This window comes from Heloderma suspectum, chromosome 2 (assembly GCF_057233095.1).
Source record: "Heloderma suspectum isolate Gila_16-S chromosome 2, 16-S_ref, whole genome shotgun sequence".
In the NCBI taxonomy this organism is placed as follows: Eukaryota; Metazoa; Chordata; class Lepidosauria; order Squamata; family Helodermatidae; genus Heloderma; species Heloderma suspectum.
Genome location: NC_139459.1, coordinates 8,375,767 through 8,519,945, shown reverse-complemented (window position 1 = coordinate 8,519,945; position 144,179 = coordinate 8,375,767). Strand labels below are relative to the sequence as shown.

The window sequence follows — 144,179 nt, the reverse complement described above, 5'->3', positions numbered from 1 at the left end:
TGCTTCGCGGTGGGGGGGAGGCGCTTCGCTTCTCTCCCCAAAGTTCAGGCTGGGGGGGGAGGCTTCCCGCCTCGCCCGGCCGAAATTCAGGCCGGGGAGAAGCGCCCCGTCTCCCCGGCCCCGAACTTCAAAAGAAAAGTAAAAAAAAAAGAAAAGCCCCATGATAGGCTACGTAACGATTTACATAGCCTATCACGGCTAGATCTGCAAAGTCAGCCATGATAGGCTATGTTAATCGTCACGTAGCCTATCACGGGTGACTTAAAAAAAAAAAAAAGCACGTACGCAAATGGCGGCCCCCATAGGGAGCCGCCATTCACGTTCCTTATTTGGTCCCTGTAGTGTACGTAAAGATTTACGTAGACTACGGCGAAAATAAGGGCAACGCTATTGAAAAAATTGAGGATGAGACCAGAGGACAGCCTGCAGAGGAAGAATTACAGGGTAACCTGTATGAGAGTGAGCAAGAGGCTGAAGGTCAGTCAAGCAGAGGCAATGAAACCAAGAACAAGAAGAAAAGAGTTGTAGCAGTGGGAGAGTCCTTCTGCATGGGATCGAAACCCAAGTATGTTGTGAAGACCCGTGGACTCACCAGGTATTCTGTCTCCCAGGAGGTCGGATTAGACTGAAGGGTTGCCTGCACTCATAAAGCCCACTGACAGGTATCCCTTTCTTCTCATCCCTGTGGGAACAAATGATACTGCCAAGCAGAGCTATGAAGAAATCGCATCAGACTTTGAAGCTTTGGGAAGGAAACTCAAGAACTTTGGGGCCCAGATAGTTTTCTCATCCATCCTTCCAGTAGTCAGAAGAGGGATAGAAAGGGAAAGAAAAATACTCCAGGTGAATGACTGGCTATGAAGTTGGTGCCGATGAGAGAGATTTGGATGCTGGGACCATGGGCTAAACTTCCTGGAAGATGGACTGTTGGCAAGGGATGGATTGCACCTCACAAATGTTGGGAAGAATGTGTTTGGCCACAGAATGAAGAACTTAATCAGGAGGGCTTTAAACTGAATCCTACGGGGAAGGGAGATGTAAAGTTGGGGTAACAATGGATGAAGGCTCATGCACTGCAACGGAGAGAACAGATCTAATAGCAGCCAGCCAATAACAGTCTTCACAAACATGTAGGAAGAAAGCCAGACCATGAAGCACATGGTCTTTGATGTCTATATACTAATGCCCAGAGTATAGGAAACAAACAGAACGAACTTAAACTCTTAATACCGGAGGGAAATTATGACTTGATAGGTGTAATTGAGATTTGGTGGGATGACTCTCATGACTAGAATACAGCAATTGAAGGATATAACTTGTTCAAAAAGAACAGGAAGAACAGAAAGGGGGTGGGGTTGCACTGTACGTGAAAAATACATATCTCTGCACACAAATACATGAGGATGAGCTTGGTAGCCCCATCAAGAGCATACGGGTTAAAATAAATGGAGCAAAGAATAAAAGGAACATGGTGGTTGGAGTCTACCCAGTCAAGGAGAAGATGAGGATGAAACTTTTGAAAAGCAAATAGACACCCTGGAGAAGATGCTGATGCTAGGGAAAGTGGAAGGCAAAAGGAAGAGGGGCCGACAAAGGGCAAGATGGATGGATGATATTGTGGAGGTGACAGACTCAACCTTAGGGGAGCTGGGGATGGTGATGGCTGACAGGAAGCTCTGGCGTGGGCTGTTCCATGAAGTCATGAACAGTTGGAAGTGACTGACCATATAAACAACAACAACAACAAACTCCCTTGTGGACTGTGGGATTGCTGCCGACATACAATAGCTCGACTTCAGCAAAGCTTTTGAAAAAGTGCCCCATGGTATCCTGATTAGCAAACTAGCTAAAAGTGGGCTAGATTAAAGAACTGGGCATGTTTAGCCTTGAGAAGAGAAAACTGAGGGGAGATATGATAGCGCTTTTCAAGTACTTGAAAGGTTGTCACAGAGAGGAAAGCCAAGATCTCTTCTCGATCACCCCAGATTGCAGGACATGGAATAATAGGCTCACGTTATAGGAAGCCAGATTCTGTCTGAACATCAGGAAAAACTTCCTGACTGTTCGAGCAATACAACAATGGAATCCATGACCTAGGAAGGTGGTGGGCTCTCCCACACTGGAGGTGTTCAAGATGAAGCTGGACAGCCATCTGTCAGGGATGCTCTGTCTTGGATTCCTGCATTGAGCAGGGGGTTGGACTTGATGGTCTTGTAGGGCCCTTCCAACCCTACTATTCTACTAGTCTATGATTCTATAAGGAATTTCTTCAGTTCTGTGGGAGAAATGGCCTAAGTGTAGGGGTGGACGAAAGTCCCTTACCTGTCCTCGAAGGACGTTCGCGGTGGGGGGGAGGCGCTTCGCTGCTCCCCCCGTGAAGTTCAGGCTGGGGGGGAGGCTTCCTGCCTCGCCCCGGCCGAAATTCAGGCCGGGGAGGAGGCTTCCCGCCTCGCCTGGCCGCGAACGCGAAAGGTTTTTTTTTTTAAAAAAAACGCCCCCTGATAGGCTACGTGACGATTAACGTAGCCTATCACGGCTAGATCTGCAAAGTCAGCCGTGATAGGCTACGTCAATCATCACGTAGCCTATCACGGGTGACTTTAAAAAAAAAAGCGCGTACGCTAATGGCGGCCCCCATAGGGAGCCACCATTCGTGTTCCTTATTTTCGCTGTAGTCTACGTAAATCTTTACGTAGACTACAGCGACCAAATAAGGAATGGGAATGGCGGCTCCCTATGGGGGCCGCCATTATCCGTACACACTTTTTTTTTTTTTTTAAGTCACCCGTGATAGGCTACGTGACGATTGACGTAGCCTATCACGGCTGACTTTGCAAATCTAGCCGTGATAGGCTACGTTAATCGTTACGTAGCCCTATCAGGGGGCGTTTTTTTTCTTTTTCTTTTATTGCAATGGCGGCGGCGGTGGCAGCCGGTCGAAAGACCGGCTGCCACTCCCGCCCCGCTCGAACACCCGCTGAACCGCCGGCCGGACCCGCCGCCAGGAGGGACATTTGGCAAAGGTAAGTCCTGTCCCGGGGGGTGGTGCGGGGGGGGTTCAGAGGATTTCTCCCCGAAACTTGTTCGAGGGGCCGAACACGTTGGCGCTCAGCCCCCCGAAGTTTTGGGGAGAAATTCTCCGCCAACCCTACCTAAGTGTAGGCCTGAATCAAAGTCGCCAGTATGGAAAATTACAGAGCATGTTGTAAGAGAATAACTGAGGAAAATAAGACATAGATAATTGGGTAACAGAGTGGAATAAACAATCCTGAATACAGATAAAGGAGACTCAAACTCCTATCTCATGAGGACAATAGACAGGCAGAAACCCATTGCCTAATGATATAAGGTACCACCTTGCAGGAATTTGCTAATGATTGAGTCCCAGCTGTGCTTAAGTGTGTATTCATGGAGAGAAAGAAGCATTATGTACATGTGTGATACATGCTTGATGCATGCATGATAACATATGCAAGCTTCTAATTGGCTAGAATCTCTTTCCTAGTGTTTCTTACTATGTACTGTGTTTTCTGACAAAAGCCATGTGTAACCTAATCCCAACTCATAGTTCCTTTGCAAATTACCACTGTATACACATTTGTGAATAAAGTGTGATTTCAGATACGTGACCAAGAGTCTATTCCTTCAGGCGGGGATGGTTCTCACCCCTTTTGTTTCCCCCACAGTTCACATTTTAATGTGAACCTACCTGATTTGACACCATCAAACCACTATGAGAAGCACAGCAAAGGCATCCTTCAGAATTCACACTTCTCTGAATTTTGCAGTTCAGTTATCCAAGCATAACATGTGTACAAAAACTGTGCATCTTAGGGAAGATAACATTCAAAAAGGCATTATATTAGGAACATTGCTTGCAAAAAAATGTGTATATTAAGCAAAATTGCATGTATTGGGAGTTTCATGCAAACTTAAAACAAACCAACCAACCAACACAATAACAATAACAATAACATTATCAAAGTTCAAGACAAACCAAACTTAAGAGAAAACAAGAGAAACTACTTCTGATTTGCAACATAACCACCTAACGCTAACCCCTTAAAACCAGCACCAACTACAAAATCATGCAGTTAACTCACACCACAGGAACCCACCTAAAGCCATTAATACATAGGCTGACCATATTTCCTTGAGACAAAAACAGGATATTAGGATGACAAAAACGGGATGGGGTTATGTAATATTCCGTATTCATGAAAAAGTAAGACTATAACAAAGTTTTTGTTACATGAACATATTGAGCTAACAATTATTCTTCAGTGACAGAACTCATACAAAAAATTAGGTAGACGTGGAGGGGACTGTATTTCACCACGATCGTACCACGAATATTTCTCCGATGAAGTAATCTTACACAGCAAATTTCAGTCTTTCGACACCTTATCAACAGCCTGTTGAACCAACATATGACTCTGAAAAGTCAAATCAAACTGAATGTAGGGTAGAAAGAATCTCTACGGGTGGAATGATGGTAGAAATAACAGTAAGACTCACCCTCCTGGCTCCCACACGCTGAATGGGGCTTAGCGACCACCTCTTGAATTCCCTGCCACTGCACTGCAGACAAGCAAGGGGGCGGCGTCTGATCGTCGCCAGATCAAGAAGCCTGGCCCTGACTGGATGAAGGAAACGGAACTTTCTCTTTCGTCACACTAGTAGTTTTACTGCACGCATTGATTGGCATAGAGCTTTACAATAAACACGTTCAATTTTTTACAAAAAATTAAAAACAGGACAAAATTGACATTTACATTAAAACGACGGGACAGTTGGGAAATACGAAAAAAAAATGGTACTGTCCCATTTAAAATGGCACATATGGTCAGCCTATACAGAACACAGGTCACACATACAAGCCTGCCAGGATGAGGATGATGATGATGAAATTCCATTCCCCATTAAACCAGCAAGACTCGGTGCTCTATGTATAATCCACTTGAAGAACAATTGTATGCTTGTCCACTCAGAAGTAAGTCCCTCTGGGTTCAATGGAACTTACTCCTGAGACAAAAATGGGAGGGGCAGTAACAGATCTGGATGGGATCAGGGCCACCGCAACACTTTCTCTTTCTGACACGCATGCATATTCGCCCTCCTCATCTGCCCATCCAGTTCTTTCTCCCTTCTTTCTCTTTTCCCCCTTCTGTCTCCCATACCTCCCTGTATTCCCTTCCCTCTCCCCCAGTTTCCTCTCTCCTCTTTGTCTCTCTTTCCCTCCTTGGATTTCTCCCCTCCTCGCTTCCCATATTAGTTAGCCTTTCAAAAAAGCTCAAATTAGCATGAATAGAAGCTTTTTCAAGCTTTCTTTAAAGGCTTTAAAAGGCACGCAGTGCACAGGGAGGGGAAAGCACAGGGAGGCTGGTGACTCCGAACTTGGTGAGGCTCTGATCCATTCTGAGTTTGAGTCAGAACCAGACAGAGCTCTAAAGGAGCTAGCCAAGGGGCTGAACCCTATCCCCAAAATATGTTCAGCACCTTGGATATCTCCTTTAGAGTTCTGGCTGGTTCTGACTCAAACCCAGGATGGCTTTACAGCCCCACAAAAATCAGAACCACCAGCCTCCACTGGGGGAAAGTCAATCTTTCCCTCCTTTGTTGCGACACCCCACACCCCGCCGCCCAATTCCCCCTATCGGCACCAATGGAGACTTTTTTAAAAAAAAAGCCTGACTGCTGTGCATGGGGCAATAATTTGGGGGAGGGATCACAGCATGCAGGGAGAGGAGGTTAGCATTTCCCTTCCCAACTGCAATTCCCCCTGAATTTCGCTGACACATATGGCAGTTAGTCCCCTGCCCCTGATCATAGATGGTTCACTGGAGGAAGATCCTCCAAATGAAGAGTGTACATTGTTTGTGTTGGGATGGTTGTTAGTGGACAGATGGTGTGCAGGTGTGGGCAGTTGGGGTGGGGGGAATCTGGTGACAAATTAATGGTGTGCAGGGCTCCCTCCATGCCCTAGAAGTATAAGGTCATGCAAGTAGTGGAGAAAGCAACCCATTTTTTCCCCCCTGTTTCATCATTCTAAATAAATAGTAAGTAAGTAAGTAAGTAAGTAAGTAAAAAAAAAAAATGGAGTGATTGAATGCAACAGATTGGCAGGAAGTGTAGTGTCCAGACCTAAACATACACAAAGGCAATTCTTCAAAACAGTGCTAATTGTCAGGAGGTAATAGGCAGGTTAAAAGGAGGATGAAAGGACAAATCTACTAGGCTGAAAGCAAGCAAGTTCCCCTATTTGATTTCTTCCCAAATCTCGAAAGCTTACTAAATGCTCCCAGCCTTTTACTGTTTCTGCTTATATACTCTTAACCAGGGGTGTTTGGGGAATTTGATCTTTGCACAGTCTGATCCAAACTGCCTTCTCGGACTAATGCATGGCTTAGAAATTAGTTTTCCACTGCCTTCCCCACTTCTCAAATGTTCCAGGACAATTCCCAGCTCAAAGGGATATCAAAGTATGATTTGAAATGCATATTTTGAGAAATATCACATTTTAAAATACAGTTCAGTGTGTGTGTGTGTGTGTGTGTGTGTGTATGATAGATAGATAGATAGATAGATAGATAGATAGATAGATAGATAGATAGACGGACGGACAGATAGACAGAGATAATAGATGATAGATATATCAGGTAAATTAGGAAATGGAACAAAATGGAATTATGGGTGAACACAAGTTCTACACACAATAGAGCAAATCAAGTTGTTGGAAGAGGATGAGGCATGAGACAGAAAAAAACAAACAAACATGTACAACTGGATTATACAGCAGATCCAAAAGGAGTAAAGGACACACATAGAGGCATTATATATGACTCCTCCTAAATATTGGAATTCTCTTTCTCTGTACATTTACCAAAGCCTAATCCTTTATATGTTTCAGAAGCTGTATAAGTAGGGGTGTACGGATTACTCATCCCATTCTGGTCTGGGGTGTCTGCAGTGGGGGGGAGGCGAACTGTCCCTCCCCCCGGAATCCTCCCCAGCTGGATTCGCTCTGCAGCAAGTCCTCAGAGCTATCGGCCGGGGCTGCCTGCAGCCAGACCTCTGTCCACTGCCAGGCTGCGGCACCAGCCGCAAGTGGCGGCTGCCATAGCAGCCACCATTCACCTCCCTACTTTAGCCATGATAGGCTACGTAAGTATTTATGTAGCCTATCACGGCAAAGAGCAGGGACGCAAATAGCGTACGCTATGCCATTTGCATCCCTGACTTTTGCTGTGATAGGCTACATAAATATTTATGTAGCCTATCACGAAAAGAGCAGGGATGCAAATGGCGTAGCAGCCGCCATTTGCATCCCTGCTCTTTGCTGTGATAGGCTACATAAACACTTATGTAAATCACGGCTACAGTAGGCAGGGAAATGACGGCTGCAGACTGGGGCAGTGGATGGACCGGCCGGCCGACAACAGGTAAGATCCGTCCCAGGGGAAGTTTCCCGGGGTGGCGGGAGGGTTGCTCCATTCCACCACAGACTCTGGGGGGCTGGATCCTAAAGAATCTGGCCTCACTGGAATCCATGGCAGAGGTCTCTCACATGTATAAGACAATTTTAGTTTATTTTGTGTTGGCAGAACACTTCTTGCCACCAACCCGTAGTCTCTGGGACAGGGGAGGTTGCAACTGAATAAAGAAAGAGAGACAAACAAATGAACAAGGAAGGTCAACCACCAAGAAAATGATTTGTCCATCATCCATCTCTGTGTGTAAGAAAGTATAAAACTTTTTTGCATCCTAAATCATTTCTGCATCTAGACTATTTCAATCTTTGAATTTGATTGTGTTAAAGAAAGCTTTTGGTGCATGCCATTAATCCCCCCCCCCTTTGGTATTGTTTAATTTTGCATGAGTAAATATAATTACTCCTTTTGTCATGAAGAGCAAGTTCTAATACCAATTTATAATTCATGGAGCTAATTATGTTAACAAGGAAGCAATCATTTTTCAAAAACCTCCCCTGTAATTTTAAAAGATTTGGGTCTTTTTTTTTCCTTTTAAAAGTTGTTTTTAAAAAACACCTCACTTTCTCCCTCTCTCTCTTCCCCTTCCCCTTTCACTCACTTTCGTTTACAATGCCTCTCCCCCACCTATAAAGAAGAAGAAGCAGCATCATATGCAATTCATCTATGATATAATTATTTACCATGGCAACAGTTTGTGAATGGGGGAAGTTGCTAATAACTCAAAAGGTACTTAAATGGAACAGGCAGCAGGGGGATAATTTTTTCAAGACAAGGGAAAGGACATTTTGTGTAAGGGTGTACGAAACCCCGCTTACCTGGCTCCTCCGGGTTCCGCTGGGGGGGGGAGGCGCTCTACGCCTCCCCCCAGAATCCTGGCTGGCCGGCTCCGCTCCATGGGGATTCCACGGAGCCGTCGGCCAGCTCCACCAGCAGCCGGACATCCGGCTGCTGGCTCGCAGGGACGCAAATGGTGGCGGCCATAGCCGCCGCCATTTGCGTCCCTGAATTCAGCCGTGATAGGCTACGTAAAGACTTACATAGCCTATCACGTCTGGGTAAAAAAAAAAAAAAATGCATACGCAAATGGCAGCGGCTACGGCCGCCGCCATTTGCGTTCCTTATTTTTGTCCATCTTAGTCTACGTAAATATTTACGTAGACTAAGACAAAGACAAGAAAGGGAAACGCAAATAGCATAGCAGATGCTATTTGCATTCCCCTTTATTTTCACTGTCTTATTCTACGTAAATATTTACATAGAGACGGTGTAAATAAGATGGGGAAAATTAGGCGAAAATAAGGGAGAACGCAAATAGCATCCGCTATGCTATTTGCGTTCCCCCTTATTTTCGCTGTCTTAGTCTACGTAAATATTTACGTAGACTAAGACGGCCAAAAATAAGGAACGGAAATGGTGGCAGTCGTAGCCGCCGCCATTTGCGTACGCATTTTTTTTTTAACCCAGACGTGATAGGTTACGTAAGTCTTTACGTAGCCTATCACGAATGGGGGGGAACAGACTGCAAATGGTGGCAGCGGTGGCAGCTAGTCAGTAGACCAGCCACCGCTGCCACTGAAGCTGCCACTGGAGCCGCCACCGTCCGGAACATCCGCCCCGGGTAAGTCTCGTCCCAGGTTGGTGGGGTGGTGGCAGGCCGTTCCACCATGGAGTTCGTGGATCCGTGGCAGAATTCTCTTACATCCCTAATTTTGGGTCAGGTCAGCTATTGTCTGCTTTATATTTTAAGATAGGCAAAGAGCAAAGGGGTGGGAATAGGATTGTTATGTTCTCTAAATTGTTACATCCTACCTTGTTGGTAGTTAGTTCTCATGAATGAATACACACACAAGGTTACTGGCCAAGAGAAATTTATGTTTCAAGGTCTGAGCCTCGACTGTTTCCAATGAAACTGAGAGTAGCTTTGGAAGATCAAATATTGAAATACTATAACAAAGCAAAGCCGTCGTTGATTTTCCTTCTTATATTCATGAGATAAACAGATGGCTCTTATTCACACTCATATGCAAGACCTCCCAGCGTGCAGAAAGGCTTAGAGGCAGGTAGAGGAAATCTATTGAAATCTACTGGTGCAGTCTTTTGCATTTCACCCAGAGCAACGGCTGCCAAATCTCTTTTACTTTTCTCTCTCCTCCCCCGACCCCAGTCCCATTCAATCACCTATTGAGCATTTTAATATCACTGGACTAGAATCAAAGTGTTTCACTGATGCTCTTCAAAGGCTTTCCAAGCTGGGTATGAAAAGGGAATCAGCAAAAACAACAATACATTTCAGATATTCTAAGATTTGCATGGAAACCATCTGGGTGATGAGTGAGGACAGGAGCCATCTTTGTTACTCTGATTTGCAGACACAACCATTTTAGAATTACACTCTCTCAGGAGCTCGTAAGATGTGTGTTCAGCTGCCTGACCAGCAGCCGCCGCTGCCATTTCCAAGTAAAAAACAACAACAAACAAACGTGATAGGCTACGTAAAGATTTACGTAGCCTATCACGGCTAGATTTTTAAAAAACACCGTGATAGGCTACGTAAATGTTTATGTAGCCTATCACGGCTGACTTTGAAAAAAAAAAAAAAGCGCATACGCAAATGGCGGCGCTCATGGGCCATTTGCGTATGTGCTTTTTTTTTTTTTTTCAAAGTCAGCCGTGATAGGCTACGTAAACCTTTACATAGCCTATCACAGCTGACTGCAGGGACGCAAACGGCGGCAGCTATGGCCGTCGCCATTTGCATCCCGGCAGGTGAGGAGGTTTCGCGGGCGGAGGGACGGGGCGCCTCCCCCCCAGCCAGAATTTTGGGGGGGAGGGATGGGGCACCTCCCCCCTGGCCAGAATTTGAGGGAGGGTGGGGCGCCTCCCCCCCAGTCAGAATTTCAGGGGGAGGGACGGAGCGCCTCCCCCCCACTGCAAAGCAAGCTTCGGGATCAGGTAAGGGACTTTCGTCCATTCCTACTGCGGACTCCCCACAGAGCAGAGCCAGCTAGGGAGGATTCCAGGGGGAGGAGCGGGTCGCCTCCCTCCGCCTGTGGACCCCTCCATGGATCACAGGTAAGGGGATTCATACATCCCTAGTGAATCTGCCTTGCTCCTTGAGTCTGCCTCCTGGTCTGTCTTTTGTTCTGGACTTGATCCTTGGTCTTGTTTACTAGGGCTGGCGGAGAATTTCTCCACGAATCTTCAGGAGGCCGAGCGCCGAGGCATTAGGCCCCCTGAAAGTGTTGGGGAAATTCTCTGCCGGCCCCCCGCCCCCCCCCCGGGATGGGACTTACCGTGGCCGAATGTCCCTCCTGGTGGCGGGTCCCGGCAGCGGTTCGGCGGGGGCGGGGGCGGCGGTCGGTCTCCTGACCGGCTGCCACCGCCGCCATTACAAAATAAAAAAGTAAAAACAAAACAAAAAACACACACCCGTGATAGGCTACGTGACGATTTACGTAGCCTGTCACGGCTAGATTTCCAAAGTCAGCCGTGATAGGCTACGTTAATCGTCACGTAGCCTATCATGGGTGACTTTGGGACAAAAAAAAAGCGCGTACGTAAATGGCGGTGGCCCATGGGTGCCGCCATTTGCGTTCCTTATTTTGGCACGTCTAGTCTACATAAAGATTTACTTAGACTACGGCGAAAATAAGGGCAACGCAAATAGCGGTACCCCGCTCGTTACCTCTCCCCAGTTTGAGAAGATCCCATTGATAAGCACTCTTTTGAGTCCCATTCTGTAGCCAACTGAGGCTCCACTGGATCGTTGCTTCATCTAGCCCACTTTGAGCTAGTTTGCTCATCAGGATATCATGCGGCACTTTTTCGAAAGCTTTGCTGAAGTCGAGGTATATGATGTCCACAGCATTCCCACAGTCCACAAGGGAGGTTACTTGATCAAAAAAATGAGATCAGATTTGTCTGGCAGGATTTGTTCTTGACAAATCCATGTTGGCTTCAAGTAATCACTGCATTGTTTTCAAGGTGCTTCCAGATGGATTGCTTGATAATCTGCTCCAGAATTTTCCCAGGGATTGATGTCAGACTGACTGGTCTGTAGTTCCCAGGTTCCTCCTTTTTAACCTTTTTGAATACAGAGACAACATTAGCCCTCCTCCAGTCATCTGGCGCTTCACCCGTCCTCCATGATTGCTCAAAGATAATAGACCATGGTTCTGAGAGTTCTTCTGCCAGTTCCTTTATTACTCTAGGGTGCAGTTCAGCTGACCCTGGAGATTTGAACTCATTCAAAATAATGAGGTGTTCCTTGACCATATGCCTATTGATCTCAAGCTGCAATCCTGTCCCTTCAGCATGTAGTTCGCCTTTGCCAGGGGGGTCATAGACCCTCTTTTGGGAGAAGACTGAGCCAAAGTAGGAATTGAGCACTTCTACCTTTTCTTTGTCATCTGTTATCATTTTGCTATCCTTATTTAAAAACTGAACCACCATTTATTTCCTCTGTCTTGTACTATGCATGTAGCTGAAGAAAGCCTTTTTGTTGTTTTTAGCATCCCTCACTGACCTCAGCTCATTCTCAGCTTTAGCCTTCCTGATGCCATCCCTGCAATTCTGTGCGACCTGCCTGTACTCTTCCTTTGTTGCTTGGCCTTCTTTCCACTTCCTACATGTGTCCTTTTTTGTTTCCAGGTCATCTCTAAGCTTTTTGTGAAGCCACATTGGCTTCTTCTGTTGTCTTCCACCTTCTCTTGTTGAAATTGTTTGTAATAATTGTGCCTTGAAGATTTCCTTTTTTAAAAAAACTCCCACCCATCTTGGACTCTTTTTCTCGTTAGCGTCGCTTCGCTTGCCATGGGACCTTACTGATAATTGTTCTGAGTTTATTAAAATCAGCTTTCCTAAAATCCAGGGTATGCGTTTGACTACACTCAGCTTTTGCTTCCCTTAGAACCAAGAACTCAACTCTAACATGGTCGCTTTCCCCCAGAGTTCCTGTAACTGCTACTTTATCCACTAAGTCTTCTCTGTTGGTTAGGATCAAGTCAAGGATAGCCGATCCTCTAGTTCCTTCCTCTGCTTTCTGTAGGAGGAAGTTATCTGCCACACAAGTCAGGAATTTCCTGGAGGGGCCATGTTTTGCAGAATTTGTCTCCCAACAAATATCTGGGAAATCGAAGTCCCCCATTATTACTACATCATGCTTCCTTGAAACATTGGCTATTTGCTTTTCAAAAGTTTCATCCTTGTCTTCTCCTTAATTGGTTTTACATTATGCTTCAGTATTAATCAGCCTAATTATCAGTTTTGATGGAGATGCAGATTTATGTATGTATCTGCTAAAAAGCCATCAAAGTAGTGAACAACAATTTAAAACAATAAAACCATAAAAATCAGGGACTATAAAAAAAGAAATTGAAACATTAAAATTATACATTTTGAAAGGCTAAATTGAAAAGATATGTCTTTACACCCTTTCTGAACACCATGACAGTGGGGCAAGTGTCGTTCTTGAAGGAGTGCATTCCAAAATTTGGGGGGCAACACAGGGGAAAGCCCTTTCATGTGTTCCTGACAACTGGGCCTCTTTATGTAATGGTGCCCTCAAATGGGCCTCTCCTACAGATCTTAATAGCCAGGCAGGTTCATAGCAAGACTGATAGTTCCTTAGATAGTCAGGTCGGAAGTCATTAAGGGCTTTGAAGGTTAAAACCAACATCTTGAATTGTGCCTGGAAAGCAATAGATAACCAGCACCAGCCTTTCTGGACAGGTGTAATGACGGATGTACATCCGTCTTTCTGGACTGTGTAAAATCTGCTCCACCTGTGTTTCTCAAATAGTCAGGTGCCTCTTATTCCATCCTCCTCTCACAGACAGATGGGATTTTTTTTTTGGTCATGCAGAAAAATATGCAAATAATTGCATAAGAAGTTTCATAACAATTTACATAATTTACCTTCGTACATAACATTTAGAGTATTGTCCCCCATTCCATTCAACTTTTCCTCAGTAGAAACATGTGTATTTTCCTACAAATAAATATTCATACATTTTGGGAAAGTAAAAAAAAAACAAAAAACAAAAAACAAAACAAAACAAACATCCGAAAGTCCATGGACTCTGCACGGCCTGAGGGGGTCACTCCACAGCAGTTTCTGCAGGTTGGATTCTGAGAATTCTGAGCTCATTTTAGTCCATCTAGAATTTCTCTAGCATCCCTAGGTGTGATAAGGTCCCAGTACTGTGCACTGGTTAGGGTACCTGCTGCATTTTGCACCAGTTGAAGCTTGTGGACACTCCTCAAGGATATCCCCATGTAGACTGCATTGCGATATCAACAATAATATACCCCAAATTGAGGAAGCAGAGCCCAAATAAAACAGCCTGGACAGAGAGAACCACTGTATGGCACTGCCCAAGAACAGATGTGAATAGTAGAATTTAAGAAGAGCCATGCTGGATCAGACAAAAGGCCCATCTAGCCCAGCACAATGTTCACACAGTGGCCAACCAGCTGTCGACTGGGAACCCACAAGCAGGGCATAAGCGCAATAGCACCTTCCCTCCCATGTTCCCCTACAACTGGTGTACGTAGGCATGCTGCCTCTGATATTGGAGGAAGCACATAGCCATCAGGACTAGTAGCCACTGCTAGCCTTCCCCTCCATGCATTTGTTCATGTGATTAAAATATATCACACAACTGAGATATCAGAGCAGTGCCACCCAAACCTTAATAGGAAGTCCAAACATAAATGGTAAAATATTCAAGTAACTAATGAAATAGAGGTGAACTGAATAATGGATGATAATAACAATAGTTTTATTGTTTTGCAGAAGACTTTAGGAGAATCTGCTTCATGAGGAGGCCACGCCTTTGTATGTTTATATACACTGGGAATCAAAAGGGAATTAAAAGTTTACAACCCTTTTAAAGTTTGCTGCAAGACTTTCCTAAGGCACAGCTGTGGGTATAATGATGGCTGAGGACAAGATATACAGTATTTGAAATGTCACTGTCAATAGTCCTTAACCACCAGACATATATCAAGCCATCAATAAGGTTCCATCTAATTCTGTACAGCACTGACACCCTTTCTAGAAATGCCACCCTTTTAGAGGAGGGGGGCAGGAATGGAAATGTCCTATACAATACTCGAGCAGGGAATAGTCACTCCTACCTGAGTAGCACCATAGAGCAAAGAAGTAAATAAAACATATTATTCTAAGAGGACAATGATGTGAGTTTTCTTTTGCAAAAAAATCCCCTTAGAATTTTGAATCATTGCAGCTCTCAGAAGGACTTTGTCGCAAAACGTATTTGCTGCGGAAGACAGAAAAGTCACTTAACTTTCGCGGATTATGTTGATGGGGGGGGGAGACATTGCGTCCCTCCCCCCGGAATCCTCTGCAACTGGCTGTGCTCCGCGGCAGCTCCGCGGAGCAGCTGGCCAGGCCCAGCCAGGCCAGAGCCATCCGCAGCTGGATTTCCGGCTGCGGAGGGCTTTGGGGGAAAAAAATGCGTACGCAAATGGCGGCGGCTACAGCTGCCACCATTTGAGTTCCTTATTTTTGACGTCTTAGTCTACGTAAATATTTACGTAGACTAAGACGGCCCAAAATAAGGAATGCAAATGGTGGCAGCCGTAGCTGCTGCCATTTGCGTACGCCTTTTTTTTTTTACCCAGTCATTTTAGGCTACGTAAAAACTTACGTAGCCTATCACATCTCTGTTAAAAAAAAAAAAAACTGCAAATGGTGGCGGCGGCAGCTGGTTGGAAGACCAGCTGCCGCAGCCGCCACTGAAGCCGCCGCCGGAGCCACCGCCGCCTGGAAGATCCGCCCCAGGTAAGTCTTGTCCTGGGGGGGATCCGCGGGGGGGGGTGCAGGCCATTCCACCACAGATTTTGGGGGGCCGAATGCACTGGCATTCGGCCTCACCAAGATCTGTGGCAGAATTCGCTGCCATCCCTAGGACACTGCTTTAGTAAGTTGCAGTGGTCACACAGAATTTGTTGTTGTTGTTGTTCGTTGTGGCTTCTGTTCCTATAGCTTAAACATGAGAAGGTAGACATCTTGAAACTTGATTGTTTCAGTGCATTGTCTTGCATGGCATGGCATTCATTTTAAGGGGAAACTGTTTATGCTTTATTAGGGGGAAATGATTTGAACCCTGATATTTGTAGATATAATTGTCCTACAGTATGCTTCTTCGAACAGTTCAAAAGTAAAGATGTGTGGATCAGCAAAACTCAAGCTCATTGGGTTTCTCAAATGTCACCTCAGAGCTCATTTGAACTCAGAATGGAGCGAGCTTTCCAGTCTGAGATATCAGATTGTGAGAATTTTTCTTTTCTTTTTCTTTTCACATGGAAGTTTCTGCATGTTTTTGATCTCCCCCCCACACGTGTGTGTTGAGGGTGGGGGTGGGAGTGCATGCACTTCCTCCCATTGATTAAAGTGTGCACATTTTTCAAAAGTATGTATTTTTTCATACACATTTTTAAAATGCATTTCTCCCCACGAATTGTGTCTTAAACTTGGAAATGGATTTTGATTGCAGATTGAGTTCAGGACCATGTTAGTTTCTTAGAGCTACAAACCGGGAAAATTTTAGACAAAAATGAACTGAAATAAGTTTCTTAAGAGCACTAAGATAGTAAATGTGTCTACTCAGTGATTTCACTTCTAAAGATTCTTGGGATGGAGCTGCAGAATGAAAATTGCAGCAAACCACACTAATAAAAAATCCCCCAAAGTCACCAAAACTGTCGTCTCTCTCTCTCTCTCTCTCTCTCTCTCTCTCTCTTACCAGGGACAAGCACAGGGAAATCTCTCAGAGCCACTGTCTATTATCTTTGAGAACTCAGGGAGGACGGGTGAAGTGCCAGATGACTGGAGGAGGGCTAATGTGCCTATCATCAAAAAGGGTAAAAAGGAGGAACCTGGGGACTACAGACCAGTCAGTCTGACATCAATCCCTGGGAAAATTCTGGAGCAGATGATAAAGCAGTCCAATTCACTGCACCTTGAAAACAATGCAGTGATTACTCGAAGCCAACATAGATTTGTCAAAAACAAATCTTGCCAGACTAATCTGATCTCATTTTTGGATCAGGTCACCTCCCTTGTGGACTATGAGAATGCTGTGGACATAATATATGTGGACTTCAGCAAACTTTTAGCAAAGTGCCCCATGATATCCTGATTAGCAACCTACCTCAAAGTGGGTTAGATGAAACAATGATCAGGTGCATCCACGGTTGGCTACAGAGTCAGACCCAAAGAGTGCTTCTCAATGGGACCTTCTCAAACTGGGGAGAGGTAACGAGTGGGGTACCACAGGGCTCAGTCCTGGGCCCAGTGCTCTTCAACATTTTTTATTAATGACTTGGAGGAGCCCGAGGAGGAGGTGCAGGGAATGCTGATCAAATTTGCAGATGACACAATGTTGGGCAGGATAGCTAATACCTTGGAAGACATAAACAAAATTCAAAGTGATCTGGATAGACTGGAGCACTGGGCAGAAGACAACAGAATGAAATTGAATAGGGATCAATGCCAAGTTCTGCACCTAGGAAAAAGAAACCAAATGCACAGTTACAACATGGGGGATACGTGGCTCAACCACACTACAAGAGAGAAGGATCTTGGAATTGTTGTCGATCACAAGCTGAATATGAGCCAACAATGTGATGTGGCTGCAAAAAAGGCCAATGCTCTTTTGGGCTGCATTAATAGAAGCATAGCTTCCAAATCCTGGGAAGTACTAGTTCCCCTCTACACAGCACTGGTAAGGCCTCATACTGTGGGCACCACACTTTACGAAAGATGCAGACAAGCTGGAGGGGGTTCAGAGGGGGTCAACGAAGATGATCAGGGGACTGGAAACAAAGCCCTATGAAGAGAGACTGAAAGAACTGGGCATGCTTAGCTTTGAGAAGAGAAGACTGAGGGGATACATGATAGCGCTCTTCAAGTACTTGAAAGGTTGTCACAGAGAGGAAAGCCAGGATCTCTTCTCGATCATCCCAGAGTGCAGGACACAGAATAATGGGCTCAAGTGACAGGAAGCCAGATTCCAGCTGCACATCAGGAAAAACTTCCTGACTGTTCGAGCAATACAACAATGGAACCCATTACCTAGGGAGGTGGTGGGCTCTCCCACACTGGAGGCATTCAAGACAAGGCTGAACAGCCATCTGTCGGGGATGCTCTGACTTGGATTCCTGCATTGAGCAGGGGGTTGGACTTCATGGCCTTGTAGGGCCCTTCCAACCCCACTATTCTATGATTCTATGATTCTATGAGATATATGTCATTTAGGACCAGCTGGGGCATATCTGTGGAACTGTTGTTTTGTATGGAGGCAGGGAGTGACCAAAAAGGGCCCTCCTTGTTTCTCCACCCTATTTTGGGCTCACTGAAATAGCTGTTCCAGCTATCTTTTCAGTGCTATAGGGTAAAAAGGTAGATAGCTAAACAGTAGGAATGTCAGAGAAATCCATGTGGGGGGTCAAGTTAGCCAGGGTTTCAGCAGCTCACCTCCCCCTCCCCCGGGCTCTGGCTCACTTACCCATGAGCTGGCTCAACTCAATCTGTATTAGGGATGTTGCTGGCGTCCAGCTAGGGCTCAAGGCCAGACAAGTAATTGCTGGCTTGGCCGCCCGGACATCAGTGCACAGAACCATGTGCTTGTCTTGACTCAGCATGTGCTGAGTCAGGGAAACAGGGGAGCCTCGATTCCTCCCTGAGCTGCAAAATGGTGGCTCAGCCCTTTTCATAAAGGCCAATTTTATGCAAATGGTGGCCATAAAGCAGTAATTTACACAAGATTACATAATAAATCCCTTTCCCAAATCCCTTTGATTCTCTACACTGTCCATTTCCTCTCTCTCTCTCTCTCTCTCTCTATATATATATATATATATATATATATATTTCAACCCAGGCCTTGAACTATAAATTCACCCTCACCACCTCTCTACTGGGAAAATAAAATCCAAATACAGTATGATCCAAATAATTATTGGGAGCTGAAGTGTGCTGGCAGGGTGCAATGTGCAAGATTCAATTTTAACTAGTGATTACAGCCCTAGCAACCTTGTAGCCTGGTATGTCAAACAGCCATGTCACTTTCTGCTGTCAGGGACCACATCAGGATTCAATGACACAGGGTGACTTTTCATCAGAGACAATGTATCCTGCATTCAGAAAAGGAAGAGGGGAGAGAGAGAGAGAGAGAGAGAGAGAGAAGGAGGAGATGCTCAGTGAAAAAACAACAACAGAAGATCTTTCATCTATTTCATTTTCTTTCCCGTGCCATGCTCCAAAGCTGAGTAAATAAACGAGCAAAGATCCATCTCACCTCCCCCCGCCCTTCCATCCAGTGACAAGTGAATTAAAATGTAGTCAGGGCAGGTTCTCAAACTTGTAACAATATGTGATGAACTTGCTCTCCCGGTGGACATTTTACGGTGCCTAGATCTCATGCATCAACTTCACATGACCTTGAGTAGTAAAATGGAAAAGCAGTTAAGCTCTGACCTCATTGCCAAAGTAGTTTTGGGCTCCTGTCCAACCCCTGATAACTTCTCTTAAATCTAATGAACTAGCTGCCCCCAGCCCCCCAGCCAATCCAAGGCACATGAGCAGTACCTTTGGCTCACTCTCCATAGCACATGTCTATCCCCACATTTAGCAGCTGGGAATCTATTAATTGCTTTTGTTGTAAACTCAAACACTTCACTGTAGATAAAGAGCTTCAGCAAGAGTGAGAGCATCCCCATTTAAATTCCATCAAGGGGGGAGGGCAATCATATGACCCCATAAAAGGATTCACAGACAGAGGTGGCATCTCCATTTAAACAAGAAAGGAAGCTGAACATGTCACACTGACAGTAATGTGATAGGTGTGCTTATTTGTTCAATGTACTGGTTGATTTTCACTGGTACTGTGCTCTCAAAGCACGTTACAAAAAGGGGGAAAATATCATATTACAAATCATTCAGAAAATAATCAATGCCCTAATAATACATACATGATATATAAACAAACAACCAAAAATAACATCACTAAGTAAAACAACAACAAAGCTTTTTTTTTAAAAAAAAAAAAATTAGTCTCTAGCTGTCAGCAGAAATATAACAGGGCACATTTACTTATTTATTTCTACGTCATATCTGACGTAGAATGCTGGTCAGAATGCTGGTCCAACCTTTCAATTCCAGGATGGAATGCTTGAGGCAGTTCAAATCACATAGTACAAACATGTATCAAAGTAAAGTCCATTTAACAAAACCAGCACAAAACACAGCAAAGATGACTTGAGATATCACTATATAAGAGAGGGCAAGGCTGCCCATATTTGAGACAGCACAATGCGATCATCGCCATCATCCAATACAAATGTACACATATAAACTATCTATGCATATGAGAAGGAGGAGTGGATTGTAACTTCACAAATATGGACAGTTTTATGTTGTTTTATATAGCTATATCTCAAATCATCTTTGTCAAGGCCGAAAAACTGTGTTAGCATTTAAGTAGTATGGGCATAATCCAGGCAAAGAGAAGCAATTTTGGGTCTGGTCAGTTCTTAGAGGGGAGATCACCTTGGAACCACATGTAGCCACCTTGAGTTCCACCATGGAAGAAAGGTGGGATATAAATCAATCAATCAATCAATCAATCACTCACTCAATCAATGTTAAGGAGGGATGCTGGCAAAGTTATCTGACTTGGATTCCTGCACTAAGCAGGGGGTTGGACTCGATGGCCTTGTAGGCCCTTTCCACCCCTACTATTCTATGATTCTATGATCTTGAGCTAGGCTCAGAAACAAAATTCAGGGGCTCCTAAAAGCCCAAGTCAAAAGAAGAAATGGCTGCAACAACTGAATTCCCAACCAGGGTTGTCAGAGAAATATACCATGGACCCCAATGATTTCTACTGAATCCAGCCTCCGAAGTCTGTGGCAGAAAGGATCCCTTACCTCCACCTCCCTGTGGAATCCTCCCTGGCCAGATCCTCCCTTCCGGCAGCTTCGGAGCACCAGCGATACGGCCACCATTGCCATGCTGTATTGCTGGCTGAGGATAGGGATGGACGAAAGGGACTTACCTCGTCCCGCAGCTTGCTTCGCGGTGGCGGGGAGGCGCTTCGCTTCTCCCCCCGAAGTTCAGGTGAGGGGGGAGGAGCCCCACCTCGCCCGGCCGAAATTCAGGCCGGGGGGGCGCCCCATCCCTCGCCGGTGAAATTCAGGCCGGGGAGAAGCGCCCCGTCTCCTCGGCCGCGAAAAAAAAAGTACAGAAAAAAACACCACACACACACCCGTGATAGGCTACGTGATGATTTACGTAGCCTATCACAGCTAGATTTCCAAAGTCAGCCATGATAGGCTACATAAATCATCATGTAGCCTATCACGGGTGACTTTGAAAAAAAAAAAGCCGCCCCCGCCCCCGCCGAACCGCCGCTGGGACCCGCCGCCGAAAGGGACATTCGCCGAAGGTAAGTCCCATCCCGGGGGGGGGGCGGGGGGCCGGCGGAGAATTTCCCCACCAATTTTGGGGGGCCGAATGCGTCGGCCCTCGGCCTCCCGAAGATTCGTGGAGAAATTCTCCGCCATCCCTGGCTGAGGCTGACACCGGATGCAAATGGTGTCCACTACGCCATTTGCGGCCGTAAAGCTCTTAGATTAAGCTAAATGCAGCCATAAATGGCTGCATTTTTCTTAAACGAATGGCTTTACGGCCGCAACTGGTCTCTGCTACACCATTTGCATCTGTGTTTTTTCACGTGATAGGCTAGCCATTTACGGCTGCATTTAACTTAATCTAAGAGCTTTACAGCTGCAAATGGCATAGTGAACACCCTTTGTGTCCGGAGACAGCCTCAGCCAGCGATACGGCATGCCAATGGTGGCTGTATCACTGGCGCTCTGGAGCTGGCTGGCGGCTCCGCAGAATTGCTCTTCCTTTGTTGCTTGGCCTTCCTTCCACTTCCTGTATGTGTCCTTTTTTGTTTTCAGGTCATCTCTTAGCTTTTTGTGAAGCCACATCGGCTTCTTCTGTAGTCTTCCTCCTTTTTTTCTGGTTGGAATTGTTTGTAATTGTGCCTTGAGAATTTCCTTTTTTAAAAACTCCCACTCATCTTGGACTCTTTCTCTCATTTGAGTCACTTGCCTTGGGACCTTACTTACCATAGTTCTGAGTTTATTAAAATCAGCTTTCCTAAAATCCAGGGTATGCGTTTGGCTACACTCAGCTTTTGCTTCCTTTAGAACCAAGAACTCAAGTATAACATGGTCGCTTTTCCCCAGAGTTCCTGTAACTGCTACTTTACCCACTAAGTCAACTCTGTTGGTTAGGATCAAGTCAAGGATAGCCAATCCTCTAGTTCCTACCTCTACTTTCTGTAGGAGGAAGTTATCCGCCTCAGTCCACTGCCTGAGATATAGAAAGTGACCTGTTTTCACCCTGGTAGGTGAAAACATCTCTAGTAGGGATGTTTTAGAATATTGTTTGTGCCTGCAAAACACTCAAACATACCCCGTTTGCAGCCACAAAGACAGATCCAAGCAGGAGAATGCATTCCCCCAAAATGTTTGCAATTATCGAACATGCTTGTGCTTGCAAAATGCATGATTTTTTTAATGAAAAAAGCCATTTTAAATTGTGCATTTTACAAAAAATATGCAATTTCAAACTTCAATCTATGATGGAAAGTTGTATACCTTTGAAAATATTATTTTGCACAATTTTCCCATTCAATCATCTTTGTTTTGTGCAATTTTCCTGTTTGTGAAAAATGAACAGAGATTGCAAATTGAGGAGAGATGAACAGCAAGTTTGGAGAATAGAGATGTGCAAATCTGCAGGACTCAAGCTCACCATTCTCCAAATTCCATCTTGAAACTTGTTCTGACTCAAGTCCATATCTGATTGCAAGCTTTTTTTTTCTTTTCAAATAAAAAATCATGCATATTTTTTCCAAATGTACACATCAATTGTGTGCAAGTTTGAAATGTATGCATTCTTCTCCCACTGATTAAAGCATAGTTGTGCACATTTTTCAAAAGTACTAGGGATGGGGGAGAATTTCTCCCCGAAACTTCGGGGGGCCGAGTGCCAACGCATTCGGCTCCCTGAAATCGGTGGTGAAATTCTCCTCCCCCCCGCCCCCCCTGGGATGGGACTTACATTTCACGAATGTCCCTCCCGGCGGTGGGTCCCGGCGGCGGTTCGTCGGGTCTTCACAAATAGCGTTACCCTTATTTTTGCCGTAGTCTACGTAAATCTTTACATAGACTACAGGGACCAAATAAGAAACGCAAATGGTGGCACCCTATGCGGGCCGCCATTTGCGTACGTGCTTTTTTTTTTTCCAAAGACACCTGTGATAGGCTACGTGACAATTTACGCAGCCTATCATGGCTGACTTTGCAAATCTAGCCGTGATAGGCTACGTAAATCGTTACGTAGCCTATCACGGGGGTGGTTTTTTGTTTTTGTTATTTTGCGGCCAGGTAGATGGGGCGCTTCTACCCAGCCTGAATTTCACTGGCGAGGGATAGGGCGCCTCCCGCCCAGCCTGAATTTCGGACAGGCGAGGTGGGGCGCCTCCCCCCCCCTCACCTGAACTTCGGGGGGAGAAGTGAAGCGCCTCCCCCCCCACCATGAAGCAAGCTTCGAGGACAGGTAAGGGACTTTCGTCCATCCCTAAAAAGTACACATTTTTTTCATGCAACACATTTTTCAAAAGTACACATTTTTTTAAATGTACTCATGCTGTCTAACACATTTTTGGGGTTCTTGGATCACACTGCAAGCTCAGAAAAGTATAGGGATGTACGAAAGTCATTTACCTTTTCGAAGGGTGATATTCGCGGTGGAGGGGAGGCACTCCATCCCTCCCCCTGAAATTCTCTCCGGCCAGCTCCGCTCCGCAGAGCCGCCGGCTGGGGCCACCTGTAGCCAGACATCCGGCCACTGGGCAGCCTGCAGAGAGGCAAATGGTGGCTGCCATAGCTGCCGCCATTTGCGTCCCTGTATTTTGCTGTGGTAGGCTACGTAAATATTTACGGCAAAACCCCCACAAAAAACAGCGAACGCAAATGGCGGCGGATACAGCGGCTGCCATTTGCGTTCCTTTTTTTGCCGCTTTAGCATAAATATTTACATAGGCTAAAATGGCAAAAAAAGGGAATGCAAATAGCAGCTGCCATAGCTGCCATTTGCGTTCCCTTAGTTTTGCCGTGATAGGCTACGTAAATGCTTACGTAGCCTATCACGGCTTCCACAAAGACGCAAATGGCATCCCTGCATTAGCCGAGATAGGCTACATAAGTATTTACGTAGCCTATCACGGCTACATGGAAGAAGCAAATGGCGGCCACAGATGTGGCTGCCATTCGCAAGTCAGTGTGGATGGTAGCAGGTAGGTGCGCCGTTCCTGGCCCATTTTGCGGGGTGGGGGGCTTTGTTCCGCCATGGATTTTGGGGGGCCAAATGCACTGGCATTCAGCCTCACCTACATCCATGGCGGAATTCTCTGACATACCTAGAAAAGTAGGGACTTTGACTGTGGATCTCATCCAACCATGTTTTCAGTCTAGAAGGTGTAAACTAGGTAAATCCAGATCCAGAACTAGGGATGCCGGAGAATTTCTCCATGAATCTCGGTGAGGCCGAATGCCAATGCATTCAGCCCCCCAAAATTGGTGGTGAAATTCTCTGCCCCCACCCCCTCCAGGATGGGACTTACCTCCTTCGAATGTCCCTCTTGGCGGCGGGTCCCGGCGGTGTCTTGGCGGCGTTTTGGCGGGGGTGCGGGCAGTGGCCGGTCTTCTGACCGGATGCCGCCACCACCACTACAAAGTAAATTAAACACATACACACACACACGTGATAGGCTACGTAATGATTTACGTAGCCTATCACGGCTAGATTTCCAAAGTCAGCCGTGATAGGCTACGTAAATCATTATGTGATTCTACGTAAATAATTACGTAGTCCGAAGTTCTTGGTGGGTGGGAGGCGCCCCGCCCCTCTCGGCTGAAATTCAGGCCGGGGGGAGGCGCCCAATCCCTCGCCGCAAAAATTCAGGCCGGGGGGGAGAGTCCCGTCTCCCCGGCTGTGAAATAAAAAAAGTAAATAAAAAAAAAAACACGTGATAGGCTACGTAACGATTTACGTAGCCTATCATGGCTGACTTTGGAAATCTAGCCATAATAGGCTACGTAAAACATGTTTACGTAGCCTATCTACGTAATGTTTTACGTAGCCTATCTAGGGATGTACGAAAATCACTTACCTTTTCGCAGCTTGGCTTCGCGGTGGGGGGAGGCACTTCGCTTCTCCCCCCGAAGTTCAGGCAAGGGGGGGAGGCGTCCCACCTCGCCCAGCCGAAATTCAGGCCGGGGGGGGAGGCGCCCCGTCTCCCCGGCCGCGAAACAAAAAGTGAAAAAACAAACACACCCTGTGATAGGCTACGTAACGATTAACATAGCCTATCACGGCTAGATTTCCAAAGTCAGCTGTGATAGGCTACGTTAATCGTCACGTAGCCTATCAGGGGTGACTTTGGGGAAAAAAAAAAGTGCTAATGCAAATGGCGGTGGCCCATGGGCGCCGCCATTTGCGTCCCTTATTTTGGCATGTCTAGTCTACGTAAAGATTTACGTAGACTACGGCGAAAATAAGGGAACGCTATTTGCGTTGCCCTTATTTTCGCTGTAGTCTACATAAATCTTTACGTAGACTAGACGTGCCAAAATAAGGAACGCAAATGGCGGCGCCCATGGGCGGCCGCCATTTGCATACGAGGTTTTTTTTTTTCAAAAGTCACCCGTGATAGGCTACATGACGATTAACGTAGCCTATCACGGCTGACTTTGGAAATCTAGCCGTGATAGGCTATGTTAATCGTTACGTAGCCTATCACGGGGTTTTGTGTTTTTTTTACTTTATTTTGTAATGGCGGCGGTGGCAGCCGGTCAGAAGACCGGCCGCTGCCCCCGCCGAACCATCGGCGAACCGCCGCTGGGACCCGCCGCCAAGAGGGATATTCGCAGGAGGTAAGTCCCATCCCGGGAGGGGGGCGGGGGGGTGGCGGAGAATTTCACTACCAATTTCGGGGGCCGAATGCATTGGCATTCGGCCTCACCGAGATTCATGGAGAAATTCTCAGAAATCTTGATGTGAATGAGCTCATCATGGCAGACCCCAGAACAATGCCCCCAAGATAGATTTATATCCTGCTTTTCTATCATTTATACTTCAAAGAGCCAACGCTACTCCATCATAAAAGACAAATACCCAAAGCACACAGACAGACTACTAATATAATCTTACAGTTAACTTTATGGGGATTGACTGTACCCAATGCATATTTACCTGGGAGTACAGATGGGTGGATCTGTCCTAGGGATGGCATGGGTGCCCGTTCAGTCTGGGAATCTGGTGGACCTGCTCCTCCCCGCACTCCCGCGCCCAACTCGCTGAGCACCTGCCCCTGCTTGCCCCCTGCCCACGCTCAGCAAATGGCCTACACTCAGCTGGGCAGCCTTGTCAAGCTTCGTGGTCGCCATTTTCTGAGAAATAAAAAGGCGATTGCAAAAATGCGTAAATTTGCACACGTGAAAATACACATTTTTGCAAATACGCATATTCGTGTATGTGCGGAAATGCACATTTTACAAAAAAATGCACATTTCCGCATGCACACTAATGTTTGCCTTTGTGAAAATGTGCATTTCACACATGAGAATATGCTCATTCACAAAATGCACATTTTCACGCATACAAAAACATGCACATTCTTTGTGATCGCTTCTTGTTTTAGAAATGGTGACTGCAGGGCTCAACGAGTCCACTTGGGTGAATGCAGGCTGTTTACTGAGAGTGGGAGGGGCTGGAGTGCAGTCCAGGGACTGGCAAGTGGGGGCAGGGGCTGGGCAGGAGTCTGGAGAACCCGGATGGGGGTGAGTTCACACATCCCTAAATTCTGTCTATTTTCATTTCTCATTTGAACTCATTGTACGTGCCTTTAGTTGGTTCCATCCTGTTTCTGCATCAGTTTGTGAACCGTACAGGGCCACAGCGTTGGGCCCTATGTTCAGGGTGAGTTGGGTGAATCACATTCCACCATTATAACCATTATAACCTCCAAATCATGGGGGAGGTTTTATGGGTTATCCTCAGAAAATGGCTTGGTGGATTGATTTGAAACTGAGCAGTGTAGGAGAGGTCAGTTTTTGGAAAATCCGTGCCAATTTTGACATAGTAAAGCTAAGAAATGGCTTATTTGTACTGGTTTAAATTCTGATGAGTGACCTCCAGTGGCTTGACAGGTATTGCCTGCTTGTTTTTCTCATAGATTTTGTTGGGTTAAACTTTATTGGCCAATTTCTCTCTACAGTATACAGTACAGTATCTTTCAGGAAATGATTTGTTGTGGCTGGGCTGACAGAAGTTCTAGCGCATGCTATGCCCTAGAACAGCATAACATTTTGTAGGGCTGTGTTTGTTTACTTGTTTTAATAAAAGTTCACCCCTCACCCTCCCTGCATGATTGGAGTTCATTAGGTCTGTCCCCAGGCATGTTCAGAAGAATCCTACCAGAGGGCGGGTAGACTGGAAGTGGGAGAGGCTGGGTAGAATGCCATGGAGGAGGAAATGATTATGCCAGTTAAGTTTAGGCAGTTGGGAGAGAGTAGTGTTTATGGCTGCCTTTATGCAACATTACTTTTACAGAGAAAATTAAGCCACCCTTCACGGACACCATTTACGCAACATTACTTTTACATAGTCACCCTAACCACCATTTTAATGCAAAATGGCGGCTTGTTAAGGGGACGGGATGCCCCAGGGCACTTGGTGAGCCAACCTGGGGCTTGTGCAGTGTGGCAAGCTGGCGGCAGAGGCAGCTCGATGAGTGTCCAGTGACCATAGATGGAGGCCAGTCCATTCATCCCTAGGAGAGAGTGAGGCTGATTTCTTGGGGTGGGATAGGAGCTGCAGCACTAATTCTCCCACAGCTTTAAATACACAGCTTTAAATATACAGCTTTGTTGTTGTTGTAATGCAGGAGTGGTGAACCTTTTTCAGTCAAATTGTCTCTGGCAAAGCACACTGGGAGCCATATTCCTGCACTGGGTGGGGGCACATTCCACTTCTGGCATCCCCCCACCCCCCAGTGTGATTAACCAGATAGACCTCATTCACACACACACAAATTCCCACAAAAAAGCACACTAGATAGTAGATCTAGAGATGGGAGAACCAGAGATGCCTGAGCTTGCCAGAATTCTCCAAACTTTACTTCAGACCTCAGTTCAGCTCACTCATAATCTCATTTATAACCCTCCAACCTCCCATTCAATCAGGAAAAGTGAATGGGAAATGTGAGCAGTTTTGAAAAATGCACACTTCCCCCCCCCCATTGACTAAAGAGTGGCAATATGAATTTTTTAAAGTGTGCTTTTTAAAAGGGTGCATTTACATTTGGGGTTGCAAATAAGGCATTTTTGAGTGAATTGCAATCTAAAATGAAATTCTCATACATCCCTGAGTAGAAATGCAAAAATGACAACAGGAGTTCCACAAAGCTCCAAGAGGGGTACAACACAATGCTGGTGGATTTGGGGTCTGGTTAGGGATGTCAGAGAATTCTGCAACAGATCTCGGGGAGGCCGAATGCCACTGCATTCAGGCCCCCGAAATCTGTCACTAAATGAAGCCCCCGCCCCCCCAACCCAAGAAAGGCGTGTGGGACGAAGTCCCCACCCCCCCACCCCACGAAAGGTGCACAAAATGGAGCACTTACCTGCTCCCGTCCGCGCTGCTTTGCGAATGGCGGCCGTCCTGCAGCCGCCATTCACTTCCTCCTCTCAATAGCTGTGATAGGCTACGTAAATACTTACGTAGCCCATCACGGCTAACGCGGGGATGCCATTTGCGTCCATGTGGAGGCTGTGATAGGCTACATAAGTATTTACGTAGCCTATCACAGCAGGGGGGGGGAACCCCAGTAAATGACGATGGCTACTGCCATTTGCGTATGCTGGGGTTTTTTCCCCCGTGCCGTGATAGGCTACGTAAGTATTTACATAGCCTATTACGGCTATTGAGAGGAGGAAGCAAATGACGGCCACAGGACGGCCGCCATTCACAAAGCAGCGCAGACGGGAGCAGATAAGTGCTCCGTTTTGTGCGCCTTTCGTGGGTTGGGGGTGGTGGGGACTTCATCCCGCAAGCCTTTTGTGGGTTGGGGGGGCGGGGGCTTCATATTTACATAGTATTTACGTAGCCTATCACGGCATGGGGGGGGGAAACCAGAGTACGCAAATGGCGGCTACCACCATTTGCGTACACTGGGGTTTTTCCCCCTGCTGTGATAGACTATGTAAATATTTACGTAGCCTATCATGGCTTAATACAGGGACGCAAATGGTGGCGGCTACGACAGCTGCCATTTGCATCCCTGCAGGGCTGCCCAGCAGCCGGATGTCTGGCTGCGGGCGGCTGGAGTGGGCCGGCGGCTCCGAGGCTTGGCCACGGAGCAGAGCCGGCTGGGCAGGATTCTGGGGGAGGGACAGAGTGCCTCCCCCCCATCGAGGATTCTGGGGGGAGGGACAGAGTGCCTCCCCTTCACCACAGATTGCAGGCGTGGAGCCAGGTAGGGGTTTCGTACATCCCTAGGTCTGATATATCATGACTAGGGATGCTGGAGAAATTCGAGCTGGACTAAAATGAGCTTGGATTTCTAAGAATCCAACCTACAGATTCCTCTCAGGCCATGCAGGGTCCATGGACTTTTGGATGTTTTTTGTTTACTTTCCCCAAATTTATGCATATTTATTTGTGGGAAAATATGCAAGTTTCTGCTGTGGAAAAGTTGAATGAAATGGGGGGCAATACATTAAATGTTACGTGCTAAGGTAAATTATGTAGATTGCTACAAAACCTCTTATGTAATCATTTGGGTATGTTTCTGCTTGACAGAAAAAAGAAGAAAAAAACACCTCATCCATCTGTGAGTAGACGATGGACAAAAGGTGCCTGACAATTGACATAAAGATGGAGTAGATTCCACACTACCAGTTCCATGGGTATGTGTTATGTCCTTCTATCTTCTAAGAACCGCAAACTATACTTCCTTGATTCCTGGGCCTCCTCTTTCCTCAACACCTTACTTCACCCATCTTTAGGGATGTTGGAGAAATTTGAGATTGATTAAAATGAGCTTGAATTTCTAAGTATCAAACCTGCACAACCCACTGAAGAGTGACCCCATCAGGCCGCATGGAGTCCATGGACATTCAGATGTTTTGTTTGTTTGTTTAACTCTCCTGAAATTTATGCATATTTATTCGTAGGAAAATACGCAAATTTCTGCTGAGGGATAGTTGAATGGAACGGGGGACAATACACTAAATGTTACATTCTAAGGTAAATTATGTAAATTGTTACAAAACCTCTTACTAACTATTTGCGTCTTTTTTCACATGTCAAGAACAAAAATTGCATCCATCTCTGAGTGGACGATAGAACAAAAGGTCCCTGACAATCAATGAAACACAGAGCGTATTTTACACAGTCCCTAAATCCCTACCCATCTTTCTCTCAGCTCTCTGCCAACTCCACCATTCTTCTCTCAAGTTATTGTTACCTATCACTTTGCTTACTCTACCTCACCCAGTGACATAGTTATTTAATTTATTTCATTTTAGAATACTGGTATTTTATTTATTTACAACATTTATATACTGCTCCACATCTAAACAGATTCTGAATTGGTGAACAATAAAAGATAAAAGGAATAAAGTATCATAATATCATTATCGTTATCATTCCTTTTCTTAAAAAAAAAGAAGACTACCAATAAAAACTGTGGCTGCTCAAAAGAGGAAGTCTTATTGAAATTACATTATCTTCAGCAGATGCTGAAAACAGCACAATGTTGGAGCCTTCCTGGCCTCCAGAGGCAGGGAGTTCCACAGAACCAGAAACACCACACTGAAAGCTCCACTCCAGGTGGACTCCAACGGGGTCATAGGCCCATGCAGATCCACCAGGAGCATCCCTTCTGGTGACCTCAGTAACTAGGCAAGTTGATAGGGAAGAAGGTGTTAAGAATACTCTTAAGTATCCTGGTCCCAAGTTGTTTAGGGCTTTATACACTAGTAGCAAAACCTTAAACCTGGCCTTGTAGCAAACAGGCAGCGAATGCAGTTCCCTCAACAAAGGAGTTACTGAGTGAAGGGGCAGCTCCGGATAAAAGGCAAGCTGCTGCATTTTGCACTAGCTCCAGCTTCTGGACCAGCCTTAGTGGCAGCCCCACATAAAGTGCAATGCAGTAGTCCAGTCTTGAGGCTATTAGTGCCTATACCACTGTGGCCAAGCTATCCTTGTCCATGAGAGGCCATAGCTGGTGCACCAGCTGAAGCTCGTGAAAGGCACTCCGAGCTGCCTTGGCCACCTGGCCTCCAGTGATGGTGATGGATCTAGGAGTACTGCCAGACTACAAACCTGATCTTTCAAAGGAAGCGCAACCCAATCTAGAACAGGCAATGAGCCTCTCTCTCAGACTGGGGAACCACTCAACCACAGGGCTTTTGTCATGCCAGGATACAGTTCCAATTTATTGGCCCTTATCCAGCCCATCACTGACCCAGGACTTGCACAGCCTAAATTGATTCAGCGGTCACAGGGAGATAGAGCTGTATGTCACCAGTATACTGCTGACACTTGGCTCCAGATCCCCCAGTGAGTGCTCCCAGCAGCTTTATATAGACATTGAACAACATTGGGGACAAGATGGTGCCCTGCAGAGCCCAGTAGAACAATTGTCAAAGGGCCAAGGAATAGCCACCCAATGTTATTCTCTGAAATTGACCCCACAGGTAAGACTGGAACTGTTGTAACACAGTGCCCCCAATGCCCAAGTCAATCCAGGAGGATACTATGTTTGATGGTATGGGAAGCCAATGAGAGGTCTATCAAAATTAACAGGGTCACACTCCCCAGTACCTCTCCAGATGAAGTGCAGCCAGTAGGGTGACCAAGGCTGCTTTAGTCCCATAACCAGGTCAAAACCCAGACTGGAATGGGTCTAGATAATCAGTATCCTCCAAGAGTGCCTGCAGTTGCTCTGCCATGACCCTCTCAAGAACCTTCCCTAAGAAAGGGGAGGGTGGCAGGGCGGTAGTTGTCAAATACTATTGGGTCCAGAGTGGGCTTCTTCAGGAGTAGTCTCACTGCTGCCTCATTAAGGAACCATCCCTTCAAGCAAAGATGCATTTCCCACTCCCTGGACCCACCCAGTTATATTCCCTTGACTAGCTCAAGGGAATATAACTGGGTGATGACACAAAATTGTCTGATGACACAAAATTGGGCAGATAGTGGTGTCAGACACTTCAACTGGAGCTACGCTAACAACAGCATCAAGTTTGCTGCATAGGCAAGCAATTTTGTCTTCAAAGTGTGATGCAAAAAGGTTACAGTAGTTCCTTGAAGGGACCAGAGCTCCATTCCCTGGATAGAGTGTTAACAACCCCAGACTACCCAAAAGAGCTCTGCTGAATGGCTACTACAGGATGCAATGAAGCAATCAAAGTAAGCCTTCTTTGCTGCCTTCACTACTGTGCAATAGGCATGATTATGTGCTCTAGAGCATCTTCACTTTGAGTCTTATGCCATTTATGCTCTAGCCTGTTTCATTGGCCTCAGTATACCAAGGAGCAGAGCAGACACTACAGTGTTGGAGGGCGCACTCAGGTGCAATCAAGTTGATGGCCCTCCACATCTCACTGTTCCCCAATGACACTAGGGCCTCAGCTGGATCACCAGCTCTCTCCACTTAAAAATCCCTAAGAACATGCAGAAATCCATTGGAATGAGTTCAAATCTCACCAGCAAATGGTCTGACTATGACAGTGGGGTTACTTGGACTCCCCCCTCCCCATTTTCAGACTACTCATTTCACAGCTAAGAACAAAGACCACATCAATAATATTTACATACCACAGACCGGAAGGTCAGCAGGACAGCAGTTCGAGACCCGAGTGCCGCGTGACGGAGTGAGCTCCTGTCTTCAGTCCCAGCTCCTGCCAACCTAGCAGTTCGAAAGCAAGAAATTGCAAGTAGATAAATAGGTACCGCTTCGGCGGGAAAGGTAACAGCGTTCCGTGCACCTGGGTGTTCAGTCATGCCAGCCACATGACCATGGAAGTGTCTTCGGACAGCGCTGGCTCTTCAGCTTAGAAATGGAAACTCCACACCCTAGAGTCGGATACAACTGGTGGAGGACACCTTTACCTTTACCTTTGTCCCATTTTTTTAAAAAAAATACCAAAGTAATTTACAACAATTTATAAAACAGTACATCATTATAAGAGCACAACAGAAGACTTGTGCTTGGCTACTAACCTTCATATTCGTTGCATGCCCCAGCTCTGCCACTGCTCCTTTCCCATGATTCCTCCTTCCTGGGAACATCATGAAGATTTTCTTGCAACTCTTTGCTTCCCCTACAAAAGCTGTCTGTCAGCATTCAATTGCAGACACATTCAGACCACAGATAATGTGCTGTGTCTGCTTCTGGTTTCATCACAGAAGTGACTGAGCACTACAAAAAGAGCATTTCCTTTCCTGCCTTTCCCCTACATAACCTCCAGGTGGCACTGTGACATAGCAGAATAAGGCGAATACACAAGTAAAAAAGGCATTCATTCACTTTCACAAATAATACTGCATTTTCCCTGCAATTGGCCATGCTGGCTGTGGATGATGGGAGTTGTAGTCCAAAACATCCAGAGGATGCCAGATTGGGGAAGGCTGCCGTATTTCTTGATGTGAGGGGACTTCCTGGCATTACGGTCGGAGTGGAGAAAGATATGCATTCTGCACCTGCACACGACAATGTCCATCTCTCTTAGCATTCCAGAATTGATCCCTGGCCTTACATGGGCTGTTGTAACTTCAAGTTGTGACTGTTTTGTTTTAGTTACTTATTTACTTGCATATTTATATCCTACTGTTCTTCCATTATGGAACTCAAGGTAGCTTACTATAAAATACTCAAAGTGCTTACAAGCTTCTTTCTCTCAATCACCCTTGCAAATAACTTGGCTGCAATGCCCATTTACAGAAATAGGCAAGCAAACTGAGGCTGTGATGGGGGGGGGGGGTTGCCTGTGGCCCTTCGTGATGGAACTGGGCTTTGAACAAGGGATTTTTGCAATTAGAAAACTCAGCTGTATAGGTGTGTAGTTCATTTATTTCTTGAGGTTAAGAAATAAATCTGCATAAACCTGAATAAGAGAAAAACCAATAGCTCTATATATTTAAAGAATGGAATATTCAGACCAGATCAACCAATAGCAGGTGAGTTCAAAGTAAGTTTCAAGCTCCTTTTACTCTATTTCCCCATAATATGGGAGTAGCCATGTCTGGGGGCAACGTTATTTGGGACTAGGTGACTGTACTTCTTATCTGGTATTTATGCAAATATGGTAGCAGGATTTGTAACTTAGTTTCAAAATGAGGCCTTTAGAATCTTTGTTTCAGGGATATCTAGTTGTGGGGCTAGTCTGGGGAATCTGGCTAGAATAGCTAATAGTTCTCAGATTGAGAAGCCCCAGAACACTAGGGATGTACAAAATACTTACCTCCAGGTTCCAGGGGGCATCCGCATGGGGGGGAGGCGATCCATCCCTCCCCCCAGAATCCTCCCCGGCTGGCTTGGCTCCACGGCGAGTCCACAGAGCAGCCGGCTGGGCCTGTCCGCAGCTAGACTTTCATCCACTGCAGGTCTGCGGCCGCAAATGGCATCTGGTGTAGGGGACGCCATTTGCATCCCTGCTTTAGCTGTGATAGGCTATGTAAATATTTACATAGCCTATCACGGCAAAGAGCAGGGATGCAAATGGCGTCCGCTACACCATTTGCATCTCTATTCTTTTCATGATAGGCTACGGAAATGTTTACGTAGCCTATCAAGGCTACAGAAATGTTTACGTAGCCTATCAAGGCTAAAGCAGGGATGCAAATGGTGTCCGCTATGCTGGACGCCATTTGCGGCCGCAGCCCAGAACAGTGGATGGCAGCGGATGGACTGGACCAGCCAGCAGCAGGTAGGGTCCGTCCGGGGGGGGGGGAATTTTTGGGGGGGGAGTAGTCCGTTCTGCCATGGACTACGGGGGCCAGAATCTAAAGAATCTGGCCTCACTGGAGTCCGAGGCAGATTTCTCCGCCATCCCTACAGAACACTGGGGAAGAAATCTATCTGAGACCCTCTGCTAAACATTATTTAACATCACAGTAAATCCCGTTTACTATGACAAGGTGAATGCCAAAAATTGTGTGGAAGGGAAGCCCACAATGAGGAGTTGTGGCAAAATGTGGGAGGGGAGGGTGTTGAATTCCAGTTAAATATCACAATTCTTACACCTCCAAATCCTGATCCAAAAAATATGGAGCTTATTTGCAAATCCAATACGCTTACAAATGGATCCACATATGTTACAAGTCATATGTGATTTCCATTAGCAAACTCTTACGTATTCTTGCAATTTCTGCATTCCCACAATATTTTGATTCAACCTGTTCAGATCAAATCATCTTTATTCACGTAGTATTTTAACTCTTTCACATCAAACACTTCTTTTGCTTTCTTTTTGCAAACACAAAGAATTTGTGTTATATATATATATAAAAAATATTAGGATATTTGATTGATTGATTGATCGATGGATGGATGGATTGATTGATTGCATTTCTATACCACCCCATAGCCAAAGCTCTCTGGGTGGTTCACAGAAGGCAAGTCACAGATATGCTTGATTTTTTTTGTGTGAAAAGAAAAACAAAAACAAAACAAAAGCAAAGCAAAGCAAAGCTCACAATCTGATACATACTCGAGTCAGAATGTGCTTCGAGATGGAATTTGGAGACCTGCAGTGAGCTTGAGCTTCGCTGATTCACACATCCTTACTGCAGATGGAGCTTTCATTATCTCTTCACATGTCAGGCTTGTGGGATGGTTATTTTACTGTGTGTGTGTCTGTGCGCGTGCGCGCCCATGTGCATGTCCATGTGTATTTCTAGGTAAAGGGGTAGTTCCTTTGGGGGAAAATAGTGCTTGAACTTTGGCGGAGTTGGCAATGCTGCAATTCCCTTTCTTAGTGGCCTTTTTCGAAAACTTTCCATAGAGGTGATACTGCTGGAGGCATTAGGTGAAATGGAGAGTGATGGTGTCTTCAGACAGACTCAACAATCTGAGAACAAACAGTGTAATGAGGGGTGTTGGGATGCCCTCAGAACAAAATGGGGCTGTGTAATGATAACATGTTGTGCCTTTTTATGGACAGTTTCACATTGGATTGGCATCCCTAACAGCATTTTCCTGACTTGTGCTTCAGCAGTGAAGGTTGGTGAGCATCTTTCTATTTTTATTTTTTTCCCCTTATTTAAATAGATGTCATAAAAATCTATGGACCTTTAATAATGTGGTACATATATACACACACACACACACACACCCTTTTCTTGCATTCATATAAAAGTTCCATTTATTCTTTTCTGCCAGACATATTTATTTTCCCCAGAGATTATTATTTTTATATAGGCCGATTATTGAGATTAGAAGTTTCCAGAAGGGTTTGCATTTGCCGTAAAATACCGATGGGTTTAGCCTACTGAGTGGTTTGTTTATAGCCTTTTCTTTTCCTAAGCAGAGTCCAGAAGTCTGGCTTTGAGAAGCAGTGGGGCTGATAAACCATGAACAAACAATTTATGGAAGATCCCAGGACTTGGGTTGTGAGGGAAGGAGTGGAAGGAAAGGATTTTTAAAGCAATGACCGCTATTGATTGCCTTGTACTACAGATGGTTCTTAGCCTTCATCTGTGGGGTAATTGGGTCTGGGGATTACAAATCCATGGTAAGACGAGGCTTTTCCCTACTAGACACTTAATGCACAATAAATCAGATGGTAGGGTAGTGTGCTTTCATTCATGAAAGTGTGCTTTCATTCAGCTAATTTGCACTTCAAAGACAAAGTCAATAATTCTGTCCCATCTAGATGCAATTTAGGGATCTTTTCATAGCATCTGAATACAATATGTGTGTGTGTGTGGGGAGGAACTCCTCTAATTTGCACATGCTATTACTGGTGAGAGCGTGCTAGGCTGATTGGCTCCTAAAGCCAAGTGGCAGATTGGGGCACTGGCTCATAAATCTCCCCTCTTACCTCCAGGTCTGGTGTCTTCGAAATGAACAACATTGGCAATAAGTTCTCTCTTATCACTGAAAAAGGTAAGCACAATCTTTGCTTTCTAAATAAACATCCCATCTTGAAATCTTTTTTTTCCATGATAATGGGGCAAGGTGCTCACTGTTGGAGTGAAGTACTATCCCCTACAAGAGACATACCAACTAGGAACGTGCAGAACTTCACTGAGAAAGTGGGCAACCTATCTATCTGCCCCAATCTCTGTGCCATTCAGTACTCTTTTAACGTAATGTTTTAGAGAGGAATGAGCAATACTGGGTGGGATCCAACCCTCATGAGAGTAGATTCTGCTCATGTGACTAGACTTCCCCATCTCTCCTCCCCACTGCAACTGCGCACCCCCCCACACACACCCCAAATTGGCTTCAGAGGGTCTCCCAAAACCCTCCATTCCACCAGAGGTTCCCCTTCTGCTAGTGGAATGAGACTTTTGGATACAATCCACTATCTGAATTCTGTACACTGCTCAGAATAAATGGAATCATTGGGTTGGAGAACATCTAGTCCAACCCATTGCTCCATGCAGGGAATCAAGAGACAAAGTATCCCCAACAGCTGTCATTCCAGACTCTACTAGAAGATGTCCAGTGAGAGAAATCTCCACCCCACTGTATATGGTTCCATTGTCAAACTGCTCTTAGCATCAAGAAGTTTCTTGAAATGTTCAACCTAAATCTACCTCCTCTAGCTTAAGCCCATTGCATTAGCCATGCTCCTTGGGGTAGCAGAGAACACACATCCACCTCTTCTATGTGAAAGCCCTTTGAGTAACGGAAGAGTGCTGTCATAACCCCCCCCTCCCCCGTTAAAGCCATGTAGATTTCGCCTACATTTCTGAGGAAGGGAGTGCAAGTATTGGAGAAAACAGACAGACGCACATCTAAATTTGGGCACATGTCTCTGTGCCTCCCCCAGCATTTTATTGTCAAGCTCTTGCAAAGAAGCAAACAAAAAACTGATTAGAACTCCATGACAAACCTCCTAATTGCTAGCATCTAACACCTGTATCCCATTATGCTTATAGCAGTGCTTATGGGCTTCCAGCTCACTCTGTCATTTTCTCCCCACATTTTATTTTCAGAGCACACAGGTAGGAATATCATATACACCTGCTTCCAAAGCTCCAACTGCTCAGAATTTGTTCAAATCATGCCAGTTTGGTACAATTCCTGCAGGGTAACCAGTGCATAGAAAAAGCACAGGCTCGCATCCAGGGACAGACGGAATGTTCAAGGCAACAAGGTTCTCAGTTGCTTAGGCAATGCTACTAATATTACCCATACTACCAGTTCAACAACTTATAATTTATCCCATTATTTCGTTACTTGCAAATGTACCCAGTTTCCCATGGATTGGAATAGCCCTACATTTGATACAGCAAAGCTGTTGGGCAAAAATACCAGCTGTCAGAGTTAGAGACATTGTGCTCATCCCATCTGGGTGAAGCTGTGACGGCTGGCATGTCCCTTGCCATGGTGAACCTCTATACCCCTAAAGGAGGTGTCTGCCCCACAGCAGGAGGGTCTGAACTAAGTCCATCCTGATCCAATTGTAACTTATCATATCTGCAATTTGTGGCATCTGATTTACTTCCATGTGCATAGAATCATAGAATCATAGAATAGTAGGGTTGGAAGGGGCCTACAAGGCCATCAAGTCCAACCCCCTGCTCAATGCAGGAAAGTCATCATCAGAAGGGTTTGGTTGTTGCGTTGTTGCTCACTGTGCAGAAAGCCCGATGGCCTATTCTTACATGCATGCTTGATGCTTGATTTTAGCATTTGTAGGCCATCAGATTTTCTGCGCGGTGAGAAACATCACAACAACCCAACTGTTCTGATGTCTTGCAATATGTGTGACGGCCACCAATTTAGATGGCTTTAAAAGGGGGTTAGACAAATTCCTGGAGGAAAAGGCTATCAGTGGCTACTGGTCCTGAAGGCTCTATGCTACATCCAGTATCACAGGCAGTAAGCCAATGCCCACTAGGGATGGTGGAGAATTCTGCCACAGACTCCAGTGAGGCTGGATTCTAAGAATCCAGCCCCCTGGAGTCCACAGCAGAATGAAAGACTCACCTCTGCCACCTGGAGGAATCCCCGCCAGCCGGATCCTACCTGCTGCTGTCCGTCCACTGCTGTCTGCTGCCGCCTGTCCTATCCGCTGCTGCCGGTCTTTGGATGCAAATGGCATCCAGCATAGCAGAAGCCATTTGCATCCCTGCCTTTTGCTGTGATAGGCTACGTAAAGATTTATATAGGCTATCACGGCAAAGAGCAGGGACGCAAATAGCATCCGCTATGCCATTTGCGTCCCTGCTCTTTGCCATGATAGGCTATGTAAATCTTTACATAGCCTATCACGGCAAAAGGCAGGGATGCAAATGGAGTTCGCTACGCCAGATGCCATTTGCGTCCAAAGACCGGCAGTCTGGCAGCGGATGGACCTGGCCAGCGGCTCTGCAGACTTGCCGTGGAGCGGAGCTGGCCGGGGAGGATTCCGGGGGGGAGGAATGGATCACCCCCCCCACGGACCCCCCAGAGGACTTGGAAAGGTGAGTTCTGTACACCCCTAATGCACATGCATTGCTGGGGAACATGGGTGGGAGTGTGCTGTTGTGCTCACGGACCCTTGGTCTGATCCAGCAGGGCTCTTCTTCTGTTCTTAATATTGGATACCTGGGCTGGAATCCAGCTTCTTGAGATCAGTCAGGAAAAATGTCCACCACACAGCCAGTGCAGGAGGAAAAGAATGGCAGGAAGCAGAAAAATGGCACCACATACCATTTTTTTCAGGCATTTCCATAGTGGTACTCATGGTAGAGTCCATGATCTGGGAGATTAAGAGAAAGAGATATTGAATAGTGTCTTTGTTGCTGAAGTTTGTATTTACTTGGCTCAGAATAAAATTTGTTAAACTCAAAATGCTTGGATGTACTATGAATTGAGCATTATTTCACCATGTTCTTCTCAGCTTTGCACTTTTAGGGCCAGTATTGCACCGGTATTATGAGATGAGAGAAAACTTTCAGAAAATAAGTGTGTGTGTGTGTGTGTGTTTACAAAATCTCATTAAGCAATCTCATGAATCCAAAGCTGATTCTCAGTGAAGACAAGAGGAGCTTGCTCATTACAGAAACATTTTCAAAAGAAAACCAAGATGAGTGTCATGCAGATATATGGGAGTGATAAGTTATGGAGGAGAGAGAACACAGTGTGTGGTATTATTAGCACCCTTATATAGGATGGTTGGAACCTCTTGGATAATTGCTTTCTTTTACTACATTCATTGAAATTAAGTTTGTTTTTTGTTTTGTTTTTACTTCTCTTAAACCCCCCTGGATCAAGGATGAATGGACACACCTCCAACTGCTCCTGTTGGGCAGCTTACAAGCTGTCCTTGCTGCCCACCTGTGGGAGCTGCATTGTGGGAGCTGCAGGATGGCTCAGCGATCAGCAGGACACACTGCGGGGCCATCCGTCCCATTACTGGGCCGCGATTATGCACAGAAATCACGGCCTGGGTTAGTTCTGCATATGTAAATTTGGGTTGATCGCTGCCTGAAAGGGGCAATGACTCAAGAATACAGGTGCAAAAGGCCCTATATGCTGTAATCTTGAGTCATTGCCCCTTTCAGGCAGCCATAGTCTCAAGTTTAGATATGCAGAAGTAACCAAGCTATGATTGTGCACATAATTGCAGCTTGGTAAGGGGACTGACAGCCCCTGCTGGTCTCCGAGTGGGGAAGCGAGCCCCCTTCAGCCCAGTGAGCAAGGTTCAGGAGGCCGGACAGGGGGAGTCTGTCAGACTCCACCCCCTCCTCAGACTCCTGCTCCAACCCTACTCTGGCTGCTTTCCCCAAACAGGAACATGTAACCTCATCTTAAAATGGCACGTTAGGCCCAACTTGGTGGCAATTTGCTGTGTGGAACCTGCCTCAGAAATGTGGCTCACGTCATTGAAACTATTTTACTTCCCTCAAAATCCTTCTGGTGTTTTGCCAGAGCAGAGACCATCAAATTTGGCTCCACATATTACATTAAGTGAAATTTGGTGGCTATTCCTTTGGGACTGAAGATGTTTCCCACTATGACCAGAAGTGGTGTTCTGCAGGTATTGTAATTTCCAAGAGAGCTTCCATCTATGTTATGCCAGCAATGTGAAGATCATATGAAACACTTCCCTGTGGGGATGGTTCCATGCTGTGTGTAGAATACGTAGAACAGTTTGGGAGGGCCATAGCTTAGTGGTTGAGCACAAGCTGTGCTTACAGAACATCCTTGGTTCAATTCAATCCCTGGCATCTCCAGGTAGGGTGAGGAAAGATTCTTCCCTGAAACCCTGGACAGCCATTGCTGCCAGTCAGTGTTGACAATACTGGGCTAAATGGACCAGTGGTCTGACGCAGTATAAGTCAGCTTCCTATGTTCCAGCTTGCCTGGTGAACACATCACATTGCACCAAGGTTGTTTTTACCGTCACCACTGTAAAGCCCTTCCTTCCCAGAAGCTGAGTAAAGGCTTAATTCCTGTCTTCATGCATTTACAGCAAGGTGGGATCCAAGCTTTCCCCTTGTCCACTGGAAACAGTGGAGCTGAACAAAATGAGGCCCATGATTTTAGTGACTACCCAAATGCATACACTGTCCAAAACACAAAATATTGTCCAAAAGTAACATCTGCCCATTATCTTTGTGTGTGCATTTTATCTATTTCATTTCCCATCATTTCCTTAATTTCAAACTTCAGATTTACTTATAATTTTCTTGATTGCTAATCCATCACCACTAAGTATGATGCATATGGTATCAAACATGGGTAGTTCTGCTATCATTAATTGTGGCACATTGTCACAGCTCATAAGGAACCACAATGTGAGAACACCCAAATGGTTGCTGTATTTTGCATGTTATCCTCCCACCCTTGGCCAGGTCTCCATATTCCTACCATAGAACTTAACTGCCTGGGGTAGCTTTTTTAATAAATGATGAAAAGGCAATCAGCACTGATGGAAGAAGCATCAATAACTAGGGATGTTAGAGAATTCAGCCATGGACTCCAATGAGTCCAGATTCTTTAGAATCTGGCCCCTCAGGGTCCATGGCGGAATGGACCACCCACCTCCACCACCCTGCGAAGTAGCCAAGAATGGATCCTACCTGCCACCAGCTGGTCTGGTCTGTCCGCTGCCTTCCTGCAGAAGAAAGTGGCATCTGGCATGGCGGACACCATTTATGTCCCTTCTCTTTGCCATGATAGGCTACGTAAATATTTACATAGCCTATCACGGCAAAGAGCAGGGACACAAATGGCGCACAGGACGCCATTTGCGTCCCTGTTCTTTGCAGTAATAGGCTATGTAAATCTTTATGTAGCCTATCACGGCAAAGAGCAGGGACGCAAATGGCATCTGCTATGCTGGATGCCATTTGTGTCCCAGCAGCTGGAAGTCCGCCAGCGGCCAGAGCCAGCCAGCAGCTCCACAGACTTGCCACATAGCGGAGCCGGCCAGCGAGGATTCCAGGGGGGAGGGACGGATCGCCTTCCCCCCTGCGGAACCCCTGAGGACTCCAGGTAAGGTATAACTTCCACAAGTCCTGCCAGACAAATCTGATCTCATTTTTTGATCAAGTAACCTCCCTTGTAGACCATGGGAATGTCATAGACATCATATACCTCAACTTCAGCAAAGCTTTCGACAAAGTGCCCCATGATATCCTGATAAGCAAACTAGCTCAAAGTGGGCTAGATGAAACAATGATCCAGTGGATCCACAGTTGGCTACAGAATCGGACTCAAAGAGTGCTTATCAATGGGACCTTCTCAAGCTGGGGAGAGGTAACGAGTGGGTACTGCAGGGCTCAGTCCTGGGCCCAGTGCTCTTCAACATTTGTATGAATGACTGGGAGGAGGAGGTGCAGGGAATGCTGATCAGATTTGCAGATGACACAGACTTGGGCGGGATAGCTAATACTTTGGAAGACAGAAACAAAATTCAAAGTGTTCTGGATAGACTGGAGCACTGGGCAGAAAACAACAGAATGACATTGAATAGGGATAAATGCCAAGTTCTGCACCTAGGAAAAAGAAACCAAATGCACAGTTACAAGGTGGGCGATACATGGCTCAACAACACTACAAGCGAGAAAGATCTTGGAATTGTTGTCGATCACAAGCTGAATATGAGCCAACAATGTGATGTGGCTGCAAAAAAGGCCAATGCTATTTTGGGCTGCATTAATAGAAGCATAACTTCCAAATCCCGGGAAGTACTCATTCCCCTCTACTCAGCACTGGTGAGGCCTCATCTGGAGTACTGTGTCCAGTTCTGGGCACCACACTTTAAGAAGGATGCAGACAAACTGGAGAGCATTCAGAGGAGGGCAACAACGATGATCAGGGGACTGGAAACAAAGCCCTCTGAAGAGAGACTGAAAGAACTGGGCATGTTTAGCCTTGAGAAGAGAAGACTAAGGGGAGATATGATAGCACTCTTCAAGTTGTCACAGAAAAGAAGGCCAGGATCTCTTCTTGATCATCCCAGAGTGCAGGACACAGAATCATGGGCTCAAGTGACAGGAAGCCAGATTCCGGCTGAACATCAGGAAAAACTTCCTGACTGTTAGAGCAATATGACAATGGAACCAATTACCTGGGGAGGTGGTGGGCTCTCCCCCACTGGAGGCGTTCAAGACGAGGCTGGACAGCCATCTGTCAGGGATGCTCTGACTTGGATTCCTGCATTGAGCAGGGGGTTGGACTCGATGGCCTTGTAGGCCCCTTCCACCCCTACTATTCTATGATTCTATGAACTGAGGGGGTGCCCTTTCTCTCATGCCCACTCTCAGCATCTCAAATGGGAAAGGAACACAAAGGAGGTGTCAGACCAGGGAAAAGGAAGAAAAGCACGGAAAGTGACCAAAACAGAGCAGGACAACAGGGCTGGTGTCAAGGGTATGGAGAGTTGGGCACCTGCTGTGTGCCCAAACCCAAGCAGGGCCCACTGGGAAGAGCCCCCCACCCCTAGACTTCCTCCTTCTTTTCATCATTGCCATCTGCCACAGCCCACTCACTCCCTGGCGCTCTGCCTGCCAAGAAAGCATTAGCAATGGTGAGAAAGAGGATGAGGAGCAAAAGCAGCTGGCGACATTGGTGTGGGAAGGTAGATTTGCTGAGAGAGGAGCCACATTGAAGGTGTCTTGCCTAACTCAAACACCTGGAGGTGGCACTGCAGGGAAATAGCAATAGCCTGAGCCAAGGCAGGGAGAGACAGAGAGGAAAGCCAGCCCCTCCCAAGCTAGGTTGGCAGATTGTGCAAACCAGGTGGGAGCAATTACTTTCCACATCTCAGCCAGCCAGACAGCTCCAGCCCCTCTTGGATAGGGATGTCAGAGAATTCCATCACGGTTCTCAGGGAGGCCGAATGCCAGCGCATTTGGCCCCCCGAAATCTGTGGCAGAACGGCCTGCCACCCCCCCAACCGCTACGCTATTTGCATTCCCCTTATTTTCGCCGTCTTAGTCTACGTAAATATTTACGTAGACTAAGACGGGCCAAAATAAAGAACGCAAATGGCGGCGGCCGTAGCCACCGCCATTTGCGTACACTCGTTTTTTTATTTTTAAAGTCAGACGTGATAGGCTACGTAAAGATTTACGTAGCTTATCACGGCTGACTGCAGGGATGCAAACGGCAGCGGCTACAGCCGCCGCCATTTGCGTCCCTGCTAGCCAGCGGCCAGATGTCCAGCTGCTGGCGGAGCCGGCCAGCGGCTCCGCAGAATCCCTGCAGAGCACAGCCGCCGGCCAGGATTCCGGGGGGGGGGAGGGACGGAGCACCTCCCCCCCATCATCAACATAATCCGTGAAAGGTAAGTCACTTTCGTACATCCCTACTCTTGGACAATGCGGTTCAATGAAAGCAAGTGTAAAGGGATGCATGTTGGGGCAAGAAATCCCAACTTCAAGTATAGCCTGATGGGATCTGAGCTAGTGGTGACCAACCAAGAAAGAGATCTTGCGGTTGTGGTGGAGAGCTCAGTGAAGATGTCAACCCAGTGTGCGGCCACTGTAAACAAGGCAAACTCCATGTTAGGCATAATTAGAAATGGAATTGAGAATAAAATGGCCAATGACAGACTGTTCCTATACAAATCTGTGGTGTGACCGCACTTGGAATACTGTGTGCAGTTCTGGTCAAAACACCTAAAAAATAAAGAAAAATCAAGAAGGTATTGTAGAGCTGGACAAAGTGCAGAAAAGTGTAACTGAAATGATCAAGGGGCTGGAGCATCATCGCTATGAGAGAAGGTTACAACAGCTGGGATTGTTTAGCTTGGAAAGAAGAAGTTAAGGGGAGCCATGATAGACGTCTACAAAATTATGCATGGTGTGGAGAATGTGGATAGGGAGACATTTTCCTCCCTCTCTCAAACTACTAGAACCCAGGATCATCCTATGAAGCTGGTTGGTGGGAGATTCAGAACAGATAAAAGGAAATACTTCTTCACATAGCACATAGTTAAACCATGGGATTCACTACCACAGGATGTAGTGATGGCCACCAATTTGGCTTTAAAAGGGGGTTGGACAAATTCCTGGAGGAAAAGGCTATCAAAGGCTACTGGTCCTGATGGCTATGTGCTACCTCCAGTACCAGAGGCAGTGAGCCTACGTATGTACACCAATTGCTGGGGAACATGGGTGGGAGAGTGCTGTTGCGCTCATGCCCTGCTTGTGGGATCCTGGTCTACCACTGGTTGGCCACTGTGTGAAGAGAATGCTGGACTAGATGGACCCTTGGTCTGATCTAACATGGCTGTTTTTATCTTCTTATGACAGACTGTCACATGAATCAGCCTGAAAGCACCTCAATGTCTGTGTCCCCATGACTGCCTCTATACCCTACCTGGACATATATTTACCCCAGTCTTTCAGGTCCAAACTCCACAGTTCCCATGAGAGGAGCCTGCTCTCCTTTGAGGGCCTGTCACCCATCTTTACCTTGATACTGACCTCTTTGTGCAGTTATCTGAATGTGTTTTCTTGTTTGAGTGTATACCCTTTGATCTCCTATAACTGTATGTCCCCTTACTCGAATACGGAAAAGTAAGGGGGGGGGCTTGATATGTCTCTACCCACCCCATATCATTTCACATATGAAGATGCCATTGGGCACTCCATTCTTACTCAGCCCATGCTACATGACGTTTGGTGTGTGTGCATTAAATTAACACTCCTTTCATTCCCAAAATAAAGGCCTTCATGGAAACACAGAGGTTTCCCTATTTACCATCTTCCCAGTATAAGATCATACACTTGTTCTTATACGTGCATTCCCCCCACATTATCTAAATCCCCAGAGTTTTGCAGAAAGAAATCTCAAAAGGGACATTTGCATGGAAGACTGAACACACGCACACACACCATTCCTCTCCTAAGACCTCAGTTTCATCTTTATGTCTTGGTAAACACTAACCTGTTTTGGTACCATAAAAGTAGTTCATGCTTAGCCTAGTGTAACTTCATTTCCCATTGCTCGAAATAGGAGGTTATTTTCTTCTTCCAGAATATCTATCTGTCTGTCTGTCTGTCTGTCTGTCTGTCTGTCTGTCTATCTATCTATCTATCTATCTATCATTTCCCAGTGATCTAAATAGTGCTCAATAATGCCAGGGACTATAACATTGAGTGTGGTAAGCATATAGCATGTCAGAGCTCCATGAGGAATTAAGCAAAAAATAGGGACTTCAAGTGTGCTTTGGGGCTTCTCTATATTCAGTAATAAAATACCAACAGAGGGAGCATTCCTATGGCCACTAGACAGTGGCTAGATGGCCATAGCTTATGTTGTTTTCTGGGAACTGACCTCGGAGACCGCACGGCACGCTGAGGTCGGTTCCCAGAGAACCGACCACCTCCCACTTCTGTGCTGCCTCGCAGGCAGCACAGAACAGCCCTGTCCTCCGTGCTCGCAAGAGGAGTGAGGAGCGGCTGAAAGGGGCATGTGTGGGGGCGTTCTTGGGTGTGGATGGTGGAAATGCCTGTATGACACATCCAATGTGTCATCCAGCAGCCTCCTCCCCCGCTCGCCCCCCCCCCACAGCTAGACAGCCGCAATCGGCTGTCTAGCCGCAAATGCAGGGGAGCTGAAGTGTGCAGGGAACGATCCCCTCCGCACAGTTCCTGCCCTGCATTGGATAGGCGGTCACCTCCGAGTTTGGAGGTAGCCGCCTATCTGCATAGGATTGCGCCCTGTATAATATTAAAACTGGAACCCATTTATCCAATCTGAAAACGATCGGGAATTTAATGAACCAACTGCCACAATGTTCATAGAATCATAGAATAGTAGGGATGGAAGGGGCCTACAAGACCATCGAGTCCAACCCCCTGCTCAGTGCAGGAAATGTTGCAATGGCCAGCCTTCCTCCTTTCCCTTGGAGACCTACAATGTTGTAGGGAGTGCCCCTGTGTTGTTAACTGGATGAGCACAAGAGCACAGACCATATTGGCTTGCCCTATTGAGAAAGGGAATAAAGTCCAAGCACGATTTAACATCATAATGGATTCCAATTTCTCTGTTGATACTGCTGGATCCACTGATAACTCTCATAACTTGTTCCTTGTGTACTATAGCAAGGCACTCTGGAGTACAATAGGTCATACTTGTCTGAATGTGCAGAGATAATCAATATGGTCCTGAGGTAAGAGGAGGTACATAAGGACATATAAAGCTACCCTATATTGAGTGAGACTAGTGGCCCTTCTAATCTTCGGACGCTATCTACTCTGACCTAGGACAGAGTTTTCTAGACAGTGACACTGGAACAATGGAATACCCTCCCACATGAAGGTCATCCACCTTCTTTCTGTTGTCAGTTTGATATCAAGAAAAGTCAGAAAACCTTGTGTCTCTCTGATCTCCTGCTTAATTTTACAGATTACTTTTATGCTGGCCTGTACTCCCCTCTGAGGTGATCTGGTTATTTTCCCTTGTTTGCTTGTTGGTTTGTTTTCAATTTGCTTTTGCACTTTTATATCTTCTTGCTATTTTACTAGGGATGGCGGAGAATTTCTCCACGAATCTCCAGGAGATTCCCCCGAAATTGGTGGTGAAATTCTCCCCCCCCCCCGGGATGGGACTTACCTCCTTCGAATGTCCCTCTTGGCAGCGGGTCCCGGCGGCGTTTCGGCGGGGGCAGGGGTGGCGGCCGGTCCTCCGACCAGCTGCTGCCGCCGCCATTACAAAGTAAAGTAAAAAAACAAAAACAAACACTTGATAGGCTACGTAACGATTTACGTAGACTACGGTGAAAATAAGGGCAACGCTATTTGTGTTGCCCTTATTTTCGCTGTAGTCTACGTAAATCTTTATGTAGACTACCCCTGCCCAAACAAGGAACGCAAATGGCGGCGCCCATGGGCGTCGCCATTTGCATACGCACTTTTTTTTTTTTCAAAGTCACCAGTGATAGGCTACGTAAAGATTTACGTAACCTATCACGGCTGACTTTGAAAATCTAGCCTTGATAGGCTACGTAAATCGTTACGCAGCCTATCACATGTTTTGTTTTTGTTTTTTATTTACTTTTTTTATTTTGCGGCTGGGGAGACGAGGCGCTCCCCCCCAGCCTGAATTTTGGCGGTGAGGGATAGGGCGCCTCCCCCCCGGCCTGAATTTTGGCCGAGAGGGGCGGGGTGCCTCCACCCTACCAAGAACTTCGGGGGGGGAACCAAAGCACCTCCCCCCCACCGCGAAGCAAGCTGCGGGACCAGGCAAGGGACTTTCGTCCATCCTTATATTTTACATATACATCTTTGAAGTGATTTTAGATGGGGACTGCTTTATCAGCTCCTCTCCCCTAAAGGCAGGATAGTCTTACTTAAACATATAAATACATACAGTAAGTGTTATCAGAGCATCCCAGAACATTAGAACATTGCAGAAGACCAGCACAATTCATACACAAGGCAGCGATTCTTAGTATTTTAATGCTCTTATGCAAAAGGAAGGAAGGAAGGAAGGAAGGAAGGAAGGAAGGAAGGAAGGAAGGGGGGAAGCTAGCTATGTTTATATAAAAACAAATCAAAATCAAAATCAAAGATCAGTTTTGACTGAGCCTCAGCCTTAACAAAAGGCATGCTTTTTCTGTCATGAGGATCAATCCACAGCTTATACATTTTTTAAAAAAAATGCACAAAGACGTTTGTCAGATCATTACAGGCAGCTAATAAATCTGAGGGGATCATGATCTGCCGGTGAGCCGATAAAGCCTAATTTGTCAGATAAATGGTTTGTTGTGAAGTATTAATTCCCCATTGCTCACTCTATGAGGGCTGAGCCTCTATCCAAAGAGGCTCTGATGTACTCTAGGAAACTGTTCAACAACCTCAGCTGCCACAATCTCTGCTCTTGCTGGGTAAGAAGCATTTAAAACATTGTAATATATGATGTATTGTGTTGTGAGGGGCCATGGAAACCATAATCTCCTCCATCTTTTTATACACTGCAGTCAAGGATCCTCCTGTCATCCCAGAGACCAGAATGTGTCCAAAGCGTGCCTGTGGAGTAAATCTCTCTGTGTGACTCAAAGCAGGGACACAAGATATATATCATTATCGACCAACTCTTGGAATCCTTTGTAATGGCAAGCTAAAAGGCTGGTAATTACTGGAAAAGTGGCACTTCTGTATGGCCTGATGCAACCATTGTGGAGGGACCATAATTCAGTGGTAGAGCACATACTTTGCATCAGAAGTCCCAGGTTTGATCCCTGTTATCTTCAAGTAAAGCTAGAAAACTTCCTGCCTGAAACCCTGGAATGCTGCTGCCAGTCAGTGTTGACAATAGTGGGCTAGATGGACCCAGGCCTGACTCAGTATAAGACAGCTTCCCATGATCCTATGTTCCATTTTGTTGTGTGCACAAGATCACTCAGCATTCCTTCAATCCACATTTCAGGTTACTATTCTCATGACCACATGGCTCATTACCGTTGAGTTGACAACTGATTTCCGCCATCAAAAGTAAAATTTGAAGGGAATCTTAGAGGTTCATGATAATATGAAGAATCTGAACAGTGTTGGGAGAATCAAGATAGCTTCACAGGATGACATGTATCCTGGGGCATCCACACATCCTGAAGTTTCACCTAAAGCAAACTCTGGGATGTATTTTTGGACATTTCTGATGGGGGGGGCAATCTGAGGAATTTAATCTCCCTGTTCATGGTGGTCACCCATTGTTCTGAAGGTTGTTGATTCCATTCTATCCCCAAAGCTAGGCAGCGCTGCTGCCAGAAGCTGGGACTGGCAACTATGTATAAGCTGGTTTGAGCATTTCTGAGGAAAGGGTTGATATTAACATGATAAAGGCATTAAAAAATTAATATATCCCATAATAATGGAGATAGAGCTTTGAACTGTTATCCAATGCTGTAGTTTTCTATTGTTCAAATGTCATATAGCCTGATACTCTACAAGTTTACGCTGAAGCAAATCGCTCTAAGTCTAATGGCATTTACTCCCAAGTAAGTATGTATCTGATTACACATTTACAGTGAACCCTATGCATGTCCACTCATAGTAAGTTGCACTGTATTCAATGGGACATAGTCTCAGGTATATATGTATAGGATTGCAATTATATTTGGTTGTATTGATGTTTTATCCCTTGACATTTGCATTGGGTGCTTGCTTGCAGAAAAAATGACCCAGGCATGTGAAGAAAAAAAGAAAGAAAAGAATCATGAGTGAAAGGCAAAGGTGCTGGTTCTTTTAGCTCCTGGATGAGCTGAGTTGGGCCAGGGAGACATCTCAACTGGTGTTCTTGCAGTGTCTCTGGGCATCACACTGTCACACCTCCACAGTCACCTGACTACCTCAGAGGTGGGCAACCTTTTCTTTCTTTTTTTCTGTTGAGTGTGGCATTCTCTTGGGGGTAATCTATTAGGGCCCTCATACTGGCAGAGGGCATGTCCAGAGCCAAAACTGGGTGGCTACCTCCTTTTCCCTCTCTTCATGTCACCCCCTTCTCTCTCTCTCTCTCTCTCTCTCTCTCTCTCACACACACACACACACACACACACACACACACTTCCTTCTCTTCCTCTTTCTGAGCAGGCTGCTAGGGAAGGGGCAGATCACTCTTACCAGAGCTTTGAACTAATCACTTGCAGAGGGCTTTGGAAATTAAGCCAAGGGCCATGTGGAATTAAGCAGAGTGCCTCTGGTTCTAGGGCTGCAGGTTGCCCACCTCTGAACTATCTGGTGTGTGATGCCCTGTTCCTCTAATGATGCTTAATTCCAGCTCTCGTTGCCCAGCTCTTCATGCATTTTTCTCTGTGGCTGCCAGTTTTAGTCAGTGTATCTGAAAGACCCATAGTTAACTTGGCTTTCCAGCAATGTTATCAACCTCTTCCCATATTGCTCCACCCACAGGAAACCCCTGTGTTGGCAATTAATTTCCCAAGACCTGAGGTCTCAACCACAGACAAATGAACTGGGATGCTCTACAGGGAAGGTGACCTTGTTTTCTTACCATCTGCCAGCCCCTCACCCTGTTTGATGCCTGCTGTGTCCTGGACTGTTGCTCCTTCTATTATTGGAAGGAGCTGGCATAGTTGGCAAGAGCAGGAAGACCCCTGTGGGATGATTGAAAATGCAAGCCAGCTGTGCTTGACTATCTGCTGGGCCAAAAGAGGGGCAGCGATGCCCCAAAGGGGATGACCCCAAAGGAGACAACACCAAAGGGGATCACCTCTTTGAGGGGGGACGCAAGGGCCACCCTCCTAACATCTTGGCCAATTTGGTTGTTCAGCATCTTTGGTGGGTATTGGTTCCCTTCTTAGGGCCTGTGTATGTGTCTGGGGAGGGAGGATATGGGTCCAAGTTGGTGGGGAGGGTATGGTGGGAGGTATGGTGATGGGAGGAGGACTAGCCAGGTAAGGAGAATGTGGCCCAGACAGTTAATGGCTGTGCTGTGTTCTGGTCCTCCCCACACCTGCAGGTTTGGTGGTTGCTGTATTGGCCCCAGGAGCATAACCAAGTCACCTGTAGTGCTAGAGGGGCCTAGAGATCCATAATGCCTTCCTTAAGTTCATCATGGGTGCAGTTCCCTTGCTAGTAAGCCTCTAAGCATGTGAAGATGAGTCAAAATGCGGATAGTGCAGCCTAGCACATTCCATACTAATGAGTAGAGTATCTAATCAAGATGTGCCTGGGAAGTGACGTTTATTTGCTTTAAAGCTATAAGTGGCTGTGCTGGGAAGCAAGCACTGTAAGTCTATGCTGGGAATGAATGCTAGGGGGCGCTTGCTGCTGTTATGCTGCCTCATTACTAACATGAATGGTATAAAACTCATTGTACCCCATGGCTCTGGGTTCAGAGAAGCTGTCTGATCCAACCACTGGGTACGCCTGTGTGCTGTAAGTAGGGATGTCAGAGAATTCCTCAATGGATCTCGGTGAGGCCGAATGCCAGTGCATTCAGCCCCCCAAAATCCATCACAGAACAAAGCCCCCACCCCCCCAACCCACGACAGGTGTGTGAAACGGAGCCCTTACCTGCTCCCGTCCACGCTGCTTTGTAAATGGCAGCTGTCGTGCGGCCGCCATTCGCTTCCTCCTCTTCAAGCGGTGATAGGCTACATAAATACTTACGTAGCCTATCACGGCTAATGCCATTTGCATCCCTGCGGAGGCCGTAATAGGCTACGTAAGTATTTACATAGCCTGCCTAGGGATGGGGGAGAATTTCTCCCCAAAACTTCGGGGGGCCGAGTGCCAATGTATTCGGCCCCCCGAAGTAGTTTCGGGGAGAAATTCTCTGCACCCCCCTGCCCCCCGCACCCCCCCGGGATGGGACTTACCTTTCACGAATGTCCCTCCCGGCGGCGGGTCCCGGCAGCGGTTCATCAGGTCTTCGACAGGGGCAGAGGCCGCCGCCATTCCAATAAAAGTAAAAAAAAAAACGACCCCGTGATAGGCTACGTGACGATTAACGTAGCCTATCATGGCTAGATTTGCAAAGTCAGATGTGATAGGCTAAGTAAATCGTCACGTAGCCTATCACGGTTGACTTAAAAAAAAAAAAAGCGCGTACGGCTAATGGCGGCCCCCATAGGGAGCCGCCATTCATGTTCCTTATTTGGTCGCTGTAGTCTACGTAAAGATTATGTAGACTACGGCGAAAATAAGGGCAATGCTATTTGCATTGCCCTTATTTTCGCCGTAGTCTACGTAAATCTTTACGTAGACTACAGCGACCAAATAAGGAACGTGAATGGCGGCTCCCTATGGGGGCCGCCATTAGCCGTACATGCTTTTTTTTTTTTAAGTCAACCGTGATAGGCTACGTGATGATTTACTTAGCCTATCACAGCTGACTTTGCAGATCTAGCCGTGATAGGCTACGTAAATCGTCACGTAGCCTATCACAGCGGCGTTGTATTTTTTAACTTTTTATTTCGCGGCCGGGTGAGGCGAGGTGCCTTCTCCCCGGCCTGAATTTCGGCCGGGCTAAGCGGGAAGCCTCCTCCCCGGTGTGAATTTCAGCCAGGTGAGGAGGGAAGCCTCCCCCCCGGCCTGAAATTCGGGGGGAGCAGCGAAGTGCCTCCCCCCCACCGCGAAGCAAGCTGCGAGACCAGGTAAGTGACTTTTGTGCACCCCTAAGCCTACCACGGCGGGGGGGCGAAGCCCAGCATACGCAAATGGCGGTAGCTATCACCATTTGTGTATGCTGGGTTTTTTTCCCCCCTGCCGTGATCGGCTATGTAAGTATTTACATAACCTATCATGGTGTGGGGGGGGGGGGGAACCCCAGCATACGCAAATGGCAGCGGCTACCACCATTTGCATACGCTCGGGTTTTTTTCCCCCTGCCGTGATCGGCTATGTAAATACTTACATAGCCAATCATAGCACGGGGGAAAAAAACCCAGCATACGCAAATGGCAGTAGCCACCGCCATTTCCATATGCTGGGTTTCCGCCCCTGGACGTGATAGGCTACGTAAATATTAACATAGCCTATCATGGCTCAATACAGGGACACAAATGGTGGCGGCTACGACAGCCGCCATTTGTGTCCCTGCATGGCTGCCCAGCGGCCAGATGTCTGGCTGCAGGCGGCCAGAGCCGGCCGGCGGCTCCGCGGCTTGGCCGCGGTGCAGAGCCAGCTGGGCAGGATTCCAGGGGGAGGGAGGGAGTGCCTCCCCCCCATTGAGGATTCTGGGGGGAGGGACGGAGTGCCTCCCCCCCACCGCGGATGCCCCTCAGTGGAGCAAGGTAAGGGATTCGTACATCCCTAGCTGTAAGTTCCTCAATAAAGTATTCCTTTATCAGTAAACCTAGATCTGATTTATCACTACCTTGGCACCTTTAAATTAAGAGTTCAGAGCCTACTGCAGGGGCAATACAGTTGCCCTATCTGGATGCTGCTTTTAAATGCCAGACCAGGGCATAATAAGACCTCCCTTATCCATAATTTAATAGTGGATGAAGTGGATGATCTGGCATGCATAATCGAGAATTGGGTGGGCAATGAGGGAGCAGTCGGTCTCTCCGAGTTGTACTCACTAGAGTATGTGGTTCAGCATCAGGGGAGTCTTGTGGGCCAGGGATGGAGGATTGCTGTAGTCTATAAGTATTCTCTCTCTCTCTCTCTCTTTCTCTCCAGGCTCCCTGTCCATTTCATTACCAGTCTGGAGCATTTGTATCCTGTGTTGGGCCAGTATATGGCCCACCCTGCTACCAAGCAGTCTTCCAACCTGAGCTGACAGATGTGGTCTCAGATGTGATGCTGAGGTCTCCCAGACTGCTGGTTTGGGGCAACATCAACATTCATGCTGAGGGCACCTTGGATGGCACAGGGTTTCATGGCCTTCCTGACAACCATAGGACTGTCCCAACATGTCATCAGCCCAACGCATGTAGTAGGGCACATGCTAGACTAGTTCTTTTCAGCTGGTCATGGGGATAGTAAACTGAAGGTGGGAGACTTTTTATTGGTCCCTTTGTCATGGTCAGATCACCATGGTTAAGGTTTAGACTGATGATGGTTTTTCTCTTCTGGAAGGTTGGGGAACCTATTAAGATGGTCCACCCCCAGACGCTAATGGATACAGATGGTTTCCAGAGAGCTCTAGGGATTTTCCTGCTGATATGGCTGGCACTCCTGTTGAAACCCTGCTCAAGCTGTGGAACACAGAAATGACCTGGGCAGTTGACACAATTGCTCCTGAGCACCCTCTCCGCAGTACAGCTTGTACAGCTCTGTGGTATACCCTAGAGATGAGAGTGATAAAACAAAATAGGAGATGGCTTGAGTGCAGATGGATAAAAATCTCTTAGTGGATGCAATCGAACATTGGTGTGTGTCAACGGTAAATTATATTCAGGGACAGTGAGGGTGGCAAAGACACAACATCTCTGTGCCTCTATTGAATCCTCTATCTGCCACCCACTAGGGCTTTTCGGGGTCATCTAGGATGTACGAATCCCTTACCTGTCAGTCCAGGGTGGGGGTGTCCGTGGGGGGGGGAGGTGATCCATTCGTCCCCCCGGAATCCTCTTCGGCCGGCTCCGCTCTGCGGCAATTCCGCAGAGTTGCTGGCCGGCTCCGAAGAGCCAGAGATACGGCCTCTATGCTGTATCACTGGCTGAAGGGGACTACTGACTGTGGATGCAAATGGAATCCAGGTAGGGATGTCAGAGAATTTCACCATGAATCTTGGGGAGGCCGAATGCCAGTGCATTCGGCCCCCCGAAATTGGTGGCAAAACGGTCTGCCCCCTCACCCCCTCCGGGATGGGACTTACCTTGAGCGAATCCTCCTGGCGGCGGCGGCTCCGGCGGCGGTTCGGTGGCGGTTCGGCAGCGGCAGCTGCAGCGGCCGGTCTTCTGACCGGCTGCCACCACCGCCATTTCCAAGTTTAAAAATAAACAAAAAACAAAAAAAGTGATAGGCTACGTAAAGATTTATGTAGCCTATCATGGCTAAATTGTAAAAAACACTGTGATAGGCTACATAAATGTTTTCATAGCCTATCACGGCTCAGTAAAAAAAAAAAAGCGCGCACGCAAATGGCGGTGCCCATGGGCCCCGCCATTTGCATTCCTTATTTTGGCACATCTTAGTCTACGTAAACATTTACCTAGACTACGACGGCGAAAATAAGGGGAACGCAAATAGTGTAGACGCTATGCTATTTGCGTTCCCCTTATTTTTGCCGTAGTCTACGTAAATGTTTACGTAGACTAAGACGTGCAAAATAAGGAATGCAAATGGCGGCACCCATGGGCACCGCCATTTGCGTATGTGCTTTTTTTTTTTACTCAGCCGTGATAGGCTACGTAAACATTTACATAGCCTATCACGGCTGACTTCAGGGACGCAAATGGCGGCGGCTATGGCCGCCGCCATTTGCGGGCCCGGCCGGCCAGGATTCGGAGGGAAAGGAAAGACAGAGCGCCTCCCCCCCGGCCAGAATTTCGGGGGGAGGGATGAAGTGCCTCCCCCCCACCGCGAACCAATTTCGTCAAAAGGGAAGTTACTTTCGTACATCCCTACATCCAGGATTAGGGGTGCACGAAACCCACTTACCTGGTCTCGCAGCTTTTCCCGGTGGGGGGGAGGCACTTCCCTGCTCTCCCCCTGAAGTTCAGGCCGGGGGGGAGGCTTCCTGCCTCGCCCGGCCGAAATTCAGGCCGGGGAGGAGGCACCTCGCCTCGCCCGGCCGCGAAATTAAAAGTAAAAAAAAAAAACCGCCCCTGTGATAGGCTACGTGATGATTAACAAATCTAGATCTGCAAAGTCAGCCATGATAGGCTACGTCAATCGTCACGTAGCCTATCACGGGTGACTTTAAAAAAAATTAAAAAAAGCGCGTACACAAATGGCGGCCCCCATAGGGAGCCGCCATTCGCGTTCCTTATTTGGTCGCTGTAGTCTACGTAAATCTTTACGTAGACTACAGTGACCAAATAAGGAACGGGAATGGCGGCTCCCTATGGGGGCTGCCATTATCCGTACGGGCTTTTTTTTTTTTTTTTTAAGTCACCCATGATAGGCTACGTGACGATTTATGTAGCCTATCACGGCTGACTTTGCAAATCTAGATTTGTTAATCATCACGTAGCCTATCACGGGGGCATTTTTTTTTTTTTAGTTTTATTGGAATGGCGGCGGCGGCAGCCGGTCGAAAGATCGGCTGCCGCCCCCGCCCTGACGAAGACCCGACGAACCGCCGCCGGGACCCGCCGCCGGGAGGGACATTCGGGAAAGGTAAGTCCCGTCCCGGGGGGGTGCGGGGGGCCAGGGGGTGCGGAGAATTTCTCCCCAAAACTTGTTCGGGGGGCCGAACACGTTGGCGCTCAGCCCCCCGAAGTTTCGGGGAGAAATTCTCCGCGAACCCTACCCAGGATGCCATTTGCGTCTATACTTTTCATTAACGCAAAAATTTGCATAGCCTATCACGTAAAAGTAGGAACTCAGGGACGTCCCTGCTTTTATGTGATAGGCTAAGCAAATCTTTGTGTAGCCTATCACATTAATGAAAAGCATGGACGCAAATGGCATCCTGGATGCCATTTTCAGCCGTAAAGGCCTTAGTTTAAGCTGGCACTCCGGAGCCAGCCAGCAGGGAGGAACCGGCTGGTGAGTATTCCTCCCAGAGCGGTATGTAAGTCTTCCGATCCTCCACATACTCCGTGAGGCTGGATTCCTTTGAATTTGGCCTCACTGGGGTCCGTGGAGGATTTCTCCCCCTTCCCTAGGCTCATCCATGGCCTATTACAGACTGGCCTGAAGGGCATTGTAGATCCATCTGCGCCCCACTGTAACACATTTCCTAGGCACTTCCAGGATAAAATCTCTTGCATCCACCAGGATTTAGAATCCAGTGAGGTATCCAGAGCACAGCATGGTCCAGTTTTCTTGGACAAGTTTCAGCTGGTACAGCTCAAGGACATTGACAAGGTGCTTGGACAGGTTCATGCAGCCACTTCTGTACTGGATTCTTGCCCCTCTTGGCTTATAAAAACCTATGGACCCTTGATGACCTATGTTGGGAGAGAGACAGGGGGAGTGCGACCCTGTTGATTTTCCTGGATCTCTTGGCAGCTTTCAATGCCATTAACCATGGTATCCTTCTAGGGTGACTGTCTGAGCTGGGAGTGGGAGGTACTTCATTGCAGTGCTTCCACTCCTACTTGGATAGATGGCTCCAGAAGGTGGTGCTTGTGAAATATATCTCAGCCCCATGGATTCTCCAGCATGGCATTCCTCAGAGGTCAGTTTTGTCTTTGTCTCCCATGCTGTTCAACATCTACATGAAACCACCGAGTGTGGTCATCCAGAGTTTTGGAGTGTGCTGTTATCAGTATGCTGATGACACACAGCTCTACTTTTCCTTTTCATCCTCATCAGGTGGGGCTGTGAATATGCTAAATCGGTGTCTGGATGCAACAATTGTCTGGATGACGGCTAATAAACTGAAGCTCAATCCAGACAAGACTGAGATGCTGCTGGTAGGTGGTTCATCTGACGGGATGAGGATGCTCAGCTTGTTCTGGAAGGGGTTATACTCCCCTTGAAGGAGTAGATTCATAGCTTGGGGGTTCTCCTGGGGCCATCCCTGTCACTTGAGGCTCAGGTGGCCTCAGTGGCATGGAATGCCTTCCATCAACTATGGCTGGTAGCTCATCTATACCCCTGGGATAGGGATAACCTGGATTCAGTAATCTATGCTTAGGTAACATCCAAGTTAGATTACTGCAATGCACTCTATGTGGGGCTGCTATTGAAGACTGCTCAGAAGCTGAAGGTTGTGCAAAATATGGCAGCCAGATTAATAATTGGGGCTAGAAAATCTGAGCATATGAGCATAGAAAATCTGAGCTGACCCGCTTGCATTGGCTGCCTGCCTGTTTCCAAGCCCAATTGAAGCTGCTGGTTTTAACTTATAAAACCTGGGACCACCATACCTGACAGAGCACCTCTCCCAACATGAACCTACCCAGAGACTACAAACAACTTCAGAGGTTTTCCTTTGAGTGCCTCCTCTGAGGAAGGCTCAGAAGGTGGAAACAACAGAGGGCCTTTTCAGTGGCACCCTCCCAACTATGGAATGAGCCCCCCCACACACACTGAGGCCCACCTGGGACCAACACTGTCATCTTCTTTGGCCCCAGGTTAAGACTGCCCTCTGTTCCCAAGCATTTAATGGCATATAAAGGGGCATTTATGCCAGCTCTCTTAAACAGGTCTATTACTGAAATTGTTTATTGACATTATTTTTGGAGGTTTATTTTTTATATAAAATAATTGTACATTAAAAAAAGACTATGTTTCATTTCACTTAATGTTTGTATTATGTTGTGGTTTGTAGTTTTTGTGAATTGTTGTGAACTGCCCAGAGAACTTCAGCTATTAGTCAGTATAGATAATAATAATAATAATAATAATAATAATAATAATAATAATAATAGCAGCTCCACAGTGGGGGTATAAAACTAGTAGCCTGGACCTAGAAAGAACTAGTTACATCCAGTGCTCAAAGTAACGGGGTGGGGTAAGGTGCTGTCCCACTTTTTTTCTCCCAGTTGGACCATCCCACTTCATTTCCTTTCCTCCCACTTTGAGCACTAGTTACACGACTGTACACTTCCAAACCTCTTTCCAAACCATTCTATGAAAACCTTATTGCTTCTCTTTTGTTAACGGAGTTCCACCTTCCTCCCCAGAAAAAAAAGAAAAAGAAGAAAGAAAAAGAAAAGTGTAGATTTTTCCACCTCTTACCCATGTTTCCATAAACAATTGAGAGCTATGCAAACACTAGATGCTTGTTATTTAATTTCAGTTCCGACACTTTGCAGTGAGTTTATATTTCACTCTGACAGCTCTCTGAGTATGTATATTTCCACATCGACAAATGCAGTATTAGAGCAAATATATATTTTGGGAATGCTGTTGTGTCAGTATAGATTGTTTTAAACTTATATTCAAAATTATTAATTTCCATACCTTTTTCTTTAAATAAAACAAAATAAAAGATACATGGTGCTGTTCTTTTTACAGATCATAAACGTGCATCTTTATATCCTTGCAATCTATATTATTAAAAACTATATCAATCTGTCACAAAACGAAGAGCTTCTTTGTCTGACATCCATCACCTTATCCGATTGCTAACAAAGCATTCTTGCACTAAAGCAGTTTCTGGTAACAATGTGTTGGAACGCATGTAATATGAAAGAGTTTTAATAGCTGACTATTCACCATGACAATATCAATGAAATCTTTCACAGCATATATTAGACAGTTAAACACCGTAATCTTCACTTTCCAGCGAGATCCAATAACTAAAAGAAAAAGCGAGATCAGTCATGAACAAAGTAAGGTTGTTCTTTGTTTTTGTGCCAAAAACATGGAGGGTTTTTTTTTAATATAAAAAATAAAAAGCTCCCACAGTTATTAAGTAGTCAAAGGATAAATTTGCATCTTTCTTTTCCGCTGGCAATGCAGTTTGCAATAGGATTATATCCAGCTGGTTGCTTGCTATCACAGGCTTCTGTTACAAATTAAAAATAACTCCCAGTTTTGCTTTGTTTTTAAAAATAATAATAATTAAATGGGAGCCTTGACTATCTATAGCTCTTAAAACTGACATATTGCCGTTCTTATTTTCTTTTCCCCCCCAACAAGATCAGTGTAATTAAAAGTGAGCATTTTCCACTTCTTATCCATGTTTCCATAAATGATCTAAATCCCATGAGCCTCTAAGCTGAAGATGCATTTATTATTAATTAGATGCATTCTCGTTGTTGTTGTTGTTGTTGTTGTTGTTGTTTCATTGAAAGGATTGTATTCACTTTTTAAGAGAAACAGCAAGAAACAAAGATACCAACTGCTACCTTAGCAAATATATAGGATAGACTCAGAAACTGCTCTCAGATACGTTAACTAAAGTAGAAGCTCAGATTAAAGGTAGCATTGAAGAGTAAAGTCTTTAAGACTTGCTTGACAATCTGTGCAGATAGGGGAAGGTGCCAGTCACTTGGTAGGGAGTTTGACAGTTTTGGGACCATCACCGAGGAGCCCCTATTTCTTGTGCATGCGAACTTGACCAGTCTTAATGGTGGGCATTTGAGATGGACCACTGAAGCTGATTTTAATGTATAGACAGGATTGTATGGATGGAGGCATACAAATAACCTGATCCCAAAACATTTAGGGCTTTCAGTCCAACACTTTGAATTGGTCCCCAAAGCTTCCTGCCAGCCAGCGCAGCTGGTGTAGAATCAGAAGAATGATGTTTCGGGGCCCCACCAGCATCCCAGTAGCTGCAGCTTCTGGACTGTCTTCAAAGGCAGTCCCACACAAAGCACACTGCAGAAGTCCACTTTGGAGGTACATTAAAGCATAAGAAGGCCCCTGCTGAATCAGACCAAAGGCCTGTCTAGACCAGCATTCACCCAGTGGCCAGCCAGGTCTCACAAGCAGGACATGAGAACAGCAGCACCCCACAGAACTTGTGTTCCCAGCAACTGGTAAACAGAGGCACACTGCCTCTTATTCTGGAGATAATACATAGCCCTTATGAACTGTAGCTACGGATAGTCTGAGAGAGCTTCGGCTATTGGGAGGTATAGAAATTAATTAAATAAATAAATAAATAAATAGTCTTATCCTCCATGGCAATGCATGGATAAGTGTGTCCAGATCTGATTGCTCCAAATAGGATCAAACCTTGAATACAACCTGGAGATTGTAAAACGCTTTCGTGGGATCTAGTACTGGAACCTGACCCACGATGTCTATTTGTAATGAAAAAGTACCTACTGGTGTCCTTGTGGGGCCAGGTAGCAAGAGGCCCAGTGTCGGTATACTGCATCCTTGAACATGGTCCACTGTTCATACCTACTTTGGGCCTCACCTCACTATGTATGTCAGAGAATTCCACCACGGATCTCACTGAGGCTGAATGCCAGTGCATTCAGCCCCCCGAAATCCGTGGTGGAACGAAGCCGCCGCCCCCATAACCCATGAAAGTTACCTGCTACCATCCACGCTGACTTGCGAATGGCGGCCGCGCTTCTTCATCATAGCCGTGATAGGCTACATAAGTATTTGCATAGCCTATCACGACAAGCCAAAAACAACAACAGCGTACGCAATTGGCAGCTATGGCGGCCGCCATTTGCGTTCCCTATTTTTAGCCATTTTAGCCTACGTAAATGTTTACATAGGTGATTACGGCAAAAAAAAAGGGGACGCAAATAGTGTAGTGGGCGCCATTTGTGTTCCTTTTTTTTCGCCGTTTTAGCCTACATAAATATTTACGTAAGCTATTATGGTGAGGGGAAAAAGGAACGCAAATAGTGCCCACTACGCTATTTGCATTCCCCTTTTTTACACCGTAATAGCCTACGTAAATATTTATGTAGGCTAAAACGGCTAAAAATAGGGAACGCAAATGGCGGCCGCCGTAGCCGCTGCCATTTGCATATGCTGTTTTTTTTTGGGGGGGTGATAGGCTATGTAAATACTTACGTAGCCTATCATGGCAGCTTCGCTGGACACAAATGGCGGCCACTACAGCAGTCACCATTTGCGTCCGCAGCAGCCCATCCATGGCTGGAACTCTGGCTGCGGACAGCCCTGGCCGGCAGCTCCATGGAGCCGCCGCGGAGCAGAGCTGGCCCAGGGGGGATTCCAGGGGGAGGGATGGAGCACCTCCCCCCCACCAAGAATCCAAGCTGGGAAAAAGTAAGTGACTTTCGTACATACCTTGTTTTGACCGTTTTTCCCAGTGGCTGTCCTGAATGTATGAGGAAATGGTTTCCGTTCATTTTTGACCAGAATTTACCCAGTGTGTACCAGAAGGATCCAAACATGGACACAAGTGTTTTATGCAGTGGAGGCCCATAAATTTCAGAGCTTGCAATTATATTTATGTGTGTGGGGGGAGGGGGGACCAAATGTGTTCCAAAATGTATACATGTATATGTTTCAAAAATGTGCACCAGAACATTTTGATCCTTGGGAGAAAATGTGTACATTCCACAACTGATGTGTCCATTTGGGGAAATGCACACCAAAATATGATAGGGATGTCTGGCCAAAGTGGAGCATGGCAGAACTCTGGAGCTCACTATGGGTATAGAGTATGAGCCAGCATAGCTGATGGTGAGGGATGCTGGGAGTTGCAGGGTGCCTATGCTGAGCCATAGCGTTCTGGCTGGACTTTTGAAGCATTCTGTCAGAAGGAAACTTCAAGCCAGGCTCACCAAGAGGTTCAGCATCACTCTAAGGAGGTTTACTCAGAAACGGGTTCAGTGGGGATTACTCCCAAGTAGCAGTGCTAGCCCTGCACTGGGTCGGGGGGCAGGAGGGTTCACCTGTAGTAGAAGCAGTCGAGAGGGGGTCATGTTATGAGGCCAGTGCAGAGTTGTGTTGGGAGTAGGGATGTCAGAGAATTTCGCCACGAATCTCGGGGAGGCCGAATGCCAGCGCATTCGGCCCCCCAAAATGGGGGCAAAACGGTCTGCCCCTCCCCAGGATTGGACTTAACTTGGGCAAATCTCCCTGGTGGCGGTGGCTCCAGCGGCGGTTCGGCGGCGGTTCGGCAGCGGTTCGGCGGCGGTTCGGTGGCGGTTTGGCGGTGGTTCGGCGGCGGCAGCCGGTCATCCGACCGGCTGCCGCTGCCGCCATTTCCAAGTTAAAAAACAAAACAAAACGTGATAGGCTACGTAAAGATTTATGTAGCCTATCACGGCTAGATTTTTTAAAAAAACACCCTCATAGGCTATGTAAATGTTTACGTAGCCTATCACGGCTGAGTTAAAAAAACAAAACAAAAAACACACATACGCCATTTGTGTTCCTTATTTTGGCACATCTAGTCTATGTCAACATTTACGTAGACTACGGTGAAAATAAGGGGAACGCAAATAGCGTAGCGTCTATGCTATTTGCGTTCCCCTTATTTTTGCCGTAGTCTGCGTAAATGTTTACCTAGACTAGACATACACGCAGTTTTTTGGTTTTTTTAACTCAGCTGTGATAGGCTACATAAACATTTACGTAGCCTATCACGGCTGACTGCAGGGACGCAAACAGCGGCAGCTACGGCCACCGCCATTTGCAGACCCGGCCAGCCAGGATTCGCGGCGGGAGGGACGGGGTACCTCCCCGCGGGCCAGAATTTCAGGGGGGAGGGACAGGGCGCCTCCCCCCCAGCCAGAATTTCAGGGGGGAGGGACAGGATGCCTCCCCCCCAGCCAGAATTTTGGGGGGAGGGATGGAGCACCCCCCCCCACTGCAAATCAAATTTCGTAAAAGGTAAGTGACTTTCATACATCCCTAGTTGGGAGCCTGGCATTTAAGCACTCCCTTCTTCCTCTGCCAGCAGCTGAAGACTCCAAAGGCCAATAGTTATGATGATGGAATTTGGAGTCCCAAACAACTGGAAGGCACCAGCTTGGGAAAAGGTGCTTCAGCACTGCCTCGTTTTATGTACCTTGCTCCTAGTCTACAATTGTAGCAGAACAAGGTGGTGGCCTGGGCCATATCACTTCAGACTGCAGATGGGGGATACCGTTGTGTAAATATTTTCCTACAGTGTAAAAACAAACAAACAAACAAACAAACAACAACAACAACAGAACTATGACAACAGGGAGTGATCTGGGCTTGTGACTTTCCCCCTGATGTGATGGAGGTTTGTTGTTTTTTTAATTGCAGGGAGCCTCTTTCTTTCTTTCTTTCTTTCTTTCTTTCTTTCTTTCTTTCTTTCTTTCTTTCCTTCCCCTCCCTTCCTCACTTTTTCCCATGAGTGAAGAATTAAATAAATAATAATACCATCCCTTTCCTGCACTCTGAAGCACCAGAGACAAAGACGTTTAAGATGTTATTACTTCATAGTTAGGCGTGCAGAGACTGGGCCTTGAACACAAGGGATATTTCCTAGAATGTGCTGTTTCCTTTGACCCTGATGTCTTAGTTATTAAGGTCATACTTTCATGTCAGGTGTCTCCTTGTCCCCATGAAAACATGGATGCTTTTTAAAAAAAAAACACTATGGAATGGGCAGACCATTCAAGAGTAACTTCTCTGCATTTATTGTTGTCTGACTGGCTATACTCAGGACCAAAAATCTCCCCTGAACCACTTAACTGATGCTGCAGCATGGATATGTTCCATTCTACTCATTGTCTGTGTTGGTTATGAGACAAAATGGGCTTCTTGTTGTTATTAGGATGGCAGTTGAGTTCATTCATCTTTTGGCTTATGTTCTGAGGCTAATAAGAAGGAAGAAATAAACAATTTGTATCTAACATGCAAGTACATTGTTTTCCTAGATGAAGAATGGGAAATAGGGATGCACGAATCCTCTACCTGCCTGTCCAGGGGGCGGGGGGTCCCGTGGGTGGGGTGATCCATTCCACTCCTCGGAATCCTCACCGGCGAGCTCCACTCCATGGCAACTCCACAGAGCCGCTGGCTGGCTCTGTACAGCAAGCAATGCAGCTGCCATTGCCGTGCCATATCACTGAACACTCACTGCAGGAAGGGATCCGGACACAAATGGCATCTGCTATGCTATTTGCATCCCTGGTTTTTCACGCGATAGGCTATGCATTTGTATTTATGTAGATATTTGCATAGCCTATCGGGTGAAAAAACAGGGTTGCAAATATCATAGCAGACACCATTTGCATCTGGATCCCTTCCTGCAGTAAGTGCTCAGTGATACAGCATGGCAATGGCAGCCATATCACTTGCTGTACAGAGCCGGCCAGCGAGGAGGATCTGGCTCTGTGTGGGTCTGGCAGGAGGCGTAGGTGGACCCGTTCCACCACAGACTCCAGAGACTTCTTCTGAATGGAGAAGTCTGTGGCAGAATTCTCTGCCATCCCTAACGGGAAACAGACTGAGATCCTCAATACATTGGTGGACCCCACCCCCCCACCCCCATGCAAAAATGCATAAAATTTACCCCATGCATGAATGGTGGTCAGAACGTATAATGGTTGCTGAAGCTGAATCAGAAGGTGTTGACAGTTGGATCCTCTGTTTATTAATGATTTATTGATTATCACTATACATGGTACTTTTCAGGGTAACAGAAGCAGAAGGATCAGCAATGACAATGTGTGAGAAATAGGGATGTTGCGAGCGTCCAGTTGGGGCTTGAAGCCTGGAGAGAAGTTGCCAGTTCAGCCCCCTGGACACCAGCTCACAGACCTGAGCTGTTCCCTTAGTAGTGGCACACTGAGTCGGGCAAGAGCTCGGGCAGTCACTCTCTCAGCAAGGAGAGGGGAAGAAGGCAGGGCCTCTCCTCCTTCTCCCATCCTCGCTACAGCGGCAGTGGTGTGGGAAAGACTGGTAGCTTTCCGTAAGTTTTCCTGGCTTTACGGAAAACAACCAGCTTGTCCCCAGCCGCCACTGCTGTAGCAGGTGGTGACAGAGGTAAGGAGGAGGCACCAATCCTCTTCTCTCCCCCAGCCTGCTGGAGCCCAGGGCAAGAGGTTAGGGGCTGGCTGCCCAGGCCTCTTTTCCCATGACAAGCTTTTCCCACGACAAGTTCCCTTGACAGCTGGTGCAAGGAAGAAGGGCGACAGCGGCACCCCAGTGCTCTCGCCCTGGCCTCCTCTAGAGAAGGCCAGGGCAAGAGGCTGGGGGGTGGCTGCACCGAGGCCCTCCTTCCCTGTGCCGGCCCTTAACAGCCGGTGAGAGAAAGAGGGGCAGCTCGCACAGCTCATGGGCAGGCAGGGTGAGCAAGGAAGCTCGCCGAGCACACCCAGGCTGCATGAGCTGCAGGGGGCAATTCATCAAGCTCCCTGATCCTGGATGTGCTTGTCCATCCCTAGTGAGAAACAGGTCCCTGCACCATGGAGCTTACAATCTAAGTTAAACATTTATCAGTCCATCCGAAAGGAAATCAACCCTGAGTGCTCATTGGAAGGACAGATACTGAAGCTGAAGCTCCAATATTTTGGCCACCTAATGCGAAGAGAAAACTCCCTGGAAAAGACCCTGATGCTGGGAAAGACTGAAGGCAAAAGGAGAAGGGGACGGCAGAGGATGAGATGGCTAGATAGCATCACCGATGCAATGAATATGAACTTGAGCACACTCCGGGAGAGAGCGCAGGACAGGAAGGCCTGGCGTGCTATGGTCCATGGGGTCACGAAGAGTCGGACACGACTGAACAACAAAAATGTATGTATGTATGTATGTATGTATGTATGTATGTATTTAATTTCTATACCGCCCAATAGCCTAAGCTCTCTGGGCGGTTCACAAAAATTAAAACCAAAGAGCACACAATAAAACAATATAAAATATATAAAACATCAAAACATTCTCTAAGGAGTAGGTCTCACTTCCCACAATCCAGCCAAACAAAAAGGTCTTGTCTGTTACAGATACCTGCACTGTTGTTGTTTGGTGTTTGCACTCTAAGCAAGAACCATGCCCTCCGGGGCCCCATCTATACACCAGGCTTTCACTCCAGCACGGGTGTGAGTCGAGGTCCCTCACAACAGATGACACATTTGCAACTTTGCAGCCATCCATGGCTTTCTCCGAGAAGATGCGGATTTCCGAGGAGGTGTTTTGCTCTGATGTTTTCTGCTGCTGCGGTTCAGGGTGGGTTTGTGCGCTGTATATCCCTGCCTCGGATTGACACCGCAGTTTGTGGTGGGCGTGAGGTGGGAGGTGTTACAGGTGTCATGTGTGACGCCTTCTCACTCCTCCCCTTCCCACTCATTCCTATTACCTCACAGCTGTGCAGTTACAGAGGCTCAAAGAGAAATGAAGAGGCCTTTTGAAAGGGGTGTGGGAGGGGGAGAAAGAGAAGGCATCAACCCTAGACTGCTTTTTTCTTCAAAGGCAAAAAGGAGGAAGGGGGGGGTCAGAGAGAGAAAGAATTCACTACAGAACTAAGGAAGGAATTGATTTTATTAGGAAGTGAGTTTCTGCTGTTGCCGCCCGCTAGGTTGATTTTCTCCACTGAACTCGCAGCTTTCTCCCCACTTCCCCACTAGACAGTCCCACACATTTTATTAAACATTTGGGTCTCCTTCCCCACAGACTTGACACAGAATGTAGCTGGCACCTCGGGAGAAAAAGAGGATTCCCCCCTTCCCACCCCCACCCCCCATCTATTCCTTCAGTTCTGCAAGGTGGTGGAAATACTGCTGCTGCCACCAAAGCATCTCCCCTCCTGCAGACTCTCAGGAAGCCCCTCGCCCCCATTGTCGATGTGCGACTCCTCTGGGTAGGCTCTCCTGAGCCCCTAACCTGATGTGCCTTTGCTTTTCAAGGAAACCCCTTGCACGGTCACCCCTGAGAAGTTCCCTTCTCTCTCTCCCACCCACCCCAAGCCCCTTGATGTTTTATGGCTGCGTGGAGTATATCACAGCGAAACCCCACAATAACTCGCCCCCGTATATCAAACTATTTGGGGATCTGTGGCTCTGGTACTGCGCAGCTCCGATGAAGGGATGAACCCCAAGTGTTCATCATGCAGAAGATGGAGTTGGTGGAAAGGGCTCAATCCCCAGTCCTGTGATGTGGCAATTCATATACCACAACTGACATGGGGGCAATAGGGAGAGATGGATAGATCTCTCAATCTGTCAGTCTCAGTCTCACTGAAATTGCCATGGTTTTTCGTTGTTGTTTGTTGTCAAGTTCATTTCATTCCATTTTTGCATGACCTTACAATTAACACACACATACACACACACACACAAGCACAGAAAACTCCCATAATGCATATGGAAATGTGTACACCTTTTTTGTAATGTACGTATTAGAGTAGATGTTAGTGTATTTATTTTTGTGCACATTTTAAAGATACACACTTCTTTTTTTCTTCTTTTTTTAGATACACACACCTAATGGTTTGTATGCATTCTGGAAATGCATGCATTTTTTCTTTGCACATTTTTCAAAAGTATGCATGTTGTCAAATCCCTTGTTTGTTTGTTTGTTTATTTTGTGCAATGTATCACAAACTCAGAAGTGTATGGGTCGATGACCACAAATTGCATTTGGTGCAGCTCTTGGGTTCAGAAGGTGCCCATTGGGTAAATCCAGAAGAAGAAGAAGAAAAAGAAGAGCTCTCAATGGAGGAAATTTCTCCCTAAGGAGTGGCCTACGGCTAAAAGCCTCAGTGCTCCAAGGAAGCTCCTTTCCACCACTGCAGTAGCTGGTGAATCCATTGTCTCTAGCTCACAGTGCCTGAAATCAATCACTATGTCAGTCTTGTCTGGATTGAGGTTTCACAGCCTTCACCACTGTACAGTGGTAAATATCTATATGACAGTCCTACAGGGTAGGCAACTCGTATTATTAAATTGCAGATAAGGGTGCTGAGGTGACAGAAAACAGTGCTTTTGGGGTGGAAAGCAATGTATTAACACATGGTTTGATTTTAGGCTCTACATTGTATTAGCTGATGATTTTAAGCATGGAACAACCATGTCAGGTAGGTTAGACAATGGGTTGGCTCTGGTCTTAGTCATTATTAGAGTAAACCATTGGAATCAATGGGCCTCAAGGGCTAATTAGTCAAGGGCTAATTGATTTCAATGGGGTTACTCTAAGTATGACTAACTCTGGGTCCAACCTAATGACCAGGCCAAGACAAATCAGCTTTTTCACTGTGGCATTTGAACCTAGATCTCCTCAGGCCAGCACCACATCATACAACATAGTGTCAGCCTTCTCTCTAAGTCAACAATGGAATTATTAAATATTTGAACTGGGCTATATAGCATGGCTGCTGTGCACACTTTTTTTTTTTTTTGGCAAAAGAAACTGTTTCAAACATGACTAGAGACTCAGAGACTATGGGAAATAATTGCAAAAAAATAAGAACGTGCTTGTCATCATTTCCAAAGAGGATAATGGGGCTGCAGGAGCGAAGAAATCTACATTAGAAAGCCAGCTGTGCATTAGGTGTAGAATACAATGGAGAGTGACATAAATTACCATAGCAAGCAAATGGACATTTAAGAATCCATGCGGGAGGGAGTCAGCTACCTTCGGAAGGCCCAGGACTGTAGGCATGGTTGGCTGTGTCTCAATGTTTACAGACATTTTGCATGAAAGAAAATTGGATATTTCCAATCATTATTGAACCAAATATACCACCTTTCCTTGCCCCTGTGGTTTTCTGGTGTTTTCCTTTTCCCATTTGGAAACAGATTGCCACAAGCTGGTTCAATTGTAGCAGCATTTTTAGAGAATCAGAGGGGTAATCTTGTTCCTTCACGAAAAGAGACAAATGTCCCTGTACACAACCTTGTTGACCCCAAGTGGGAATTAAATATCTCAAATAAAAGCCATGATAGAGGTTTATGGAGTTATACGTGGTGTGGAGAAAGTGCACAGATTTTTTTTTTTCAAGTAACTCACACACACACATTTATGGAATTCACTGTCACAAGATGTAGTAATGGTCAGTTGCTTAGATGGCAGTAGAAGTAGATTAGATAAATCCATGAAGGACAAGTCTATCAATATCTATAGGGATGGTGGAGAATTTCATTTAGTTCACACTTTCACAATTGGTTCACAGTTTTACAATTTCAAACCAATACATGAACTGAAACTCAGTCACCTTTTAAAATTTGTGTTTTTGAATATTTTTTAAATACGGTGGTAATAATAATAATACACTGCTTGCAAAAGAAGTGCATATTATGTAAAATTGTGTACAAAAATGAATATGGACCTTCATGTGAACATTCATCAAAACTTCAACATTCAGGATGAACTGAATTTAAGATCGGAATAATTAGAAACTGAGAGAAAGCAAATTGGCAGATTTGTCCATCCTTAGTTGTAACCTAGAATAGCTAAGTAGATCTCCAGGATCAGAAGCACCATTATGTCTTCCAGTCGTGGCCACCAAGATGCCAGATGGCACTCCCCCTGATGCTAATCCATTGGACCTGCTAGTAAAAATGATACTGTCTTTAAATGTGGAGATTTCACTTCTATTTTCCAATGCTCGGGAGCGTATCCATTTTAAACGCTATTCAGGTCAGTTGTTCCTGCCATCATGAGGTCAAGAGAAGAAAACCACTTGAACCGTTCCTACAGAAATGTCCTCATCAGGCCCATCCCATTCAAGTTCACTTCCATTTTTTCTTTAGGCCATATTTGACGGTAACTTCTACAACAGTGCTGCAAACCATCCTCTGAAGATGTCCTGTTTCAATTGGATAGGTCCCTCCAAATTAATCTCTAATTATTAAGATAAAACTCAGTAGCAACTCTGAAGACATAGCAATGAATCACATCAGTTAGGTCTTTCCATGAAGACATCCATCTGCTTCTTTTGTTTCAATATAAATGTGAGGGGATTTTTCTTCTGAACATGAGAGTGTCTATTGACTTAGCTAAAAGGCTCCAACTATGCTCTCTCTTTCATATATGGGGGGGGGGGAAATCAGCCATCTAATTATTTTAGGCTGCAATCCTATACCCACTTACTTAGGAGTAAGCCTCATTGAGTTCTATGGGACTTACTTCTTCGAAGATCTGTATAAAATTGCATTGTTAGTTGCCTCTCTTTGTATGTTATCCAGCTCCTTGAAATAAGCTTTGAAGACAATATTCATGGATCTCTAACTAAGAGAAATGGCCACACATGCATCTAGGGATGGGCAGATTCCCTACCTGTCAATCTGCAGGGGAATTCGCCCGTGGGGGGAAGCGATGCATCCCTCCCCCCAGAATCCATCCAGGCTGTCTCCACTCTGTGTCGATCCTGCGGAGCTACGCTTTGCTGGCAAATTTTGATTATACGGGCGGGCGGCAGCCATTGCCATGCCGTATCTCTGTATAAGTAAGTCTCCTGACGCAAATAGCATAGTGGGCGCCATTTGTGTCCCTGTTGACGCGATAGGCTATGCAAATATTTGCGTAGCCTATCACGTCAAAAAAGAGGGACGCAAATGACATATTGGACACCATTTGCGGCCGTAAAGCTGGTAGATTAGCCTAAATGCAGCCATAAATGGCTGCATTTAGGCTAATCTACCAGCTTTACGGCCGCAAATGGTGCCCACTACGCCATTTGCATCCAGAGACTTACTTATATAGAGATGCGGTACGGAAATGGCTGCCGGCCGTATCAACGTTCGACAGTGATGCGGAGCAGGTGGCCGGCTCTGCAGGATTGATGTCGAGAGGGATCCGACCCGGACGGATTCCATGGGGAGGCGGAGGTGAGTGGTCCATTCCGCCATGGACTCTGGGGACCGCATTCTTTAGAATCTTTAGAGTTCTTTAGATTCCTTATAATTCTTTAGGGGGAAGCAAGCCAGATCTAATGAAGAAGGTGTCCCAGTGAAGCAGTCACCGGGGGGGGGGGTGCTAGGGATGGCTTGATGCATTGACTGTATACAAGTCCATTTGTGGATTTCTTACTTCTGTAGTTGGGAACCCAGAAATCAGTATACCATTCAAACTCAGTAGGGCAAGCAATGTACTGCATTTAATTCCATCACACACTGATGTATTTAGCAGAGAAGAACTAGCAGTGCCAGCAATCTCGGGGTAAGCCACCAAGAAGACTCTCCATCCTTTGGAGGAAGGGTTAGGATTAGCTCTCTATCCAGTCCTCTAGAAGGGCTTCTGACTAGGGATGGACGAAAGGGACTTACCTTGTCCCGCAGCTTGCTTCGCGGTGGGGGGGAGGTGCTTCGCTTCTCCCCCCGAAGTTCAGGCAAGGGGGGGGAGGTGCCCCGCCTCGCCCGGCCGAAATTCAGGCCGGGGAGAAGCGCCCTGTCTCCCCGGCCGTGAAAGAAAAAGTGAAGGGGAAAAAAAAACCCGTGATAGGCTACGTGACGATTTACGTAGCCTATCACGGCTAGATTTCCAAAGTCAGCTGTGATAGGCTACGTAAATTGCCATGTAGCCTATCACGGGTAACTTTGGAAAAAAAAATAAGCGTGTACGCAAATGGTGGCGGCCCATGGGCGCCACCATTTGCATTCCTTATTTTGGCACGTCTAGTCTACGTAAAGTTTTACGTAGACTACGGGGAAAATAAGGGAACTCCTCTCCCATGGGTTGTAGCTCTTCCTCAGAATCAGAGCTGCTTTGGGTCTCTATGGGCTCAGTTCCAACCCTGACAGGCAGTGTATATAGGGATGCATTTATAATTCCTACTTATTAAGCATTAATATTGTCCTAAGTTGATGCTTTAACTTTGTACTTAAATGAAAAACAAACACAACTTAGCTACAGCAAATAAATATTGCAAGTCCACTTCCTAAGCTCTAGAAAAGAATACAAGCTGATCAGGCAATTCAAGAAGAAGAAGAAAAGAGGACAGGCCCTATTCATCTGTGGTCTTTATTCATATTTGAAGACCACAAGGTCAAAGGGAAGATCTATGGCTTTAAGAGAAAGGATTTCAGTTTTGCAGAAAAAAAATGTTTCTGCTAAAGATTTAAAAAAGTGGGGGGAGCAGGAGATAATATTATCAAGAGAAGCACCAAAGTCTTTGATGGGCCTAGAAGACAAAGTCTCGAAATACCTATTGTGGATCATGCTAGTAAGGATTTATGACCTAGGATAAACAGATCTATAGTCTATCAAAAAGGCAAAGGCATAACTGGAACCAAAGCCCAGAAAATGTGAGAAAGAGGGAGTGCGGGAGAAAGATTATTAAAGCAACTTGGTAATGGAAATCTATAAGAAAACTGGGCAGTGTGTTACAGGTGAAATGATTAAGCCCCATTCCCAGGCCAAAACATCTTTCTTTCTCTGTCTTGCAGGCTGAAATATCCACTGACTGAAGCAGTGGAAGAAAACGTGTCTGGGATTCAAACGTCTTGCGGTGGAGAAATGGGAGGGAAAGGAACAGCTAGTTCATTGTTCAGTTCACCACAGGGAGACACACTATGTCAGTGAAGTGACGAGAAGTTAGTCAAGTACGTTCTGTTGCCCCAAAAGAGTACCTTGAACACTGCTGGATCCAGCAGAAATTCCTCAACCATACTTTCAAAGTCCTGTATGGCCTTGACTCCCTGCCCCAGCCCCCACCTTGGGAAAAGACTATAGTCCAGAGGAAGGACCCCATGATCAGTGAGAGGGGACCTGCTTTGATTCTGAAGGTCCCAGTTTTAATCCTTAGCATTGGCACCTAAAAGCAGGGGGGGGGGATAAAACAGCAGGTGATTGGGAAGACGGTTGTCTGCTAAAGACCCTGAAGGGCTGCTGCCACTGTCTAGGTTTCCTTTGATCTCTCCATCCAGATCCATCCACCTCAGACATCCAAAGGTCTCCTGCTCCCTTAGAAAGGCTCCACCCTTTCCCCCAAACTGATATAACTGGGGCTCAATCCTCAGGCTTGGGAGCCAATTTTGGCCTGCCTGGGGTCCCCAGATGTCCACACCCCTGCTTCCCTCACCACCAATCATTTGGTGGTTCCCTCTGGCTTTTCTGCAGTTCCCCCCCTTCCCATTCCAAAAGGTTGAAATGGCACTCCTAAGGCTTGGGGCCAAATGAAACATTCTGCTAATCACTGACACGGTAGCTATGTATGATAATTTTGCTTACTCTTGTGTAAGAACATGTGGCCCCAACTCAGATTAGGCCCATGGGTGCTCTGGGAGGGGCGCTAACCTTCTACCCACCCATTTCCCCCCAAAACGTAAACAAAACAAAAACAAAACAGTGGCTCAACAACACTACAAGCGAGAAGGATCTTGGAATTGTTGTTGATCACAAGCTGAAAATGAGCCAATGAAGTGATGTGGCTGCAAAAAAGGCAAATTCTATTTTGGGCTGCATTAATAGAAGCATAGCTTCCAAATCACATGAGGTACTAGTTCCCCTCTACTCAGCACTGATCAGGCCTCATCTGGAGTTGTTGTTTATTTGGTCAGTTGCTTCTGACTCTTTGTGACTTCATGGACCAGCCCACGCCAGAGCTTCCTGTCAGCTGTCGTCACCCCCAGCTCCCCCAAGGTCGAGTCCATCACCTCCAGAATATCATCCATCCACCTTGCCCTTGGTTGGCCCCTCTTCCTTTGACCTTCTACTTTCCCTAGCATCAGCATCTTCTCCAGGGTATCCTGTCTTCTCATGATGTGGCCAAAGTACTTCAGTTTTGCCTCTAACATCCTTCCCTCAAGTGAGCAGTCTGGCTTTATTTCCTGGAGTATGGACTGGTTTGATCTTCTTGCAGTCCAAGGCACTCTCAGAATTTTCCTCCAGCACCACAGTTCAAAAGCATCTATCTTCCTTCGCTCAGCCTTCCTTATGGTCCAGCTTTCGCAGCCATAGGTTACTAGGGGGAAAGACCATTGTTTTCACTATGCGGACCTTTGTTGTCAGTGTGATGTCTCTGCTCTTCACTATTTTATCAAGATTAGTCATTGCTGTCCTCACAAGAAGTAAACGTCTTCTGATTTCCTGGCTGCAGTCAGCGTCTGCAGTAATCTTTGTGCCTAGAAAGACAAAGTCTGTCACTGCCTCCACGTTTTCTCCCTCTATTTGCCAGTTCTCAATCAAGCTGGTTTCCATAATCTTGGTTTTTTTGAGGTTGAACTGCAACCCAGCTTTTGCATTTTCTTCTTTCACCTTCGTCATGAGGTTCCTCAGCTCCTCCTCACTTTCAGCCATCAAAGTGGTATCATCTACATATCTGAGATTGTTAATGTTTCTTCCAGAGATTTTAACTCCAGCCTTGGCTTCATCAAGCCCAGCACGTCGCATGATGTGTTCTGCATACAGGTTGAATAGGTAGGGTGAGAGTATACAATCCTCCCGTACTCCTTTCCCAATCTTAAACCAGTCCGTTGTTCCATGGTCTGTTCTTGCCATTGCTACTTGGTCGTTATATACATTCCTCAGGAGGCAGACAAGATGACTTGGTATCCTCATACCACCAAGAACTTGCCACAATTTGTGATGATCCACACAGTCAAAGGCTTTAGAATAGTCAATAAAACAGAAATAGATGTTTTTCTGAAACTCCCTGGCTTTCATCTGGAGTACTGTGTCCAGTTTTGGCCACTGCACTTGAAGGAGGATGCAGACAAATCAGAGTGGGTTCAGAGGAGGGCAACAAAGATGATCAGAGGACTGGAAACAAAGCCCAATGAGGAGAGACTGAAAGAACTGGGCAGGTTTAGCCTTGAAAAGAGAAGACTGAGGGGAGATAGGACAGCACTCTTCAAGTACTTGAAAGGTTGCCATGATCTCTTCTTGATCATCCCAGAGTGCAGGACACGGAATAATGGGCTCCAGTGACAGGAAGCCAGATTCTGGCTGAACATCAGGAAAAGCTTCCTGACTGTTAGAGCAATACGACAATGGAACAGATTACCTAGGGCGGTGGTGGGCTCTCCCACACTGGAAGCATTCAAGACAGGGCTGGACAGCCATCTGTCAGGGATGCTCTGACTTGGATTCCTGTATTGAGCAGGGGGTGGACTCGATGGCCTTGTGGGCCCCTTCCAACACTACTATTCTATGATTCTATGAAAGCCAACAACCCATTCACACAAGGGGGGGGGGGGTGTTAAAAATAAAATAATGGAGAGTTGTTGTTTTTTCCTAACACACACACAGGGGTGAAATTTGGGGCAGGGGGGAGAACACGGGTGTGTGGGGGGGAGGTTAAAGCCTCCCAGAGCACCATGGCCACAATCTGAACTGGGGCCAAAACACTTACACATGAGTAGGAAAAACTATCATACTGTCCTGCTCTGCTCTGAGCAGAAGTCCCAGTACAAGGGAGGCCAGAGGTTGGAGCAACCAGGAGAGTTCCTAGTGAACAGCTTGCTCTGTCAAGCTCTGGAAGGAAAGCAAACTCAAGCCTTTTATGCTATGGTCCCAACAAATTCCTTCCCTACACAATGGAATCCTTAGAGGGACAGTCCTCTGTATCCTGGCACTCCTCCTCTGTGTCTCCAAGAGCTCCTGCCTGGACCACTGCTGATCTTGGTGCATTGGCTCCGTGGAATGTGGGGCTCTTGTAGAAGGGGATGCTGGTCCTGTGCTGGAGCTATGCCTGAGGGTCTCAAGCTCTGGGGGTCAGGCAGCTCTGGCTCTGCCTGCAGTCGTGCTCGGACCTAGAGTTTCCTCTGTTGGCAGCATGGTTCTTCGACCTCACAGTCCATGTAACTGCTGGGTTCCTGGGGTTCCTGGTCAAGGCACAGACATGGGCAGTGGAGGCTGATGGCTCTGATTTTGGTAGGGCCATAAGCCATTCTGGGTTTCAGTCAGAACCAGCCAGAGCTCGAAAGGAGCTATCCAAGGGGCTGAACCCTATCCCACAAATAGGTTCAGCACCTTGGGTAGCTCCTTTAGACTTCTGGCTGTATGTAGCTGAAACTCAAAATGTAATCTCAGTCCCACTGGAATCAGAGCCACCAGCCTCCTGTGGACATAAGTACCCTACGTGTGATTAGCGGGCACCTTAGTTTGGCCCTTAGCTTAGTTACTTGAAGTATCTATGCAGCTATTTTGTTCCCACCCTTTTTGTCTCGGGCCCCACACCACACAGGAATATGGCCACCAAGAGCTTCTTCAAAATGGAATCTAGTCTTCAGACTGAAAGGTGTTCAACACCCCTGCCCTATCCGATGCTCTGTTTCTTCAAATCTCTCCTCAAATTTCTGCTTTTCCATGACATAAGAATGTAAGAATATCAGAAGAGCCCTGCTGGATCAGAGCAAGGGTCCATCTAGTCCAGCTTTCTCTTCACACAGTGGACAACCAGCTGTCAGCCAGGAACTCACAAGCAGGACACGAGTGCAACATCAGCCTCCCACCCATGTTCCCCAGCAACTGGTACACATAGGCTCACTGCCTCTGGTACTGGAGATAGCACATAGCCATCAAGACTAGTTGCTACTGATAGCCTTTTCGTCCAGGTATTTGTCTAACCCCCTTTTGAAGCCATCCAAATTGGTGGCCATCACTGCACCCTGTGGCAGGAAATATCTGGAGTTTAACTATGTGCTGTGTGAAGAAGGACTTCCTTTTATCTGTCCTGCATCTCCCACCAGTCAGCTTCATGGGATGACCCCACAGGGTTCTAATATCACCAGGGAGGGTGCATGACGTTGTAGACCTCTAATATGTCTCCCCTTACTCTCCTTTTTTCCCAAGCTAAACAATCCCAGCTGTTGTAACTTTCTCTCATAGGGGAGATGCTCCAGGTCCTTGATCATTTTAGTTGCCCTTTTCCGCACTTTTTCCAGCTCTCTGATATCTTTTTTAAGATGTGCTGACCAGAACTGTACACAGTATTCCAAGTGTGGCTGCACCATAGGGTTATATAGCGACAGTTAGATATTGGCCGTTTTATTCTCCACTCCTTTTCTAATTATGCCTAACTTGGAGTTTGTCTTTTTTGCAGTGGCCACACACTGTTCTGACATCTTCACTGAGTTGTCATACCTTGAGCACAACCCCTTATTTATTTATTTATTTATTAGCCACACATCTGGCCAGCTACCCAGCTGCTCTAGGCGGCATACAATACTAATAACAAACTTACATATTAAACTGAACAACAACAACAACATAACAACACTGCTCTAAAAACCCCTAACCCACCCCAAATGTCCGCCTGAACAGCCAGGTTTTTAAAGCCTGGTGGAAGCTCATCAAAGAGGGGCATGACAGAGGTCACTAGGGAGGGAATTCCATAGAGTGGGGCCACCACAGGAAAGGCCCTCTCCCTAGCCCTCACCAGCCTAGCTGTCCTTAGGCATGAATCCCACCACCACCACCATTGAAAGTAAGCCCAAGGACATATAACTAAAACAATTAACAACAAAAGCATTTGCCTTCCCCTCCATCTCCTCTTCCTCCTCTCCCTCTCTTTCTTGCTCTCTTGCTAAGATTGCATATTCATGGTATCATATAAAACAAGAATGACAAGGAATCTTGACAGCCACTGAATCGCACTAGAAGAGCAAGGGACTGGCTAAATGCTAGACAAAGATGGGGTTTAATTAGAGTAGTCTCAGGCATAGAAACTCCTCTAAATGCCAGAAATCTACTCTGGATCAAAAGTGACAGTGTGGATGAATGGTTAGAGGGTAGGGCTAGGACTGATAAAACTTGGGTTCAAATCCCCACTCAGCCATGAAGCTCACTGGGTGATCTTCAACCAGTTACTATCTCTTAGCCTGACATACTTTGCAGGGTTGTTGTGAGGATAAAATTGGAGGAAGAAGCATGCATTCCACAATGAGTTCCTTGCAGAGAAAGGCTGTAAATATGCTGCTTTGAATGCATTATGGGTGATGCTGATAATGACACTACATCTGCAAGGATGAAGGGAGGTTTTATAACAGTTTAATAATTAAAATAAATAAATATATAAGAAAACTTTGTAAGGATGTGCCTCTGAGCAGGTACAGAGACCCCGGCCCACCATATAGCAGTGATTACTGGTACCCATAAACATTCCAAGGAGGTTCTAGCACCAACCTTGTTAGAAATTTACCACTAGATACAGGGGAAGTTCCACTGGGTAGAGAGAGGATGAACAAGGTTTTCCAAATCCTTGCACACAGGTCATGCATATTCTTTCCCATCATGGCACAGAAATCTAGTACATCAGGGAAAGGGGTGTGTTAAAACTGGAGCTGGCAAGAAACAGTGACTCTGTCCAGTGTAGGCTGCTGGCCCCAATTTCAGTGGGGCTGTGAATCCACTCCTTACTGGCATGATCCTGGTCAAAACTGAGTAAAATTGACCCAGTAATTCGAGGATAAATGGTTTAATGAAATTGCTCCCTGACCCCTGCACTTTGTTACACTGATGCATTTTGCGGATTCTTCAGAACATTTTTTTGGAGATGTCCCATTGAATAGTTAATCTCTGATTCACCACTCCCCCCTCCTCACGTGCGCGCGCGCACACACACACACACACACAACAGTTATTGGGATTAGATGCCTTTTAAACCTTTGGGCCTCCTTTCAAATAAAATATCTCTGGACTGTTGTAAGACCTTATTTATTCTGACAGTTCATTGGGGGAAAACATGATGAATCAAAACAGCCCATTTGTTTTGGGTTGCAACCAGCAGCAAAAGGGCTGTTGTAATTTTGAGCTTGTTGTTGTTGTTCAGTCGTTCAGTCGTGTCCGACTCTTCGTGACCCCATGGACCACAGCACGCCAGGCCTTCCTGTCCTGCGCTCTCTCCCGGAGCGTGCTCAAGTTCATATACATTGCATCCGTGATGCTATCTAGCCATCTCATCCTCTGCCGTCCCCTTCTCCTTTTGCCTTCAGTCTTTCCCACTATCAGGGTCTTTTCCAGTGATTTTTCTCTTCGCATTAGGTGGCCAAAATATTGGAGCTTCAGCTTCAGTATCTGTCCTTCCAATGAGCACTCAGGGTTGATTTCCTTTAGGATGGACTGATTTGACCTCCTTGCAGTCCAGGGGACTCGTAAGAGTCTTCTCCAGCACCACAGTTCGAAAGCATCGATTCTTCGGCGCTCAGCCTTCCTTATAGTCCAGCTCTCACAGCCATACATTACCCTGGTTAAAAACTTTATGCCTGATGCACTCATTTTCTAAGTGCAAGGAACTATTATTTTTGCTGCTGCGGCTGCTGCTGCAACAACAACCACAACCACAACAGAAGAGCATTTAGGCATGCAATTCTCTCACCTGCTGTCTAAAATGGTAGAGCTGCAGTAGACCTGTGCCATGTGATCATACTGAATGTGTAGATCAGCTTTCACAATACCCCAATCATGCCTGCTTTGTAAGCCTCCCTGTGATATCTGATGGGGTGACATTCAGAAGAAAGAATGCTGATCTAGAAGGACCATTCTTCGGACCAAATATGGACGACTGTATGCTCTTAATCTGATCATTGATTAAAATGTCTTATCAGCACCTGCCGACCTGCTATTTCTTGCCTTTTGTGTGTGGCAGCAGTGTGGCAAAAGTCAAATTTAGTGTTAGGAATGATCTGGGGGGAAGGACTGAAAATAAATCAGCAAGTATCATGATGCTATTATTATATCCATCTGGGGTGCAGACACGGTCAGAATACCGCATAGCGTTCTGGTTGCCCCACTTGAACCCATTGCAGATTTCTCTAGGGATGGTGGTGGAGTCCGGTTGGGGGCCCAAACTTGGTGGATTAGTGCCAGCTCAGACCCCCAGACCGGATTCTGCTAGGGATGTTAGAGAATTCTGCCACGGATCCCAGGGAGGCTAAATTCCAGTGAATTTGGCCCCTGGAATCCGTGGTGGAATGGAGCAACCCACCCCACCACCCCATGAAAGCCCTGTGAAACGGAGCCTACCTGGCTGCAGCTCCAGCGCTGGCAGCTGCTCTGGCGGTGGCAGCTCCAGCTCCAGTGGCTCCGGTGGCAGCGGCAGCTCCGGCAGCTTCAGCTGCTGCCAGGCTGTGACCGCAAATGGCAGCTGCTATACCGGCCGCCATTTATGTCCCTGGCAAGCTGTGATAGGCTACGTAAGTATCTACATAGCCTATCATTGCTCAGGGCAGGGACGCAAATGGCATAGCCACCACCATTTGCGTCTGTGTCTTTAGCCATGATAGGCTACGTATATATTTATGTAGCCTATCACGGCAAAAGACAGGGGCGCAAATGGCGTAGCGGCCGCCATTTGCACCCCTGTCTTTTGCCATGATAGGCTACATAAATATATATGTAGCCTTTTACAGCAATAGGAAGGAATGTAAATGTCAGCGTGGAAACTGAGCCCATAGAGCCCCAGAGCATTTCTGATTCTGAGGAGGAACAGCATTCCGTGGGAGAGGAGCTCGCTCATCTCTCACAAGCACAGCAGCTGGTAGAGATTCTTCCTGCCAGCATTCCTGGGATAGAGAGTGACCCTGGCAGTGAGAGAGCGGGGGAGGGGGGCTTGCTGGATGCCTGGCACAGACGCAGGGAGCGGCAACAGATGGAGGGCGCCGAAAGGAGGCGCTCTGCTCATTTGCGCTAAAACAACGGTCACATCCCAATGACCAAAGAGAAAGAGGGAGGATCTCTCCCTAGCCCATAAGTTCAGAGTCTTCCCATGGTTCTCCTTCAAATGGGGACCAACTGCCTTACCTGGAGCTTAGGCTACTCTGCTATCTATCCCCAGTGCAGTTCCTTGCTTAGTCGCTAGTGATTAGGATCTGTAAGAGTCATAAAGTAATAAAGGAATAAAGCCTTGGAAAGAATCCTTGTCATATGTGTCCTGAGTTGTCTATTGGAGGGGACTGTAAGAGGCAGCTAAGGCACTCCTGACAGCAAATGGCATCCACCATTAGGGATGGCAGAGAATTCTGCCACGGATCACAGTGAGGTCGAATGCCAGTGCATTCGGCCCCCCAAACTCCGTGGCGGAATGGCCTGCCACTCCCCCGCCCCCCTGGATCCCCCCAGGGACAAGACTCACCTGGGGCTAGGGGTGCACAAAAGTCACTTACCTGGTCTCGCAGCTTTTCGCGGTGGCGGGGAGGCGCTTCGCTGCTCTCCCCCCGAAGTTCAGGCTGGGGGGGAGGCTTCCCGCCTCACCCGGCTGAAATTCAGGCCGGGGAGGAGGCGCCTCGCCTTGCCCGGCCGTGAAATTAAAAGTAAAAAAAAACAAAAAACGACCCCATGATAGGCTACGTGACGATTAACGGAGCCTATCACGGCTAGATCTGCAAAGTCAGCCGTGATAGGCTACGTAAATCATCACGTAGCCTTTCACGGGTGACTTTAAAAAAAAAAAGCGCGTACGCAAATGGTGGCCCCCATAGGGAGCCGCCATTCGCGTTCCTTATTTGGTCGCTGTAGTCTACGTAAAGATTTACGTAGACTACAGCGACCAAATAAGGAACGCGAATGGCGGCTCCCTATGGGGGCCGCCATTAGCCGTATGCGCTTTTTTTTTTTTTAAGTCACCCGTGATAGGCTACATGACGATTTACGTAGCCTATCACAGCTGACTTTGCAAATCTAGCCATGATAGGCTACGTTAATCGTCATGTAGCCTATCACGGGGATGTTTTTTTTTTAAATTTACTTTTATTGGAATGGCGGCGGCGGCAGCCGGTCGAAAGATCGGCTGCCGCCCCCACCCCTGACGAAGACCCGCCGAACTGCCGCCGGGACCCGCCGCCGGGAGGGACATTCGGGAAAGTTAAGTCCCGTCCCGGGGGGGGTGCGGGGGCGGGGGGGTGCGGAGAATTTCTCCCCGAAACTTGTTCGGGGGGCCGAACACGTTGGCGCTCGGCCCCCCAAGTTTCAGGGAGAAATTCTCCGCCAACCCTACCTGGGGCGGATCTTCCGGGTGGCGGCGGCTCCGACGGCAGCGGCCAGTCTTCCGACCGGCTGACACCGCTGCCATTTCCACTCTTGTAAAAGAAAAAAGAAAGAAAGAAAGAAAGAAAGAAAGATGTGATAGGCTACGTAAAGATTTACGTAGCCTATCATGACTAGGTTTTTTTTAAAAAATGACGTGATAGGCTACATAAATCTTTATGTAACCTATCATGGCTGGGTGGGTAAAAAACAAACAAACAAACCACATATGTAAATGGTGGCGGCTACGGCCGCCGCCATTTGCATTCCTTATTTTTGGCCATCTTAATCTACGTAAATATTTATGTACACTATGACGGCAAAAATCAAGGGGAATGCAAATAGCATAGCGGGTGCTATTTGCGTCCCTTTTTGATTCCCCGTTTTAGCCTACATAAATATTTATGTAGCCGCCATTGTGTGTGTGTGTGTGTGTGTGTGTGTGTGTGTGTGTAATCTCCCTCAATCCAGCTGTTCCCTGGAAACACCCCCCCCCCATTCACCCAAGGGTCTTCTGAGATAACTAACAGAATGTTTGATAATGAACTGGATGTGGAAATACAAAGCTGAGCAGAGAGGAGAACCAACTCTGTGCATGTCTACTCAGAAGTAAGTCTTACTGAGTTCAATTAAACTTACTCCTACACATATCAACACCCCACTTGCCCCCAGCTCAGCTTTGTATTTCCACATCCAGCTCATTAGCAAACCTCCTGTTAGTTATCTCAGAAGACCCTTGGGTGAATGGGTGGGGGCATTCCCAGGGAACAGTTGGATGGAGGGAGAATACACACACACACACACACTAGAAGAATATAGTTCTTCATATTCTCTGGTATGTTTATTCCTCATTTTGTCCATTCCCTGAGCATGTGCAGAGTGTGCTTTTTATTCAAACAAAGAGAAGGTTGCTGATCTTTCCCTTCATGCTGCATTTGTACAAGTGAAGTGTTACTACTTCAGAAAGAACTTCCCATTATACTGTCTCTTTTTCTTCATGAGTTTCATAACAGAAGTATGATCTAGTGGTTAGAGTCTAGCCCAAAGGCACCCAGTGAGATAACTAACAGGAGGTTTGCTAATGAGCTGGATGTGAACATACAAAGCTGAGCTGGGGGCAAGTGGGGTGCTGACATGTGTAAGAGTAAGTTTAATTGAACTCAGTAAGACTTACGTCTGAGTAGACATGCACAGAGTTGGTTCTCCTCTCCATTTTAGCCTCACAACGTCACCAACAAGGCTGGATGTGGAAATAGAAAACCTAGCAGGGGGAATAATACTCGTGTAGCGCTCCAGACTGGCATCATCATTTTAAAAGGTTTCTTTCTTTCTTTCTTTCTTTCTTTCTTTCTTTCTTTCTTTCTTTCTTTCTTTCTTTCAACAGCGTTGCTTTAAACAAAGAGTGCATTGCTCAGGCGCACCTAGGGCAGCCTTGTTTTGGGAAGCCCCGAGGAGGAGGAAGTGTTTTGGCTGAAAGTAATTACTGCACGTCTCAGGGCAGGGGAAAAAAATACGTAAATATCTACGAAAAATAGCCTTTCTTACAGAAGTGATGCAGAATTATGGTCGGTATGGATATATCGTTTTAATTTTCGGAGCAGAAAAAAAAGAGGAGACTTCCGGGGGCTTGCGAACGACGGTACGGAGCACTGGCCGCGAACTGCAGAAGTCAAGCGACACAGAAGGTACACAATTCGTACATCCCTAAGATCAGGTGAGGTCAGGGGAGGTCTGGTGAGGTCAGGTAAGGTGAGGTCAGGTCCAGTGAGGTCAGGTGACCAGAAGTTACATGGGGAATTCCTGTGAAGGGCTTTACTCTTACAGAGACTGACGGCGGGTGCTTGAAAAGGATTTTTCAGTGGTACTTACAGAATTATTTATGTAAGTTCGGGAAGCCGAAAAAACAACGGGGGAATCCGGGGCATGTAGAAGGCAGAAGGGGTGGCCCTAGGCTCTGCAGAATCTTTGTGGAGCAGAGCCGCTCTGCGTGGATTCCAGGGGGGAGTAACGAATCGCCTCCCCCCCCCGCAGATTCCCCCCCAGAACGGATGGTAGGGAATCCATATATCCCTACCAAAGTGCCTTTAAGGGACAGAAGATGGATTTTGCAATGTATGCAGAAGTGTGTGTCCACGACCGAATGTTTGCATTTTTTTAAAGGCATTTCTCAATACTACTAGGGATGTATGAAATGTACTTACCTGTCCGTGGATTATGTTTATGGGGGGGGAGGCGTTCCGTCCCTCCCCCTGGAATCCTCGATGGCCGGCTGTGCTTCACGGTGGCTCCGCGGAGCAGCCAGCCAGGCCCAGGCCAGAGCCGTCCACAGCCGGATTTCCGGCCGCGGAGGGCTCTGGGTAAAACAAAAATGCATACGCAAATGTCCGCTGCCATTTGCGTTCCTTATTTTTGGCCGTCTTAGTCTATGTAAATATTTACGTAGACTATGACAGCGAAAATAAAGGGGAACGCAAATAGCATCATGGGCGCTATTTGCATCCCTTTTTGATTTGCTGTTTTAGCCTACATAAATATTTACGTAGGCTAAAACGGCAAATCAAAAAGGGACGCAAATAGCGCCCGCTACACTATTTTGTTCCCCTTATTTTTGCCGTCTTAGTCTACATAAATATTTACGTAGTCTAAGACACCAAAAACAAGGAACGCAAATGGCGGCAGCCATAGCCACTGCCATTTGCATACGCGGTTGTTGTTGTTGTTGTTTTACCCAGCCATGATAGGCTACGTAAATCTTTACGTAGCCTATCATGTCTTGAAAAAAAAACCCACACAAGTCTGCAAATGGCGGTGGCGGCAGCTGGTCGGAAGACCAGCCGCCGCAGCTGCCGCCGCCCGGAAAATCCGCCCCAGGTAAGTCTCATCCAGGGGGCGATCCGCAGGGGGGCAGGGGGGCATGCTGTTCCGCCACAGATTTTGGGGGGCCAAATGCCCTGGCGTTCGGCCTCACCGAGATCCGTGGCGGAATTCTCTGACATCCCTAAAAACTACCATTTCAGCTAGCAGTGCCCAACGCTGAGCACCAGATGCCTCTAGCTTCTTTATCAAAGCCCAGAACAGTAACACTTTAACCTCCCCACCCTGTGGAATAACTACTTAGTGCATTAAACCTGTTAATTACAGACTTTGCAATTCCAGTCCAATATAAATGAATAAATAGCTCAGTGCTAAATGAGCAAACCACTAAACGCTAAGCCAGGCAGCCAGCAAGCAAGCAAGCAAGCAAGCAAGGGGGTGGGGGATGAGAGGGGTGTGTGTGATTATAATGCATGCATTTAAATTATACAACAGAAATATACCAAGGGGAGGGTATAAATGAGCAAGCCATCCGGAGAGACTAGAGAATTGATTACATGGTTAACAAGTGGAATATTTATAGGGCATTACTCATAGTAATATTCTTATTTTCCATTGTGTAGCTTCCATATGGGACACATTGGAAATGGGACCCTATTTACTGCTAACCACTTGGGAATCTTGTTGGAAAAGGATAGGGATATATCCTCTTATGTTTTAAGGTTCTACAGGCTGTCTATCACAGAGTTCCTCCTTATGAAAGGTAGCCACACACACAGGCATACAAAGGTTCAGACCAGGGCTGGTGAGAATTTTCTTTGGTTTGGCCTTTTGATAAGAACGTTAAAATTTTTGTGAATTTCTCCCTAAACTTGAGATGTGTTGTTGTTGTTGTTGTTCATTTCATTTTAAATATGAACATGGGAGGAAACACGGCTGAAAGATTCCTGCATTCAGGCTAAGTGCTATCATTGCTTAGCTCATAAAAGTCTGGTTTTGAATCCTTGTGAATTTAACCATGTTAATACTTAAATTAGGGTTGCCATCTCTCTCTTTTTTCTGATGGGCTCCTCATCTTTAACAGCTCTGTGGCAGGCAGGTTCATCATGGCTCTCTCCATTCTACATTAGAATACCTATACCTATTGATTTTGACCAGCACATAATTTTGTTCTGTTATTGTTTGATAAGAACTTACCAAAATTTGCACATATCTTTTCTTGTTGTTGTTGTTGTTGTTGTTGTTGTTGTGAACTGGATGTAACTTAAGATTTTCAAAACTCCAGTGTGGGAGATAGTGACACTGACACACTCATCCATCCCTATAGATGGTACAGAGAAAGTTGGGTCAGCCTTTTTTTTAGAGAGTTCCATTGCAGAGGAGGACAATTCACATTTGCCCATGTTTGGGGAATAAGGTGATACCTTTGTTTAAAGGTTATGGCTCAGCTCTTAGGTCAAACATTAAAAGTACATGTGTGAGCTTGCGGGGGGAGGGGGGATCTGCTTAAGAGAACAATGATTAGCAAATATTCTTAAGTGCCCTTGATCAAGAAACATAGCCATCCGGGTTGATCAAAGCCATCTTGAAATGGAACCACAGTTCTAAAGCTGAGAGAAGTATCTTTCTTAATAGTCCTATCCTAATTAATCCTATAAGCAGATCCCATGTCAGATATGTAGGGTCCCACACAGAGAGGTGCCCAGCAGAATGGACAAGTCTCTTTCCATCTCCTCTGTAAAGTCATGGTTTTCAAACTGTTTTCCAGGAAACCCTCCTATTTCTAGGGCTAGACTGGGGTCATAAAGTGCAAGCATGCATGTAGAAGAGCACAGGTTTATAGCAGGGCTGGGCAACATGAGAGAGTTGGGGGGCATTGCCCCTTGGACCTAGGGATGTACAAAAGTCACTTACCTGTTCGTGGATTATGTTGATGGGGGGGGGGGCGTTCCGTCCCTCCGCCTGGAATCCTCGCTGGGGGGTAGGCGCTCCGTTCCTCCCCCCCAGAATCCTCCTCAGCCGGCTGTGCTCCACGGCAGCTCTGCGGAGCAGCCGGCCAGGCCCAGCCAGGCCAGAGCCGTCCGCAGATGGATTTCCGGCTGCGGAGGGCTCTGGGTAAAAACAAAAACCAAAAACCACGTATGCAAATGGCGGCGGCCGGCTACAGCCGCCGCCATTTGCGTTCCTTATTTTTGCCCTCTTAATCTACGTAAATATTTACGTAGACTATGACGGCGAAAATAAAAGGGAACGCAAATAGCATAACGGGCGCTATTTACGTCCCTTTTTGATTCGCCGTTTTAGCCTATGTAAATAGCTAAAACGGGGAATCAAAAAGGGATGCAAATAGCGCCTGCTATGCTATTTGCGTTCCCCTTGATTTTCACCGTCATAGTCTACATAAATATTTACGTAGATTAAGAGGGCAAAAATAAGGAATGCAAATGGCGGCGGCCGTAGCCGCTGCCATTTGCGTACGTGTTTTTTTGTTTTTTTTTAACCCACCCAGCCATGATAGGCTATGTAAAGATTTACGTAGCCTATCACATCGTGTTTTTTTTTTTTAACCTAGTCATGATAAGCTACATAAATCTTTACGTAGCCTATCACGTCTTTCTTTCTTTCTTTTTCTTTCTTTCTTTTTTTCTTTTACAAGAGTGGAAATGCCGGAGCTGCCGCCGCCTGGAAGATCCGCCCCAGGTGAGTCTCGTCTCAGAGGGGATCTGCGGGGTGGGGTGGGGGGGCAGGCTGTTCTGCCACGGAGTTCGGTGGGCTGAATGCACAGGCATTCAGCCTCACCGTGATCCATGGCAGAATTCTCTGCCATCCCTACTTGGACCCCTCTGGGGGCCACACACCTGTCCCCTGCTGCCACGTCACCAACTTTGCCATTGAAATTAGGCAGTGTGGTTGCAGTGTGGCTCCCCCCCCCCGCCCTGGAAGACCAGGCTCACGGTTCTCCCAGGATGCTTCTGGGATGCTTCTGGGAGCACAGTTCTGCTTCCACATAATTCAGTATAAAGAACCTTCATGTGTGGGCTACACATAATGTGATGAATGAAAACTCTTTGCTCCAGCATCTCATCAAGTTGCCATTTATGACCACTCAGGGAAGTGACTTGGAAAGAGAGGGATTCTGTCACCTTGCTAATTGAATCAGAATGCCTTCTTAATCTCTGCTTCTTCTAATTTGATATGAGAGTTGCTAATATGATACGACTGTAACATTGTATTAGGGAACAATATGTCCTGATATGATATGAATGCTAATATAATAACAAAGGAATGGTGCTAATGTGTTAATGGGATGAGATATTACTAATGAGATATGAGAGACTACACAGGGAAAAATAATAATAATATCTCTTCCCTGAACTTTCCCAACACAACATTAACCTCAGTTGCAAGGAATATTGCCAGATGGCCTTTTGATCCAGCCTTGACACATTAGGCTTTATTTATTTCTATAGGTCCTGTAGATGCACAATATGCTTTCAGGGACAGAGCATTTTGCCTATGTAACAAGGGGAACCAGCTAACGTGGTAAGGAAGATTGGAGACGGAGGAAAGAGATTGGTCACATGTAATTATCTATTAGCTAGTTAACACTTAATACGAGGTTAAATTGCACAATCTAGTTGACTGTCCACATTCTGCACAACTGGTATCCAATAATAGTTAGGGCCAAACATGTGGTGAAATTCAGAGTTCTGGCAGAAGATTGAAACACCATTTGAAAAGACAAATTAAACTATGTACCTTAATGCCAAACACAGTATCCTGAAATGCATATATTCAGTGAAGTTGTTTGGCGTTAATTCCAGGCAGACAAAGCAAAGATCCATCTTCTTCATTCAACACATAATTAACTTATAGGATTCACTGACATGATGAGAGGTAGTGATGGCCATTATCTTAAATAAGCCTTCCCCAGCCTGGCATGCTCCAGATGTGGTGGACCACAACTCCTGCCATAGGAGTTGTGGACCAACACATCTGGAGCATGCCAGGTTGGGCAAGGCTGCATTGAGGGTTTTCCTTTCCTTTCTTTTAAAAGATCAGACACATGCATGGAGATATGTCTGTGAACAAGAGATGGGCTAAACTGATGCAGCTCAGATAGTTATTTCATCTCCAGGCAGGGGGAGAATTTTGGAGAATACCCTCAACATTCTTCTCTCTCTCTCTCTCTCTCTCCCCCCCCCCCTTAACTGGGAGATTGGTGAGAGTTCTAATCTGCTCATATAATGGATTATGATACATGTTTGTTTTCACATAACTTCTTGAGAATGTAGTGCAGTAGGGGAGCTGGCAACATAATGTCTATGTTTGCACATAATGCTAAGCCATGTTTTATGCTAACCACAGTTTGTTGCTTTAGCCATTAATTGTCTTGAAGATCAGAAAACAAACCAGATGGTTTTCCCTGTTTCTAGTTTGTTTCTCTCCTGCCCATTCTGCCAGCCTTCAAATCGTTTTTGTGTTCAGACTCCTCTTGCTATCTGCCCTGAAACAGACTGCCTCTGTTTCAGGGCAGATAGCAATGCAAACAAGTCAGGGATAAGCCACAGTTCTGGGAACAGCCATCACAACAAACCATGGTTTAAACAAACCAGGCTTTATAAGCCAACAACAAACCATGGGTTCTATTTGTGGTTTATAGCTGGTTAACACCTCCTGAGTCTTTGCTGCCACCTGCCCCCGTGAGTAGTGGCTACAGCAATGATGGCAGCAACGGGGACAGACTGATCATTTTATGAATGTCTCTTACACTGATGGAAAATGACCGGCCTGTCCCTGCTGCCACTGCTGTAACAGGGGTTGGGGGAGGGGGAGATGAGAAGTGCTCTCTTCTTTCCCTCTCATCTCTACTACAGTGGTGGTGGTGCCAGGGACAAGCCAGTTGTTTTACATAAGTCTCTTAGACCTACATAAAATGTCCAGCCTGTCCCTCACTGGTACTTCAGCTGTTCTCCAGGATTTCTCAAATGTGTAATACACAAGAGTTTCTGAGAGTCCAACTGCTAGCTCTTTCAACACCCTAGGATGCAATCCATCTGAACCTGAGGATTTGATTTTGAACTCATGTAAGGTGCTGAGATATTCTCTGGCCATCTCTCTGTCGACCGCAAGCTACACTCCTGCTCCTTCAGCCCATTTGTCACAAATGCCAGATGGAACACAGATTCTCTTTTGGGAGAAGACTGAGCCAAAATAGAAATTGAGCAGTTCTGCCTTTTCTTTGTCACCTGTCAGACTTCTGTCATCTTCCATGAGCAGCTGAACTACCATTACTTTTGTCCTCCTTTTACTGTGAACATATCTGAAGAAACCCATTTGGTTATTTTTTGGTGATGATGAAAATGATGCCAGGGACAGGATTCAGATGAACCCCTTCATCCTGATGTCTAGTTTTCTATATCATGCATTTTTATTTTATTTTTGTATGGAGGAGCACTCAACCATATTAGACCTCTCCAGCTGTCTGAAGTAATGCAGCACAGACCAGGGGGGTTGAATCTCAGGCCTAGGCCCTAAATCTGGCCCAGCTAGAGTCCCAATCTGACCCTATGTGGTCCCCAGATGCCCATGCCTATTTCCCCATGCCATGCCATGCTTCCCACTTTTCCCCACTTACCCATCATTGTCTGATGGTTTCCCAGCTTTTGTGCACTTTTTTCCACCACTCTAAAAGCTTGACATGGCTCTCCTAAGGCTTAATTAATGGCAGTAAGAACTTTAAGATAAAATAGGCTGAATGTATATGTATATATATATACATATATATATATATATATACACACACACACACACACACACACACGTGTGTGTGTGTGTGTGTATTTTGACTTGCCCCTTTTGCCTTTGTACCCACCTACTTCACCTTTGCAGTTTAGCAGTAAGTTGCTAAAGTTGCTGGGCCTCAAAGAGCTCCAAGTATAATAAATTGGTTCAAGAAGATGTGTGGTAAAAGCCAATGTAAGTTTTACTTAGAGTAAACCCATTAAAATCAATAGGATTTAATTTCATCATAACTACCTTAAGTCCCATTCATTTCAATGGATCTATTCTAAGTAGGACTTACATTGGATTTTACCCCTGAAGTCCAAACAAGGCATTTTAAATAACTCAGCCCAGACCAGTCCTAGGTGGCCTTTTACAGAAGACAGTCCTCTATTTGATGGACTGCCCTGTGCAATTCCATTTGAAAGATGAAGAACCATAAGACGTTCACTGTCTTCCACACTATGGTATTTCTTTTAAAATTACAATAACTTGTCCCAAATTTGCATCTATTGGAAATCTCAATTACCATATGCAAATGTTACGCAAACCACTGTCCTATTTGTCTTCTTTTTGGCAATGGATTTCCTCTTTAGGGGGGATTCATAAGCTGTTGCCCTATGAATGCCCCCACTCAAGTTTCTCTGGCCCTTGGGCTGAAAGAGGTTTTGCACCCCTGTTCCAGACAGAAGTTTTCTACTTCTGCGCAAAAGAAAGGCAGACATTCACCCCCAGAAGTAAGGTGTTAAGAGAGCCACTGCCACGTTGCCGCATGACTGCACCCCTGCAAGGTTTGCCGCAATTCCGCCTGTGTGAAAGTGTTAAGGGGCTAACAGTAACAATGCAATCTCAGTATATACAAATTAAAATGCAGTGAAAGACAAAAAAAAATACATGAAGATATGAAAAAAGAAAAGAAAAAAATCTCTGCAGTCATCATTTCTTTATATTTGCTAATTTAGAACTACTAACTAAAACTACAAGCTGAGAAAAAAAAATGCTGAGAAGTCGTGTTGTCTCTGAATCTGAAGAAAAGCTGCCTGAAACAGAGGGGAGGGGGATATATTCCTTATCTTGCCAAAAAATAGGAAACTTACTTAATGCAGGATTTTGTTTGTTAGTTTGCGTTCCTTGGGGACAGGCCTGGAAAACATGTGACCCACCAAGTTGAATGGCAAGAGCCATGTAGGGATGGCATGGGCATCTGGTTTGGGCTCGAAGCCCATCAAGGAATTGCCAGCTCGGCCCTCCTGGACCACCTGTTGCCAGTGCTAGGGATGTGCAAACTCACCCCTGTCCGGGTTCTCCGGACTCCTGCTCAGCCCCTGCCCCCACTTGCTGGTCCATGGGCTGCACTCAAGGCCCTCCCATTCTTGGTGAGCAGCCCGCACTCACCCCAGTGGCCTCATCAAGCTCTACGGTCACCATTTCTAAAAAAACATAACCTGGCAATCTCAAAAATGTACATATTTTTGTATGTGCGGAAACGCACATTTTTTGTGAATGTGCATATTCTTATGTGTGAAATGTGCATATTTGCAAAGTCGCACATTAGTGTGTGTATGAGAATGTGCATTTTTCAAATATGCACAGTCGCAAAATGCGCACTTTCACATGTGTGCAAATGTGTGCGTTTTTGCAATCACCATTTTATTTTTCAGAAAATGACGACCGCAAGGCTCAACGAAGCTGCCGGGGTGAATGCAGGCTATTCACCAAGCACAGACAGGGGTCGAGCAGGGGCTTGGTGAGCGGGGCTTGGGGGTGCAGGCAGGAGCAGGTCTGCCAGATTCCTGGACTGAATCAGGCACCTGTGCCATCCCTAGTTGCCACTACCATGGTAGCAGTGATGTGAGGGTAGGGATGCCAGAGAAATCCTCAACAGACTCAAAGGAGTCCAGATTTCTTGCAATCCAGTCCACAAATTCCACACTGGGTCGGCACCTGCAGGTGACGTGGATTCTGCAGACATGGGACTTCCCCCCCTCCATTTCCTATTTCTGAAATTTAGTTTTGGAAAAGGAGTCAGTATTGAGCTTACCGGTAGTGAGCGTTGTGTGTGTTTCTTTTTAGAATGAAATCTCCCATGTTGGTGCACTTTCTTTATCTATAAAAGGACTTTGGCTCCTTTCCTTTCATGGGCATTCTCCTAAGTTTGCTGACTTGGAGACTGTGCCTTACAAGGAAAGAGCCCTTTCCCTCTATCTTTGAAAGTCACTCAGGCAATCTCTCAGCCAGCAAACTGATGGAAATGCCCACGAAAGGACCGCAAGTCCTTTTATGGATATTCCAGAAAGAGCACTAACACAGGAGACTTTATTCTACCCCCCCACCCCCACCCCCCATGCACATGCATGCAACACTCACCATGTTATCGGTAAGAACAAAACTGTTCCTCCCCCACAACTACATTTATATAAAAAGATGTTCCTTCCTCTACTTTACTTGCTTATTTTACTGGGTGGGAAAAATACAGTCTGAGTCCACAGATTCGTAAATGGCAGACCACAAATTTAACTCCATCTCCAGGCCTCACACAGACAGGATTAAATACAATCCTAACACCCCTATGTGTGTGTGTATGTGTGTGGGGGGGGAATTGAACTCATCTCCTCCCACCCCCACTACAGCAGCAACAGTGGTGGTAGTGGCAGGGACAGGCTGGTCAGTTTCCTGAAGTGTTTGGCTGCTGCAGTAGCAAGGATGAGAGGGGAAGGAGGAAGCACCTCTCATCTCCTCCTGCCCCCGCACCTGCAGCCACCTGCCCCTTGATGTGAGCGTTAACATGTGTAAAAACAGCATCTTGCATTGAGGAGCAGGAGCTGTGGGGTGCTCCTGGACTACTCACTGATCCCCCCAGATCAGACCACCTTGCGGGGGCAGGGGACAATGGCAACTTGCCGAGTGCCCTTGCTTGGTGGGCACAAGAGAGTCTGTCCATCCCTACAGGCATGTAATGGAAGCCCATGAAGGGCTTGATGTTTCTCCCAGCCCAACTTGTGTCTCCCCACATACACACTGCATATAAGGAGACAGAATCCTAGAAAGTTTCAGGGCCAAACTATACATGAGAAGGCCATCATTCATTTTTGCTATTCACCTAAAGCAGGGGAGCAGAACCTCAGCCCTGTGGGCCAAATGCCCTCTGGGGTGTCCCAGAAGTCCTTGCCCCTCTCCCTGGCACCACCTCCTTTCCCCTGACAACAAATCATTAAGTGGTTTCCCAGATTTTGCGCAATTTCCTCACCCCTGATTCCAAAAAGATTGAAATGCCTCTTCTAGAGCTTAGTTACTGGTAGTAACACCTGTAGACTCAAATGTGCTGGTGTTTGGGGTAGTTTTAGTATTTTGACCCTGCCTTTTGGCCTTTGTTATCACCCTCAAGACCTTCTCCAAAACTAAGAAAAATATTCACCCCCCCAGTCTAAAATATATATAAGAGTGTGTAAGTGTGTGTGTTTGTGGAGGGTGGATGAGTTAGTGTCTTATTTTAACAGTAAAAGGAATGAATGGGACTGGGATGCTGAACCCACCTCCTTCCCATACCTTACCCCCCCACACACACACACAGTCTGTTGATTCAGACTTCTCTAACCTGGTGTTTGGACTACAACTCCCAGCATTCCTGATCATTGGCCATGCTGTCTGAGACTGAGTAGACTTGAAGCCCAAAACATGTGAATGGCACCAGGTTGGGAAGGCTGGTCCAAAATTTTTTCGGGAAGGTTTGGTCAGCTCTAAGGACAAAAATACACATTAGGGGAATTGCAGGGATATTGTCAAAATCAGTTTTCCATATCAAGATGGACATCATTCTGCCATGATGCATAGTATCACTTAACCCATGTTGTGATGTCATGACATTATGCATTCCCCTGCCAGTTCCACACATCATTGTTGACTACCACTGATAGGGCCAGGAAAATACAATGGCAAATAACTACATGTTATCTGGGGAGACAAACTATTTGACCCAGGGATACAGTTTTGTCAGGTAGTTTTGCTAGATAAACCTACCCCTGAAACACATCATTTGTTTCAGGGGTAGGTTTACCTAGATTTCCACTCTCAAGTCACCATGATTAAAAGCCACAGATGTTACAACAAAGAATTCTAAAGCAAAAGGGTCTGTGATACTAAATACCTCTATGCTTTACAGAATATACCCAGAAGGTAAAACATTTATTACTCATCTGCTTCTTTGGCGTCAAGAGATCAAGATATATTTTTCCCTATTTAAAAATAACCTAATATGCAACAGATAGATTTTAATCATAAATTGGCGGGAACAATTTTGACAGTACAAGCTGTCATATGGTGTTGTAGTGGTTAGAGTGTCAAAGTAAAACTAAGGAGGCCTAGTTCAAATCACTACTCACACATGAAACTCACTGTGTGACCTTGAGCCAGTCACTCCCTTTCAGCCTAACCTACCTTCCCGAAATCTTCCTTCCAACTCCAATGGGTGGGGAGGGTAAGGCTGTGGGAGTGGTCTTGCAGTCCCCCTGTTATGCAACTCCTTTTATTATTAAACTTAGATTTCCCCCAATTCCAACATATCTAAATTTAGGGATGGTGGAGAATTCCACCACGGATCTCAGTGAGGCCGAATGCCAGTGCATTCGGCCCCCTGAAACCCATGGTGGAATGAAGGCTCACCACCCCACCACCCCGTGAAAGGCACAAGAAATGAAGCACCTACCTGGTGCCATTCACACTGCTTTGCGAATGGCGTCTGCGTCTGCGGCCGCCATTTGCTTCACAATTTTTCCCGTGATAGGCTATGTAAATACTTACATAGCCTATCACAGCTAACGCAGTGACGCCATTTGCGTCCCTGCGGAGGCCGTGATAGGCTACATAAATATTTACGTAGCCTATCACGGTGAAAAAAAAGGGAATGCAAATGGCAGCGGCTACGGCGGCTGCCATTTGTACCCCTGCGCAGCCCAGCAGTGGCCGGATGTCACTGTGGGAAGCCCCGGCCGGCAGCTCTGCAGAGTCGCCACGGAGTGGAGCCAGCCGGCAAGGATTTCAGGGGGAGGAACAGAGCATCTCCCCCCCACCATGTCACGAAACAAAACAGGTAAGCCATTTAGTACATCCCTATCTAAACTGCCCTCTAATGAAGTTATTTTACCCCCTTCAGTTTAGGTTACAGTTATTTATTAGCTACATCTTCCTTTTCTATAAATTGTTTTTTAAAAAAATGAAAGCAGCCTACAACCAAAAGAGAACACTACATCATAAACAATGGCAATTCAACAATATCTCAGTAAAAGAGAACTGTAGTAAAACATAAAAAAGTAACAGTGCTAAAACTTTATCAATACTATCATAAAGCAACAGCTTACTGATTAAAAGAAAGCCTTAAAAAACAGCCTTCATCATTTGTCAAACAATTCACAAAAGGGAGCTTGGTGAATCTCTCCAGAAAGAGAGTTCCACATTGTGGCACCCCCCCCACACACACACACAATGAGAAGATTCTGTCTCTTGTGACCATCTTCCTGATCTCACATATGGACAGAACAGACTTCTTTCAGAAATTTAAAGATTCCCCTTTCATGAAATATTTTGGCAAAATTCAGAGGCAAGTCAAATGATGGGACTCATCACTCATGGACAGGAGGCACTTAAGAAATTCCATCAAGACTTCAGTAACTTTCACACCACTTTCAATTTGAGTTTAGGGCAGTCCACACAACTAGTTCATTTTCTGGACAATACTGTGCAACTACATGATAGTTGTATAAGCACAACCTTATATCAGAAACCTACATATCACTACAGTTGTTTGCGTGCTTCCAGCTTCCACTCAGGAGAGACCACTACATCCATTGTCTAAAGCTAATGCTATAATACAACCACCTATCTTCAGACTCACCAGACAGAGACTCACAACCTAAGAATTTACATCAGCCATTTCTCAGACTACAATACCAACAGCAGGAGGAGGAGGAGGAGGAAAGCCAGACTAGTACACAGGAATAATTTATAGGTCAAGCCAAAACCTTTTGTCAGAAATGGATCATCCTTCCCCTTCGCAATCAACTCTACACTAGACAAAGCTTCAGGCTAATACGACTTTATTTGCTAGAGACAAGCATCTCTACAAATGCAGATTCAAGGAAATTCTCAGACTGCCCCAGGCCCTAAACAACCAATCAAATATCTCTAAGCAGAGGAGACGAACTGGAGGGTAGAGAAGTTGCTGGCAGTTTGGGTATAAACCTCATGGCCAAGTTTGCCTTGCAGTGATTCCCCTCCTTTAGGGTGGCTTATTCCTACATAGGCTTCCAAGAGTGGCTATCCTGGTGCAGCGTCTGAGCCCTGTCCCTAACTTTTCTTGCTTTGCGACGTGCCCTTGTTGTTGTTGTTCAGTCGTTCAGTCATGTCTGACTCTTCGTGACCCCATGGACCATAGCACGCCAGGCCTTCCTGTCCTCCGCTCTCTCCCGGAGTATGCTCAAGTCCATATTCATTGCATCGGTGATGCTTTCTAGCCATCTCATCCTCTGCCGTCCCCTTCTCCTTTTGCCTTCAATCTTTCCCAGCATCAGGATCTTTTCCAGTGACTTTTCTCTTTGAATTAGGTGGCCAAAATATTTGAGCTTCAGCTTCAGTATCTGTCCTTCCAATGAGCACTCAGGGTTGATTTTCTTTAGGACGGACTGATTTGACCTCCTTGCAGTCCAGGGGACTCATAAGAGTCTTCTCCAGCACCACAGTTCGAAAGCATCAATTCTTCAGCACTCAGCCTTCCTTATAGTCCAGCTCTCAAAGCCATACATTGCTACTGGGAAAACCATAGCTTTGATTATACGAACCTTTGTCAGCAAGATGATGTCTCTGCTTCTTACTATGCTGTCTAGGTTTGCCATAGCTTTCCTGCCAAGGAGCAAGCGTCTCTTAATTTCATGGCTACAGTCACCGTCTGTGGTGATCTTGGAGCCCAAGAAAGTAAAATCTGTCATTGCTTCCATTTCTTCCCCTTCTATATGCCAGGAAGTGATGGGGCCAGATGCCATGATCTTCATTTTTTTAATGTTGAGTTTCAAACCAGCTTTTGCGCTCTCCTCTTTCACCCTCAACAAGAGGCTCTTTAGATCCTCTTCACTTTCTGCCATTAGGGTGGTATCATCTGTGTATCTGAGGTTGTTGATAATTCTCTCAGCAATCTTAATTCCGACCTGTGCTGTGATACATCCAACCCGGCATTTCTCATGACGTACTATGCATATAAATTAAATAAGCAGGGCGACAATATACAACCTTGTTGTACTCCTTTCCCAATTTTGAACCAATCGGTTGTTTCATGTCCGGTTCTTACTGTTGCTTCTTGACCCTCGTACAGGTTTCCCAGGAGACAGGTAAGGTGGTCTGGTACTCCCATCTCTTTAAGAATTTGCCACAGTGTGTTGTGATCCACACAATCAAAGGCTTTAGCATAGTCAATGAAGCAGAAATAGACGTTTTTCTGGAATTCTCTTGCTTTTCCATGATCCAGAGAATGTTGGCGATTTGATCTCTAGTTCCTCTGCCTCTTCAAAACCCAGCTTGTACTTCCGGTAGTTCTCGGTTCACATACTGCTGAAGCCTAGCTTGTAGGATTTTGAGCATCACCTTGCTGGCATGTGAAATGAGTGCAATTACACAGTTGTTAGGGATGGCAGAGAATTCCGCCACAGATTTCAGTGAGGCCGAATGCACTGGCATTCACCCCCCCGAAATCCGTGGTGGAATGGCCTGCCACCCCCCCACCCCCCGCGGATTCCCCCTGGGGCGAGACTTACCTGGGCAGATGTTCTGGATGGTGGTGGCAGCGGCAGCAACGCCTGGACTTTTGACTGGCTGCCGCGGCTGGCATTTGCATTCTGGTCTTTGCCATGATAGATTTACACAGCCTATCATGGCAAGCCAATCAAAAAAACCCAAAACCAGCATATGCAAATGGCGGCGGATATGGTGGCCACCATTTGCGTTCCCTATTTTTTGCTGTTTTATCCTACGTAAATATTTACGTAGGCTTTTACGGCGAAAAAAAGGGAACCGCAAATAGTGCCCACTATGTTATTTGTGGTTTCCATTTTTTTCGCCGCAATTGCCTATGTAAATATTTACGTAGGCTAGAACAGCGAAAAATAGGGAAGGCAAATGGCGGCCTCCATAGCCGCAGCTGTGATAGGCTATGTAAAGACTTACGTAGCCTGTCACGGCAGCCTGAAAGGATGCAAATGGTGTCTGCTACGGCAGCTGCCATTTGCATCTGCAGCATCCCGTCTGCGGCCGGAAGTCTGGCTGTGGATGGCCCTGGCCAGGCCAGCTGCTCCGCGGAGCTGCTGCAGAGCAGAGCCGGCCGGGCTGGATTCTGGGGGGGAGGACCAGATCGCCTCCCCCCCTGTCGAGGATTCCATGGGGAGGGACGGAGTGCCCCCCACCATGAACAGAATCCGTGAACAGGTAAGTCACTTTCGTACCTCCGTAATGGTAATGCATCTCTCAAGACACACCCCTCCTCCTCCTCCTCTTGACTTGTCACAGTGGAGGGAGGAAGCAAGGACTAAGCCTGGGCCATCTGTTTGTCAAGGCCTTCAGAGGACTCTCTCCCAGAACCATGGGACTCTGGGGAAAGTTCCTCCCCCAAGCTCTGATCTACCAGTTCTAACTCTGACTCCAAACTGGAGCTGTCACACATCTGAAAGGGCTGGGACTCATCCCTGACAACATTCAAGTGTATCATCAATTATCTACCCATTGTGGACAATGACTGTTGCAGGCCTTGGGTGATAGGCCTGTACTTCTTTAGAGACACTTCCCCCTCAACCTAAAGCATCTATGCACTAGCAGCAACATCCATATAATAAAGATACAAAAACATGGACCAGATTCTGCAGCAGACTCAGATGCCAATTCTGTCTCCATGAATTCTGTCTCTGGCACTATGATTATAGAACCTAATAATGTCATCTACAACATTGGGGGTTTATTTCCTTGCTCATCTTCCCCTGTGATATCTGTCATCATCTACCAGCAAGGCCCCTTTGCATTCTACATAGGACAAACAGGGCAGTTTCTATGCAAAACAATACATGAACACAATTCTGCATTCAGAAATGGCAATATTTTTAAAGAAAAGAAAAAGTGGTTGATGATTTCAAGGTCCCAGGACGCTCTCTCACTGATGTTCTTGAACAAAAGAGCTTCAAAGGAAGACTGCAATTGGAAATTGCTGAATTATATTTCATCAGGTGGTTCAGTTCTATCAGCTGTGGCTAGGGATATTGGAGGAATCCAGTTTTGGGATAGAGCTCATTGAGCTATCACCGGTTTGGCCCACTGGACTCCGGTTCATGCATCCCTGAGCTTGATGAGTCAGGCAAGTTTGTAGTGTTCTGCCACCCACCAATCCCTTGCACTATCCTTGCAAGGGTTGAGAGCATGAGGGGTTGACAGGCAGTGTGTGTGTGGGGGAGTCCCTGTCGCCACCCACCAACCCCTCATACTGTCCTTGCAAGGAGAGAATGAGGGGTTGGTGGGTGGCGGAGGGGACTCCTGGCCCCACCTGCCAACCCCTCATACTCTCCTTCCTATTTCTGGCCACTATTTTGGGGGGGACCCTAACTGCCATTTTGCACAAATGCCAGGCACTAGAGCAGCAGGATGCCTCCCACTGCTCACCGGATGCCCATGGACCATCCAGTGGCAAACAGGGTTGGACAGCCAGTGGGGGTCTAGAGAGCAGTGCACAGGGCAGGCAAAGGTGAGTTTGCCTGGGTCTGGGAAGTCCTACTTCCCCTCTACTCAGCACTGGTTAGTGGTTAGGCCTTAACTGGAGTACTGTGTCCAGTTCTGGGCATCACATTTTAAGAAGGATGCAGACAAATGGGAGAGGGTTCAGAGGAGAAGGGCAACAAAGATGATCAGGGGACTGGAAACAAAGCCCTATGAGGAGAGACTGAAAGAACTGGGCATGTTTAGCCTTGAGAAGAGAAGACTGAGTGGAGATAGGACAGCACTCTTCAAGTACTTGAAAGGTTGTCAAAGAGGGGAAGGCCAGGATCTCTTCTTGATCATCCCAGAGTGCAGGACACAGAAGAATGGACTCAAGTGACAGGAAGCCAGATTCCGGCTGAACATCATGAAAATCTTCCTGACTGTTCGAGCAATACGACAATGGAACCAATTACCTAGTGAGGTAGTGGGCTCTCCCACACTGGAGGCATTCAAGATGAGGCTGGACAGCCATCTGTCAGGGATGCTGTGACTTGGATTCCTGTATTGAGCAGGGTGTTGGACTCGATGGCCTTGTAGGCCCCTTCCAACCCTACTATTCTATGATTGATTCTATGCCCATCCTTAGCTGTGGCTTTAATCAGCATGATGGTTTCTTATAGCACCACATATATTAATTAGCCTACCAATGCCAGCATGCTGTGTTATCACCAGCTGCCAGCAACTGTTTTTTTAATATAGTTCCCCCACAGTCCATACTTTCTGCATTTCATTTCCATCTGAGCTCACGGTTTAGAATTACTACCACCACCACGATGGGTGTCTATACCTGTAACTGAGGACAGCCCTTCATGCAGCTAATGAAGTGGATTATAGTCCACAAAAGCTTATGCCATAATAAATCTGTTAGTCTTTAAGGTGTCAGAATACTCTTGGTTGCACTTTCTCTTTAAAGATATATATATTCGGAATAGCAGTGTGTGTAATATGAACCCCTGAAAGGTTGTAACCAAAATGTCAAGCTGGTATCAACTATCAAGCAGGGATCTTAATTCTACTGGATTGTGGATGGTTTTCCCATGCAAAGAACTTCACAGCTCCTTCACTACTGGGCCAAAATATGCCCACTCAGACATCTGTCTTTGCACAATTGATGAATGCAAATCAACAGTGTGTTTTGGGCAATGTGATTGGTTTTGGCTTCGGGGAAGTAAAAAAACCTCCTTTATTTTGTCATTATCCTTGAAGTTGCCTCCTTCTCTAGCTGTGACGATCTTGAACTGAAGCTGGTTGTTAGTTTGAAGCTGCTTGTCACATTAGAATTACTCAGGATAAAAGCACTGATGGTCTATAAATATGTATGGAGGGATATTAGCTGTTTGTTTGCACAATGGGATGGTAATAAAACCTATCTGTAAGCTTGTTCCAATAGTGATCTCTCATAACCACCCACTGTTTAGTCATTTTGTAATAATGTGATGGATGGAAACGTATCGGAGCTGAAATGCCAAATAGATCTGCTCAAATTACATCAGTCGGTAGCAAAATCAGGCTAGGCATACCTGGAGAACGAAATGGCCATGTTGTCATTCTACCGACTGATGTCCTATTTTTCACACACTGCACTGAACTCCAATTATCATTTCAAATGAGTGGTGTTGAGGGGAACAACTGATGCCAAGACTGGGAGATGCAGAGGGTAATCTCAGTGGTGCAATCAATGAGTTCACAGCTAAAATAGGGTGATAGATTTTGTGTGAACATTGTGGGAAACATTTTCTCAATCCTAAACTGCATATACTACATACTTGTGATGCATGTGGTGTTTGATGGCTTTCTCACAATGATGCAACTGATACTATCAGAGAATCTTTAAACCAAGGTACCACCTGTTGTGGGGAAGTTTGACAAAGAATGGGAATTGCTTATAATCGATAGCATATCTACACAAATTAGGGCCACTTTGCACCCTAACCCCAAGGTTCTTTTCTTGGGGGGGGGGAGAATTGTTTATTTATATATTTTTAAACATTCTTGGCCGCCTTTCAGGGCAGAATCCCTCCCAAGGAAGTTCACAGTAATAAAACACATAAAAACAGCTAAAATATCAAAAGCCATAAAAACAGAAACACAATAAAATGGTGATAAAACCAACAATAAAAGCTGACAATAAAACCAACTATTGTACAAAATAGTTCCCATTTCTGACATATGTTGACTTTAAAGGGACGATGTGTAAAAGGCCTCCTAAACTTAATCCTTTCTCTTTCTTCTCTCTCTCTCTCTCTTTCTCTCTCATGATTTTAAAGATATTTTGTTATACTTCCAATGAATTTGATCTCTGGTGATTCTGAAAAAAAAAAAGAATGATGCTCCAGTATTGTGCATTGCCTATGTAGTGTAGAAAGAAACCTCCGTGGCAGCTCCGTCTCCTGAGTTTGAGACTCCAACCTTGGGAAGATAAGAAAGGGGAGTGTCGGTGGGGGGCAGTGGGTGGGAAGAGGTCATATTGTGCTGGATCCAACTGCCTCTCTGTCAGGGGCGAAGACAGGTGCTGAGAGACCATGTCCCCTAACCTGAGACAGAGAGCAACTTAGATGGGCTAAGAAGAACCCCATCTAATTACAACTGCTGCAAATGAGGATAAGGAAGTAAAAATTGCCTCTGTCACTCCTCCTGCCCTGCTGGGAACAATCTGGTAGGGCTTAGGATGGACAGAGGGCTGCAAGATCAGAGCCCTCCCTCATTTGGGTGTCCAGACGGTATGCTCTGAATGCATTTGAAACAACAACAGAAATCCCTCAGGAATCACACACATTTCTTAATCACCTCAGAGTTTTCCCAGAAGCAAAACTGGAGGGTCCAAGTTAAGCAAAACACAGCTGCAATGATTCCAAAGAAACTTAAATTTCAATATGGTTAGTGAAATTATTCTGGAATGGCTACTGTTGTTTCACACGTCTCTGGATTGGTCCCTCCCTTTGCTAAATCCAACACTACCTGATAGGTATCATCCCAAGATAAGTTCAGCTCAATCTCACTGGTGGCCAACAAATACTGCAGGGTGGAATGGAAGCCAACCTGTAGGTCAGCAGAAAATGCCAAGATATTTCTGCAAGAAGTGCTGCCCACGGGGGTTACAAACTACTAGTCAGAGTTCAAGGTATAAAAACTAGCACCATTTCTCTCTGGTTCTCTAGTATACCACCATAGCTAAAATGTAATTAGTGGATTAAAAAAAAAAAGTTAGGTGATACCATTGCACAGCCACAACTATTCAATCAGAAAGTGCTGATTGAACATATATAAGCACAGCAAAAGCCTTTATTTAAATAGGGGTTACAGTCCTAATAAAACACAAAGGGAAAAGGGGGCAGAGGGCTCCTAGACAGGTAATGAAAGAAAAAATTAAACTCATCCAATTACATCTGGAGGAAAAAATCCATTACCTATAGTGGTGAGAGGACAGCCCCGGGAAAATTCAGATGCAAAACTAATAATGAAGGCACACTGTCCTTTCAACAGATTCTAAATGAGCTCTAATTTTCTTACATCCACCATTCCCAAACTATATAAATTTCAACTAAGCAGAAAAAAAGTGACATGCTAGCACAATTGTTATTCCAAACAGGCACAGCTGCTTGCTCACCTTAATTAGACTTAATCCCAAAAGGAAGCCAATCTTTCCTTATTTCCTTCAATGAGATCACCCGATTTGCCTCAACTTTTCTTTTCTAATAGATTTTGCCCTAACCTTTCAGCTATTGTCATTTTTTTTGACATTCTAATAGAAATTGAAGAGCCATAGTTCACCAAGCCAACTGATTGTCAGAGTTTTCCTAAAATGTCAAAGAATTAAGGAGGTTGACAAGCTGGCTTTTCAAGAAAGCAAATGGGGCAGCCACTGTCCATGGCAAAAGGACCTGGCTGAAATGGCAGAATGTGGCATGCTTTTTTGAGTGAGATAGCCTATCAATATGGCAAGCCAGTGTTTGCCTTAAATGGCATCTTAATGTCTGGTTCACACATGCATTTATGTCACTTGGCTACTCTACCCTTGAGGACTTCCAGCTGAAAGGGTGAATTGAGCCCTTTGAAAAACATGGTGCTTGAGGTGACATCTGGCAATCTGACTGTTCTGTCCATGGTGTTAGATCATCTGGGGTAGCACATTCATGCAAGCTATTACATGGTGTTGAAGTCAGCAGGTGAGAGACATGGATTTGTGAAACCACCTTAACCGAAGCTGAAAAGTAGAATTCAGTTTGACCAAATAGTTACCCAAATATAATGCTCAGCTTCCTCAATAATTCTGGCTTAAAGTTGGTGTTGTGTCCAGTATGTGCGAGATAGGGAGGGTACACATATACACATGAATACATAGTAGAATGGTGAACTTTCCACTAGTAGAAAAGGAAGGTCTTGGACAAATGGCAGTACCACATAGTGGTGATTAGAATACTTCATAGCCTACAACCAAGGGTGAAATGGTGCCATGTATCCAATATTATTACTTTCCACTATTTTATTTCAATAAAATATGCAATTTTCACACATACACACACACACACACACACCCTTTGTATAACTGCCAATTTTTCCCTGTGGAAAGGGTAAGACTGTTAATGGCATGGATTTGCACCATTTTCCTCTCCACAGAGAACCCTGGGAACTCTATACCTCTAAGATGTAGGGGTGCATGAAACCCACTTACCTGGTCTCGCAGCTTTTCGCGGTGGGGGGGAGGCGCTTCGCTGCTCTCCCCCCGAAGTTCAGGCCGGGGGGGGAGGCTTCCCGCCTCGCCCGGCCGAAATTCAGGCTGGGGAGGAGGCGCCTCGCCTCGCCCGGCCGCGAAATTAAAAGTTAAAAAAAAAACACCCCCGTGATAGGCTACGTGACGATTAACGTAGCCTATCACGGCTAGATCTGCAAAGTCAGCCATGATAGGCTACGTAAATCGTCACGTAGCCTATCACGGGTGACTTAAAAAAAAAAAAAAGCACGTACGCAAATGGCGGCCCCCATAGGGAGCCACCATTCACTTTCCTTATTTGGTCGCTGTAGTCTATGTAAATCTTTACGTAGACTACAGTGACCAAATAAGGAACGTGAATGGCAGCTCCCTATGGGGCCGCCATTATCCGTACGCGCTTTTTTTAAAAAAAGTCACCCGTGATAGGCTACGTGACGATTTACATAGCCTATCACAGCTGACTTTGCAAATCTAGCCATGATAGGCTATGTTAATCATCACGTAGCCTATCACGGGGGCATTTGCTTTTTTTTAGTTTTATTGGAATGGCGGCAGCGGCAGCCGGTCGAAAGATCGGCTGCCGCCCCCGCTCCTGACGAAGACCCGATGAACCGCCGCCGGGACCCGCCGCCAGGAGGGACATTCGGGAAAGGTAAGTCCCGTCCCGGGGGGGGCAGGGGGCGGGGGGGCGGAGAATTTCTCCCTGAAACTTTTTTGGGGGGCCGAACACGTTGGCGCTCGCCCCCCCGAAGTTTCGGGGAGACATTCGCCGCCAAGCCTACTAAGATGTGGCTAGGGAACAGGCCCTTTTCAGTATTCTCACCAAATTGCAATCCCCAAGATTCTCTTTGTGAATCCATAGCAGTTAAAATGATAAAAACTTGATAGAGGTAGATAAGCCTTTTATGCTGCAAGTTATAATACTACAGGAACAGAACACTGGCATTCTGTCACAACAGTAACTCTTCAATTTGCCAGATGGCATATGAAATCCTGCTCCAACCAGTGAGCCCTTGCTCTAAGTTCTAGCCTTTATGAATGTCCAACTGTCATTGGACAAGGAGAAATGACTTTTGCACCTAGCCCTTGGAAACAGGGCCAGCATCAAGGGTAGGCATGGTTGGGCACCTGCCGAGGGTCCACACCCAAGCAGGGGCCCACTGAAAAGAGCCCCCTGGAGTTGCTCCTCATCTTCACCATTGCAACATGCTTGTTCAACTACCTCTGGCTCGGGCAATGGTGGTGGGGAGAAGGAGAAGCAGTAGATGCAGTAGAGCAGTCATCTACTAGCTCATTGGCTCTTTGTCTGTCAAAGAAAGGGGTAGCAATGAAGGTGAGGAGGAGCAATAGCAGCTGGTGACAACAGCGGTGAGAAGGTAGACTCAATAAGGGAGGGGAACATTGAACATGGTTGGCCCAAGGGCCCTCAAAAACCTGGAGCCAGCACTGCTTGGAATACAGAGATGAGGCTCCAGGTCTTGAGTTAATAGAGAGCAACAAATCTATTAATCATTCATTACTGAAATGAGATGCATAGCTGCCAGTTGTTGTTGTTGTTGTTGTTGTTTGTGGAAGTCTTTCCCCACAACCATTTGCTTGGTGCCTACTTTAATGTTGTTGTTTTTTCATAAACCAGGCAAAAACTGTTCTTTAACTTGACACTGGGTAGTTTTTAATTGATGGACCAATTGTTTCCCAGTGTCATTTTTAATTTGCTATTGGTTGTACTTTTTAGTTTAGTATTGATTCTGTAAGCTACCTCAAGAACTGTGTTTGGTAGGTGAGTTATACGTACCTTAAATTTACAAACAAAAATCAAACATCCGAGTTTTTAAAGTAGTTTATGCACTGCGTGAGAAGCAACTAATTTTTAATCCAATTAAAAATATTCTTGCTTTTAAAAGCTCTATTTGCTTCTGTATCTTCCAGTGGTCTGAGCTGGAGAGCACCCATCATAATTGGTATTTTCTGGAAATGGCTGGGAACTTTGGACAAATTACCATCCACTTCCCCCCGCCCCATTCCAAAGCAGGCAGATTTAGTTAAATGGCAAGATATTAAAACTGCAGAGTTTGAAGAAGAGAACAATTTTTCATTGTCTGCTAAATGCCAGGAGAATCTCTAAAGACTTCCAGGCCAAGTAAAATGACTACAGCGAGCAATAGAAACTGTAGAGTCCGCCAGATGAATCATAAGAAATGCCTTCTTCAGCCTTGGCTTGCTATGGGAACCTAAGAATTTCCTCATTGGATCGGACCAAGATCCATCTAGTTCAGCATTCTGTTTCTAGCAACAGTTGTCAGCCAGATGGTTGGGAGTTCACAAGGATGGCATATCAGTTATGGCCTTTCCCTTGACCATATTCTGAATGCCTTCATGTTATCAGCAACAGGACTGAGTGAAGCTTATTTCAGACATTAATATCTCAGGTTAAAAAGTCAAGGTATGTATTAGCTTTGTGTCCACACAGTCCATCCTTGCATTGCAAGTTTCCTATTACCTTCTCAGCATGCCACAATAAGCCAAATGTTGTGTTCCATCCATATTCATTACCCACAAGACAAGGCATCAAGGCAGGCCAGTGGTTACATTCCGATGGACAGCTCCAAATGGCCACCTTGCACTAGCAAGGGCCAAAGGTGGACCTCATAAGCCTCTGTCTCCAGTGCATCCTTCCCAAACTCTACCCCTTGTTCAAAGAATGGAGGCTTTTAAACAGCCTAGAGATGGGTGCACTGCTTCTCCACTTGGTCACATCCTGCCTGGTGCACTCCCTGCAGTGGTTTGGAACAAACCAAGATCTTAAACCGAAGCCATGGTTTGTTCCAAATATGGTAACCATAGTTTCCCAGTTCAGATGTTAGGGGTGAGCCAGGTGACTATGTTACTTGAAGCCTTTCTGGTCTATTATGCAATGCCAAGAAGACAGAAAGGAAGAGGTAACATGATGGGTGAATGTGTGGTCACAAATCTAATGCATATCTTGGATTATTAAGCTGAAATATGTATATCCAAACTAGGCCTATGCATTTTTAAGTTGCGCATACCTTCAGTTCTTAAATATGTGGAAGGTGGAGATGCACTTTTGAACTCTTTATTCTGGTGACCCCCATATATTACTTCTTTCTCTAATCTTGCTCTCCCCTGATATTTGGAACTGTCACTATCAGATGTTGGATGAATGGCTCTTGTGCCAAGAAAATTTAAACAAATAAAACTGCTTTATACTTCATTAGACCTTTGGTCCCTGTAGCGTAGAGCTGTCTGCTCTGACTGGCAGTGTCCTTGGCAGATGCTTTAACCCAGCTATACTACCTAAGATTATTTTACTCAAATTCTACTTATTTGATTTGAATTGCCAGTTTTATCTGCTCCATATTGCTTAATGTGTCAAATATATTTAGCAATAGCAAACTCTAAAACACTTTCATACATATACAGCTCACTATCCTTCATATTGGAGTTATATTATAATCCTTTTTCATCCATAAGACAAATGGAATAAGACAATGTCTGTCCATGTGTGTGTGTTTTGTGTGTGTGTGTGTGTATATATATATATATATATATACCCTCTATTAATTATCAGTGATGCATCTGTGGAATGCATATCATTTGTACCAATGCAATAGATTATTATCCTTACCATTTTTATTATTTAAGAGAATAATGGCTCACCAGCATAAACAACACAAGACTGCAAGATGAATTCATTATAATATGGTGTGTTGTGCATTTCTCTTTGGGGGCTTTAAACTGTGTATGTTACCATTGCTAATAATTAACCTCACTCAATAATTTACACTTTGAAGCATTAATGATGCAGATGCAAAGAAAGGAGAAAAAAGAAGAAACATATTGATGCAACTAATTAAATAAGAGTAAAATTGTATAAAGTTTCATTATAACTGTAATTGATTTGTCAATGGAGTAATATAGCGAGATGTATTACTATGTTGACAAATTAAGTTAAAATTATGTCAGCCCAGTTCCTATTTTTTTATTGCAGTTCTTTCCAGATCATTTCTCATTTCTTCATAAAAAAAGTAGAAAAAAATAGGATTAAACTTTTCTTCTTGACTTCTCATAAGTATACAGATGACAAATTAGTGTGTTACAGCCCTTCACTGCTTCTGTTTGGGTGTAATGTTTAATTGAAGGGGGATAATTTACAGTAGTTAATTGGCTTTTGCCGAAGTTAATTTGATACTAGAGATAAACGGAACTCCAAAGGAAATGGCTGCCCATTGGTGTAGCTTTAGTTAAGCAGGTAATTAAACCTACCTACAGGCCCAGAACCTCAGCATTTCACTTATACAAGGTAAATCTGTAATTTGCCTCAGAGAGTGTATTTCTAGACAGGAACTGTCACAACCCTTCCAAGGTATGCCTTTATGTATTTATTTATTGGGAAATGCATGCCCCACCTATTCACTCCACTGAGACTCCTGAGACAGCTTGCAACACCAGAAAAAAATCCACCTCCCCATTCCAGCAAGAGAGGTCCACATGTATAAGCAGCCTTCTGTGTGCATTGTTGATGGAGAGGTGCGCCTGGACATAAACTGCCATCACAATGCATCATGATGTTTCCACAGATCAGGGGAACACTTGAGCCTTGGTGGTAAAGGTTATGTGCAGTCCCTAACCTTGTCCTAACAGCTTGGGGAAGCTCCCCAAATGACTCATCTGAAGTTTAGGAAGAGTCCCTATACTCTCTGTAAACTCTCAGTCCATTCCATTGAAAACAGCCATGCCTCATCCAACGACCTGCTCTTGGCATGGGCTGGGAGAAGGATATACTAAGAGAATAAGGAAGCAACTGCCTAAGAGCTGTGTATGGCCCCTCCTTGGCCTTGTTTCCACACTCCCTAGATCAATACATTGAGACAGGGAGGAGGTGTCACTGAATTTGTGAAAGCCCTTGTAAGCAGAGATGTTTAAATGGGGAGGGAGGGGTTCTCCTTGTGAATACAAGCTTCAAAGGATCCTGATACAACCTATTGTAGAGATTGCTAAAAGATGCAGAGATGCATAAAATCCACTCGAGCCATTTTTCTGTGGCCTCTCGTGCAATTTAGATAGATGTTTTGTTCAGCCTATGAAGATCCTACTGGATCAGGCCAAAGTCTAGCATCCTGTTTCCCATAGTGGTCAACCAGTTTCCTATGGGAAGCCCCCAGAAGCAGGACATGAGGGCAAAAGCCCTCTCTCACTGTTGTTCCCCAGCAACTGGTTTTCAGAGGCCAGAAGTAGTATATGGTTAGTAGCCATCATGACTCATAGCCACTGATAAGCAGGACCCCCCCCCTCCCAATTTCCCTCAATTTTTGCTTCAGGCAACAATCTGTGACAATTATGGGTTCACTCACCACACTCCACCCTCTTATAAGTTTTATAAAGCTTATTGGGACTCTACACATCCTGCCAAAAACACACAGCTCTTTTTGCCAAATTGTGCCCTCCAAATTGGCCACATTTTTTTTTTACTTTAAATGAAATCTGTAGGTAAACAAAAATAAAGATTAATGTTGAACAGAGGAATGGAAAACCTACAGATGAGGGTGCACAGATTTTGTTATATTCATTCCATCTGTGTTTCACAGATTATCGGGTATCTTTCATCATCTGTTCATTGAGGGAATTGGAGGGTGGGGAGGTGTATGAGAATTTCATCGCACTTGAGGAAATGTGCATTAGCACTAATGAACATTAGCACTAAAGTGCATTAGTGTAAGTACATTAGCACAAGCACTCATTTGCACCCCTCAGAAAAGAAACAAAAAACTAGTCTGCAAGTCCACAGAATCTGTGCAACTCAGAAAAAGCCAATCTACTGTGGAATCCACAGGTCAGATTCATAGAAATCTAAACTCATTAGAATCCTTTGTGGATTTCTCTGGCATCCCTATCTACAGGGAAGCAGAGCAGATGAGGGAGGCAGGATTCCTGGGGGCTGGGAGGGATGGAGATTCCAACAGACCTCAGCTTCAAGCAGTGATGCTGCCAACCTTCATTTGTCTAGCAAATGATATAAATGTGTCCAGCTCATATGGTTTTATCCAATGGGTTGCATCCAATGATAGACTGACTTTATTTATTATTTTTATTATTTTTATTTATTTATTACATTTATATCCCACCTTTTCCCCCCCAAGGAACTTGTCCCATTCAATTCAGTGGGCCTACTTTAAGTAGGCCTATCACCAGATACAGCTCCACATGGCCAGCTGAACTGAGCATCCTTTCTCCGAAAGTCCTCATTTGGCTCAAAATGGTAAGCAAGTTTCTGTATATGCATGATTTGTGTTCTAATTACTTGACTTGCTATCTAGGCACATACATGGAAGTTGTTTATGTTAACATCTTTCTCCCAGTGAGTGTAGCTCATTGATCGCTGTGACACTCACACAGATGGCTTGAAGTGGATATGTAGTTTGCAAAAGGATACTGTGTTGTATGAATACATAATGTGCATGTGCAAAGCATGTCATCAGAGTGTATGTCCCGACATTATGCAATTGGGAAGGATTGTTGGAGGGAAGAAGTGTAGCTTTCTCTGATCCCATCCCGCAAAATCAAAACCATTTAATTACTGAGATAATTACAAATTGAGCCAGGGTACAGCTTGCCCATCACTAGCTTAGAGACATGAACAGGCATTCCACTGCCTGTGAAGCATGGCCTTTGCATAAAAAGCCTGCCTGGATTTCCCAGGATGCTTGTTAAATAGGGCTTCTTCACATGGAGCTTTTATCCTGCTACTGAGATTGGTTATTCACGGAAGTCTGGGGAGACTTTAGATGATGTAATCAACCTCCAGGGCGTCTCCCACACAAAATGACTTTTATTCCATTTTTTTTAAAGATCGGAGATAATAAGCTCTCAAATTACAGTGCATTGAGTTCTCTTGTGAAAAGAGGAAAACCCCCAATGAGAGAGCTAGACCACAGTGCCATCTAGTGGCAGTATAATGGAACATATGGAAGAGTCAGATAAGGGGGGAATAGAGGGGGAAAGTGGGGGGTGGGGAGGAAGCACATGGAAAGGGACCCCACCATGATCCTGCATTTAAAATGGAAGCAGAAAACTTGTTTTACATGAAGGAACTCAATGTGCTATAATTTGAGAGCTCATTATCTCCCATCTTAAAAAAAAGTGGGGGGGAAAGATCATTTAGTGCACGAGATGTCCTGGAGGTAGGGATGTACAGAAGTCACTTACCTTTTAGCGAAATTGATTCGAGGTGGGGCGGGGAGGCGCTCCATCCCTCCCCCCCGAAATTCTGGCCGGCTGGCTCCGCTCAGCAGGGATTCTGCAGAGCCGCCGGCCGGCTCCGCCAGCGGCCGGACATCCGCCCGCTGGCTAGCAGGGACGCAAATGGCAGCGGCCGTAGCCACCGCCATTTTCATCTCTGCAGTCAGCCGTGATAGGCTACGTAAATGTTTACATAGCCTATCACGGCTGATTTAAAAAACAAACAAACACGCATACGCAAATGGCAGCACCCATGGGCGCCGCCATTTGCATTCCTTATTCCTTATTTTGGCATGTCTTAGTCTACGTAAACATTTACATAGACTAAGATGGCGAATTCCCCTTAATTCCCACTAAGACGTGCCAAAATAAGGAACGCAAATGGCGGTGCCCATGGGCGCCGCCATTTGCATATGCGCTTTTTTTTCTTTTAAATCAGCCGTGATAGGCTATGTAAACATTTACGTAGCCTATCACAGTGTTTTTTAAAAATCTAGCCGTGATAGGCTACATAAATCTTTACATAGCCTATCACTTTTTTTTTTTTTTTTACTGGAAATGGTGGCAGCGGCCGGTTGGAAGACCAGCCGCCGCAGCTGCCCCCACCGAACCACCACCGAACCACCACCGGAGTCGCCACCACCAGGAAGATCTGCCCAAGGTAAGTCCCGTCCCGGGGGGGCAGGGGGGGGCAAACCGTTCCACCACTGATTTCGGGGGGCCGAATGCACTGGCATTCGGCCTCCCCAAGATTCATGGCAAAATTCTCTGACATCCCTACCTGGTGGTTGACAAAGCAGAAAGACCCATTTTAAATGTGGAATTTTAGTCTGGTGTAGAGATGCTCATAGTCTCAGAGGCAAATCAAGTTGCGACATTCTGACAAGCAACATAGGTAGGGCCAAGGAACTTCAAAAGTGGGTCAGAAAAGTCCCACTTATGGATAATAAGAATGCTACAGTGTGGATAATGGAGAGAAAAAGCAGGCAAAAGTTGTTTGGTGGACATAACATAACTGCAGCAGTCCTCAGAGTAATAAAGGTATTTGTGCTAGGTTTGTTGGGAACGTAATTTTCTCCTTCAACAGATTTCTAATCCAAGTTGTTCTCTCTTTTTTTCTCATTAATTTAAACTCTTGAGTGCAATGGTAAGTGACGTTTCAGTACCCGGCTAGAAATGAGCAATAACATTCAAATGAAAATTGGAAGCTGAAGATCTAATCATCAACAACAGATGGTTCATCCTGAATCTGATAAACAAGTTCTCACTTTCCATCCCACTCCCTTCTTTCTCCTTACCATTCCCTCTTTGATTTGCTTGGGTTTTGGTGGAAATCATCCATCCTTTGGTGCCATGAGCAAGGTGAATGGGTCCTTCCATCAGAACAGTTTGCTCCAGGAGAAATATGGACCAGCTTCAAACAGCAACAGAAAAATTATTCACCATCCAGAACTGACAAGATGTGGGATATAATTCAATCCATGAGAACCATGGCAACCTTCTTGAGCTCTGCATCATCTCCTAAGTTTGGACTCAAAATGCAACCTGTGTGGCAGAAAAAAATTCTCAGTCCAAGAGCTTCATTCAGTTTTTGGATGCCTACAAGCAGATGTCCTATTGAGGACATTTGGAGGCTTGGTAACAAATATGATGAATTATGGATCCAAACAGAAGTATTGCCACCTAGAACTTCCAGCTCTGCCATTGCCTTTTGCCAACCAAATGGTATCTGATTTAGCCTCCAGAAGTGAGCTGTTCATTTACAAAAAAAAAGCAAAAAGCAAAAAAAAGCAAAATGCCCTGAGTAAACAGTAAAAATATTTTATGGATGTATCAGACCACTGTTGGGTACTCAGACCTAGAATTTCCCATTGCTTCTTAACATGAGCCCCATTTGTAGATGCCCTACACATTTTAAGAGAATATGTGAAAGGTGATTGGGGATACCTGCCGCCTCCAAATGAAAATCTCTGCCATCTCTGCTCCTCAGACCTTCTGCACATTCAGCAGACATCTTAAAATGGAACCTACCCTCATGTAAATGAGTATGTCCCTCCACATGAGCATGATCCCCAATAGCACACGGGACATCCAATTACATGGAGGGGCCTATATGCATATAGGTGTATATGCACATGGGTTCTCCCTTCAGACTTTCACTGAACACATAGAGGTCTGTAGGGCAGTGACAATCACATTGTGAGGAGGGCCAGCATTAACTGGATGCACAGGACATTTGTGAACATAGTTATGAACAGTCTATTGTACCTATCATGGGTAAATGGTAGCTGATGGTTTGAGACCACATTGAAGTGGATCAGCTGTGCTGGTTGAAGTGGACTTCTCTCCACCTGCTCCTTCCCATGCAAACTCCTCCAACCCATGTAAATACTACCCAGATGTAAATACTACCCAGTATGTAAATACTAAGCTGCAGGATCTGCTGAATGGGGTAAGCTGTGCTGTGTGGGGGATCACCCCAAATCAGCTGGAGAAGCCATCCATTAATGGAGTGGATTTTTTTTTTTTTTGAATAAATCTCAAGTTATTTTTTCTCCTGAATATGAACTGCAATTTTTGGGAAATGCTTATACAAAAATGAACTGAAACAAAATTCACCTCCATTTGCACCAACCAAATCCAAAGCAATTAGGTAAAGCAATTCCCAGCATGGAGGGGACCATATTGTACCTGCCTGCAGTGTAGCTGTTGAAAAAACCTCTGAAGACCCTGTAAGGAAAAAAAGAGGGGGAAAAAAGAGGTGGCAACCCTAAGTCAGCACTAACATGGTTGCATAGACAGGGATTCAAACCCAGATGTTTGAGAGAAAAGCACTCAAAGCCTGGGGCTCGATGACCAAATCTGTCAGTTTCTCCCACATTCATTAAATCATCGTCATCATCGTCATCATTGTCACCATCATCATCATCATCATCATCTCAAATTCTTTTTGTCCAGAAGATAGGACACATTGAGAATTTTGGTAAATTCTTACCAAAACTGAACTGAAACAAAATTCTCACCCACATCTAGTTCAGTATTGCACTCATGTCCTGCTTGTGAGTTTCCCACAGGTAGGTGGTTGGCCAGTGTGTGAACAGAATGCTGGACAAGATGGACCCTTGGTCTGATCCAGCAGGCTCTTCTTATGTTTTTAAGGTTTGGGCAAAATACCTAAAACAGATGGAATTTCAAAAGGGCAGTCAAAAGCACACTGGAAAATGGAGGTGCTCTTTCACCATAACAAAAGTGAATACAGATCTAAAACAACTGTTTCAGCTTGGCTGTAGTAAATTCACTTTAGGTGAAATCCAGTGGCAACCCTTATTTCCACTGTCAATAATAGTCCAACATTGTGTGTGTATGATTCAATCTAGAACTGTAAATGCAAGGTCTTTTTAGCATTCTGATACGATTTCTCCAAATCTACCATACAGACATATTTCCGTTGTTGTTGTTTCTGGTGGAGACTGTGCGTGCCTATTAATCCCAAAGTAAAATATTCCCCAAACCAGTTGATCAATCAGTTAACAAATTAACTGCTAATTAATGAATAGCCCCATGAATGCCCGCTGACAGGGTGCGAGGAATAAGAGATGGCTCTACAATTCTTTATCAAAAACACTACCAACCAAACATTCCTGATTTTTTTTTTTTAGGAATCGATGGAAAATGCCCCAGAAAAATAAATAAATGGAAAAGCATGTTCAAACAATATTTTATAATTCCTAGAAGCCAAGCTGAAATGGTCATTATGCTGAAAAATGAATAAAACTCTTTTTCTTTCAAATTAAATTTTAATGTTGCAGAACTTTACATGATCCCATGAACATAAATAAATATGAGGCGACAACTAAATATTTTCCCCAGCTAATTATGCCATTAATACAGAACATGATATAAGTACATGAGGAATAACGTTGCTAAATACTCAAATGAGGGTGGCAGGGGGAGTTTAAAGTAATGGCTTTGTGTTCCATAAGATTTTTTAAAATGTTTTAAAATCCAGATGTTAGATCTAGGGATGTCAGAGAATTCTGCCACAGATCTTGGTAAGGCTGAATGCGAGTGCATTCGGCCCCCCAAAATCTGTGGCGGAACGGCCTGCCACCCCCCCGCCACCCCACGGATCCCCCCCGGGACAAGACTTACCTGGGGCGGATCTTCCGGGCGGTGGATCCGGTGAAGGCGGCAGCGGAGGCCGGTCTTCCGACCGGCTGCCACCGCCACCATTTCTAGGCTTATGGGGGAAAAAAAAAAAAGATGTGATAGGCTACGTAAATCTTTACGTAGCCTATCATGGCTAGGTTTAAAAAAAAAGAAAAAAAGATGTGATAGGCTACGTAAATCTTTACGTAGCCTATCATGGTTGGGGGTGGGTTTTTTTTAAAAAAAATGCTTACGCAAATGGTGGCGGCTACGGCCGCTGCCATTTGCATTCCTTCTTTTTGGCCGTCTTAATCTACGTAAATATTTACGTAGACTATGATGGCGAAAATCAAGGGGAATGTAAATAGCGTAGCGGGCGCTATTTGCGTCCCTTTTTCATCCACCGTTGTAGCCTACGTAAATTTTTACGTAGGCTAAAACGGGGAATCAAAAGGGGACGCAAATGGCGCCCGCTTCGCTATTTGCGTTCCCCTTGATTTTCGCCATCATAGTGTACGTAAATATTTACGTAGATTAAGATGGTAAAAAGAAGGAACGCAAATGGCGGCAGCCATAGCGGCCGCCATTTGCATACGTGTTGTTTGTTTGTTTTTTCCCCAAAGCCCTCTGTGGCCAGAAATCACAGCCGGCCGTTTGAGGATTCCAGGGGGGAGGAACGGAGCGCCTCCCCCCCCCGGTCAGGATTCCGGGGGAAGGGACGGAACGCCTCCCTCCCCACCATCAACTTTCATACAACCCTAGTTAAATCAAGTTTTCTTATTGAAATAATGATCAACAGGATCCACAGATTGGAGCAATTACTTCCACACAACAAAAGGAGGTGGGTAGGGATGTACGAAAGACTCACCTTCCATTCCGGCCCGGGGGGAGGTCCACAGTGGGGGAGGCAATCCTTTCCTCCTCCCCAGAATCTGTCCAGGTCAGCTCCGCTCTGCTTTGATTCTGCAGAGCCAGCCGCCAGCTCCACTTCGCTGGCGAATGTCGATACGGCCGGCAGTCGTATTGCTGTAAGTCAGTCTCCGGATGCAAAAGGTGTAGTAGGCGCCATTTGCGGCCATAAAGTGGGTAGATTAGCCAGATTGCATCCTTGTTTTTTGACGTGATAGGCTACACAAATATTTGTGTAGCCTATCGCATGAACAGGGATTTCCAATACACTATTTGTGTCCCTGTTTATGCGATAGGCTACGCATATATTTACATCAAAAAAGAGGGACACAAATGGCATAGTGGATGCTGTATGAGGCTGCACATGGCTGCATTTAGGCTGATCTACCAGCTTTACAGCTGCAAATGGCACCCACTACGCCATTTGGGTCCGGAGACTGACTTACAGCAATACGGCATGGCAGTGGCTGCCGGCCGTATCGACATTCGTCAGGGACGTGGAGCAGGCGGCCGGCTCTGCAGGATTGAGGCAGCGATGGATCCGACCTGGACGGAATCCACGGGGAGGCGGAGGTGAGTGCTCTGTTCCACCACGGGCCCCAATGGGGCGGGATTCTTGGAATCTGGTCTCATTGTGGTCCCTGGTGGAATTCTCCCCCATCCCTAGAGGTGGGTGTCCTCTGGTTTTGGCCATGTAGGTAGAACCTGGAGTCCAAGTCTAGTCAGGGGCAAAAATATTGACTTTGATGGTTTTTGGGCTGTTCATGGTATGCCTGCTATAGTACTCTTCAAACAAAATGCCTAAACATTAGGGATGGACGAAAGTCCCTTACCTATTCTCGAAGCTTGCTTCGCGGTGGGGGGGAGGCACTTCGGTTCTCCCCCCAAAGTTCAGGCGAGGGGAGGGAGCCACCCCATCCCTCGCCAGTGAAATTCAGGCCGGGTAGAAGTGCCCCATCTACCCGGCCGTGAAAAAAAAAGTAAAACACACACACACACCCGTGATAGGCTACGTAAATTGTTACGTAGCCTATCATGGGGGGGGGGGGGTGTTTTTTTTACTTTACTTTTTTTTTTTTGCAATGGCGGCAGTGGCAGCCGGTCGGGAGACTGGCCGCCGCACCCGGCCCTGACGAAACACCGCCGAAACGCCGCCGGGACCCGCCGCCGAGAAGGACATTCGGCCACGGTAAGTCCCATCCCGGGGGGGGCGGGGGGCCGGCGGAGAATTTCCCCACCAATTTCGGGGGGCTGAATGCATTGGCACTCGTCGCCCTGAAGTTTCGGGGAGAAATTCTTGGCCATCCCTACTAAACATGGAGTTAGTCCCTAACCTGCCTGCCCTTATCTGGGCAGAGATAGCCTAGCTACAGTTATCCATTCTGTGATAACTTCTTGTCTGGATTACTGCAATGCATTATATGTGGCGGCTGCCTTTGAAAACAGTCCAGAGACTTCAACTAGTCCAAAATAGGGCAGCAAGATTGTTAACTGGCCAATGAGATCACATTATGCCAGTACTTTTCCAACTGCACTGGCTGCCAGTCTATTTCTGGGCCCAATTCAAAGTTCTGGTGTTAACATTCAAAGCCCTAATGGCTTGGGGCCAGATTATCTGGAGGATCGCCTCCTCCCATATGTGCCTGACTGGACCCTAAGATCGTCCTTAGCAGTCCTTCTCCGGGAATCCCCACCAAAGGAAGTGAGGTGGGTGGCTACCAGGAAGAGGGCCTTTTCTACTGTGGCACCCCAGCTGTGGAATGAGCTCCCTAGAGAGGTTCGCCTGGCACCTACGTTGTACTCCTTCTGGTGCCAGGTGAAGACCTTTTTATTCTCCCAGTATTTTAGCTTTTTAGCTTCCTAGTCTTAGCTTTGGTCTTTTAAATCTGTATTTTAAATCTCTGCATTGCTGCTAGGATTTATTCTGGTTGTACTGTTACATTGTGGTTTTAAGCTTTCATAGTTGATATTGTTCTATGTTGCGCTTTTGTGGTTTTATTTTTTGTGTACCGCCCAGACAGCTTCAGCTATTGGGCAGTGTAGAAATGAAATAAATAAAAATTAATAAGTAAATTGTAGAGGCTTGCAACCAAGGAAGAGTCTAGTTGGAATCACGGTGTGAAATTCACCACCCCCTTTCATTACTGCTTCTTCAAGTAATGCTGCTACAGTGACAATAAAATGGCAGAATTCTCCTTCTCTGCAACTCTTGAAGGAACAGTAGACATCTCATACTCTTAACTCTATGCCTTGGAACCCTCTGCACCCTTGGCTTTCTGGATCATGGACTCCGTCTCTGCATTAGGGATGGATGAAAAAATATTTCAGTTTGGTTTTGATAAGGATTTACCAAACTTTACAAAGTTCTCCAAGCTAGTGGACAGAAAGAACTTGAGCTTTAAAGGGTTGTGTGTGGGGGAGAACCCAAAACTCAGAGACACACATCTGTCCAGGCCCGGGGCTTTGATCGCTTTGCTCTTAAAAGTGTTTTCTGACAGGCTCCTCATCTTTAAGTTCTATATGGCAGCCAGGGACATCCTGATCTTCTTCATGCGGGGAATAGCTGCAGCTACTGAATTTGGCTGGTGCAGATGGATGAAAATTTGGTTCCACTTTGGTTTTGATAAGAACTTTGCTAATGTTAGCAAAGTTTTTCATATTCGGGAGAGAAGGAATGTGGGGAAAAGGTGGAATGTGGCAGAAAGAGAAAAAGGCCAATTTACCGATCCTTAACTTCTGTGCCTTTCCCAACTGTCCTTCATGCCAGCAGCATACAAGCTCTCCTCTCTCTAGGTCTATTGTCAGGATTTTTCTCCTTGGTTCCTCCTGTCTTCAATTCCATGCCTCCAATGACCATATCTTCACTTCAGGTCCCAATCTCTCCCCCCCCCCATTCCTAGTCCTTCTAGCTACTCTGGGCATCCCTCTGTTCACTCTACCACTGCCAACAACAAATGTGGGGAAATCCCCCCCCCGTGGGGACCACATCCAGGTTGGAGATCTGAAAAGTCATTTCAGATTAAAGTGTACTGGACAAAGAGTACACTCTTCCTTTGATGCTCCCTCCTCCATATATGGCACACAGGCAACCCACACAAGGGATGGCATAGGAATAGGGATGTACGAAAGTCACTTACCTTTTTGATGGGGTGATACGCGGTGGGGGGGAGGCGCTCTGCACCTCCCCCCAAAATCCTAATCCGGCCGGCTCCGCTCCGCAGAGATTCTGCGGAGCCGCCGGCCGGGGCCTCCTGCAGCCAGACATCTGGCCGCTGGGCAGCCTTCCAGAGAACAAAAAAAACATGAATGCAAATGGAGGCAGCTACAGAGGCAACCATTTGAATTCCCTTTTTGTTTGCTGTTTTAGCCTACGTAAATATTTACGTAAGCTATTATGATGAAAAAAAAGGAACGCAAATAGCGCCCAATACACTATTTGCGTTCCCCTTTTTTTTCGCCATAGCTTACGTAAATATTTACGTAGGCTAAAACAGCAAAAAAAAAAAGGGAATGCAAATGGTGGCCGCCATAGCCACTGCCATTTGCGTACTAGGTTTTTTTTTGTTTTTTTTTTGCCTGCTGTGATAGGCTACGTAAGTATTTACGGAGCCTATCATGGCAAAGGCAGCTACGCAAATGGCATGGTGGCCGCCATTTGCGTGGCTGCCTTTGCCGTGATAGGCTACCTAAATGCTTATATAGCCTATCACGGCAGCCTGGCCAGATGCAAATGGTGGCTGCTATGGCGGCCACCATTTGAGTCCGCAGCAGCCGGCCGAGAGACCAGCTGCCGCCGCTGCTGCTCGAGCCGCCACTGGAGCCGCCGGAATATCCGCCCCAGGTAAGCTTCATTCTGGGGGGGATTCCGCGGGGGGGCAGGGGGTGGGAGGCCGTTCTGCCACAGGTTTCTGAAATCCGTGGCAGAATTCTCCACCATCCCTACATAGGAATCCATCCAGGGGGTCAGGTCCACCAAGCTCACCCTGCTCCACAACTCATAGAATCATAGAATCATAGAATCATAGAATAGTAGGGCTGGAAGGGGCCTACAAGGCCATCAAGTCCAACCCCCTGCTCAACGCAGGAATCCAAGTCAGAGCATCCCTGAGAGATGGCTGTCCATAGAATCACACTTACTTGTGAGCTGGCCCAACTGGACCTGTGTCAGGCCAGGACAGTTTGTGGACTTCACCATTGCAATTGCCAGCTGCTCTGCACAGCCATTGCGCTTAGAGGGCTGGATGCACCTGATCTCGTCTGATCTCATAAGCCTAGCAGGGTCAGCCCTGGTTAGTACTTAAATGGGAGACCGCCTGGGCATCAGGCTTCCTGCATGGAACAGGGGGTTGGATTCGATGGTCTTGTAGGCCCCTTCCTACCCTATGATTCTGTGATCTATGAACTCTCTCGTTCTCCCTGACCGGGCACTGGCAGGGGCAGCAAGAGAATTGTGCAGAGCGGCTGGTGCTGCAATTGCCTGCCGGCCACTGCCTATGCCCAAGTGTATCACTCTTTGTGCTGGCCCCAGAAGGGAGAATGAGAGACTTGCATACAGGCTGGCCAGCCTGCACCACACTTGCCCACCGGCTGCTGCAGGCAATTGCAGAGGAGACAAGGAGGGAAGGAGCTGTGGTGATGCCACCGTCACTGCTCTGCCACCGCTGCACCCAAGCAGCCCGAGTTCTCCCACCCTTCGTGCCAGGCATGGGCAGAGACAGCAGCAGGGAACCCGTGGCTTGGCTCATAAATGCAAGGCAAGCCAAGGGCTCTGGGGAAATCCCTACCTGTGACAGGCTCAAAGTGGAAACATTAAAATTGCACTTTCCCATTACACTCCACAGATCCATGACCGTCCAACTTAGAGCAATGCAGTGTCTAACAACTGAGTGTACCACGTAGAGTGCTGAGCATATGTTCTATCTAGCATGCTCTGTGATCAGCAGGGTGAGAGCAGAAAGCAGGCAATGCATTGAAGGATACTATTTTTGGCCTTCTGTGTGTTCCTGGCTTCAGTAATGTTTTCAGTAGGCAGAGAAATCCGCCATGGATTCAAATGAGGCAGGATTCTTACCGGCCCCACGTACCTCCGCCCCGCGAGGATTCCACACAGGATGGCACTCGGCTGCGTGCTCAGCCGGAGCCGTTCTCCTCCGTGCCGATTGCCATTTTTTTTAAAATGGCAATCGGCAGGATGTGCCCATAGACTTATATGCAAATAGAGCCGGGAATCTTGCATATAAGTCTATGTGTCCATAGGCTTATACGCAAGATTCACAACTCTATTTTGCGTATAAGTCTATGGGCACATCCTGCCGATCACCATTTTTTTTAAAAAAACAATGGTGATTGGCACGGAGGAGAACGGCTCTGGCCATCCAGATAAGTGGACCTCAAGCCGGGAGGCTCTGCAGAATCCTCATGGAACAGAGCCACTCCAGAGGATTCCGGGGGGCAGGGAGGAATGGATCACCTCCCCCCTGGGCAGATTCCCCACCGGAACAGACGGTGGGGAATCTGTACATCCCTAGTTTTCAGAACTGGGAACAAAGGATCAACAGCAATGGCTGGAGGGGGATTGAGCTGGGGGGGAGACACCTAAGGTTGAATGTGGCCTATGACCCAATAGCATACTGCCTGTAGCCTACAGCAAAAGCCTTTCATGCCTTGAAGTGCTGTGAAGCTTTCCTACTTAGCCCATCCTTTCCTCAGTTACTTGCCTCTGAGGACATTTTCCAAGTCTTTAACCCATCCCACAAATTTGCTCCTGTTCCTAAAATGTTCAAGAGATATTAATCCCTGCCAAAACTGTCCAATTTCTCATTCTTCACACAATGTGGATTGCAAACATTCTGATATCTTTGCATATTCCACCTGTCCTAGGGACCAGCCATGTTTTCTCATACCTGGCCTTGGTAAATTACCATCCCATTTTTTTTAGATTTTTTTTTTTTTGATGTGGGGATATCTTGTTAACATTTTGTGAATGTGAGTTGTTAGAGTTGTCATTTTTCAGAGTTCAGCTCCATCTTCCTGCCCCTGACATATAAATCTCTGAGTGGGGAATGGATGTGTCATATCTCTATTGCATATGCACCTAGATGCATGTGCCCGAGGAACACTGAGGTAAGGATGCAGGTGAATTTCATTTCAGTTTGCAAATCGCTCAAAAACGCCCTGTTCACAACCTCAAATGCAAACAGGGGTGCACATTCTCTGAAAATGTTCACAAATTCCTGAACTTGCATTCAAGTTCACCAAATGTGTGCTTGAAAAATGCACAGCTTTCTCCAAATCCGCAACTTTTGAAAAATGCATTCCTCCCCCCCACTTAAACAAACTGAAAAACAGGTTGCAAATGAAAATGGGAAGGAGCCGAACTGAGCTTTGAGGTAAACTTTGGAGAATTTCAGTGAGTTCTAGCATTCCTGATTCTCCCATCTCTACACTGAGGCACCATGCAATGGACAGCCTGTCATGTCTCACTCTACTGCTGGAAGGCTGATTTTAATCAGTCAATAATGTAATAGAATGATTATGGATCTCTAATATATCTCTAACCCATCATTGGAGGACAGGCTATTGCAGAGCAAAAGTATGCAGCATACAAGAGGCAGGGAAGAACCTTCAGCTTTGTGTAACGACAGAGAAGTTGGGAAAAGGACTTATCATGCTCTTTGATATGGGCATAGGGATGCTACATGTGTTTCCTGATGTACTGGTATTGGTATAGGTACCTAATGACATATGGTCTCTGGGCAGCTTACAGAATGTTAAAAAGAATAAATTGCAACATTAAAAATACATTATCAAGCCACTAAAAATGCAGCATAAATGTTCTTTCTGGTAAAGGAAGAAATAAAACAATAATGCAGATAACAATACACACGTGACTCATACATTATGAAACCCAAAAGCAGAAATGGTTTAAAAAGCCTGGGTGCATTAAAAAAAGAAGAAGGCTTCACTCAGTGCTGGAAAGACCATAGAGATGGTGCCACTTGAAAGTTTGCATTATGGCCACCAAACAGCTGGAGAGAAGTCTTGTGGAGGGAAGGTTTGCAATCTTTTCGAGCGATGTCATCCCAAAGTGAAAAAGCGTCCCAAAGCAAAAGAAGCGAGGGAGAGGGCCTTCTCTGTGGTGTCCCCCACTCTGTGGAACTCCCTCCCTAGGGAACTCTGCCATGCCCCCTCTTTAATGAGCTTCCGCCGTGCATTAAAAATGTGGTTGTTCAGGCAGGCATTTGGGATGGGTTAGGGTATTTTAGAAAATGTTTTACTGTGGAATTTTATTGTTTTAAACTGTTTTATTACATACTTTGTACATCGCCCGCATTGGCTGGGTGACCAGCCAGATGGGTGATTAATAAATTTAATAAGTAAATAAATAAACAAATAAATAAATAAATATCTTGCAGTGGGCTGCACTCAAGGCCTCTGGGGGCCACATACAGGCTGCAGGCTGCCCAATCATGATTTAAGGAAAGATTTAATCATTTGAAAATTCACCCATGGACAAAAAGCATGGTTATCATAATCTACAGCTCCCACCTTAACTTCTGCACCATGAAAGCAGTAAAACTGTACATTCTACAACCCCACTTCTTGGTGCTCACACTTCAGGGTGGGTAGGGACTAAGAGAAGATCTTTGTTTTATTTTTTCTCCCTTTTTCATAATACTCAAACATGGGGTCATTCAATGAAACCGATTGGCGGGCAATTCAGACCAGATGAAGTACTTCTTGCACAGTCCAAAATTAAATGGTGGAATTTTCTGCTACAATCTGTGGTGATGGCAGTAGTTTAGAAAGCTATAATGGGGGATCATGCACATTCATGGTGGAAAAGCCTATCAATGGCTGGCTACTAATCCTGGTGACTGTGTGCAATCTCCACAAATGACCCTGAATGCCAGGAGGGATGTTGGAGAAATCTGCAATGGATTCAAATGAGTTTGGATTTCTATGAATTCACCCTGTGGATTCTGCAGCAGACTGGCTTTTTCCAAGTCATGTGGATTCCGTGGATTTCTGGACCATTTTTTTTTTTTTTACTCGGGGTGAAGGGGTTTGGACAAATGCACATTTATGTAAGGGTGCATAAGGGCGTAATCCTGTGGGGATAGACAGCCACCTCTGAACTCAGAGGTGACCACCTATCCAATGCAGGGCACGCAGGAGCAGCACAGAGTGGATTGTCCTTCTGCAGGAAGGCGGAGCAGGGGAAGCAGGTGCCAGACGACACATAGGATGTGTCATACCAGCATTTCTGCCTTCCCCACACCAGAACACCCCCCAGAACCCCCCATTTTCGCCATTCTGAGCTCCTCTTCTGAGCGTGGAGCATAGGGCCCTTCTGAGCTGCCTGTGAGGCAGCATGGGAGGGGGGAAGGTCGGTTCTCAGGGAACCGACCTTGCAGCCCGGGCTCTGAGGTTGGTTCCTGGAAACTGACGTATCCTATGGCCATCTAGCGGCTGACTAGCGGCCATAGGATTGCTCCCTAAGTGAGTCACAAGATGCAAGTACCTAGGAACTTGACTCAGTGAAGGAAATGAACAAATACAAGAGATAAACGCAAGAACTGAGATGGCAAGAAGAACAGTGTTTGTTAAAATAAACCAGTATCATGTAATCGGGAACTTGCAGTAAGAATTTGGATGGTAAGATGCTATGTGTTTTCAATATTAATTTATGGAGTGGAGGCTTGGACAGTTAAGAAGGACAATCTGAAGAAAATCAAATCCTTCAAAATATGGATATACCAATGCATGTTGAAGATACCATGGACTGATCTAGTAACAAATGAGAACGTACAATGTAGAGTAACCAAACAAACAGAACTAATAAATACCACCAAGAAGAGAAAATTACAATACCTTGGCAATATTATCTGAAGTGAAAAATACACCACACACCAACTTATTATGCAATGGAAAACTGAAGGAGAAAAGATCAATGGGAAGAAGATGAACATCATGGTTAAAGAATTTGATGGAATGGTTTAGCTGTACTTCTATACAATTATTCAGAGCAGCGGCTTTAAAAACAAAAAGGGCTGTAATGATAGCTAACCTCTGATAGGAGATGGCACCTTAAGAAGAAGAAGCATTAATGAATAAAATTCTCATACAACCCCCACCCCCCAATCCATCAATGAGTAGATGATGGAATGAAAGAAATTTGATAATCTGCGAAACACAAATGGAAACGGAAAATCCATATATCCCTAAATACCATTCACTAGAAAACAACCATGGGAGATTATTGTTGAATTGATGTTCTACTTGAGAGCTTCCCAGTAACTTCTGATTACTTCCTATGGGAAACAAGATGCTGGACCAGATGGTCCATTGCTCTGATCTATCAGGGATCCTTTTATATTTTTTGTCCCCCAACCTCAGTGCCCAAAAGTGTGAGCAGGAGCCCCAGAATCAAGATTGTATACAATGGGTTGGATCCAGAATCTTCCTTCCATGAGAGGAAGGGACCTTCTGCAAACTGAACAGCTCTGGTCATGGAAGGTTCCTCCACCTGATTCTTGGTGATCTTGAAGGAACCAATGACCTAGGGAGGTGGTGGGCTCTCTCACACTGGAGGCAAAGACGAGGCTGGACAGCCATCTGTCGGGGATGCTCTGACTTGGATTCCTGCATTGAGCAGGGGGTTGGACCTGATGGCCTTGTAGGCCCCTTCCAACTCTACTATTCTATGATTCCCCCTCCCCCACACACGACAGCTTTCCTGACTCTCTGTGTTGCATTTTTAGTGGGGTGGAGGGGCTGCTGTGGGAAGGAGGGGGGAGGGAAGTCCAAATCTGGCCATGCAATTGATCTGGCTTAAATCTGGATACTAAAATCAGAGAAGATGCTGGTGATGAAGTGAATCTGCATAATGCCACTGGAGTGGGCCATCATCAGAACAGTGCTATACCCTCTGAAATCCTCCAAGGAAGACACAGTTGTCTCCAAAGTTCTAGTGATTTCAGGTGAGGGAGTGAGGGAGGGAAAGAATAATTGCCCTATCCTTCAAAAGCAGCTTCAAAAGCAAAAGGCAGTGTTGTCATTCCTGACGTTTGCTTTTAATATTTCATGGCTCTCGCAGTCCATTATGACCCATCACCAGACATTGTTGGAACTAGCATCTGCCTGGAGTTTAGTGAGAACTCCCAAAACAGATCCAGGGTTCCAGGACGCTTAGGGCTGGTTGAAAAGAATGTGTTTTTTTGTTTTAATCTCTGGGTGGAGAGAATATATATATATATATATATATATATATATATATATATATTCCCCCAAACATGATGCTTTAGTAAACTACAGGGTCTGAAATTCACATAAATAACAGAGGAAGAAAGTCAGGGGGAGCAAAGTCTGAGTGGTCTGTGAAGTTGGAAAGGAACGAGAGCTTAAAACGATGTGGGTGTCATGGACCAGCACCCCAAACCATTATCCTCAGAGGATTCCAACCTCTTGTCTTCAGAGTCAGTCAGAGAAGACTCAGCCATGGAAAAGCCTCATGAACCTTCCCCCCCTCCAGGACCCAAGTCTCCAGAGGAACCCTAGGGTGTGGTTCTCCCACATCCAGCAGAGGCTCAGTTACTATTCTCAGACTCTGAGGACTTGGGCCATAAAGGCCTTAGCATGCATCCCACAAGCACTTCCATGCCACTGCAGTCTGATGCTGCTAAAGCAGACCAGTCCCAAAGCCTCAGTAGGGGTAGAGGTGGAGCTAACCAGTCTAGATGCCATTAACTTCCTATCTAAGCCTCAGTTTTGCTCTGATCTTTGCTGGAGCAACATACAGATAAATCTATCTAGCTTCCAGCTAGGCTTTCTGTGGTGTTGATCTCTGTTTGCCTTGCTTCCTGAGAAACCTGACCTGACCTAATGTGAACTGACCTGACCCAACCTAACCCAACCCCTGCTCCATAGCAGACCCCTGAAATCCAAGCCACATCTCAGAGCATCATCAGAACCCATGGCTTAAAACAGTACAGTGGGTTCCTGCCTATGGTTTTGTAGGGAAATTAGAATTGTCTAGTGGTTTTTTCCTCAGACTACCGGCTTAAAAGTATGGCAGGTCCCCAGTTCCTGTTAACTAAAATTTGGCATGGGCCAGGAGAAGTGACTGCCTTGACACTGAGGTGCACTGAGTTCCACAAACAGAGACAATGGTTTAAAATAGAAAATATTGTTGTTGTTTTTATTAGAAAAAATGCACACAGACAAAAAGTAAGCATATAGAAGGACAAGCCCTGCTGAAAAAGAATCAACATGGCTTCTGGAAAGGTAAGTCCTGTCTCGTTAACCTTTCAGAGTTCTTTGAGAGTTTCAATAACCATGTAGACAGGGGCGATCTCGTAAACATTATTTACTTAGACTTCTAAAAGGCTTTTGACAAAGTCCCTCTCTCTCACCAAAGACTCCTAAGTCCTCCTGACCAAACATAGCAGTCATGAAATAAGAGGACAGGTCTTCTTGTGGATCAGTAACTGGTTAAAGAACAAAAAGCAGAAAGTAGGAATAAATCGTACATTCTCCCAATGGAGGGAAGTAAATAGTGGGGTCACACATGGATCTGTATTAGGACCAATCTCCCAAAATTGAATGTAGACTCAAATGCAATTTGCAGTCATAAATCCATACAGCAGCGAGGTCACAATGCATTCTGCAAAACAAAACAAAAAGTGTTTGACAAAATGCACAGATCTGAAAAATGTACAAACAAAGAAACATATTTCAGGACTTGCAATGCATCCTGTGGAAAAGGAAAAACATGGCTGATAAAATGTGTACATTTGAAAAGTGATCAAAGAAAAATGTGTACATTTCCAAAATGCGCAGAAGTATGCTTTACTCAATGGGTGGATGAATTGAAAGAATTCAGACATTTAAAAATGTGTAAATAATTACAAAAAGTATATACGAATTTCCGTATGGATTTTTGTTAAATAATCATTGCAAAGTCATGCAGAAATGGGATAGAATAGGCAAAAGTCAGATCCCATAGAATTAAAATGGTTCATCTTGAATTTGCATATTTCTATACAGTATTCTTAAGTCAACCATTACATGACATTTTTCTCCATGTTCTGAAGAGTAAAACTCCCACTGCTTTCCAGTGCTGCTATGGCTTCTAAACATGGATCCAAGGCACGGATCCTTATGGATCCCTATGCTTTTCCAAGGGATACCCCCTTTCCAAGGAATCTCCGCACAAACCACCATCAAAACCTAAGCCACCTCTATGTCCACAAATATGTTCTATGCTTTGATAGTGGTTTTGTAGGCATCCCATATATATAATTCATTAAAATCTAAAAGTGTCCGTTCCTTGGATCAGTGTTTAGAAGCCATGGTGATGATGGCAAGTACTCTGTCTTTGGAAGAAACACACACACAAACTTACCTGTGAACTTTTGTCTCATCCCTAGAATTAAGAATGTAATGAAATTTGCCTTCAGCTTTTATGCAAACTATCTGGCTTGGGAAATAGTATCTATCAGTAGTTACCAAATGTTCTCACCTGAGACAAAACATTGAGGCACATTTGAAGGATCCGGCTTAAAACAAAGCTGGATAATGAAAACCAAAAAAAAATCCTCATTGGTCATACCAGTTTCGACACACGTATCAAAACTCACACAAAGTTGTCTCAGCTCCACTTCATGTAAGACTAGACATTTCTTGGTTGCTTGCTCTCTGCCTTGTCTTGTCTTGTCTTGTCTTGTCTTGTCTTGTCTTGTCTTGTCTTTCCTTTTCCTTTTTGAGGGACAACTGTAGCTGGGAAACACAAAGACTTGTTGGTCAAGTAGTCCTGTGGGTATCATCTACCTCTCAATGGGACTGGATATCCTGCTGTTAAGTCCGGGGCTGGTGAAAATAAATCTCAACTAGTGATGGCCAGATCTACCAGCTCTGTTCCCATAGACTTCCACCATTAAATTCCACAGCAGCTATGTGCAGATAAAAAGAAAAAAGAGAAACAACAATAATGGACTGGATTTCTCACAAATCCCTACTCTCAACTTCAAAGGCATTTCGAAGTAGCAATGGGTAGGAATTCTTTCGGTTCACATTTTAATGCAAAATTATCTGAGGGGTGTGTGTGCACACTTGGTTTGCATTTTAATACAAATTTACCTAATTTCACACTCAATTATCTTTTGAAATTAGCTCTTCTCAGAATTCTGCAATAGAGTTCTCCGATATATGTGTGCACAAATTCATACATTAAGGACAATAATATTCAAATATGCATTTTTAAGGGAAAATGCCTGCACAAACGTGTATATTAGGCAAGATGCATACAAAATGCTTGTGTAAGGGGAAATGAGCATTTAAAAAGTTAATTTTCATACAAACATTTTAAAACATCCCAGAGTTTGGTGTGAGTCATATTTAAGACTGGAGAAAGTCTGACAGTTTGGGATGAACAGAGTTTAAGACTGACAAAATGAGAAACCGAAAGAAACCGAAATTGACAGATTCATCTAGGGATGGCAGAGAATTCCACCACGGATTCCAGTGAAGCTGGATTCTAAAGAGAAAAAAAAAGGCCCCCCGGAATCCATGGCAGAATGGCCTCCTCCCCCCCCGCGGAATCCCCCGGGATGGCAGTTACCTGGGGCGGATGCGGCGGATGTGGCGGCGGCGGCAGCAGTCCTGGCGGCGGCTCCGGCAGTGGCGGCCGCTGGTCTCCTGGCTGGCCGCGGCCGGGCTGCTGCGGCTGCCATTGCCATCCTTCAAGCTGTGATAGGCTACATAAGAATGTACGTAGCCTATCACAGCTAACCCCTAAAAAACAAAAACAAAGAACCCAGCGTACACAAATGGCAGCGGCTATGGCTGCTGCCATTTGCGTTCTCTAATTTTCGTAGGGATGGGGGAGAATTTCTCCCCGAAACTTCGAGGGGCTGAGTGCCAACGTATTTGGCCCCCTGAAGTAGTTTCGGGGAGAAATTCTCCTCCCCCCTGCCCCCCGCCCCCCCCGGATGGGACTTACCTTTCCCGAATGTCCCTCCTGGCGGCGGGTCCCGGCGGCGGTTCGGCAGATCTTCGACAGGGGCGGGGGCGGCAGCCGGTCTTTCGACCAGCTGCCGCCGCCGCCATTCCAAGAAAAGTAAAAAAAAACAAAACACCCCCATGATAGGCTACGTGACGATTAATGTAGCCTATCACGGCTAGATTTGCAAAGTCAGCCGTGATAGGCTACGTAAATCATCACGTAGCCTATCACGGGTGACTTAAAAAAAAAAAAAAGCGCGTACGGCTAATGGCGGCCCCCATAGGGAGCCGCCATTCGCGTTCCTTATTTGGTCGCTGTAGTCTACGTAAAGATTACGTAGACTACGGTGAAAATAATGGCAACGCTATTTGCGTTGCCCTTATTTTCGCTGTAGTCTACGTAAAGATTTACGTAGACTACAGCGACCAAATAAGGAACGTGAATGGCAGCTCCCTATGGGGGCCGCCATTTGCATACGCGCTTTTTTTTTTTTTAAGTCACCCGTGATAGGCTACGTGACGATTAACGTAGCCTATCACGGCTGACTTTGCAGATCTAGCCGTGATAGGCTATGTAAATCGTCACATAGCCTATCACGGGGGCGTTTTTTTTTTTACTTTTTATTTCGCGGCCGGGTGAGGCGAGGCACCTCCTCCCCGGCCTGAATTTCAGCCGGGCAAGGCGGGAAGCCTCCCCCCCGGCCTGAATTTCGGCCGGGAGAGGAGGGAAGCCTCCCCCCCCAGCCTGAAATTCGGGGGGAGCAGCGAAGCGCCTCCCCCCCACCGCGAAGCAAGCTGCGAGACCAGGTAAGTGGCTTTCGTGCACCCCTAAATTTTCGCCATTCTAGCCTACATAAGAATTTACGTAGGCAATTACGGCGAAAAAAAGGGAACTGCAAATAGTGTAGTAGGCACTATTTGCATTCTTTTTATTTGCTGTTTTGTTCTACATAAATATTTACGTAGGCATTTACGGTGAAAAAAAAGAAATGCAAATAGCGCCCACTACACTATTTGCGGTTCCCTTTTTTTGCCGTAATTGCCTACATAAATATTTACGTAGGCTAGAACAGCGAAAAATAGAGAACGCAAATGGCGGCCGCTGTAGCCGCTGCCATTTGCGTACACTGGTGTTTTTTTGGAGGGGTTAGCTGTGATAGGCTATGTAAATTCTTATGTAGCCTATCACGGCTGCCTGGCTGGATACAAATGGCGGCCGCTACAGTGGCCGCTATTTGCGTCTGCAGCAGTCCGTCCGTGGCCGGAAATCCGACTGCAGACAGCCCTGGCTGGCCGCGGAGCAGAGCCAGCCATCGAGGATCCTGGGGGGAGGACCGGATCACCTCCCCCCCCGTCTAGAATTCCGGGGGGAGGGACGGAGCGCCTCCCCCCCCACCGCAAAAGATTCCATGAAAAGGTAAGTGACTTTTGTACATCCCTACATCCAACCTTATTTCAAAGAAACCCCACCAAAGGGGTGTGGGTCAGGCCAGTCTAGCAAACTTTCTCAGGAAGTTTCACATATACCTCATCAGAGCCAAAATGATCCAACCCCAACTACACTTTTTACTCTTATTTTTATTGAATCATGCAGGGAAAAATGGTCTTGAGCTAACCTTGGTGCATATTTCTATTTGAGAGCAATAAATAGTGAGTTAAGTCCTTAAAATGTTAATTGCTTCACAAATAGGTAGTGCTGTCTAAATGAGTGACCGTTTAATGAATCACTCCCCCTCAAAAAGGTCAGTGAAGCAAGTCCCGGGTGCGTCATGTTATTTCAAGTTACCCAGCAAATGACCGCATTAATATTAACTGACAGATTGCAGACCTTTATGTTTATGTAGAGTGGGTTTCCAGCAAGTGTACAACTGGGAGGTGTTAGGAAAAGTTTCTGCCAGCGCATCATACTGTAAAGTCATGCCATTTGCAGGTCATTACTTGTTTGACATGTGAGTGTCTAATAATACTAATGGCTCCCTCTTTTTTTCTTTCACTCTCTTTTTGGTAGGAAAGGCACTGTAATGAATGCTGCACCCTTGACCTTTCCCCTCTGGACTCTTGGCTCAAGTTCAGTCATTCATTTTGTGAGCTGTGATGTTCTGCAAAGACTTTCTGGCAACTTTGAAACCTAGGAGGGTCCTCAAAATGCCACACATGTTTCCAACAGAAAACTGTTGCTGGTAGAAGATAGAGCTGTGCAGAAATGGCCTCTTGAAATTCTCCACACTATTTCTGGGCAGAGAAATTGGGGGGACAATTTCACCAAATATCTCCAGTGGGAGGAGAAATTCTCTGACAATTTCTCACAGGCAGGGCTCACCAGGGGGTTGGAGCTCAGCTGCCGCTGCCCCCCCCCCAAGAGCTTGTTTTATTTTTCATTGCCATTGAAAGTGGCAACAGCAGCAACTGTATTGGCAACCTGGTCCCCATTTTGCATTGTCCACAATACCCTGCACCTAGCATCGTTCTGGGACATTGTGGTAGGGAAGGAAGGCAAAATTAACCCCCAAATGGGGAAAGCATTAGGGGAAATATTTCAATGTGGCATTTTATTTCTAGAAGGGTAAGAGAAAAAAAAACTCAGGACTTTTCTGAGATAAATGTTTTCTGTGAAATTTTGGCTGAGCTCTAGTTAACTTGCTTTAGGATTCAGCACCTTCGCTAGGATTTGCCAAATGTTAAATTCCTGAGGACAAATTCCAGACACATCTTGTCTCTAAGATGTGGAGAGATGATTGTACAATGAAAGGCAGAATACTCACACATAGCCCTTGGCCACCCCATTTGCAAGGTAAACACTAGAATCCTGAACCTAACCCATGAGAATTTCTCTGAAATATCTTCTCTTTTCAATTCCTTTCTGAAAGCATTTTTTTCTATGAAATTGAATAAGAATGGTTGAAAATTAATTGGGATAACTTTTTGGCCTAGCACTAGTAGGAGATGTTGCTGCTATTAATGACATGTCACTTGAAGCAAAATTCAAAGCAAATACGGGGTTTCAAATGGTGAAATAAAAGAATGCACTTCTTCAAGTCCATGGGACAGGGGTAGATGGTCAGAAACTACCATCTCATTGTTGGATATGGTTAGAAAGAGCTGTATCACCCCTACCAGAGCATATAAAATGCTTCTCTAGGCATCCCTTGAGTCCTTATGTCCTTGCCCACGATTGGTCACTGCTAGAACATGGAAGAGAAGTCTTTGCCAGTTTAGAGTACGTATTTGTTTCCACAATGCACTTCTCATTTCCCCCATCCTGTCCTCTCAATATGGAAATGGAGCCTAATACTAGGAAGTGAAACCACGGGTTACCAGTAGAAAGAGAAATCACAGTAGTGGACCGTGGATTTGAATTGGGAAGCCACTGTCCTAGCAATAGGGATATAATTCTAGACTAAAATGCAGATCTCAGGAAGGAAAGAAAGTTCCCCACCAAGACTCAAGAAGGGGTTGCATGAATCAGGTTCTGACCTGCTGGCCTCCAATCTGGTCTGATGAATGTTGGCTGCACAGGGAAAAGAAAAGGACAGCAGCCGAAAATATATTTCATTGTTCATTAGGGAGTGTGTGAGCATTTCTGCGTAAAGGTGCCCAATTCATAACAAGGATCATGAGCAGTGAAAACTCATATTAGGGCCTGTTACTTCAGAACATCAGCATCAGAAATCATCATTTTAGGAGCCAAAAGCAAAGGTTCATATTTTAAAACAGAGTATTTGTATGTTGAAGTCTCAGAGTGAGAAGGACTGAAAGCTTCTTTATTTTGGGGGACTACTCTGTTCCTAACCCAGAGTTGGGTAGAAGATTGATCAGGATGTACTGGTACATCTCTAGGAGATTTGCGGCAGATTAACAAAATGGCAGCTTGGCAGAGCAGCAGGATACCATTCCCTGGGTGCCCATGGACTACCGAGCGGCTTGCCATGCATGGCGAGCAGGGTCGGGGGGGCAGCGGGTGTCCAGTGAGCGGTATGCGGCATGGGCAAGGGTGAGTTCACCCATCCCTATGCACAATTCCTGCTGTGATTTCACTTTCTAGTATGGAACAGCTCTCACTAATACAAATATCTTATTTGCCTTATAAGTAAAACTCTAAGCAAGTCACACTTGGTGGCATCACCAAGGGCCAGATAAACGTACTCCATGGACCATAGCCTACCGATGGGCCATGGCATGGCTATCCCTGGAATAAGCCATCTCCTGGAATGCCACTCTTGTGCTCCAACCCTACTAAATGATGCAAAACCAATTTCGTGTAATATTGTCACTGAAAAAAAAAAAAATCAGTGGCTTGGTGGTGGAAGATTTGTGACTGCAATTATTTATTCATGTTAAAGTTCATTATTAAGTCTTCCTTCTTGCTCTTCGTGCCTATTATGTGATGAAATATCAATACAGAGGAAGGGAGGGGGATGATGCTTAATGATCAGGGAGTGAGAGGAGAGGAGAAACACCAAGATATATGAAACAAACAAACAAAGATGAAGACTGGAGGTGAATACATTTATATTTTGTGGGAGCTGGTCCAAGGATGAACACGTCTGGACCCCATGCAATGTTGGGCCCTTCTCTGCAAATTTAAATCCATTCTTCATACAGTGTATAATACATTTTTGGGTAGGGATGGATGGCACGGACACCCAGTTCAGTCCAGGAGTCTGGCAGAACTTCTCCTTCCTTCAACCCTAAGCCCTACTCACCAAGCCCCTGACAGTGCTTGCCCCCTGCCTGTGGTTGGTGAATGGCCTGCACTCACCCCAGCAGCCTTGTTAAGTTTCATGGTCACCATTTTCTGAGAAATAAAATGGCGATTACAAAAATGTGTGAATTTGTGCACATGCAAAAATGGACATTTTGCGAATTCACATATCCATGTATGTACAAAAATGTGCATTTTACAAAAAAATGCACATTTCCACACATTTCCCACACAAGGATATGCACATTTGCAAAAAAGCACATTTTTGCTCATACAAAAATGTACATTTTTGCAATCGCCATTTCTTTCTCTTTTTTAGAAATGGCAACCGCAGAGCTCGCTGAGGCTGCTGGGGTGAGCGTGGGCTGCTTGCCGAGAGTGGGAGGGGCTCGAGCATAGTCTGGGGACTGGCAAGCAGGGGCAGAGGCTGGTCAGGAGTCTAGAGAACCCGAACAGGGATGAGTTCGCACATCCCTAGTTTTGGGCTTTGTTGCCAATTTATAAGAATCAGCAATGGGTGGTCCTTGCATCAAATCTGGCCAAGGAAGGCTACCATCATGCATTTGCCTGGCTTTGCTCCAGGTAATTGGTTGCCAAGCAACAGGAAAATCACACCATAATGATGTCAAAATATAAACTGTACTAGCGCATCATGGTGGTGATGGGGAGCTCAATGCAGTCTTGCAGTTTCAGTGATATCTAGGAATATCAGAGAAAGGAGCAACAGAACCAAATGTGTTCCCGATTTTCATGAATCTGACCTGTGGATTCCACAGCGGACCATTTTTTCCCCTGTTGGGTGGGTACCATGGACTTGCAGACTGATTTTCTAACTTTCCTGTAAGTTGCACAAAATCTGTCATAGAAAAATATGCAAAAAAAAAAAGTGAATTTCCCCATAAGCTAAAGCATGAAAATGTGTGTTTCAGGAAATGTCTGCATTTTCACATATGTGAAATTGTGTGATTGTGCAGTTGCACAAATGCAAATTTGTGCAAATTTGGAAATGACAACAAAAAGTATCTGTCCATCAATGGGTTGACAATGGAATGAAAGGCACCTGACAATCCAGGAAACACTGACAGAATGGGGTTTACACAGTCCATACATCCCTAGTGATATCCATGTGTTCCTTGTAACATGAAATTCCATTCTTAGCTGCCAAACCAGAGGCAAGTGTAGTGTAAGAAGATAGAAGCTGCAGCTGGATCCATCTAGCAGCCCGCTGGGGGTGGAAAGGAGGGCCTTGTGTTTGAGGTGAAGCGGAAGTTTATCACTTGACTTTGCTGTTGTGACTTTGCTTTGTATGCAAACATCAAGGATGAACACACCTGTGTGATCTAGCTCCAGATCTCATCCATTTGCACAACACTTCCAATCATGCTTTAAAGTACTGATTGGATTTGAACTCACAATGTAGTACACTACTGTTCTCATTGTACAAATAGAAGGATCAAGGCTGAGAGGGAGAGGATGACTTTGTCAAAATTAGGTGATGTCCCTTGCTAAGATAGAAATTCATCCCTAATCTACCAGACCCACCTTATTGTAGGGATGTCAGAGAAATCCGCTGCAGATTCAAATGAGCAATCTCAGAAATCTGCAGCGGATCGGGACCACTTACCTCCGCTCCAGGAAGACTGGAGGCGGAATGGCACTCGGCTGCTTCTTGCCAGCCAGATCCATTTGCCTCCCCCCTGCCAATCGCCATGTCTTAAAAAAAAAAAAAAAAAAAAGGCGATCGGCAGGATGTGCCCATAGACTTAGACACAAATAGAGCCATGAACCTTGCTTATAAGCCTATGGATGCATAGACTTAGATGCAAGATTCATGGCTCTATTTGCATCTAAGTCTATGGGCACATCCTGCTGATTGCCTTTTTCTTTTCTTTTTTAAGATATGGCGATCGGCAGGGAGGAGGCGAATGGAACTGGCCGGCAGGAAGGAAGTTAAGTGGCCCCCAAGCCAGTTCCCCACCCCAGAATCCTCATGGAGCAGAGCCACTCCAGAGGATTCCAGGGGGAGGAAAGGATACCTCCATGGATTCCCCACTGGAAGGGATGGTGGGGGAATCCATACACCACTACCTCATTGGCCATTACGCTAAATGGGGCCTCTTATTTTTCTGCATTTTTGAAGCTGACATGAACGTACATCCTTTGGTTCTGAATGTTCCCGATCCTCTGAGGGGAACTGTCAGGGAGGAGAAATATCTCTGCTTAGCAAACATGGAATTTGCAAAAAAGATTCAGAAATTGTTCTTCATTTTACTATAAAGCTTCCCTTGAATCTCATTGAGTGCTTAAATCATTTCAGCTATGACGATCCCTTTGGCAGTAAAATAAAAACCGTATTAAGCATTAAATTTTACACATAACGGGTATTTCTCATTGACAGAGAGTTTATGGAAGTTGTCAACCCCCGAGTTCAACTTATATGAAGGCAATCATAATCTGAGGGCATATGAATTGATCTAGTCAGAAATGATGTCTGGAAAATTAACAAATTTATCATTCCAGTTTTAGTTGAAACTCCAGTTGCAATTTCCCTCAACCTTGTTGTGGATTGAATACAAAGAAGAGCAGAGATTTCTCATTATGAGAGAGCAGAGATAACTGTTACCTTGAAACATCCACTTTTAGATGAAAGTATAAAAGGGAAAAGTTAACAGGTTTATGAGTAGAGCCTCAATTAGTAGGCTTGCTTTATGTATTTATTTAATCTTCCTATTCCAATCTTTCTTTTGAGAGCTTGGAAAGTCTTATGTTTAGCTCCCAGTGCTGTGCTGTCAAGTCCAAACCTGCTTGGCTAAAACAATGCAAAAGCAAGGAGTGCTCCAGGATAGGGATGGGTGCGAATTCTGTTCAGCTTGTTTTTTCATAAGAACGAACCCGCATTTGCAAATTTCTCCATAAACAGGACAGAAAGAATGTGAAATTAAAAAAAGAAAAAGCCCACCAAAACCAAACACATGAATATGAATATGGGAGAAATATTGCAGATTTGTCCATCCAGGCAGAGGGCTTTCAGCTCTTAACTGTTTGGCTCTGAATCTGTGTCTATTCAACTATGTCTGTGCTGCTAAATTATGATTGCCAGCTACTCTTCCCCCCCCCCATATGCTCCTCATCCTTAATGTTTACATGGTGGACAGTTACAACATGGTCTTGCCTATGTTGGGAATAGCATGCAGATGGGTAAGAATTTCATTTGGGTTACTGCTTGATCAGAATTTACCAAAATTTGCAAATTTTTTCATACACAGAATAGAAAGAATGAGATATTTTGTAAAAGAGAGAGAGAGTGGCAGAGAGAAAGGATGGATGGACGGAAGGAAGGAAGGAATGAAGGAGAAAAAGAATGTGGGATAAAGCAAAACTGATAGATTCATCCATCCCTACTCTCGAACATTTAATGGGGGGTGGGAGGAGAGAGGCAAGGCTGTATCCTGGTGGTGGTGGCTCTCTAAAGTCACTGTCTGTCATCTAAGGCAGTTGCTTCCATGTGGCATGAGCATGGTTCCTCTCCTCCCCACCACACTTCTGGCAGTGCTGCAAGCAAGGACCTTCTGAACTGCAACAGTATTGCCCAGAAGTCAATACTCAAAATGGCAGGTCCTAAACTCCAAACTTCAGGGATATTGGTGTGCTGGGGGTTCTTCCTGTGCCCCACCACCAAGCTCTGGCCAAAGGAGGGGAGAATCTCCTTCTGGACCTGGAAAGCAAAGCTGGATGGTCCTTTTATTCTTCTCACATTAATTGGATGCAGGTAAGGAGGTTATGGGGGTTCCTTATAAATATGAGAGGAGCCATGTTGAATTGGACCAAAGGCCTTTTAGACCTGTTAAAAATAGCCTCAGGCCAGATGCTTTAAGGAGGCACACAAGCAGGCCATGGAAGCTACCTCCTTCTCCTGCTGTTTTCCCCCAGCAACTGGTATTTGGTGGCAATGAAGCATTCTGTCTCTGAAAAAGGATGTTCAGTAATAACCACTGTTAGGCCTAAAACAGGATCCCCCACTCCAATTTATTCAGTGCTGAAACTGGAAATATGTAGAAACATGGTAGCATGGGGTGGGGTTATGCAATATTACCTCTTTTATAATGATTAGGGATGTCACGGACACCCAAATGGGTCTGGGAATTCGTCAGCTCCCCCTGCCCGCGGCCCCTGCACTGTGCCTGCTGAGATGTTGTCCTTGCTCACCCCCTGCTCAGGCCCTCTCGGGTCCACTCGCACTCTCCAGGACTCGCCGTGATCCCGTTCGGTGAGCACCTGCCATTTTCTCGCCTTTGATTGCTACGTAAAACAGGAAGTTTTAAAAATGTGCATATTTAAATATGTGCAGTTTGGAGCTGGGAAAGCTAAATAAGTGCAATATTAGAGGGATTATACCTCTAAATATTGTGCTTATTTAGCTTTTCCAGCTCCAAACTGTGCATATTTAAATATTATTTTCTTTTAACTTCCTGTTTTACATAGCAATCAAAGGCACAAAAATGGTGGGCACTCACTGAATGGAAGCGTGGTGAGCGTGGAGAACTAGCCAAGCTCATGGGAGGCCTGAGCGTGGGTCCAGGGGGGTGCAAGCGGGGGCGCCGCTTCGGCAAACACCTGGAGAAACCGAGCTAGGGTGAGTTCTTACATCTTTAATAATGATTAATGGGTTTTAAAAATAAGTTTTTTAAAATAATAATAATAAGAAGAAGAATAAGAAGAATATTGTCAGGGCCAATGAAACTTCCATAAACAAGATCCAAGAGCTGAAGGAAACTAGAGAAAGGGATATATGGACAGTGTAAAATCTGCTCTGTCTGAGTTTCATGGTTTGTCGGGCAATTTCTGTTCCATCGTCCATTCACAGACGGATACAATTTTTTTTTCATTATGTAGAAAAATATGCAAATAATTCTGTCAGAGGGTTTGAAACAATTTACATAATTTACCTTAGTACGTAACACTGAGCATATTGTCCCTCATTCCGTTCAACTTTTCCCTGTGTATATTTACCAGTCTTTGCAGAAATGTGTGTATTTTCCTACAAATAAATATGCATAAATTTTGGGACCATAAAAGAAAGGAAAAGATCCCAAAGTCCATGGACTCCACATGGCCTGAGGGAGTTGGTCTGCAGTGGATTCCACAGCTTGGATTCTTAGAAATCCAAGCCCATTCTAGTCCGTCTCAAATTTCTCCAGCAACCCTAACAAGAGATGACCTGGTGGCTCCTATATCACAGCCATATTGGTTTGCATATTGGCTCAAAAGCACACAATTATATAAGTTTGCATTAAAAAGGAAATGGAACACCTCCCCTCCTCAACTGCACAATCAAGTGCCACAGAACACCTTTGCCTTTCTGAATTAGGATGCTTTCCATTGACTTTCCAAAAGGCCTTCTGCTTTTGCAGTTCTGTCATGCAAAACAACCTTTGGAGGAGGAGGAGGAGGAGGAAGAAAACTAGCTAATGTTCTTGCAGCCTGACAACACAGCTTTGAAAAACAGACCTTGTTTCTTTAAATATCGTGTAATAACTCACATTCCATTCCCCTCTTGGGGTCAACTCCTACCCCTGGAGAAAGTGAGATAAAGTGAAAAACCTGAAGATAAAAACAGTTATTGAAAACTGCTTTTCTCTCCTCAGCTCCCCTGGGAGCATTTGAGCTCAGAGGCCTTTTAAAGGGGTTGCTTTGTATGCATTTTAAAAGGGCCTTTTCTCTTCTCACCAGTGTTCCTTTTCTTTTCCCAAGTCTACTGATGCAGGCATCACATCCTTCCTTACTCAGTGGTGTCGTCTTATCACTTGAAAGGGCCCAACAGCCAAACACTCTGGGGCCTGCCTCTTGTGTGTAGCAGACCTTTCAAACATCAGTACTTTTGCACAGATGCTCAGGAAGCTGTAGACCAAGCTCTGAAGACTGGAACCCTCCAGAGAAATCATTCCCCAACAGTTGTCCACTAAGGCTACCTGTCACCTCTAGGATATGCTGTTGTCCCCTGCCTACACTCTCTCTCTCTCTTTCTCTCTCTCTCTCTCTCTCTCTCCAGCTGTCTCAGTGAACTCAAGAGAAAGGATGGATGCAAATGAGAGTTGTCACCAAAGTTCCACCCAAGGTGAAACCTGGAAGTCCCTTCTTGGGATATTGGGGGAGGGCATCTAAGGAATTTCAAGGGATGCCAGTAGAGCTAATCATTATTTGAGCAAAAAGTCTTAGGAAATGGGGATGCCTGCATGTTCCAGGATTCAAGTGGTGCACAAGTGGCCTCTCCATAATCTCCACCCTATTTGGGGGCAGAGAAATTGGGGAAACAATTTCACTGAATTTCTCCACGGGAAGGAGAAATTCTCTAACAGTTTTTCATAGAAAGGGCTTACTGTTGGCAAGTCTTTCTTCCTTTTCTTTTTCCTAAGGGTTGGGGGGGTTGCACTATCCTCCACAATGCAGGTGTGTGTGTGTGTGTGTGTGTGTGTGTGAGCAATGTTGCATTGAGCTCCAGGGAACAGGTGGAGCTAGTGCCGTGCCAAAATCTTTCCTGAAATTGTTCTTCCCTCATTATAGAGGCTTCCATTTTTCTGCCTCATTCTTGGGGTGTTCTGTAACTTATTTTGAATTTATTTTGGTGGTGATCTTGAGCTTAATCACTGTGAGATGGGCAAGAGTGTTGTGTCTGAGTGTGTTTGTGTGTGTTTCCCCCATTTCTATTACACATCTCTCCATTGCTATGCAGCTTCCCTGCACTTCCTGATCTGAAAAAAGGAAAAGAAAAAAGCCCTGTTGGAGGAATTGCATCACGGTGTCTTCCCCTGGGCTGTAATTCGTAGAATCATAGAATAGTAGGGTTGGAAGAGGCTTATAAGACCATCAAGTCCAACCCCCTGCTTTATGCTGCATAGTTTTTCCTCACTCAAAATTTGTCAAGCAACCCTGGAAGGAGCATCTTCTTTATGAACCTGCCTATTTATTCCACTCATCACCTGAGGCTGTGCT

The 144,179-nt window shown here is 45.7% G+C and overlaps 1 long non-coding RNA gene across 1 annotated transcript; it reads left to right on the top strand.

Annotated features, from left to right (window-relative positions):
- Nucleotides 1–84,536: 84,536 nt before the first annotated feature.
- On the top strand, nt 84,537–136,791 carry LOC146351911 (uncharacterized). Its single transcript, XR_014787333.1, has 5 exons — nt 84,537–84,767; nt 88,553–88,596; nt 112,327–112,445; nt 129,691–129,769; nt 134,496–136,791. It is a non-coding gene; the product is annotated as an uncharacterized LOC146351911 (long non-coding RNA).
- Nucleotides 136,792–144,179: the final 7,388 nt, after the last annotated feature.